The sequence below is a fragment of the Quercus suber genome, unplaced genomic scaffold (genome assembly GCF_002906115.3).
Source record: "Quercus suber isolate HL8 unplaced genomic scaffold, Cork oak 2.0 scaffold_774, whole genome shotgun sequence".
Lineage (NCBI taxonomy): Eukaryota > Viridiplantae > Streptophyta > Magnoliopsida > Fagales > Fagaceae > Quercus > Quercus suber.
Window position 1 is genome coordinate 117,257 of NW_027070210.1, and position 139,234 is coordinate 256,490.

The 139,234-nt window shown below is 34.7% G+C and overlaps 8 protein-coding genes and 2 pseudogenes across 8 annotated transcripts; 4 read left to right on the forward strand and 6 right to left on the reverse strand.

Annotated features, from left to right (window-relative positions):
* Positions 1-4,307: 4,307 nt before the first annotated feature.
* Positions 4,308-6,603, forward strand: LOC136064833 (homeobox-leucine zipper protein HAT4-like). Its single transcript, XM_065767125.1, has 4 exons — positions 4,308-4,712; positions 5,023-5,333; positions 5,677-5,756; positions 5,885-6,603. The coding sequence occupies exons 1-4, from the start codon at positions 4,562-4,564 to the stop codon at positions 6,222-6,224; spliced, it is 882 nt and encodes a 293-aa protein (XP_065623197.1). The 5' UTR covers positions 4,308-4,561; the 3' UTR covers positions 6,225-6,603.
* Positions 6,604-19,635: 13,032 nt separating this feature from the next.
* On the reverse strand, positions 19,636-22,170 carry LOC112032358 (uncharacterized). Its single transcript, XM_024065153.2, has one exon. The coding sequence runs from the start codon at positions 21,830-21,832 to the stop codon at positions 20,018-20,020; it is 1,815 nt and encodes a 604-aa protein (XP_023920921.2). The 5' UTR covers positions 21,833-22,170; the 3' UTR covers positions 19,636-20,017.
* A 5,827-nt stretch (positions 22,171-27,997) lies between these two features.
* Positions 27,998-31,373, reverse strand: LOC136064832 (phosphatidylglycerophosphate phosphatase PTPMT1-like). Its single transcript, XM_065767124.1, has 5 exons — positions 31,362-31,373; positions 30,404-30,497; positions 30,117-30,199; positions 29,943-30,032; positions 27,998-28,604 (listed from the first exon to the last, which is right to left on the reverse strand). The coding sequence occupies exons 1-5, from the start codon at positions 31,371-31,373 to the stop codon at positions 28,218-28,220; spliced, it is 666 nt and encodes a 221-aa protein (XP_065623196.1). The 3' UTR covers positions 27,998-28,217.
* Positions 31,374-33,787: 2,414 nt separating this feature from the next.
* Positions 33,788-39,502, reverse strand: LOC112032024 (phosphatidylglycerophosphate phosphatase PTPMT1). The gene is made up of 6 exons (XM_024064760.2): positions 38,744-39,502; positions 37,104-37,226; positions 35,994-36,087; positions 35,707-35,789; positions 35,533-35,622; positions 33,788-34,361 (listed from the first exon to the last, which is right to left on the reverse strand). Exons 1-6 carry the CDS (start codon positions 38,987-38,989, stop codon positions 33,975-33,977), a joined length of 1,023 nt encoding a protein of 340 aa, XP_023920528.2. The 5' UTR covers positions 38,990-39,502; the 3' UTR covers positions 33,788-33,974.
* A 2,553-nt stretch (positions 39,503-42,055) lies between these two features.
* On the reverse strand, positions 42,056-51,104 carry LOC112032101 (uncharacterized). The gene is made up of 12 exons (XM_024064869.2): positions 50,624-51,104; positions 49,041-49,125; positions 47,958-48,009; positions 47,848-47,868; positions 47,696-47,749; positions 45,936-45,986; positions 44,964-45,026; positions 44,317-44,382; positions 44,130-44,168; positions 43,768-43,890; positions 43,478-43,570; positions 42,056-42,669 (listed from the first exon to the last, which is right to left on the reverse strand). Exons 1-12 carry the CDS (start codon positions 50,715-50,717, stop codon positions 42,463-42,465), a joined length of 948 nt encoding a protein of 315 aa, XP_023920637.2. The 5' UTR covers positions 50,718-51,104; the 3' UTR covers positions 42,056-42,462.
* A 6,672-nt stretch (positions 51,105-57,776) lies between these two features.
* LOC112017341 (uncharacterized) lies at positions 57,777-78,487 on the reverse strand (annotated as a pseudogene).
* A 4,040-nt stretch (positions 78,488-82,527) lies between these two features.
* LOC112031502 (uncharacterized) lies at positions 82,528-84,966 on the forward strand (annotated as a pseudogene).
* Positions 84,967-87,660: 2,694 nt separating this feature from the next.
* LOC112031589 (uncharacterized) lies at positions 87,661-89,283 on the forward strand. The gene is made up of 3 exons (XM_024064313.1): positions 87,661-87,843; positions 87,901-88,884; positions 88,990-89,283. The coding sequence occupies exons 1-3, from the start codon at positions 87,661-87,663 to the stop codon at positions 89,281-89,283; spliced, it is 1,461 nt and encodes a 486-aa protein (XP_023920081.1).
* A 24,040-nt stretch (positions 89,284-113,323) lies between these two features.
* Positions 113,324-115,327, reverse strand: LOC112031836 (probable disease resistance protein At5g45490). Its single transcript, XM_024064573.2, has one exon. It carries the CDS (start codon positions 115,092-115,094, stop codon positions 113,976-113,978), a length of 1,119 nt encoding a protein of 372 aa, XP_023920341.1. The 5' UTR covers positions 115,095-115,327; the 3' UTR covers positions 113,324-113,975.
* A 3,830-nt stretch (positions 115,328-119,157) lies between these two features.
* On the forward strand, positions 119,158-119,888 carry LOC112031929 (uncharacterized). The gene is made up of 2 exons (XM_024064663.1): positions 119,158-119,490; positions 119,673-119,888. Exons 1-2 carry the CDS (start codon positions 119,158-119,160, stop codon positions 119,886-119,888), a joined length of 549 nt encoding a protein of 182 aa, XP_023920431.1.
* The last annotated feature ends 19,346 nt before the right edge of the window (positions 119,889-139,234 follow it).

A 139,234-nucleotide genomic window follows, 5' to 3' on the forward strand; every position in this document is an offset into this window, starting at 1 on the left:
AACTACTTGAGGCCATGCCAAATCACGAGTTCTTCATCCAAGAGCATTGAAGGAGTTAGTTCTGCAAATCCAGGAGTTTGTTGCTCAACCTTGCCACATGTACATATTCTAGAATGTTCAAATAACACAATTTGGTGCCAATTATAGGGTAGTTATATTTTTGTGTGTATATAAACAGAGTAACTGTTATGTATTGGTCATTCATTCCATTTCTTGTAATTTTCTCTCAATCAATGAAATCCTCTCAATTCTATTTAGATTTTCTAATTTTTACAGATACTAATATCTTATTCTCCCATAAAGGATTTTATTAATTGAGCAAACTGGAAAATACTAAACTTGAGTAATTAATTATCATTTATGCTTGGTTACATGTGATATATACAATAATGTCTCTCGTCTAAATGAATATGACAGACAATGCAAGTCATGAGAGGGATGTATAATCGATTTTACTTATGTATGGAAATGTAATTATAGTGCACAAGATTTTGTACCTGGTTTCCTTAAGCTTATGTATACATTTTAAAATGTTGATGTCATTGTTTGAATTTTTATTTGATTATTTGATATTTGTGCTCATCATTATATAGACGACCTTTCAATACATATGTCCTCATTTCAAATTATTACGAAGACACACCCTAGACTAAAAATTAAATACCCTCTACTTTTCAAATAACATAATCTATATTCATTGACTTCTAACATACTTCCATTTTCAATCAAATCTCATTACTAGCGAAAGAGATGTTCAAATTTAGATAATTGATTTATTTATTTTTAATCATCTTAAATGGTCTTTCACTAACACTCTTAGTTAAATCAACTTGAGATTGACAATGGTTGGGTTTGGATACGATGGATAGTCACGGCGCGTTTTGCTTCCTGCGTTTTCTCTTTTTTTTTTTTTTGCCGCAATTGTTGACATTTTGGGGACAAAATTTACTGTTCACGCACTGTTCACACACTGTTTACGTACTGTTCATGCACTGTTCACGTAATATTTAATATTAAAAGTGGGTCCCACGATACTATTTACACATTTAAAAATTATTTTGCTACAGTGTTTTCAGCAACAATCAGTTTTTATCAACTTTCAACAACAATAAGTGCTATCTAAACGGACCCAATGTGTTGATCTAGTCCATCTTATTAATTTGGATTTTAAGATTTCAAATTATTATGAGTTGGTTTAGTAGTATTAGTTTATTAATCGTTTAGTTGACTAAAAGGCCACTTTCTTTGTGTGTCAACAGAATTTTATTGAAACCATCATTAGAATTATTAGCTACGAGCCTACGATTACTTTATAGTAGCTGTCTATTGAAGGCCACTAAAAATTTACTTCGTCACTCGCAGATATGTTATTTTTTTGCTTAGGATTGAACAATTAGAAACACACGTGACCTCTTCTCTTCTTTTATTGGGGAAGGCATATACATTTTCTAACTTTCTTTTCTTTTTGTTTTTAAATTCCCATTTCCTCTTTGGTCTGCACTTTGTTGCTTTCTCTCATAAACCCGTGCAGATTAATGCAATTTTCTTTCGTTCAAATTTAAAATAAACATGATTTGTAATGTATGGTGTTTTAGTTAAGGGAGTCAATCTCATACCAGAAGTTATACCGGTTTGACTAGTAGAACGATATATTTCGGTACTGGTCAATACCGGTGTACCGTTTCAAGTTTACCGTTATTTTTTTATATTTATAAATATATGTATGTATGTATGTATGTGTGTATGTGTGTGTGTGTATACACACACATATACATACATACATACATACATACATACATATATATTATAATAAATATAAAAGTTTACCATAAAACATTACCTCAATTCAAAAAATAATTATTCATGATTTTAGACTTTAGCATCAATTAAAAGAAAAAAATATAAAAAATAGAAAGCTTAATTGTTTATTGCATACTAAGAAAATAAAGAATACTAATAAGTTAATGCAAGTAAGTTACCATTTTGTCCTTACAAAAATTCAAAAATTACAAAACTAAAAAAAAAAGTTTGGTACCGGCTGGTACGCCTGATATTGCTTGAAATTGACTGGTATGGCCTGTATTTAAACTGGTATGAAATGTTGACGTTTCGAAACCAGTATATGTACTAGTATGGTACATACTGGCTGGTACGGCCAGTACCGGTACGATATTGATCACATTAATTTTAGTACATGAATTTTTTGATTTAATTTTGGATTGCAGGATGTTTCTCGACTAAGAATGGGCTATCTTTTTACGTTACGTGAAGTAAATGGCGTGGCAAATGAATTAGTAAAAAGGAGATGAGAACACCAGTATAGTGTTAAAGAATATAATAAATGTCAAAATTTTGTTTAGGTAAAATATGTATGTGCTATTTTGTAATTAGGCACTTCTTGCGAGTACCCGGTGGCTGTACAGGTGCTACTTAGTTAATAAATAAATATTCTGTTTTATAAAAAAAAAAGAAAGCAAAATTAGAGATTTCGTTCATAATATCCATTTGATCTTAGCCGTATAAAACTTGGCTCTAAAGCCATCCGATGAGTTAGATATACAACAATTATTTGTGACAACTCCAGCTCAAACGCTCTCTCCTTACTCGTTAACGACACGCTTCATAGAGCAATACAACGCTAAAAGCTTGTTGAGTTTTGTTCTAGCGTGAATTACAAGCGCAAAGTTGCGATGGAAAATAAAAACAGAGAGATTTGATAAGGCACTGTTTTTTCGTTTTACCAGAAAAGTTGAAGAAAGCGAAGGCTTTTGTCCGGGGAACCCCCTCGTGCCCGTGGTGGAAAATCGCACCGCATGGGAAAAGATTTTTCAGTGTGGCAAAAAAAAAAAAAAAAGATTAGATAAGTGGGGACCCCACTGTGACCAACATGAATAAAAGCTTTTCTGTCTGGTTCCAATCATAACCATCCAGTCTTTTGATTTGATGGTTGTCGACACTGTTCATTGGCTCACCTTGGTTTGGTCCATCTAATTATCATCACCAAGTGAAGCACGGGATAACGAGGCCCCATTAGTTTTAGAGTTGATCTCAGCCGTTGATTTGGTGCCACATAGTTAATGGTGGATAGTGTTAATAAGTTGTGTTAGGTGGTTCATGATTTTAATGCTTATGATACGCATCAGATTTTCTCTTATTGTGAATCTTTGATTCAGGACTAATTATACTAGTGCAGTGTGCTACAGTGCTAGCTGCAAACTAGTTACATTAATTTGAAGTAGGTGGGTAGAGAAAATACTGGCTCATTTAATAATGGATACCTTCTCAGACTCCCTCATTTTTTGCGTATTTGGTATGTGATACAAAGAGGTAATTATTACGTATATATTCTTTGAAGAATAAAGAATACGTGATAATTATGTTAGGAACAAATTGATTATGGCAAACACGTACGTTATTTGGAGAGTTTTGAAGTGAGTTTGGGACTTGTTTTACTAATAGATTTTCTTCCACATTTCTCTTTTTCCCACTTCACTTAGGAAGTGTAAGAAAAAATACACAGTTTTTCTTTTGGGTGTAAAGTGACCTTATTTGAAAAAAGAGAAATTACTAATAAAAAAAAGGGAGAAATTACTAATTGTAAATGGTTTTCTCTTTTGAACCAATTGATACAGATAATCTATGTTTTAGCTTTGGATACAATTTTTTATTTCTTGTTTATACAAATGAATAAGTTCAAAAATAAAAATAAAATATTCAAAAAAAGCCAAACATAGTATAACCTTCAGAAAGTACAGAAGATGTCCACGATGATATTCTCCTATGTAAAGGTACTCAAGTGAATAGTTTCCTCTGAACATGTTGAAGGCACTCTTGGTGACAATACGGAATAAAATTAATTACCAAACCGTATATAATTGAGCTTTTATTTTTATGCATTAAATTCGTGGAAACAAAGTCCAACTAGCTTTCCCTTAATCAGTTAAGATGCAATTATAATGATTTATTTTTTTGAAAAATGCCTTCTTCATCACTCATTCAATTATCATATCCATATATACAGAAAAAGTAAAGTAGTCATAACTCAAAACTCATAAGTCGCAAGTCATAATTTACTGTGTTTTGTTTTCTTTTGGCCTGGTCAGTGGTCAATAGTCAGCAAAATGGTTAAGCAGCTCAGCTTACCAAACAAAATATGTGAATGGTACAGATGAGTTAAAGAAAAATGCCCTCTGTTTGTTTACCATGGTTAAGGGTGTAACTTGTGGTAGTAAATGTAGAGAAGACAAACAAGCAGAGTTAGGTATTATTTTGGGGGCAAAAGCTATGATTGAGATAATTGGCCTCCTGACACCAAGTCATGATTGAACTTATACACCACTCCTACCAGTTTCTCTTCTTTCTATATAACCCCCACCATACCACCATTAGTACCCTCCAAAGTTCCAAACTATACCTATCACTTGCCAAATTCTCTCTCTCTCTCTCTCTCTCTCTCTCTAAAGACCAGAAGCTTAAAACTTCAACCCTAGTAGTCCTTTGAATACACAAAGTTCCTCAAAGGAAGGAACTTTTCTTTGGTTTTTATTGCAAAGAGAAAAGTATGATGGTTGAGAAGGAAGATCTGGGTCTGAGTCTAAGCTTGACCTCAACTCAGAACCACCACTCTCTACACCTGAATCTCATGCCTTCCCTTGTCCCATCTTCTGGGTTCAATCCAAAGCCCTCTTGGAACGAGGCCTTTCCTTCATCAGGTGCGTTAATGGACTTTGTAAAATTTGCATGGCTTTCATTCTTAGATCTGAGCTTCGCTCATAATATCCCTTCCAAGGAAGCCATTTTTGCTTTTCTTCTTTCAACTTTCAAGGAACTTAAATAAAAATAATACTTTTTCCCTTTGCTTTTTTTTATCTTTAATTTCTTTAGCAACCAACTTTTCTCTTATTCACACTCAAAGTTTCTCAAATCTACAACTTTTTCACAAGTCATAGGGTCCTATTCTTTAGATCTGTCCATCAAAATTCAATCTTTTTCATTGATTCTAACTCACAATCCCACATGCAGATCGAAACTCTGAAACATGCCGAGCCGAGACTCGATCTTTCCTACGAGGCATCGACGTGAACCGGCTTCCATCCACGGCTGATTGCGAAGAAGAAGCAGGCGTGTCATCTCCAAACAGCACCCTATCTAGCGTGAGCGGGAAGCGAAGCGAGAGAGAAGCTCACTGTGAAGAGCTCGACATTGAGAGAGCTTGCTCTCGAGTTATCAGTGACGAAGAAGACGGTGAAACCTCGAGAAAGAAGCTAAGGCTCTCCAAGGACCAGTCCGCTGTTCTTGAAGAGAGCTTCAAAGAGCACAACACCCTCAACCCAGTAAGTATACTATGCACCAAAACTCAGTTGAATCATTATCAAGTTTGTCTGGTTGCTGAGAAAAAAAAAAGAAAAAGTAAAGCAAAGCAAATAAATTTTGGCCTTCCTCGTTTTTGATTCCCAAGCGAATTTTTACGTTACACAGACTTGATGGAGGGTCTTCAGTCTAGCAGTCTTCTACCAATATTTTTAAGGAAAAAAAAAAAACATTTGAGGTCCAAAGCAAGCGAGAAAAAGTCGATGCTTTCTAATATTTTCTCGGCAAACAAACAGAATTCTTTGTCATGTAGGTGTAGTCTGGCACTTTTTTCTGATACATAGGTGGTTTTTCTTATGGTTGCAGAAGCAAAAGTTAGCGTTGGCTAAGCAGCTAGGCCTCCGACCTAGGCAAGTAGAGGTCTGGTTTCAGAACAGAAGGGCAAGGTGAGAAATTTATTTCGTATTTTTATTATTAGGGTATTTTTGGTATTATGAAGTTAATATATTGAGGATTACTGTTATACCCATTTGGAGTAGCTTTATTTACGTAGACTTTGAAATATAATTTACAGGACCAAGCTGAAGCAAACCGAGGTTGACTGCGAATTTCTAAAGAGGTGTTGTGAGAATCTGACGGACGAGAATAGGCGGTTGCAGAAGGAAGTTCAGGAGCTGAGAGCACTGAAACTTTCCCCACAGTTCTACATGCAAATGACCCCACCCACGACCCTAACCATGTGCCCCTCATGTGAGCGTGTCGGGGTCCCACCTTCTTCATCATCAACCGTTGATGCAAGGTCCCACCAGATGGGGCCAACTCACCAGCGTCCGATCCCAATTAACCCGTGGGCCCCAACTCCATCTTCCATCCCACATCGACCGTTCGATGCAGTGCTCCATCCACGATCGTAGATTAGCTGCAAAGATCAACATGAAAAAAAACCATTTTGGTCCTTAAACTAGGTGTATTGTAACGTAATCTTATTCTTATTCTTAGCTAATAGCAAAGGTTGTTATAATGTGTACGGAGAAAAGATGCAAATATATTCAGTTTTTTAACAGCGTACCAATTTTTAGGTTCGACGTTCGGGTCTAAGATATGGTTGGTAGAACGTGATTTGGTGGGTCTTCATGTTTTGTATTATTGGACCCACCTTCTTCTCTGTGGGGTTGGGGTGACCTATTTATTAGTTTAGTTTTTATTAATTTATTTAGGAGGGTAAGGAAGGAAGACTGTGTCTGTAAAGTGCGTTTCTAATTAGTAATTAATTGTTTACCTTTAAAAAGTCAAGGAAGTTTGTGACTTTTTGTTCTAATCTCTAATGGAAACCCACAAATGATTATTGCTTATAATGACACAGGAATCTTACTTTATTATGTCCTTTATTTAACTTTTTAAACATGTTGGGTTAATATTTGTAGACAAAAAAGAAGCATGTGGGATTGGTTGTTGAAAGTTGGGGTCAGATGATGGTTTTTATTTCTCTCAATTGTAGCCAAAGTCCTTGTTCAAGGAGATTTTCAAAGTAAATTGAGTCCTATTGTTTGACAAAGAATTGGTCCTTATTTTCTTTACTTGATATTACTTTTTCTGAATAAGCATTTGAAACCCCATCCTTACGCGTTTTTCCATTCTTTTGAAACTTTCTTTTGGAAAGCAGTTGATAGTGGATTATGGTTAGACGTTCCACTTTTGATGACTATTGAACTTGACCATGGAAACTGGTGGCTGTTCATATTGTAGCTTGGAATGTGGCTATGCCATTGTTTATTTTTTGGGAATTTTTTTTTTAAAGAAATACTTTCAGGGAAAAAGAGCGAATAAAAATCAAAGGGCAGTTTTTAAGAACTGTTTGTTAGATATGTTTAAACATATGTTTTTAGTTTTTAAATAATATTACACGCATTTTTACATACTTTTTCACTCACATATATTTTTATACATGTTTTTAAATACATATATTAAACACCCGCATAACATCCAAACTCCAAAGTCATGAGTAAAATGGGTTCTGATACTCTTTTGTCAGCCTTCCTTTAAAAGCATACTTGATTTAATTGAAACCCACTAAATGAGAACCATATTGAATTTGTGCATTTCTCAAAAACTTTAGTCATTTCGCTTTTTCTTGTAGTCTCAAATAGAAAATAAGCTTTGTGAGGGCCATGAATGTTTAAGTCAAGAGTTTTTTATTTTATTTTTTATTTTTTTCATGCCAAGATTTGACCGAAATATGCTAGGAGCGAACCATAGATTTGCCAAAGTATTTGTCTTTGAAATGCATAGGGCTGTCAACATCTTATCGGACCCCATGAAATTGTCCGACCTGAAGCCATTTGATCTGATCAATATGGTTAAAATCTGACAAAGTTGGTCCAAGTCTTGGTTTTGGTTTCTCTCAACCCGTTGGAGCTAATCCAACTGATATCACTCCCTCCCTTTTTCCAATGATTTTTCCATCAATATTTGGCGAAGATCTTGAGATCTCAAACTAGATCTGGCGGGGACTTATTTCAACACGAGAAGCAATATTCATGCTCTCTTTGTTAGTAATTTGTAAGTGGATTATTTGAGAAAGATAGAGCCATATAAGGATTTCAAATTAGATCAAGCATGGGTGACTCTAGTTAACAAATTAATGCTTTGTTAGGGGTAGGGGAACGTATTTATTATAACCAAGGATGCTCTGATGGCTAAGTTAATACGGAGGATTTGAGTGAATAGTAATAGAGTAAAATTAGTTAAAAATGTCATACTTGGTTAGTAGAGTGATGGGGGAATTTACAAGGCAAATGAGGGTTGGATTTGACAAGAATTGTTCCCCTAAAATCTGGTTTTTTGTCCTATTACGTTATTGTTCTCTTGAATTGAATGGATGTTAGGATAATGCCTTTGAAATTGCAAGCATAGGGTGCATGTTTAATCGCATTAAATGCAATTGATGACTGGTGGAGGATAATAAATGTTGATTTGAGTGAGAATTAGTGGAATTTGATATAATCTTCTTTTGACAAAGACAGTACCGATTGACTCGTAAAGGGGAAGATGCCCTTGAGAGTGTAGCTATGTGACTATGTCATCCCATAACAAGTTAATTGTTAAGGATCTTCGGGGTCGAGGAAGGTCGAGTTGCCGAACATTTGTAGTGAGGACACTAATTCTTTGCAGGAGCTCGATCGGGTCAACACTCACTTTGGGTCAAGATAGTTTATAGGTCCAACCTTGATGGGTTTGGAAAGATGGGCCTTACCATGGGTCCAAAGGTTTCCTTAGGTAGGCTGATGTCCCGCTTTGCACCTTTAGGCACAGCCCCAGCGTAAAGGTTTCATGTTGTGTTCACAAATTAATCATGAAATTGGTTGTTTTCAGTTTTCACTGCAATATCTGTAATTTCGCATATTGTTAGTATAAAACTTATTAACTGTGATGAATAGAGCAGTGCACGTGCTCTGTCTACTAAGGAAATTGAACCAATCAACGTAGGATTGTACATGCAATCCATAGTAGTCATTTGGATGCTATTTGATGTGAGCTTGCCCAGCTTTTGATATCCTTTACTTGGAGTACACTGACTTCTGCGCAGGCCTGGTTATTCCCCATACCGTTTGAGTTGATGCTTGCTTGTTCTTTTGGATTGAGAAATGCCATTGCTTTCGTACAATAATTGATGCCATATTTCCATCTTGATTTAGTTCATATTCTTTTGCCTATTGGAGCATCTCCGTACCCTCCAAATGACTAGATAAATTTTGTGCAGGAAATTTTTTTCCCCTTCTTCTGTTCCTAATAATAATGAAAGGCTAGCAGTGCTAGATTTTTGTTAGCTTCTTTTGGAGAACACGGGCGTTGAGCATATCATAAGCTTGCATTTCAATCTATCCAACTTAAATGGAATATTGATGAAAGCTCGAAAAATGTGTTGAAAACACAAGAGTTATTTAGAACCCCCTAATAAAAGTTACGGCTCGATAGATTTTACACTAACTTACTACAAAGTGCAGAATAGTGTAAATGCGAGCGGATGAACAAATAAGCTACTCTAATTCATAAACTAAGCAACACAGCAGTATAATGGAATATAAAAGAGTAGGGAAGAAGGATGCAAACACAGAAAACACCGAGACGTGTTTTCAAAGAGGAAACCGAAGAACTCGGCGAAAAACCTCTCCGCCGCTCTCCAAGCAGAAATCGATCCACTAGACAATCAGTTGGGATACATGGGTTAGCAAGAGACCCTCCAAGCCTAATCTACCCGATGCACCTAAGCCCTCCAAGCTCCTACTCCAACAAGGCTTCTCGGAACCGTGTCTTGTCTAGCACCCCGGATCCCGCAACAAGCTCCATGTTGCATATGCCATTCCAGGTTTTTTTCTAATGCTTCCCAGCAGCACCAAAACGTCACATAGCACTCTTAAAGAGTGTGGTAAGTGTTTGAGTTATCAACTTTTCAATGGTGTGGAAATGGAGAGGGAAGGGTTGAAGAGATACCACAAGCAAGTGTATAGAGAAAGGTGGAGATGACAATCTCTAATTTCCTATGTGTTTGGCTAGGGTTTTCTCTCTGAAGCATACCTCAACATTTGTGGATAATGAGGGTATATATAGGATAGGTATAGAAAGTGTGAGTCAGTCAGTACAGGCTGATAGAACAGATTGCCTCGTGGGTGTCTCGCGGGAAGGCCTTACGTGCGAGATACTTGCGAGACACAGCTGTCTCCACTGGCCTGACTCTTTGCATTCCAGCATGTGCATGACACATGATTCATTTCATGGGAAGTTAGGTCGCGACATACCCGTGAGAATTCTTCAGCCTTCAAATGTTTGAGTTTTCACACTCTCTCTCTATCACACATCCCTTACAACAAATCCCACAATAGATACAGGGTATAAACGATTGATAATGATTACAATCAAATTTGGCATGGAATAAAAGCCAACAAAATACATAGTTGTAAATAACAACTTTACAACTGACTCCGCAAACTGATTGGGTTTTTCTCATTAGTTTGGGGGCAAAGTCATTGTGATTTTGTGAGGTCCGGTCAACCAAAATTACTTGTACAAAAGATGTTATTGCCCTATCATTTGAGTCTCATAACTGGTACTTAGGAGGAGGTCATTAGCACTGGGAAACTTTTTTCCATCAAGTTAGAGATAACTAGAAGGAAACAGTGTTGTATCGACATTGGGCCCTTGGATGCTTAAATCCGAGAGGGTGTTTCTACTTTCTTTGTAAACTCAAAGAATTTTAGTGAATCATTTTTTTCTTTTCTTTTTGGGGTAAAATATAAGCATATCTTTTGCATGATATAGAGCCTTTTTTACATACGGCTAAATGAGAGCTCTAGTTAGGTGTTTTATTAGGAATCTTTCTCTAATTTTCTTGTCCAACCCACCAAGAATTCTTGTAGTTCAAAGTTGTTGCTTCCCAATCAAGTAATTTCCTTCTTTGGAGTAGCTTAAATATAAGAAAGTAGTTGATCAAAATCTGTAACTACTAACTTACTTGGCTATGCCTCATGTGCTGGCCAAACTTACATATTGGGATTAGATTTCCTTTCGAACCAAACTCTTTAATTATCTGGGTACCCATATCTATGGTGTGCAGCTTCACCATCAGTAATCAATTATTTCTCTTTGTTTCATACCAGTACCACGACCTTTCCCACTTCCTAGCTGAGGTGACGAGGTGTATCAAAATCAGAAAGATATATGACCATTGATTTCTTTAATTTGTTTGTTTGTTTTTTGTTTTGTGTGTGTGGGGCTAAAATGCAGAATATATATTACTTCCCCACCTCAAATTGTTAGTCATTTATTCTATTTTGGGAGGTCTCAAAATGAAGTTCTCTTTGAAAAGTCAGTGAATAAATATCCTACTATACCATTTCATTAATTTATAAAGCCAATACATCTCTTTTATGAAAATTTAAAATTCATGGTTTTAAAAACTTCAAAGAATCGAATAAGGGACTGTTTATGTAAAAGATAGAGATGGCAATGAGACGAGGTTGGGTAGATTATAGGTGCTCCATCCTCTCTTCAAGGGAGGATCATTATAGGTCAGGATTATAAATGGAGTTATTTTGCCATCCTTATTAAGTAAGGTAGTAGCAGGAACATTGACAAGGTTGGACTGGTATGTCATGGCAAGGTGGGGGACATTTTGTGTCATCTCTAGAAAAAGAGGCTAGTTTTAAAAATTTGTACATTTTTATGTAAAAGATAATATATTAAATAATGTTCCCTTAAAAATTTGAATTTTCTAAACAATCTTAATAAAATGGGACAAAAGGAATATAAATCATAATAAAGTAATAAGAGACTGCTTAAGCTCTCAATTAAACAAGTAGAAATATCTCCAAAATAAAAAAAATAAACAAGTAGAATACTACCAAAATTCTCGAAATAATAATGAAAAAAAACCCTTCACTTTGCTTAGAAGCCACTAAGTTAAGAACATGTATATGTGATATTGTGTGCATAGTTACATACTGTAAGACACACACCATAGCTTGATTATAAAGTGAATAAAACAAATTATGTAGTAAATAGTCAAAAGAAAAAGAAACCAATAAATTGGTTTTCAAGCTTATAAAACTTAAAAATTTGGTAAAAAGCCAAAAAGGTGAAAATAATAGCTATATGATTCACTCTTAAAAGTGTAGCTCAATGCTTACATTCAAATAATGAATACCCATGTTCTTGTCCTCTCCTTTAGCAATAATTATCTTATACTCCTTTAGAAGTTCTCGATTATAAGATATGAATCATACATATATCGGATGTATGAGATATATTCTTTCTCCTTTAGGAGTTCTTGCTTACAAAAAAATCACCCTTGAAATATAGCAATTAGGCTTTCATCCAGAATAGTCCAAAGGCCTCAATAGAAAAAGGAGCAATTATAGCACAGAAAGATAATGCCCTATTCAGTATGTTCTTTAGCTGTAACAACTTTCCATTATTTAGAAGTATGAATGAAATGAACCAGTGCAGTGGTACTGGTATCATCGAAAAATAACACCTAGTTCAACTATGTCAAAAACCCAAAAGTTACCGACAGTATATAAGTGCCCCCATGTAAAAATATCACATCCTCTGTTGGATGTTGCATTGAACTTTATCATGTTTGATGTTCCATTTATCATCCTCTGGTCCTGCAATAGGTATAGGTCAATTTGCGAGTGCCCCCACAATTCAAATAACAACCACTATGTCAAAGACAAAGGACTAGGCGATGATACATTTAGAGATGGAATCAGCTTACAAGTAGCCCACACCAAACCCTCATAATCTTCAAGTTTGGTTGCATATGTGGGATCTTGATTACACAAGAAAGCACCGCTTTTGTTTTAACTTTGGGCAACACATGTTTTTTTTTGTCTTACCTTCTGTTTTTTTTGGATTGAATTGTTTTACCTGTTGAGAGGCTTTAAAACTTGCAACTGTATCTGTTAACTCTTTTTTTTCTCCCCCACAATAAATTATTATTATTATTATTTTTCTAGTAAGGATACAAATTTTATTTATTTCTCAACAATTATTTCACACATAGTGAGGTATCAAGTTGTGAGCAGTACAATATTACTTTCACATAACTCTACTTCTATTTTCTTATTTAATAATCACAACATGCCACTTTATTAGTTATGAAAAAGTTGTGAATTTTTTTTTGTAACTAGAAATAGTGTTTCATCTCTCTCTAATCGCTTGGTAATAATTTTTTTTTTATAAATATTTTTTTATTTATTATTTCTATATAACGAATTAATAATATGGTGGATTGGGTTAATATGATTTTTGGACTAAAACGATAACTTTAAATGAAGTATTTCCTTGTTTCTTTATGAAATTTTTACTTAATATTTTTGGTTACATTTCATTTATTGCTAGTAAAAATTTTAATAATAAAATCACTCAACAACCTTTACCTTGGTAAATAAAGACAAGTTCACTTTAAATCAATAATTTTTTTTTGTCAAATCAATATCATAAAAGTACATTGTACAAAAAAGAAAGAAAGAAATAAACTTGTGACCAATGCGAATAAGTTTAAGCGTAAAAGAGTTGTTTGATGATGACTTGTTGAGAGAGAGAGAGAGAGAGAGAGAGAGAGATGATTGCGATTGGGGCTTAGGTAATTGTCTAAATTGCCAAAAGGAAGAGCTGAAACTGCTTAATGCTTATTACTTGGAGACACATCAACATAGCATTAACATTGGGTAAGAAAAAAAATGCAAGATCCAAGCCAAGAGCCCAATGACTTTGCTACAGAGGTTGGGCTTTTGCCCACATCTTCATTGTATAGACTCATTTGAATACTTATTTTACAACACAAGGACAAAACTCACTCGTAAGGCTCAAGCCCATGCACAAAATCTTTCTCCCTCTGCTTTATTTTCAACAATAAATACACCTGAAAACATGTTTTATGTTTATCACACCAATGCAATCGACATTAAATGTTGGTTGTCCTCCTCCTTTTTTTATTTTATTTTAACAAGATGAAAATTTTAATCTAAGTATATATGTGTGTGAATCTCCTTTTATGTTGATTATTCTTGAGTCTACCAAGTCCAGCAACAATATTAAACATTCCCTTTTATGGCATAAACTAACTTTAACTAGCCCATAAAGACCCAAAAACTTATAATTGTCCATTAGTACAGGCAAACTACTCAGGGAGCTTATAGAATGGAAGACTGGAGGAAAATGGTAGATCGATGATAGGGAAATAATCTCCATCCAAAATGCTTCAAGTAATCACTCTTCTCATACGCTCAATAAAGGGAAAATATTTGTCAAAAGCCTTGTAATTGAGTGAGATTGACTGGTCTAGTTCATAAGAATAGTACTAGGGTTCAAATGACCCCTCCCCTCCCAAAAGCCTTATTGCTCAATTGCACATTTTGGCATTTCTAAGAAAGACATTCAAAATGCAAATATCATCTTTCCCGACTATTGAATTATTTATATATATATAAAAAAATAAAAAAAAAATCACATCTCTTCCCAATTATTTAACAAAGGTATGGAGAGAATTGTCTCAACTCTTTGACATGCACTTTCGAAATCCTAGGATGCATGGACACTTCATTAAGGGTGTCATACTCGTGTCGTATTTGTGTCGTACCATGTCATACTGGTAATGTACTTGCCGTTTTATGTTATATAAAGAGGGTCTACCTTTTACTCTACCAATTATGATATACCATGTTTTTGATTTTTTTTTTCTTTCCCTTTTTAAACTTGAGTATTTTATAAGAAAAGTAAAAAGATTACATGAAAGGCTGTGGTTGGTGGAAATGAAACATAAAAAATGAGATTGAGAATTTGCAATCGAAACTTGAGGGGTCTAGCGAAGTTTTCTTTGATGGCAGAGGCTGGCTATACACTGGCTATACATGTGTGAATAAAATTTCATATGAAACAATAATAACAAGAAGGCGATTAATATAACCTAGCTAGACTCAAATTCATAGTTTAAAGTTTTTGGTTAAATGATATCTCCATATGTTATATTAATTACTTATAGTAACTATATATATATCATGAAGTACAAATTGCATTAAAATGATTAAGGTAGAATTTTATAATGCAGAATCCTCCAAGAAATTCCCTATAATTTTATTAGTTGATGCTATTTTTAAATACAAATGGGACCATTTTCAAAGTCTCCTTAACGGGTGCACGAGGGCACCCATTAACAAAAGCCATTGTAGAATGGTGAGTGGAAATGGAAGGTAGGCAACGGCTGGTGAGGTAGTTGTAATTCAGTGCTATTTGAAGTACATAGCTCAGTAAGACTAATATTTGAGTTGGGTTTCATCTAAATTTGACCACTATAGAAACCTGGGAAGCTATCAAGACTAAAGCGCCTTAAGCTTATTTGAACAAGTTGGTTTTCCAAAGCAATTCCAAAACATGCTTTTATATCTTGTTATAAAGAACAAACTGAGGCTAGAGACAGACTTGAAAATTGAGATTGTGTTAGAGATATATTGTGTACGTTTTGTAGTAGACAAGAAAGCAGAGATTTTCTCTTTGTTTCAAGAAAAGAATATGATACGAAGTGTTGAATCTTGATAAATAGGGTTGTTGGTGATTGGGATATTAAATTAAAGGCAAAAATGCAAACTAACCCTTTAACTTTCTTTAGATTTTATTTCAGTCCTCTAACTTTACTTTCGTTCATTTCAGTTTTCTAAGTTTCAGATTTATTCAGTTAAGGCATCTTCGATGACTTTTGTTAAAATTTTTTGGAAAAAAAAATATGGAAAATATTTTTCAATTATTAATTGAATTTTTTCAATTTAAAAAATTTGAAGAAAAATTTATAAAATTGAAAAATTAACTACAACATATAACAAAAGTTGATGGAAAAGCCTTAATTGAATAAACTTGAAAGTTAGAGGACTGAAAATGAAATTTATAAAAACTTAGAGGGTCAATTTTGCATTTTACTCTAAATTAAATTGGTCAATTACTAATTTACTAGAAAAGATTGAAGTCTATACTCTATAGTAAGCAAGCTTGCTTGGGTAGCTATTATGTGTGCATTTGGGTTAGGATGAATAATGAAAATTATTTCGCTATTTAGCTTATTTTTGCTACTATTCATGAGCCATACTGCACTTTTTGGCACTATTTATGGGTTTCATTGTACTATTTTAACTAACTTTTATTTTTATCTACAGTACTTTCAGCAATAATTTTTCAGTTTCAGAAAATAAGCAGTATCCAAATACACCATATATGTCACACACAACTTTACCTAAATTCTAGAATATGTAAGGGAAAAAACCAAATATGGAGAGGGATTTCTGCTTGCTATAAAGCATGATGTGAGATTTAGAATTACTTTATGTCCAGGAGTAAAATAACACCTTTAAGAACAGAACTATATATTTTGCTTAAAGCGTTCGCTTATGTACTGTTTTGCATATGGTAAATTTAACCACATATTTTTAACATTTCATTTTTATGTGTGGGGTCAAACTCTACTTTAATAGATAATACTCAACACGTGAGATTTTAAATAATAGGTAGACTGAAGGGAATAAAGATCGAATTTAGGATCTCCTAATACTATGATAAATTATTGATTATCCCAAAAAATTAAGTTATTGGAATATGATAAATTTAATCATTTAAGCATATATTGATGCTAAAGTTGTTAGAGGTTGTTAACTTTTTTTTTTTTTGAGAAAGAGTTGTTAACTTATTTTAGTTGCATAAATGGGTAAACTCTCTTTGTAATGTATACGCAGTTTATAATACAATTTCCATTTTATTGGAATCTCATAGTTTCTCTCTAGTCTCTAGAATCATTTTTCATTTCAAGTTTTTGGGAAACTTTTAAATTTTTTATTTTTTATTTTTTATTTTTTTATTGGTGCTTGTGTTACAGTTATTTTTGTATATTTTTTGTATTTCTACAGTTCTAGGTTGGTTGAGAAATTCTTATCTCCAAGAAAATCACCCTTTTGGCAATGTCAATTAAAATACCATGCTGAGGAAAGTTTGAATGGGACTTTTGTAACTAAAGAATCACAGTACTTAAACTTGTGATGATGTATAAAACAACTATGGCTGGGCTGTGAAATTTTTTGTCATGGGGCTAATTGAACTCAACTTTGGGCCTGGAAAGGTCTATAGTTCAGCCTTACAAAAATAGCTCTCACTTGAAGATTTTGGGCTGAACAACCTTGTTTCAATAAACAACTCACTTCTTACCCTAACTTAATTCTTTTTTAATTATCTAATTGATACGCGATTCTAATGGTGTTTTATATGGTTTTCTAAAATGCATTGCCGAAGAATTTTTAAAACCATTGCTGCAAAACAACAAATTTTGCTACAGTTTTTTCACACTTGACCCTCAAAAAGCAACTTCCAAGTTTTGAAGCTCATCAGGTTCATGCAACATAAAGACCACTGAGGTGTCTTACCGTCTGTAGAAGAATTTAGAATAATATTAAATATTGTTGTCAACAGGCAAACTGATTTGATATATCCAAGTTGGGAGGAAAATATTGAAGGTAAAACTGCAGTTTTTTGAGCTAGTAGTTCATTAGAATACATCTATACAAACTTAAAATTATTTTCAAAATGATGATTGTTCTTTTGATTTCATACCGGAAGTAGATAGAAGTCAGATATTTTTAATTACTGTTAAAAATCGTTAATGTTGAATATTATCTTTATAGTTTTGACTTAGAAGTATGTGGTTTTTTTTGAGAAGATAGAAGTACGTGGTTAACTGATTAAATTTAGCAAATCCCAATATCTTAAACTTTTGGACAATCAGTAATTTAAAATGGTAGCCTAACCTATTAGATTATGTAGTTAAATGATTAAATTTACCATCATATTAAACTTTTTTTTCCATGTGTTAGGCCTCACCTTTTAAATTATGTGGTTAAATGATTAAATTTACCATATTAAAAATTTTGGGACAAAATTTTAAATTTAAGATTTTGAAATGGGAGGGAATATGAAAAAGAAAAGAGAATGTGACTAGAATATACTAAATTAAATTATTTGCATTGAATGTGTTTTTGCAAAACTTCCTTTCAAATGATAACAGTTCTGCAATCTATTTATAATTCTAAATACAATGGATTTACATCATTTTTAAATATTCTACCTATAATAAGAACTACTACCAAGTTCTAAATAGTTTTTGGAAGGTTTAATAATCCAATATGAAAATAATACTAGGTTAGAAAACTAAAGAAGTTACAAAAGCTGTAACTGAACTAATTAACTGAATTCCTGCATAATGTGTGGTAAATTTTGAAATTGTTTTAAAAAAAAATTATTAACATATTATTAGTTTTCTCCAATATTTTTTCTAAAAAAAAAAAGTTTTCTCAAATATTTCATCAATTTTTGTTATAAAAGATTGTAATATTTAGTGTTCTTTTCAGAGATAAAATAGAAAGGCAAGAAGAGTAGTGTAGTGATTTAATTACACTCTACGTGTTTACAAATTTAAAAATTGAATGATACATAGATAGATATATTTCAAGGACTATTTAAGAATTAAGAATGCAAATATTTTTTTGAACAAAAATATCATATTTCAAAAAAATTGTTCCTCATTTAAATTTTAGAAAAATGACATCAAATTTCATTATACTTAAATAATTAATGAAACACTTAAAATAATTAATATAAAAAAATAAATGTATTTATCTTTATCCTATTACTACTTTTTTAATTACATATAAAATAAATATGGCAACTACAATGTTAGTTCTACACATAACTACAATTACATGTCACTAAAAGAAGTTAGGAAATCTAAATTGTTAAAATTAATTTTAGTAAATTAAAAAATATTAAAATTTTCATGGCTTTTATGTTAGTTGTTGTCAAAGCTACTAAATATGAGGAGGGATGCCAAATTCTAAATCTATTATTATTATTATTATTATTCCAAAAAAATAGTTTCTTATGTAAAATTTATAAATATTATAATATAAAATCCTTTAATATAAATAACTAATGCACAACTATAGATAATAAATAAATAAATAAATAAATATATATATATATATATATAAACTCCATTGGCTAATTCAATGAACCAACACTTTAATATAAAAGTAAACTTTGTTGAGGTGGAAGCCTAAATAAATAAAATAAATCTGAATAAATGCACCGTATGGTAAAATATCATACTTTCTTACATAAGATCTGTACTGTTTATATATAAATATAATGCAGACCTAACTTCTTGACCGTTAATTTCTACAAAGCCGCTAATAAATCTAGTAAAATGATGTCGTATGAGTGATAGTTTTATAAGTGACAATACATGATGCACTAACTTGACCAGAATGTTGAAGTTTAAAAGCTTAATGACCAAAAAAAAAAAAAAAGGCTAGACCTGAAGTAAGAAAATGATAATTCACCCAAACTTTTTTTTTTTTTTTTTTGACTGAAAGAGGTAGGATTCACCCAAACTTAAGAGGGTCTAATTTGTATTTTGACCAAAAGTAATTACAAAATTAAACTTATGGTTTCAGCAAAAATGTAAATAGTATTGCTTTCCAAGGTTCATGTTAATTGCTCCAACATCTACCACCTGGATATGATCTAAGAAATTGTAAAATGGTTAATGTTGGGTTCTCAGGAATAGAATTAGATTTGAGAAAATGAATTTATATCATCTCTAGAGAACAAAAATAAAGATCTTGTGAAAAATGGTACTTGGTTTGCATTTTTCAATTGAATGATGTATTAAAATGAATTCAAACAAAACTGAAAAGGAAATTGTATTTGTTCAGAGGAGATTCTGGAAATCGTTGGTAAGTGGTAACTGAAACAATCAGAGCTCTATAATGCTGCACTGTTAACTTTCATCCAAATACATAAATTTACCCCCCAAAAAAATAGAGCATGACATATAGTGAGAAGGATGTCATTTTAATTACAACAATGCAGAACTGAAAACCATAAATAAGTCTGGCCAAAAAAGAAAAAAAAAAAAACATAATCAAGAAGACGCAAGTTTAATGATCATCAACAATTCCGGTGCAATTGGCCATTACACAAATGTAAACCATGCAAATCTTTGTATACCATACCCAGAAAAGAAACATAAAACAAAGGGAAAAAAAGAAGGGAAGTTTTTTAACCCCTGATTTGAATCCATCTTATTGAACTATTGGGGAATGAAGGATCTTCAATTTTACCTCAAAGACTTTCTCTTCAATTGCCCGCTCGATCTCTTGATAGACTCAATTCTCTGAAGCCTAATTTGCTCTCTAAATTTGGCAATGAACTCATCAGCCTTCTTATCCACATCAGGTCCTCCATAATTGACACTGCTTGAAGCAACGTTCTCATTGTTTGAACTTGCTCCATTGCTTGAACTTCCCCCAATACCAGTTTTGATAAAACTCTCTCTAACATCTTCATCCTCACTTTCTGTGTCTTCATCAGAAACCATGGTCACTGTGTCAACAAAATCTTCTTTCTCTTCCTCTTCAAACTCCATGAAAGTTGGCTTTGACATCACGGGTCCACTTTCACGGCTCAATTTCTCTGTCCTGAATGAAGTTTGATCAAATCCCATTGTCTTTCTGCCTGATTTTTCCACAAAATTTGGCTGAGCTTCCTTTGGCCATGTCTCCAAATTTCCATTCATTGCATCTTCTCCGAAATCTCCGACGGTCCAGGCCCCTGCCACTGCTTCAGTAGCTCTTGTTGCTCTGACTGACTTTCCCATTGACAAACCATCGACGTGGCTTCTAGGCATTGATTCCACCCCTGAATTCACTCTGCTCATCAATTTTTCACCTCTGCTTCCATTCAAGTCCTTTGGCACACTCGTGAAGCTTCGCCTCACATCCTTCTCCAATGAAAACTCTTCACTAACCGAACTAGAATACAGCTTCATCGAAGATGCTTTAGGAATCATTGGTGGGGGCGGTGGAGGTGGAGGAGGGGGAGAAGACTTGTAAAAGCTCTTCTTCTTCACCGAATCCTCTGCGTTCTTGGCTTGCGACTCTGTTGACATAGAAGACGAAGGAGATATCTTCCTTGGCGAAGAAAGTGATGTTGAAGGAGACAGCTTTGGTGAAGAAGTACTGGAATTGGTTCGTGATGAGCGAGAGATTTGGGACCTTGAAGACCGAGACTCAAGCCGATTAAACTCCGATTCCTCCATTGAAGGAGACAGAGTATACATGGGAGGACTATCAACTTCTTCTGTCATTTCCATTCTTCCAGACCTTGATCGCCATGGAATTGGTGAAGGAAGCACATCATTTTCCATCATTTCATCCTCCAAGTCTACATGAGTTGAACCTCCAGATTCCCCGTTTCTACTTCTATTATTCGAATTGCCCGAAAACCTTTTCGAACTCAGTTTTGAATTAGACCTACTAATTGAACCTCCAGAGGAGCCACTAGATTCAAATTCATTACCAGATTCAACGACACCTGGGTCAGGCACACGTGATTTCAAGCTCCTAACAGGCAAAAGCAGTGGCTTTTCGCCGATTATTGAACTTGTACTTCTCTGTTCATCAAGAACAGAGTTCTCTTGAGTTACAACCACCATTGGATCATTCCTATAGTACTGACTACTCCATGTTTGAACCTTGTTCTCATCCGACCCAGATGGAATTTCGGCCTCATCATCAAAAACCGATGATACCTGAAGGAATCTAGACACATATGAATGCGCATTATCGAATTTAGAGTTGTTAAAATCTTTCTCTGTTTCATCGTTTCGCCGGCTAAATAGCCCGTAAGAAACGGCTATACCGACAAAAACAAGGTGTAGAAGCTCCCAGCTTCTGGTGAATACAGTTTGGTTTATGAATTCAGGGGCTTGGGAAGGAAACAGAGGAAGAATGACTAAGAAAACTGTAACTATGAGTGCTTTGTATAGAAACTGTGAATAATACTTACTTGGGTTTGTTTGGTTTTGCTCTGTAACTAGTTTTTGGTGTTTGATCATGTTGATAGGCTCTGTATCTGCCATTGAAGAACACATATAAAAGCTTTTGTTTTGGATGCTCTTTGCGTTAGATAATAAAGAAGAAGAAGAAGAAGATGAACAAGGAGGAGGAGACTTAGGGGTTAAGGAAAAGCGAAGAAAGTGGGGGATCAAAGTTTTTGGGAGATGTAAGCAGATTTCAAGCTTTGCTTTTAGCGTCTCTTGCAAATGACATTTATGGCCTTTCCTTTATGCTCAATTTGCACAAGGTGCTTTTCTTTTCTTCCATTTTCTTTTTCTCTTTTTGGGAGGAGTTTGTGGCTTCGTGCAAAACCTAAATGGTGAACAACCTGGACTACTAATCCTAACTAAGAATCTGAGATTCCTGTAAGATGTGACTTGAGGCAAAAATTTCAAACATCTTGTTTTCACTTTTCATAACTAGTCTCATATTATTATGATTACACCTCCTCAAATGAACTTACACTTTACTGTATTATAACATAATGCAGGAGTTTAGGAGAGATGATCGGTAATAAGTCTGGCTCTTAAGTTTATTTATTTATTTTTTTGGAAAGGTTACTTTGTGAACTCAAAAACCTACAAATCTCTTTTAATAGAAGACGCTTGTTATCGCAACAAGATTCGACCTCTAAATTCACTTAACAAAATGATTCACTAAAAACGTTTTCACCATGAAATAGAATTGCAAAATTGAAAGGATTTTGTTCAGAAAATGGCAAAATGCAAGAGAATCTAAATTGGGAATTTGGGACATCTTGGAAAATGCAAGGGGCAAATAGGTTGCGTGGATGTGGTCAGTATTCTTCTTTTGGGCTGCCTACGCTAGCTTTTTGTGGAGGTTATTAAAAATTCAAAAGGATAAAAATAAAAAGAAGAGTATTTTCATATTTTACGACTTTGGAAGGAAAGCTTTTTTTTTTTTTTTTTAAAATTAAAATTTTTTTATTTTATTTTATTTTTTATAGTTTTCTTATCACACTTCTTTCTCTGTTCTTCAATTCCCATATTTGTGGTGATTTTAGAATTTAGATGCTCTTAAGGGCCACGCAGTAGTGACATGGATTTGCTTAATTTAATATTTTTCTTTTTACAATTAATGGAAAAGGAATAGAGAGAGTACCATGGTCTTAGTGATTTCTTACATCAAGCATAATTGGAAGATCACAACAATCTGATCCAAAAATTTGCTGACTAAGAAAGGTCTAGGTTTGTTATATTCTTATTAAAAAAGAATCATGCAGGCAAACTTGGGCTTATTATACCCATGGTCCATGACAAGAGGCAAGGTATTTTGCTTTCTAGCAAATTCTATACCTTGCACTTGCCAGATGCTACTCTTATTTATTTTTGAATAATCATATTCTCTTTTCTGAACAAAGAAGAAGAAATGCCAAAACCGACAGGATGTGTGCCCAAAATCATTCGGTTAGTATTTTCTATGTTTTAGAGATAGAATTGAAGAAATTCCAAACACTAACAAAGACTGACTGGAAGTCTGGGAATCTATGTAAAAGGTAGCTCAAAACTCTAAGCAACAAAGTTCCTTTGGCATATCTGGTGGTGTTGGTGTTGCATTTTGTTGCACCTTGACCATTTCACGGCCCCAAAAAAAAAATAAATAAATAAAAGGGAAAAAAAGCTCGTGGCCTTGTCTTATTCTGAATTCCTTCTTGTCATATGTGGGGTGCAAGATGTGAATAAGTGAAAAAATAATTTGTGAGCTTATGTATGGAATTGGCTGATGCTAAAATTACCTCATTGTTTATGAAATGAAAATAACCTGATTTATTATCATGAAAAAAAATGTCATGATTTTTTTTTTTATATACATCAATGGTTAAAGGGGAAGGGATATGAAAGTTGAATGTCTTCGTTGAAAGCTTTAAAAAAGATGCAAATTAGTTGAGCTATATAAGATTTTTAACATATCATGTGAAAATTGACAATTAGGAGAAAGCCTAAGATTTAGGAGGGAGAGTCAAATGTTAAAAACTACCTTCTTGTCTAAAAGAGTGATTAGATTAGTGTCGATTATCTCACATAAAAAGAAATATGTGGTTAAGTGGTTGTTACTTATTAGTTTAGTACCAACCAACCCAAAAAAAAAAAAATTGTACGGGTTTATTTATCGAGAGCGTTATCACAGCTTCAATAACTATTTCATTTATCCTTGAGAATAGTTGTACCTTAATGGAGTAGTGAAATTTAGATTCAAACTCTTATATTCATAAAAAATTCGATTGAGTTTATAGTTGTTCAATCAATGCAAATGAATTATGAGCTCCTTTTGTTATTGATTTCTTTTGTAATATTTTTATAATTGTATCATGTTTTTCAAGTAATGTAATTATATTTACATTGTTAAGAGTTTTGTAGTTTAATTAGTTTTTTATTTTTATTTTTTTTTAAATTCAGGATTTAAATCTTTTATTTCCATTTGTAACTATCAAATTATCCCAAAAAAAAAAAAATTTACATCAGTTTTAATTTCTTTGTAATTAGCTCTAGAAAATTCTATTGGAGACGCCCCTTCCCAAATTAATTTAGTTATACAAACGCTGAGATCTGATCCGAATCTAAACCTTCGCCAATGAAGATATATTTCCACCAAATCAAACACTACAATTCCGACACATATTCGATAATCGCTATCAAAACACGGCGGACGACTTCAATCCCACGTAAAAAGCACGATGGATAACTCAAAAGTATTGTGTTTATAGTTCGACATATCATATATGATAAGGTTCCTCTAGTGCACTTTGCTTATCCTGAAAATTTGTCCATTTATAGGATATCATTTAACATATAGCTACCTTTCTTTTTTAATTAATATAAAAAATAAAGTTTTCTTGAGAATCATCCATGTAGTGCAATGCGTTTGTGGGTGACTCACTCCTCCATTAATGCTATAATTTTGAACATGCAAAGAAGAATGCCGAAGGGTCATTGAAAAAAAGTATCTCTCTTTCTTTTCTTTTTATTTTTTTAGGAGAAAAAAAAAAGTATCTCTTTTAGCAATAATTATACCAAATCACTCGTATAATAACCCAATGAATGAACCATGTAGACAAATTAGTAGACTGATACGTGAGACGTTTTTTAATTGAAATACCAAATCACTCGTATAACAACCCAATGAATGAACCATGTAAAAAGGTTAGTAGACCGATACGTGGGACCTTTTTTAATTGTAATGAATGTGATCGTTTGTTGTGGGGCACAATAAATATTTATGTGAAGGGAGCTAGAAATGCATTGATTTTGAAAATAACTTAAATGACCAACTGAGGGAAGGATCTGCAAGTCGACAACCAAGTTGACTAAGATGACTGCATAGCTCGATCTAATTCGGTCTAAGGCCTGATTATCTCCTGACCAACTCCCACATGAACCATTCTCATAAAGCAGTATAAATTTAAATTACATGACATTCTCTCATTGAGATTTTACAGTGATAATTTGGTATCATTGTTACAAGTGATACTACTTTCTCATGCCTTTGTTGAGTCACTCCATTAATCATAGGTGTTAAACGGACTGTTTGGAATAGGGAAAGGAAGTGAAAGGCAAATTAAGAGGACAATCCTCATAAGATGATGAATTGATAAGGCATCCTTCTTTTCTATCATTTGTGGCCGAAAGTATGTAAGAAAGATTTGTAGCCAATGGATCTGATTCCCACACTTTTAATGTTTCAAAATTTACAAGATTGATTTTGGTATACATTTTTTTTTTTTGGGAGAAGATTTTGTATACCTTTCTAACTAAAAGAAACTATGAAAAGGAAATTACCTGCGTACTCATTAGGCCATCTTAATTAAAGTTAATGACAATGGTCTATTGGTTGGGCTTCTCTAACATCGCTGTAAAAACGCACTTATTATTACTTTTGTTCCACACCCATTCTATGAGAGCATCAAGGAGTGAGAAGCATATATTGCATATATTTTAATGGTTTGTGGTTGTGATTAATATGCCTTGTACTTAATCCTTTAGTGAGTAGGAAGACACAGAAGGAATTTATTCATCCATTGCTAAACCATTTACTTTTTAAAATAGAGAAATGCTAACGATTGTATGGGAAAAGAAATAAAAAAAAAAATTAATGTTTTGATAATTTTTTTAATTTTTCATAAAAGTTGTCAAAATTTTCCTAAAATAGATTATTAACCAATGCCTTAAGGGTACTTGTTAGCATTAATTGAAAAATAAATCCAACTCGTGACTTTTATTTATTTATTTTTTTTAAGAGTTTCAACCTATGGCGTTCGCTTCTGATAATAGCTCTCTATCATCAAACCAAAATACCAATCAGTTTTTAGTACAGGCGGGAATTGAACTCTAAATTTTTTATTCAACAATCAGAGACTTTACTTGTTGAGTTAACTAGAACCCACTACCCGTGACTAATGTGTCAAGTTATCTTTGGTGCATTATAAAAAATGTCTAATGAATATAGGAAAAGAAGGTCTCCAAAACATATGGACGACCTTCTGCCCTCAGATACCCACAACATTAAACCCTATATTAAGTATGGAAGTTCTTCTCAAAAAAGAAAAAAAAGAAAAAGAAAAAGAAAAAAGAAAAAAAGTAAGGATGTGACCGATAAAAACATTCAATGCTATAGTGGGTTACTCAGCGGTCACTAGGATCCATTAAACTAGCACACATTACAGACAAGACCATAAGTATCCCAATAATGGGGAGAGACATATAAATGACTTCCAACGGTCATTCACTTATTCATATATAAAGCCTACCCGCCTCACTAGCAAAGGGTACACAATATTATCAACAATTCTAGAATTATTTTCTTTGAGGTATCCTTACTCGAGCATTGGACACTTTTAAGCCGGTACCACACCAATACCCTCAATTGGTTTCATTTTTCATGTTTACAGGGTCAGAAGACCTTCGACTGTAGTCTTTTTGGACATGTAACCCAACTAAAGATTCCTACATCAACAGTATTTGTGGTAGACCTATGTGAAAGGAGCAATGCTACATACACAATATCTTTCACAACAAATTTCACAATGATTGAGTTGTCAAATTGTTATTGATTTTTATCTAGGTATCTTAGATATTACTTTATTGTCTACCATTTACAACTCGTCATTTCAACAGTTATGAGAAAAGTTGTGACTCCAGACTTATTAATGTGGAAGTAATGTTGCTCCTATCATAGGTTAACAACTCAATTTAGCAAAAAAAAAAAAATATATATATATATATAAATAATAAAAGTTAACTACTCAAGTGGTGTAAATTTAAGTGTATTTGTAAGATTATGTAATTCTTAGGATAAATTTTGAAGTACACTCCTAAAGTTTAGGGTTGTTTAAATTTTATATCCTAAAATTTGAAAATTTAAATTTTATACTCTGTAGTTTCCTTCATTAGCAAAAGTAGCTCTTCCATTAGTAGACTCGTTTACATGAGTGTCAACTGTCAAGTGACATGCTAGCACCCGAAGCACACTTCGAGCCATCTGATGTGTAATTTTTTGCAACGTCAGCCATCCCAAAACATCACCGTTTTACATCAAATTAAAATCCACTGCTGCCAACCCAAGAACGACGCCATTTAGCAGAAGGAAAAAAATATAATACAAAAACCCACGCTAGAAATAATAGCGGAGTAATTTTATTTTAGGCTAAGCTATAAATTATATACTCTCAATGTTTTCAATTTAGTACTTCAAGTTTTATTTTATATTTTGATTTCCGTATGAAACTTTAACAACATGCTGCCTAATTGTTACGTCTATACGTCTGATTCAGAATATTTGTAGTTTTAGTGAGAAAGATCGGCCGAAGCAGGGATTATAGAGAAGCTTTTGGCCGTGCGCCAAATGCAAGCTAAGAATCTTTTGAACCGTATATGGTAGATTCCAGAGCGGATAAAATCAATTACAACTCAGAAAACGATTATTTTGTTTTTTCTTTTCACGAGAGAGAGAGAGAGATACTGCATCTTTGCATAAGATTTTCAGGAAATATGCCCATACTGTTGATAAGCATTTTTGGGACACCTGTTCCTGGTTGCACTCCCAGTCAGTGTAATTGAATTTTTTGGAGGCACCTGATCATGTTCATGCGTGAGGAGACTCAGGTAATTTGCGATTTTGTGGTTCAAAGCGCTCCTAAAACCGTAGGACCTTCTGATGATTACATAATTTACATTGGTGCAATCTTCCATGATATCATCATTTATTTATTCGGCTCATAATGCTCAACTCTCTTACATTTTCATTCAAGAGAAAAGTAACAACTCAATTTACATGGGAGAACAACCAGAGTTTCAGATCTGCCTAAAGAAAAAACATTATTTGACTTTTTGTGTAGGCAAAGGGAAATGTTAGAAGGACAGAAAACTTTATCAAACATCTTCTATGCAATTTCGGAGGTTTGTCTCAGTAGACTTGGATGACACTAATTCCTCCCAGATGACCAGCCCTGATCGAGCAGCTACTCTCGCTGCGCAACTTCTCCCCTGAAATCCTCTCTTGTGCACGGCAGCCGACCCACATGCATGATATTCTTGCCAGAGCCGCCTGACCGACAACTCGAACTCGGTATATCACACTTAAATCAGCCCATATCTCACTTCCCACAGCACCTGGATCAAGACTTGAGTCGTACCCTTCAAGATCTGATTCAGTTACAACAACCACAGATCCATCATCAAATGCAATAAGATCTTGTGAAGCTGCTGATCTTGGGGCTTTCATTATTAGATCATTCATGTGGGTGTATATAAAAGCTTTTTTCACAATAAGATGATAGTATTCCAAGACAGCCTGTAATTACAACGAACAAAGAGTTGCTTAGAAAAACAACAATTATTTTTCCCCACCTAAATATGGATTAAATTACAGCAATACACAAAAAAAAATGAACATCATTAATTCATAGCCCAGAAAGAAAGAATCTCATTGGGTGAAAAGAAACATTTTGGTAATTCAAATCCTTGAGACCTACGGTCCAAACAAAAATTAGTTCACCAATTTTAAAATATGTTTTCAAAAAGGATAAAAACTGGTTTTGAAAATATTTTTTCCAAAACATTTATACATACATACATACATACATATATATATATATATAGATAAATAACGTAAGAACGTTATTAAAAAAAAATAGCCAAACCAATTACACTGGAAATGTACTACAGTGGCAGAAAACCCTGTTTGGTTCATAAAAATTGAATTTTAAAATGCGAAACAAGAAAAAACCTGTTGACTTAATTTTCTTAAAACTTTATTTCATGTCCTTCCTCATACAGCAAATCCCTCCTTGCAGACCCAAACCTTCCACACACAACAACACACAGCAAATCCTTCCTTACACCCAAAGCAACAACAATTACCAACAAAAATTGCAGGAAAAAAAAAATGCTTCCAACAAGCACAACATCCACCCAAATTTTTTCCACAAAACATTGCAAGAATCAGAAAAATAATAAATAATAAAAAATTGAAGAAATACTGTTGTGACAGTTCAATTTGCACTGGTTGTGACTGATACGACCCCAAATTGCAAAATGGCAAATGGGTTGGATAAATTCAAGTCATGACCTGTTGATCAATTCTGGGAAGAGAGAGAGAGAGAGAGGTTGGGGGGGGGGGGGGGGGAAGCAATGGGCAAGGGCAAGCGGGGGGATTTTGCAAAGAGAGACGTATAATGAAGAAGATGACGAGAATGGATCTAGGTGAAGAAAAGAAAAAGCCCTGTCTGAAGCAATTTGAAGGCATGATGGCTTTTATTTTTAAAATTGCCACTGCTTTTGTTAAAAATACAAAACTAATCTTGAAAACATCTACAAGATGTTCTGTTTTGGTGTTTGCAAGTAAAGACACCATTTTTAAGTTGTGTTTTTTGAAAACATCTAGACTAACAAGTTAGTGGGACACACACCAACCAAACAGCCAGAAAGCATTCCTTAAATGATTAACCTAAATGAAGCTTAACAATAACATGGTTCAGTTCCCATGCATGGTCAAACACATAGTAAAATGGAAATTTAGCCGTCTTCTTCTAAACAAAGAAAAACAAGAATTCCCGAGTTTCAAAAGTCAATTCTCAGATAATGACCCAGACATCAGATGCAAAACCTTCACCAAAAGTTTAATAAATACCTGCCACTGGGAGGAAGCTAAAAGCACCCTTGGCCGGATTGATCTCACATAGTCATATGCAGCCTCAGGTGTCATCTGTTTGTGTTGCACCTATAAAATAAAATTGAACCTCAGGATATGAGGAAAAGTTTCAATAGATTAGCTAAAAGAATTTTTCTTTGGCAGGGAACTGACCAGGTAGCATATTACAACAGTAGTGCTGCGTCCCCGTCCGGCTTTGCAGTGAACATATGTAGTTCTTCCACAAGACGCATTTTCTGCAAGATAATGACATGAGAAAGCTCAGATATTCATAGGAAACATCTCCTCGAAGGAAATTTAAGTTTTATTGATTTATTATATATTGAGAATTAAATAACCACATCCCTGACATTTGGAGACAAATTTCATCAAATGATAAAAAAGCTGATATTGTTCTACATAATCCAAAGCAGGAAAAGGATGGTGCAAAGAATGCTTACCATGTATGAAGTTTACAGCATGGCATATATCATTAAGTGATGGGGCAAAGCAGTAGTCTCTTGTTGGTATCACCAGATGGTCAATACCATGAGCCTGCAACAATTTTAATAAATAAGATTGTAAATTATATAGAGGAACTTCATAAACATCCTCAAATTAGGATGAAAGCCTAGGATGGAAGTTTACAGATGTGCCTAGGAAAACATAAATGATTATCAAACACATCAAAGAGAGATTTATGCCGAGAAAAACATAAATGATCAGCATCCCACCACAATAGTTACCAGATCATATGTTCAAGGTGAACAAATTAAGTTTGTTGACTATGCGCTAAACCCCTAAGGCAAAATGTCAGAAGAAAACCTATTTATTTAAGTGGAAAAATGCTTTATTGAACAGGATCTTCTTTCATTGAAAGAGAAAATATTATTCCCTTTAATATTTAGTACTTGAAAAGAATATTAAGAATCAGGCTGGATTAAATTGGTGACCTCATCCACCAAATGTTGTTTACTAGGGGAGTGGATATGCCATTAAATTAGAGAACGAATGGCTCTTAAATATTTGCTAAACCGTCTTAAGATTATTTTCATACAGCTTTAGATTCTTCCAGAAGCAGCACAGACATGAGAAACCAAGTTATTTCTCTTCCACGCAGATTTTACGTTCACATTTAAACAAAATATAGTTAGTTAAACAAGAATTATGATGAATCTCCTCAAGTATAGAGGAGTACAAAACTGAATCAGCCTCTTTTGCCCTTTTAATGAAGGCATTAAAGAGTACAGAAGTATCTAATGCTCATACCAGCCAGAAAGTTTCACAGTTGATTAAAAAAAAAAATTATATATATATATATATATATACACACATTAAAATAAATAAATAGATAAATAAACATTAAGCCTAGTAAAGTTGATGAGTATTTTTAGGCCCCAAGGATGAAAAGGAAATTACCTGCGTACTCATTAGGCCATCTTAATTAAAGTTAATGACAATGGTCTATTGGTTGGGCTTCTCTAACATCGCTGTAAAAACGCACTTATTATTACTTTTGTTCCACACCCATTCTATGAGAGCATCAAGGAGTGAGAAGCATATATTGCATATATTTTAATGGTTTGTGGTTGTGATTAATATGCCTTGTACTTAATCCTTTAGTGAGTAGGAAGACACAGAAGGAATTTATTCATCCATTGCTAAACCATTTACTTTTTAAAATAGAGAAATGCTAACGATTGTATGGGAAAAGAAATAAAAAAAAAAATTAATGTTTTGATAATTTTTTTAATTTTTCATAAAAGTTGTCAAAATTTTCCTAAAATAGATTATTAACCAATGCCTTAAGGGTACTTGTTAGCATTAATTGAAAAATAAATCCAACTCGTGACTTTTATTTATTTATTTTTTTTAAGAGTTTCAACCTATGGCGTTCGCTTCTGATAATAGCTCTCTATCATCAAACCAAAATACCAATCAGTTTTTAGTACAGGCGGGAATTGAACTCTAAATTTTTTATTCAACAATCAGAGACTTTACTTGTTGAGTTAACTAGAACCCACTACCCGTGACTAATGTGTCAAGTTATCTTTGGTGCATTATAAAAAATGTCTAATGAAAATAGGAAAAGAAGGTCTCCAAAACATATGGACGACCTTCTGCCCTCAGATACCCACAGCATTAAACCCTATATTAAGTATGGAAGTTCTTCTCAAAAAAGAAAAAAAAGAAAAAGAAAAAGAAAAAAGAAAAAAAGTAAGGATGTGACCGATAAAAACATTCAATGCTATAGTGGGTTACTCAGCGGTCACTAGGATCCATTAAACTAGCACACATTACAGACAAGACCATAAGTATCCCAATAATGGGGAGAGACATATAAATGACTTCCAACGGTCATTCACTTATTCATATATAAAGCCTACCCGCCTCACTAGCAAAGGGTACACAATACTATCAACAATTCTAGAATCATTTTCTTCGAGGTATCCTTACTCGAGCATTGGACACTTTTAAGCCGGTACCACACCAATACCCTCAATTAGTTTCATTTTTCATGTTTACAGGGTCAGAAGACCTTAGACTGTAGTCTTTTTGGACATGTAACCCAACTAAAGATTCCTACATCAACAGTATTTGTGGTTGACCTATGTGAAAGGAGCAATGCTATGTACACAATATCTTTCAAAACAAATTTCACAATTATTGAGTTGTCAAATTGTTATTGATTTTTATCTAGGTATATTAGATATTACTTTATTGTCTACCATTTACAACTCGTCATCTCAACAGTTATGAAAAAAGTTGTGACTCCAAACTTATTAATGATTTAATGTGGAAGTAATGTTGCTCCTATCATAGGTTAACAACTCAATTCAGCAATATATATATATATATATATAAAAATAATAAAAGTTAACTACTCAAGTAGTGTAAATTTAAGTGTATCTGTAAGATTATGTAATTTTTAGAATAAATTTTGAAGTACACTTCTAAAGTTCAGGGTTGTTTAAATTTTATATCTTAAAGTTTAAAAATTTAAATTTTATACTCTGAAGTTTCCTTCAATAGCAAAAGTAGCTCTTCCATTAGTAGACTCGCTTACATATGAGTGTCAAGTGACATGCTAGCACCCGAAGCACACTCGAGCCATCTGATGTGTAATTTTTTGCAACGTCAGCCATCCCAAAACATCACCGTTTTACATCAAATTAAAATCCACTGCTGCCAACCCAAGAACGACGCCATTTAGCAGAAGGAAAAAAATATAATAAAAAACCCACGCTAGAAATAATAGTGGAGTAATTTTATTTTAGGCTAAGCTATAAATTATATACTCTCAATGTTTTCAATTTAGTACTTCAAGTTTTATTTTATATTTTGATTTCCGTATGAAACTTTAACAACATGCTGCCTAATTGTTACGTCTATACGTCTTATTCAGAATATTTGTAGTTTTAGTGAGAAAGATCGGCCGAAGCAGAGATTATAGAGAAGCTGCTTTTGGCCATGGGCCAAATGCAAGCTAAGAATTTTTTGAACCGTATATGTTAGATTCCAGAGCGGATAAAATCAATTACAACTCAGAAAACGATTATTTTGTTTTTTCTTTTCACGAGAGAGAGAGAGAGATACCGCATCTTTGCATAAGATTTTCAGGAAAGATGCCCATACTGTTGATAAGCATTTTTGGGACACCTGTTCCTGGTTGCACTCCCAGTCAGTGTAATTGAATTTTTTGGAGGCACTTGATCATGTTCACGCGTGAGGAGACTCAAGTAATTTGCGATTTTGTGGTTCAAAGCGCTCCTAAAACTGTAGGACCTTCTGATGATTACATTGGTGCAATCTTCCATGATATCATCATTTATTTATTCGGCTCATAATGCTCAACTTTCTTACATTTTCATTCAAGAGAAAAGTAACAACTCAATTTACATGGGAGAACAACCAGAGTTTCAGATCTGCCTAAAGAAAAAACATTATTTGACTTTTTGTGTACGCAAAGGGAAATGTTAGAAGGACAGAAAACTTTATCAAACATCTTCTATGCAATTTCGGAGGTTTGTCTCAGTAGACTTGGATGACACTAATTCCTCCCAGATGACCAGCCCTGATCGAGCAGCTACTCTCGCTGCGCAACTTCTCCCCTGAAATCCTCTCTTGTGCACGGCAGCCGACCCACATGCATGAGATTCTTGCCAGAGCCGCCTGACCGACAACTCGAACTCGGTATATCACACTTAAATCAGCCCATATCTCACTTCCCACAGCACCTGGATCAAGACTTGAGTCGTACCCTTCAAGATCTGATTCAGTTACAACAACCACAGATCCATCATCAAATGCAATAAGATCTTGCGAAGCTGCTGATCTTGGGGCTTTCATTATTAGATCATTCATGTGGGTGTATATAAAAGCTTTTTTCACAATAAGATGATAGTATTCCAAGACAGCCTGTAATTTCAACGAACAAAGAGTTGCTTAGAAAAACAATAATTATTTTTCCCCACCTAAATATGGATTAAATTACAGCAATACACAAAAAAAAATGAACATCATTAATTCATAGCCCAGAAAGAAAGAATCTCATTGGGTGAAAAGAAACATTTTGGTAATTCAAATCCTTGAGACCTACGGTCCAAACAAAAATTAGTTCACCAATTTTAAAATATGTTTTCAAAAAGGATAAAAACTGGTTTTGAAAATATTTTTTCCAAAACATTTATACATACATACATACATATATATATAGATAAATAACGTAAGAACTTTATTAAAAAAAATAGCCAAACCAATTACACTGGAAATGTACTACAGTGGCAGAAAACCCTGTTTGGTTCAAGTTATTAAAAATTGAATTTTAAAATGCGAAACAAGAAAAAACCTGTTGACTTAAGTTTCTTAAAACTTTTTTTCATGTCCTTCCTCATACAGCAAATCCCTCCTTGCAGACCCAAACCTTCCACACACAACAACACAGCAAATCCTTCCTCACACCCAAACCAACAACAATTACCAACAAAAATTGAAGGAAAAAAAATGCTTCCAACAAGCTCAACATCNGGGGGGGGGGGGGGGGGGGGGGGGAAGCAATGTGCAATGGCAAGCAATGGGATTTTGCAAAGAGAGACGTATAATGAAGAAGATGATGAGAATGGATCTAGGTGAAGAAAAGAAAAAGCCCTGTCTGAAGCAATTTGAAGGCATGATGGCTTTTATTTTTAAAATTGCCACTGCTTTTGTTAAAAATACAAAACTAATCTTGAAAACATCTACAAGATGTTCTGTTTTGGTGTTTGCAAGTAAAAAAGAGACACCATTTTTAAGTTGTGTTTTTTGAAAACATCTAGACTAACAAGTTTTTTTTTTATTTTTTTTTTATTTTTTTTAAGTGGGACACACACCAACCAAACAGCCTGAAAGCATTTCTTAAATGATTAACCTAAATGAAGCTTAACAATAACATGGTTCAGTTCCCATGCATGGTCAAACACATAGTAAAATGGAAATTTAGCCGTCTTCTTCTAAACAAAGAAAAACAAGAATTCCCGAGTTTCAAAAGTCAATTCTCAGATAATGACCCAGACATCAGATGCAAAACCTTCACCAAAAGTTTAATAAATACCTGCCACTGGGAGGAAGCTAAAAGCACCCTTGGCCGGATTGATCTCACATAGTCATATGCAGCCTCAGGTGTCATCTGTTTGTGTTGCACCTATAAAATAAAATTGAACCTCAGGATATGAGGAAAAGTTTCAATAGATTAGCTAAAAGAATTTTTCTTTGGCAGGGAACTGACCAGGTAGCATATTACAACAGTAGTGCTGCGTCCCCGTCCGGCTTTGCAGTGAACATATGTAGTTCTTCCACAAGACGCATTTTCTGCAAGATAATGACATGAGAAAGCTCAGATATTCATAGGAAACATCTCCTCGAAGGAAATTTAAGTTTTATTGATTTATTATATATTGAGAATTAAATAACCACATCCCTGACATTTGGAGACAAATTTCATCAAATGATAAAAAAGCTGATATTGTTCTACATAATCCAAAGCAGGAAAAGGATGGTGCAAAGAATGCTTACCATGTATGAAGTTTACAGCATGGCATATATCATTAAGTGATGGGGCAAAGCAGTAGTCTCTTGTTGGTATCACCAGATGGTCAATACCATGAGCCTGCAACAATTTTAATAAATAAGATTGTAAATTATATAGAGGAACTTCATAAACATCCTCAAATTAGGATGAAAGCCTAGGATGGAAGTTTACAGATGTGCCTAGGAAAACATAAATGATTATCAAACACATCAAAGAGAGATTTATGCCGAGAAAAACATAAATGATCAGCATCCCACCACAATAGTTACCAGATCATATGTTCAAGGTGAACAAATTAAGTTTGTTGACTATGCGCTAAACCCCTAAGGCAAAATGTCAGAAGAAAACCTATTTATTTAAGTGGAAAAATGCTTTATTGAACAGGATCTTCTTTCATTGAAAGAGAAAATATTATTCCCTTTAATATTTAGTACTTGAAAAGAATATTAAGAATCAGGCTGGATTAAATTGGTGACCTCATCCACCAAATGTTGTTTACTAGGGGAGTGGATATGCCATTAAATTAGAGAACGAATGGCTCTTAAATATTTGCTAAACCGTCTTAAGATTATTTTCATACAGCTTTAGATTCTTCCAGAAGCAGCACAGACATGAGAAACCAAGTTATTTCTCTTCCACGCAGATTTTACGTTCACATTTAAACAAAATATAGTTAGTTAAACAAGAATTATGATGAATCTCCTCAAGTATAGAGGAGTACAAAACTGAATCAGCCTCTTTTGCCCTTTTAATGAAGGCATTAAAGAGTACAGAAGTATCTAATGCTCATACCAGCCAGAAAGTTTCACAGTTGATTAAAAGAAAAATTATATATATATATATATATATACACACATTAAAATAAATAAATAGATAAATAAACATTAAGCCTAGTAAAGTTGATGAGTACGTTTAGGCCCCAAGGGAAGAGGGAAGGGGAGATTCAATCTAGCGACCTCTCCTTTGTGAGGCACGGTCCCCAGCCAATTGTGCTACCCCTTGATGTTAAATTCTAAAAACATTTTAGAATTTTAACATTTAAAAATTTATGAAAAGGTATCCAGCTGCATACTGACAAAGGATAGAACACTCACATAATATAGAGATCTTGGAACCAGAGTCTCATAGGGCTCATTTAGTGTGACCACTCCGCAAACACCAAGCTCCTTTAAGCGGGGAACATCAGTAGGGAATGGAACAGCACCTAACAGTATAAACTGAAAATAGGATCATTAGATCTGGTTTCTTACAAATAAGTACTACTCTCAAATACAAATAAAAATAAATAAACACCACAGATACCCAAAAAATAGTCACCAGTGAAACAAATGCATATGAAACTTGTAAGGAAAAAAAACTGTTTATATCATTAACAAAAACATGCAGCCATTTCCCATTACTTACAGATAAAAAGAGAAAAGTAGTTAACAGCAGCTAGCAGAAGCTATTGAATTTAAATTTACAATAAAGGACTGTGGAAAACAGAATTAATCAGCAAAGTACTTGGGAGAAAAGAATACATACAATGTATAGGAATGAAAAATTCAATAAACTGCACAGCTCACACAAGAAATTCCATGAATATCAAGTAACAAGGATAAAAAAATGAAACAATTTTAACAGACCAATAATTTAGGGGAAACAGCAAGATATAAGCTGCAATATGAAGTGCAGTGAAATAATATATCCTGATAGAGACCACAAAAAATTATCATAATGAATGGTACAAATAATAAATCATAACAATTAAGGAATTTCCATGTTCTTTCAATTATACTTGATTAAAGATGGGGGCGGCCCTATTCATGAAAAGATAAGGGAGAGTCGCTTGAGATGGTTTGGTCATGTTCCAAAAAGAGTGATTAATGCACTGGTAGTGGCAAGAAAGAGTGGGTTGATTCAAGTTGATGGAGCGAAAAAAGTAGAGGAAGACTAAAATTAAATTAGCATTAATAATATAAAAAAGGACATGTCAATTAACAAAGTAACAATGAGTGCAACTTCAAGTAGAATAGAATGAAGGAAAGTAATACATGTGACAAACCCAAACTAATTTATCAAGGATCAATAGCTGACCCCAAAAAAATTGGGGCTAAGGCTTTGCTGTTGTTGCTGTTGTTGTTATACTTGCTTCTCCGCTTTCCACTTACTAAAAAAGGATTTATGATATGTGGTCCCCATTCTGCTCAGATAAAATGTCAATCAATTTTGAAGGAGTAAGGGGGGAGACAGATTTTGAATGGAATCAAAAGGAAAAAGTATATTTTGCATATCATAGTGGAATGACTGGCTGTAATAATCAGCCCTATATCCCATTGTAGATCTTTATAGAAAGAAAACACCAACAAAATCCCTGGCTTTTGAGCTATTTCATCTTCCTTAACATTTGGTATTAAAAACCTATGGCCATTGCTATACATTTTTTCACAAAAACAGAAATACCCACATAAAAACAAGCTAAAAAAATGCAACTCAATACTCATTCAATTAAAATAAACCACAACAAAATCGTCATCACAGAAAACAACGTATATATCATTCAAAATCAATCAACAAACACTAATATGAAAAATACACCATTCATAACATTCTTCACAAAATTGCAACTCATTGCAACACACCATCCAAAATCAATCAACAAGAACAGACATCACATATATATATATATATATATATATAGCACATCATATAGTGAAATAGCTATAAGGAATAAACAAATTCAAGAAAATTATACCTCAGCGACCCTGTCCCACCACCTGAACTCGGCCTGAATCTTATTCCTAACAACATTGTATAGCAAAGTCGGGTAGAATAGAGCGCGAGCCCCAGCTCCGATCAAAACCCGCTTCGTATCCGAAACAACAACGCCTTTGCGCTCAAAATCGATACCTAAATCGAAATCCCTATCGCCAACACACCTACTAGTCACTTCTTCACCAATTCCCACCTCCCCTCCCCCCTTCAATTCCTCAATATACATAATAATATCCACAAACAGATACACACTAATCAATCACTGAAACACCGAATTCTGACACGAAATAAAACCTAATTACCTCACAACATAATTACAATTCACATCACCTTAATTTTTCACACCATAACCCTAAAAAAAAAAATAATAATAAAAACCCTAAAATTTTCTTCTTCTTTTTTCTCTAAATTTGTGGAAGAATTTACTGAAGTAGTAGACGGGAACTGGAATTTCTACAAGGAATCGAAGAGCGGAGGATCGGGATGGAGTTTGATCTGGAATCGAAGTTTCTGAAGGAGATCATCACCATATTTTGTGAAAATTGGATCGATCGGACGGTGAGGATGGGGAGGATTTGAGAATTGAAAATTTGAGAGGAATTTGGGATTGAGAAAACCCTAACCCAAGGCTAGAGTTTTGCTTGGATGAGAGGATGGCCTGGGTTCTACTCCACCTTTTTGGCTCAACAAACTCTGAGAAAGAGAGAGAGAGAGAGAGGACAAAGGGAAACGAATGGAAAATAACGTGGAGGGATTGGTGGGAAAAGAAGGTTAAAGTGTGAAAGGCGGTGAGGGAAATAATTGTGAAAGTCAGTGATTCAATTGCCACGTAGGGTGAGGAAAGTAACACTGACTGAGTTTTAAGTTTGGGGTTTTTGTTTTTGTTTTTTTTTTTTTTTAACCAACAACGAAAGTTCTGGTTTTGTCCTATATAATAACCAATACCGACATGGCACATAGTTTGCTTAAGATGAGATGTAAACTTTAATTTCATCAATTTTAAATATATTTTGTTAATAAATTATTTAAGAAAAAGGTAGATATGACTTTTATAAAAAATAAAATAAAATAATTTATCAAAAAAAAATCAGTTATCTCATTTCTTGTTCTATAAAAAGTATGTCATGAACGAGGATGATAAAATAGTCTCAGTGTGAGTCTATATATGTCGATTAATAATAACATGCTACCTTAATAATTATAAAATTTGTTGCGTTTAAAGCTTAGCTCAATAAAAATATATAAAAATAATTCATTTTATCCTTAAAATATAATACATGTTTTATTTTTGTCATTAAATTTTTTTTTTTAAAGTTTTACTTTCGTACCTAAAACAATGTTTTTATTTTGTGTGAAATATTTTACATATCCAAATACGATGTAATGCAAGTTTGATCACACTTTAGTAGTGGAAAAGTGTTGTTATAGTTATGAAGAAATAGAGTGAAAGAGAAACTAGAGAAAAGCAAGTTAAAAATACATTTGTTGTGATTTCGTCACTCTTTCGTAAGACATTAGCTTTTTAATTTTTTAATTTTTTGAGAATCCGTAAGACATTAGCTTGAGCGAGGGGCTAACATTAGTATTTCTATTAGGCACTTGCTCAACTGAGTGTTAGGTGAGATTAATTATAAATTCTGTAGAATTTATTGTCAAATACAGTTGCATCACTTCATATTTAAATGTTTGTGGATGTCAAGAGATTGTCTAGGCTAAAGCGTTCTTCTAAATTTCTAATAGTTATAACATATCATTTGTGACTTTTCATGATCTATATATAACTATATATTGTTTAAATTATAATTATTAACTGGATATTGGTTTCACTCAAGAAAATCATAAAATTTCAAAAACACAAAATACCACGTGGGAATCTTCAAAATTGCTATTTGTAAGATCTAATAAGTTTGTTTCATTGAGACAAATTTGTATGGGAGCAAATATTGCTTAAGGATAGCGTCCATTAAGGCCTTTAAGCCATTGTTCTTTGTTTATTTTATTGTTTACTCCTTTGTTCTCCAAAAATCTTCAATAATATTTCATAGAAATGGAAAGAAGGATATGAAGTGGCTTTCATAGTGATGCATCAAGCATTGTGAAGAACATTATTATGAAGATCCAATGGAACAATACTTAAGAGAAAGAAAGATTGGTCAATGGCAAGCGAAAATGACGCCTCTTTTTAATTGTAGATACATCGGAGGAAATCTTCATGATTGAACATTATAGGCACGATATAGAAGCATTTTTTTAAAATGTTAATAAATGTTCTTAAAAGAATAATCTAAATAGTCTCAAAGGCTATGTCATTTGTTGAAAGAATGACCTCAAATTCATGAATGCAGATTCTTAAAATCAAAAGAAAAGGAATAATAGCAAATAGCAATGCGAGTGTGGCAAATGCTATTAAAGAATTATTTCATGTAAAATGATGTGTGCGTGATCATCATAGTGTTATATGAGTATTTCATGTGTGATTTGATTCTAGTGCAACATTGCATGTTTGCAAAGATAAGATACAATTCAAGGATTATGTTCAATCCAACCGATGAACAAAAGATTAATGGTAATGAATTGTGGATTAATGGCAATGAATTGTGAATAGTGAAAAAAAGTTAGTTTCAACTAACATTCTTTGTATACCAAGAAGTTGAATTCTTATTGTGAAGGAATGTGAATATTTGAAAAGGATTATTCTAATCTTTGTTTGTTTACATTCAATGTTATGAGACTGCAAAATATGTTGGCATATTCAAGTCAACTTTTATGGCATGAAATCATCATTGTTATGTTTTACATCTTTTAACTTCGCTAGTTGAAACATTATGGGGAATTGCACTATGTTAATCTTAAGCACATGGAGTGGTAGATGGCTCAGTATGCAAGCATCGTTTGCACAGCTGATAATTTAGAAAGCACAAGGCAGGAGCCTGTGGTTGCTACTAGGAGTGGAGAGCTCAAGTATGTTTTCTAACTACATATACAGGAAGTTGTGTGACTATCGTTTGCAGTTTGCACCACATCCATCAATAATGAGTCTGTGTGCATGTGTTTATGGTTTATGTGCTCTATGATTTGAATCTGTTTATGCATTGTAATTTGAACCTTGATTAATTAACTACCCATATTAAGAATTGAACTCAATCAATTAAAATTTGGTAGTTAAGAGGATCGAAACAAAGTTTTTCACATGCGATAGGAGAGGTTCGCAGAAAATGGATAGCATGATTACAAGCATATGTTCAAGAAAAAAAGTTAACAACAGTGGGCCTTATAAATTTGCACAGTACCAGATATGAATTATCCCTTAACCATATGAATGCCAATAATGATGCACTGTTTTCATCGTTGTATAACAAACTTTGTTCTTGCATATGGAAACATGTTTCCACAACCATAAACTGAGTGCTTCAGCAAGCTTCAACCAGAGATTGTGAGGCAAACGTGGAAAAAAAGAAAAATAAAACTGTACATGAAAACAATCCCCACCAAACGTATAAATTGATTTATGGTTTAATTAAACAAGGTAATCTAAATCAAGTGTGAGACACTGACTCCTTCATGAGCCCAAGAAGTTCATTGATGAAGCTCTTCATTGATGAGGGCCACGAATAAGATGATGATCCTTCGAGAATCAGTTAAGTTGATGCGCTTTCCTCAAATTGAGGCACAGTTTGCTCTCTTGTTGCCTTGCACAACTCAACAATGGACTCCGCGCACCCTAATGTTACTATCCTTTTCAGTGCTGTTCTTTCTTGATGCACTACCGTCCAAAAAAGGCACAACATACTTTTGCATATCACTTCTGGAGATTCCAAGATGATTTCCAGGAACACTGATGTACTTGACCCTTCCAGCTTCATCTAAGGTTTTCAAACCAATCCAATCCTCTACGTAAAGCTGTGTCTGCACAACGAGTGACAAAAAACTAAGATACCACATAATCTTAAAACAAAAAAATATGTTGTAGCACATATGAAGTTTTATATTATAGTGCTTAATTAAGGTGATAAAAACTTCTTTATGTTCCAAGGAAAAAACAACTGATGTCTTTATCATGCTAAACTCGTGTTATACACTGCAGAACTATGTCCTGGCCATTGATCATGCAACACAACTCTCATAGCCAATGATTTGCATTGTCTGCTACAAATTTCTTCTAAAGAGTTAGACAACCCTTGATTAATTTTTCACCTTGAGATTCAATGCAATGTATCATCAATTTATTGTGACAAATAATCTAATTGTTTCCTTCACATTCTCAATGGTCAAAACAAAGTCTTCCCTTGCTTCACCTAAATGCACTGTTAGCATTGTATTGTTTTTCCAACATTATAGTAACCAACGTGTCTTCGGTCATGCTTTTGTCCTGATTTAAAAGTTGCAGCATCGTTTACTGTTAGTAAAAGTGCTAATACTGGCAATTTAAATGTCTTAGCATTTCAGCTAAATGATGGCTATGTCCTGCTATGAGTATCTGGGCACCGATTGGGTTGGTAATTGCAGTTATATAACTCTCTCTTTCTCTCTCTCTCTCTCTCTCTCTCTCTCTCTCTCTCACACACACACACACACACACACACAGAAATAACAGTAAATAGAACAGGTTCATTTAAAATAAATGAACTGCCACCCATTTTTGGCAATGGGATTCCATCTCAGCAAATATTTAAATTTGGAAAGTAAACTTTCTGTTTCAAGATAAAAATAATACCTGTTGCGTAGGTAAAATTGGCTTGAAGGCCCCATCTGGATAATATCCAAACCAGGCAGTTTCCTTAGGTATCAAAACAGTGTCATGCTCAAACTGTTGAACATACAAGGGGAAAAAAAAGGACGGAGAAGGTTGAGAGACAGCATCATAACCTAAAATTTTCTATTTCTGAGAAAATCTAAGAAATTTGAGAGAACCAAGAATGCTGCTAAATGGAAATGTACCTCACCAATTTGCCATGATAAGCCTGTTCAAAAAATGAAAAAAACTGAAGAAGAAAAATACTTTACCATAATAAGCACCAAGTTCTGTAAGCTAATGAACCGTTCCTTATAAGTGGAGTTTCTCTCGTCAGGGAGTTCATTGTTAAGCTTTGGAAGAAATCTGCATTTCTCTAAATAGTTTGGAATAGCCTGGAAATGTAATAGTAAATTCTGATGTTTAGGTTTTCAGCTATTTCAGAAAAGACAGAAATATGATACAGTGCAAAATTATCAATGCATATAGATGCATGGCTATATGACCAAGGCCAAGAAAACCAGCTACGCCCCCTTTGACTACAGGATAATTTCAAAAAGAACACTGAGCCAAAAGCAATTGAAAAGAAGATCACTGCAATATTTGTAATGGTTCATCAGGTTATACTACTCACATTTGGTAATTTGAGGTAACCGCTGGGAGCTAAGTGATCCTGTGATTTTGGAAATCAAAGGCCATGCCTTATTAGAGACATCGTAAGATAACAGAATTTGACAGCAAAAGAGTGACAAGAAGAAAGAATCCAACTTCACTAAAGGAATAAAAATGCTATAGAAGTTAAGAGAGAGAGAGATTTATACTTGGACATAGTCAGTGTAGATCTCAGACTTGAGTAGTCTGTCCGCAATAATACACAAAACACCAGACTGTAGAAGCAAAAGACCACATAAGAATATCGGACAGAGCTCAAGATAAGATTAAAGAAGTTAATTTAAGAATACATCTACTCCTTACCATGTCTTTTGCCATGATTGTCCTAGGTGCTCATTATCCGAGACAAGCATTAGTAGTTAAATAAATGGTTGTCAAAATTTAACAATATGTAATATGCAGAAACTAGGCATTAACCCAAAAAAAAAAGAGAAGAAAACTTAGAAGTTCTCCAGAATAGACTTCAATTACAAAATGCAGAAGAGTGGTGGAAAATGAAGACAATGGATATTATCTCTGAAGGCCCCATACTTTTCCCTAAGTCTTAAAATTATGTTTTTGAATTATTTAAATAATGTGATTGAGTGAATTGATGTAGGACATCTGGTGAGACGTAGATATTCACAATAAGCACAGGGATACTGCTAATTTGGTTGGACCATTAAAGTGCATACAAAGAACAATAACAATGATATCTAGATTATTATATTTTATTTTTTTTGATAAGTAACAATGATCTCTAGATATAATTATTTACATTATATTTTATAACAACTCTAACTTCAGTAATACTTACACCACATAGAGGAACGGAAGCAGTACCAGCGTGAGGTCCTCCTAGAGATATAAAATTTTTAACCTGTTTTCAGAATTAATAGGGACAATTCCATAACTTTAGTCCAAACATGTATGAGGAAAAAAAATCTCATTGAATACTACAAACAGTATTATATAGAGGATATCCACTATTTTTTTTGTTAATTTAAAAAGGCAATGTTCTGTAGATAGATTTATGAACCTATGCAACATATGCTCGGAGTATGCAAGGATGAGATAGCCCTTATTTCATTAGCAAAGGAATAACAATTTCCTATATACAAAACAAAATGATGTAATTTCATGGCTGAAAATGGAGAAAAAAACCTATTGGTCAATTACTCAAGAAGGGTTGACTAGAACTTGGGATGGCATTTAACAGCAGAATATAGATGACATGATAGTTATTTAGAGTATTCAAAATTTTCAAGAAAAAAAAAAATCTTGCACAGAGACTTGGAGTATTTTTTGCTTCATCTATCACAAATTTATTTCATCATCATTTCAAATTACAAAGGTGTTAACTCTAAGCTTCAACTGTCTGTTTATTGATTTATATTTCAGGCAGATCAATGGTTATAACCTCACATTTCCATCTCCCGCTACTGAACAGGGAAGAAAAAAAGAACCCCCCAAAAAAAAAAAATATATATATATATATATAAAAAGGAAAAACAGTACAGTTTATCAAGTCAAAATGCTTTCAAAAAATTTATACATAAATCTAACGGATTATTATCTTATAAAATTAAAAAAAAAAAAAGTTATCCAGCAGAATAATGAACTTATGACCACCGTTCATTTTGCCAATTTCACCTAATTAGGCATACAAATGTATAGTCAACAAAAATAAAAAATCTAGAAGGTCATTATAAAAAAAGTTCATACAATGGGTTGAACAATGATTAGAAACACTAAACTAACACAGTTTATCATAAAGACTGGTTCTTACAGGAGGTCCTCCATTGCAAAATTCCAAAACACCTCGACCTATTAAATTACCCTGTTAAATCAAATAAAGTGAAGAATGAGAACCAGTACATAGAGGCTGCCTGCTGAGAATCAAAAGCCAATGTAAGTTGCAATTTCTATGAAATATTTTAAAGGTACCAATTTCAACTTTCTGTCATTATTCCATTAAATTTGTGCCAGGCCATATAAGCCTTTTAATGTGCCATGTCAACACACAATTTTCCATGCATGCAATGTCTTTAATGTCAAAATAACTGAAGGTCAAACTTAATACCTATTACAAAATTCCGGGACTAAGTTGATTTCAACTTTCTAAATTTGGGGTAAGAAAATTGAACAACCAAATTTCAAGGACAAAAAGTGAATTTAACCATTAATTTACTACTAGATAGCAATGAAATGAAAAATTAATGCAACATGATAAGTAGATTAGCACACTCCAAAAATATATTTTTTTCCCCTGATAAGATCAGAGAAACAGAAACCAGTTTCTGAGTGTACCAAGCATCATTAGAGAGCATCCCACCTAAAACCATAAGGTGCAAACTAACATGTATTTAACATTTTGATTTATTTAGTATGTATTAGGATCACCTTGACACATAAAAATGACAAGGAGACCTTAACCACAGAAATTATCCTTGAACAACAGCAAATTCAAAAAATCATCCCCTAAAGCTTGAATGTAAGTTGTTCTGTAAATTCAATAAAGGTATATAATAAAAGTTAAGACAGGCTACCTAGCACAATAAGACAAACTAAACAACAAGCATAGTTATGTAGATCAAGCAGATCAAGGAATAACATTGAGCTCACCTGAGCGATACAATTCGGGTTGGAATCACCAGAAGTTCAAGAGGAAGCTAAAATGAAACATGCTAGAGGTGGTGGAAAAAGACAAGATGATATATTATTTACTGGAGGGGTATGATTTTCATGGAACAAGATGGTAAAGAAGGAAATCGAGAAGCTGATTCCTGTTGTTGGGAATTAATATTGTACAGTTGAGTTGAGTTGAGTTTATGAGCAATGACTCATTCATTCAATGTCTAGTAGCCAAGGAAATTTGCCTCAAATCCTCAAGGTCATTTGTTACTGTTAGGTATGATAAAACTGCTTGACTGTAAATGTAGACAATTAGTTTCACATTTTTTGAGATATGTGAAACTGCAAGAAAGGGTCCCCAAGAGGACTTTGAAAATCTGAGTGGACTTTTAATTAAGGTGCATTCAAAGAAGCTATATGCAACTCATTTCTTACATGCTAAAATACATTATATGTACAAGGTTATGTTGATTAATGAATCACCAAGCAAAACAGAGGATGCACAAGTACAACCAACATATAGGAACAGACGCACAAACCACAGAGAGAGAGAGAGAGAGAGAGAGAGAGAGAGAATTACTTAAAAGAAGCAAATTTATTTTGAATTATCAAATGAAAAAAGGGATAATGAATTTAAACATGTTATGTTCAAGCGATTAATGAAAGTACATGAGTGACATATCTTTTACTGAGAGGGGCGAGATTAAGGAATGGTTCTATTTAATAAGTTCCATAAGTACTGAGTTTCAGTTCCAATTGATTGTATCATGTAAAAATTGGATGACTTTTAAGAGTTTAATACTATGTCGTAAGAAAAAATGAATACACTATTAAATAAGTAAACAAATGATCATTACATAAATCATGTTACATTACAAATACATTTGAAACAGGAAAGTCTGATTCTCAAATCACCTGGGAGAGACCAACTATGTTGTAACCCTGTTTCAGTTCATTCATTTCCATCACCTGTAGTATAATAATGACCTTGAATTAGTTGAAGGGAAATACAACCCTCAAGATCCACGAGAGGTAAACAGCCACTCTAACCAAGAGAGAGATATCACCTTGTCGCAAACAGTTTTAGCCTGCAAAAATGTAAAATAATTTAAATTACAACCATGCAATGTAAAACATAACTTCCAATAAGATGGGCCTAGTTCTATTAAGCACATGCCTGCTCATCAAGAGGCATAAACCAGGAATCCCATGTTCCATCTCCAACTTCTCTGCAGTATGGAAAGAAATGAACATATGGAGGTAATATGGAGGTAATACACTACATTTGCAACTTTACATCAAAAAAATAGACAAATAATGAAACAACCACTTGGGTGAACTATTATACAGAGTCCTGGAATAAAATGTCCCAAAAGTAAAATGTACTTAATGACTTTTAAGATAAAAATGGTTCTAGAAAATTTTGAAAATTCCCAGAACACATACGATATGTTTGTGTGTTTTGTGTGTGTGTGCGTGTGCGCATGTGCACATGATTACTTTTTGTCCCTTAAATCATAGACCAATTTGAAATTTTATGAGTAAATCCAAAAAGTAAAAAGGATATCAAAATAAAAATGGAATAACACAATTTTATTTTGCAAAAACTAGTTGATGAAGTAATGGGTAGTTTTTTTATGACATTTTGCATATGTTGTTTTCTATGCCCTATAGATTTTGTATTCCAGTCAATTTGGATGCTAGGAGTCATAGACCCCTTATGTAGGTGCATAATCATCTACAATGATATAATGAATTAAGAGTGAAAAATCATGCCTCCTTTGACCCTCTATGACATTAACGATTCCCCAAGTACTATCTTAAACACTGAAAACTAAGTCAATTTGACATTTTGAAGCATAATTTGCTTTTTTACTGTCCAATTTCAAGCATGTATCACCGCAAGGTAAGTATCCAAACTCAGAAGGTTAAAGGAGTTAGATTAATGTAAAAATGGACAAACATTAAATATAAATATCCCTTTAACCTCCTTCAACTAGATGAGAATAAGACTAGCCTATGTGCAGATTGACACCTACAACAAGGCTTTAAGAGGATAACATTATATGCATGTAAGTTCTTGGTTTATTATCAAATAAATGGAGCAGCTACACAAGGACCACAAGAACTGAATCACAATCATATATAACAAACTATTTTCTTGGATACAATTTGACCCATCCTCAGCAAAAACTGTTTGAGAGGATAACATAGAGAATTTCTTTTAACATTATGAGTGTATAATGTTGTGGGCGCTTACAAGCAATATCCTTCAGCGCCGGAATAGTTGCTCAATAGCTCAGTGAACTGTTTAACTCCTCGATTGGAGCACTGATCTCCAATGCCTGTCATGAAAATTAGAATAGAATAACAACTTCACAGAGCATAAAGTATTAACAACAATAAGAATCAATATATAAAATCATTTACAATGATCAGCTAATCCATTAAAGCACTAAATTAGGCAATATTTCTGAAAACTAACAAGGGAAAAATAAATCTAAAATACTAAAATCCCCATAAAGAAATGTTTTAAGTTTGATTTTGATACCCATCCAGAAATTTTAAGAGAGGAATTGTAAAATCTAACGAATAGACGTATGAAACTCAGGACTGAAAATACTGAAACTTCGTATAAAATATGACAAAAATTATGTACTGATTAGAGCATCATTAAGATAAGTACAATTATGTACTCATGTTAATGATTTTTTACCCTCTTTCTTTGGTGAAGCACATTAATAAACCAAAAAATATTTTGTAGATGCAGCTAACTGCGACTCTAAAAATCTAATTTATGCTAAAAGATTAACAGAGCTTGTACTTGTCTGCTAAGATGAATAATCACGCAATAAGCACAATTGTAAATAAAACAAGCATTATTGTTCCTTTTGGCTAATTTTTTGTTCTGCTTCCAAAGGCAAAGCTTACTTTATATAACTAAAAACTAATTTGCATAAATTGTAAGAGAAATATGGATATTATGGGACCCTCTGCCCACAACCAACATGTATGTTTTCAAGCTTTTGCAGAGTAGATCAGTCAAGTAGGGTGTTGTGTGGTGTATCCAAGTGAGAAATGAAATTTTATCAGTTATGATATCATTCTGCAATCAGTAGTTCAGTACATACCCTCTTTTCTCTATATGCCATTTTCTTCTCCTATTCCTCAGCAACTCACAAATATTGAATTTGTTACATTATCAAACCCCTGAATTAAGATTTTTGTGAGCTCATCCTCAAGTTCTATTGACCCTTCACTAATTTTATAATACACAGACGAAATACATGAACTGCAGTAGGATTTTAATATCTCTAATTCTCTATGCTCCACTATCTTCCTACTATTTTGGAGATTTTTAGTACACCCACAAAAAAAAAAGACTTGCAATAGTTACCTTCGTAAGACACTTGTTGAAACATGATATTGAATTGACTTTACTAGTTTAATTTATCAAAAACAAATAATCATATTCCAACTGATCCTATTACAGTTTAATTCACATGGAAACTGGAAGACTCCTAAATGATCAAATAAAATGAAGACCCACTTGATTTCTTGCCTCGACATTCAGCTTTACACTTACAGACACGGATATACACACACACGTGTACACACCGATTAATGATAGAATTTTAGATTGCAGATTTTATATAACAAAAACTACTATCACAACAAAGAACCTTCCTTCATAGCAACAAAGACATCAATTTGTTCATACCCAGTAAACCAAAAAAAAAAAAAAATTGAAACAGAAAATCCAATAATGCCCAAATACAAAAACATATTCAACAAACAATCTAATTAAAGAGAAACATGTAGAAAAAAAAATTAAAAATTTACCATGAAGCACTATGAAGGGTATGGAGTATGAAAGTTGGAAGGTCATGAAGACCAAGACGGAGACGGAGGCAATCATTGATGAAGGAAAAGCCATGAAATTTATGGGTTTTTGTTAAAGAGAAGTGAACAATAAGATCCAAGGGAATAAATAAATAATAATGACTCCAGGAACTTTTGAAAGGATTTTTTTTTTTTTATTTATTTAGGTTTTATGGTTTGGTTGTTTTGGTTGTTTTGGTAGGTTGGCCTGGAGGGTTAAGGTAGTTGGTGTGGTGGTGGGGAGTGATTGGTGAAGAAAAACCGCAAAACATGGAATGGGGGAGGGAGGGACGAATGGGATAATGAGACAGAGATACTGTTACTGTTGCTGTAGCATTTGATTGTCATCGTCACTCATCAATTTCCTTCTTCAATTCACCAAGGGTAATCACTTGGGGTCGGATTTGAGTGTCGGATTGTGGCAACTTTGGATTCTCTGCGGCTATGTTCCTGTTTGTTACTATGTGGCTTGGCATGTCAGTTTTTATTTTTTATTTAATTTATTATTATTATTATTTTTAATTGCAAGTTATGCCTAAAGTTTAAAATTGTTTAAATTTTACTCCTTAACACTTGAAAAATAGAACTTTACATCCTAAAGTTTAGTGCTGTTAGCAAAACCTTACATCCGTTAGTTTTGAATGTTGGCGTACTGATGTGCTTGTTCGTCCCCCTCCTTTCCTTCCAAATTAGCCTCCTAATACGACTCTGTTTTGAAAGCACTAACATTGCTCTTTGTTTTAAGTGATATGATGTCATTTTAGGAGGTTGATTTGGCAAAAAGAAAAAGAAAAAGAAAAACATTAACACCGAACAAATCACTAAACAATCAAAACCAACGAAGAGTGAGGTTTTGCTAATAAAGTCAAACTTCAGGATGTAAAATCCAAATTTTCAAACTTCAAAGTATAAAATCCAAGAAACATCAAACTTTAGGAATGTACTTTACAATTTGTCATTAAAAAAAAAAAAACTTTATTTACAATTTGCTTGTTTCAATGCTTATGTGAAAATAGTTTTTTGGTTTTTTTTCTTGATAGTATCAAATAAAAATGTGGCAACGGAAAATTATCTTCTAACTTTCTTTATTTAACTTGATATAAGATAGAATTGTTTATCACTAAAATTTTCTAGAAAACAACTCAATCTCACACAAAGCTAAGGAAGACAACTATATCTAACACGAAATTATATAAGGGAAATTGAGAGATAATTTTTTTTAAAAAAATTTATTTTAAGATTTCTATCAAATATAGGAAAATGAGATAGTTTTCTAGAAAATACTTCTTTTTATATAAAATAATTCACTTTCTAGAAAAATGTTAATGTCGAAACATTTTCTTTGATTTATTTTTAGTTCTTCTATATTAGAAACAAACAATTTATTTTTAGCCACTTAAAAAATAATTTGTATTTTGAAAAATAAAATTTAAAAAGTTATATGTACATTTTATTATGAGTTCCAATTAGCTTAATTAATAAAGTTTATTGCCTTCAAATATGAATCTTGCATATATGAGAATAAAACGCAGTATCATCTTAGGTTGATAATAAAAAGCAATCAACCGTATGGGTACATCACACAACTTGTGTTGTTAGTTATGGATAAAATTGTTAGTAACAAACACACACTTTTTATTTTTTAAATATATTGAAGTATCATTGTATCAAGTAAGATTGGTCTAACATCACAGTCACCCATCACCACTACTACCGCACTTTCTTTACATAATTAGAACTTTTCACTTTAGTAAATTGTGAAAAAATAAAAATAAAGATGTGAGAACTGAGAAGTATGTGTAAATACACCATCTAGCTCTACTTTTAGTGGAATTAAAAGGCTTTAGCTCCCATAAAGCTTTTTGCATAATTTGCCACTTGTGTTTTCAATTTTGTTAAAGATTTTTTTTTCCCCCAATTTTAAGATGAAAATTAGGTATAAGCTAAAGGTTGGAGTTCTAAAATGTTGTTAAGAGGGGCTAAACAATTATACCCACAATCGGCAAGAATTACCTAATCCAGAGCCATAATATTTGAAATCTGTATTCTCACCACCACGTGCGATGGTCACTACACAAGTATGAGTACTTGTGGGTTCTGGAGGGTAAGGACCGGGGTTCAAGTCTCCATGAGGGAGCTTTACACATATATATACTTAGAGTAAGCCATAGTAGAATTTCTATTAAGTATTAAAAAAAAAAAATCTATTTTCTCCAAAAGTTGGTTCAAGTGATAGAGGGTTAACAACTGATAACCCTAATTAGATTGGGTAGAGTATCGATTTTTCCATATGGAAATTCAACAAACCTAACTTGTCTAAAGAGCTTTACCTAGCTAGTATCAACTTCTTTTGTCACCACTTCACCTTGTGTCAAGTATCAACTTCAAGTGCAATTGTTCCTTTATAACTTGATCTTTATGTACCGTTTTTCCTTTATGCATGGCTTGATTTTTGCATGTGGCCATTTCTCTTTGACGAAGATCTCTACTGATGAGGATAATTTTTGATTGATTGACACGGGGTGCTGAACCTTCCTCGTGTGCCAAACCTTCCTTGTCTTATCATCGGCCTTACACCTAAACTGATCCTAAAGGGATGACCGACCCCATGGGCTGTCGGGTCAGGTTGACGATCCAACCCCCAATCCTAACAACCCATCACCTTAGGATTTCCCGTGAAATTTGCTTGGGGTCCACTCATATGTCTTTACATGGAAATTACTTACACATCACGACTAAAGATCCTACCTCACAATCATATTTCTTATTTGTGGGAAGGTGATCCCAAATATCTTGGAATTCTTCTCTTTATAAGGAAATTCCCCCGTATCAATGGATTTGGGCCAGCTCTCCACCACTAATAAACCACAAACCCTAACCTTCTTGAGGTACGTGAGTTCTCCTTAATTCTGGCACTCTTGAGTTCTTGGAGATTCTTTTATCATTAACTTAACCTTCGAAAGGTCTTTGGCTAGCACCCCACCGGTGCTCTCTGATTGGTTCTTTTCTTTTGTTCTTCAGGTACACCCATTGGCATGTGTGTGGACGATTAACTCATTGACGATTTTTGTGCATTATCATCTACTAAATCCACCACCATCACATGGTGCCACCACCCAAATCACAAATTTTTGAGATGACCCTCGAGTTCAACCGATCCGACCATTGCTTTAAGCTCATCAATTCGGTCGACAACAATTTCAAATTCTTCAAACTCAATGTGATTGAGTCGGTTGATGGGTTGACAATAAATTAGAGTTTGACTGACTCATGAAGAGACACTAAACTTGATTTCTTCTCTTGCTGCTTTATTTATTTGACCTTGCACTTTGTTGTGCGTAAAGAATGAACATCTTCTAATTTTAGCACAACTATGCATTTTTATGGGAATGCTTGATAAACTATAAAATTGTTTCAAATTTGATAAAATTTTAACAAATAATAAAATTAGTTCAACTTTGAACTGTTTTTATTTTATATTTAGTGTATTTAGACTTTAGTTGGAACCAATTTTGGTGGGAACTAATATTATGCCCGTGCAATGCTTGTAAACAAAAGAAAAATAGTTCAATAATATATTGAAATTGAATAATAAATAGATAGTAAATGTAAATAATAATAAAATATTTTTAAGTCACATGATAAATGCACATAGTGTGAGTCTAAGTTTTGAATCTTTTGATAAAAAAACTAAATAAATAATTTTATAAAAAAATATATAATATAAATAATGAAAGAACTTTAAATATTGAAAGTTCAATATGGGTATAAAACACCCTTGAACGTTTAGACCCCCAGATACGAAATACCAATTCAAGTTTTATATCAAACAATTAATGTGCGGAATATAATAACAAGCTTATAACAGAATTGATAAAACAATCTAAACCAAATATAAACACATCCACAGCAGTAAATATAAGGCAAAGATAAAGGAAAGAGAGATGCAAACACATGGACAACATATGATGTGTTATTGAAGAGGAAACCGAAGTCCTCGGCGTAAAACCTCTCCGCCGCCCTCCAAGCGGTGATAAAATCCACTAAAGAATATAGTTGGGATACATGAACAGTAGAAGACCCTCCAAGCCTAATCTACCCAAGTACCTAAACCCTCCAAACTTCTTGCTCCAACGAGGTTACGCCGAACCTATTTCTTCTTTAGCTTGTCGGATTCCGCTACTTGACCATAGCATCAACCAATGTATATTGGTTCCTTTCCAAACTGCTTCCCTAAGCACCAAATGGACCTTCTCACAGACGTGGGTGTGGTGAGATAAGGGTTTGGTAAATAAATATAATAATTTTATAAAAAAATATATAATATAAATAATGAAAGAACTTTTAAATATATTGAAACCTTTGATAAATGAGTTTTAATCAAAGTCGTATTTTAATTTTCTTAATAAAATTTTTGACAATAGAGTGTTAGTTTGGATAGCAATGCATTTGCATTTGTGTTGGCGGTTGCATTTTTTGTGTGGATCCCGTGCATTTTTCACAGGACTCACAACTACGAATTTGAACAAATTTTTCTTTAAAATGGAGTCTCACGACACTATTCACACATTTAAAATTATTTTGTTACAGTATTTTTAGTTTTTAATTTTTAACAATAAGCGGTATTTAAACAGATCCAGAGTTTCAATTGAAGTAGACTATGTTAATAATTTAACTTGTAGTACTTTTTTTTTTCTTAGAAAAAAAACTTGTAGTACTAGATTGAACTACATAGTGCAAGCATGTTATGTATGCCCAAACTTTTATTATTAAAACAAAAAAATATGGTAGATTATTAAAACAATATAGAATAAATAACGATTTCTTTTTGAACTTAAAAAAATTCTCGTTAGTAGAATTTTAATGAAATAGAATTTTTATATATTTAGAAATTTTGGCAATGACTAAAGAGAGAATGTGTAATTTTTTAATTATTGGTACATCACAGGACATAAGGAGAACACATTCATTTGGTATAATCACAAGGCGCAGGAAACAACTTCCTTCTAGTGATGGCTAATCTTGAGAAAGAGAGTGAAGGAACCATGTGGTGTGTTTGGTGGCCAGGATTAAGTTATAGGTGTAACTTTTACACCATTCAATAACTTTAAATGATGTTAATATTTTGAAAATTCTATTGTTGAATTACATGTTATATATGTTTAATACACATACCAGATTTCATATCAATCAAATATTATTTAATATTTGATTGATAAATTCATGTTTTATGCATAATTTATAATATAAAAGGTAGAATTTTAAACATTTTATACATAAGATAGTTATTGATCTCTAATTATCTTAGAATTTTTCAAGCGTGAAGGACATAAAGATAAGATGTAATCTAGATGTAGATTTGTCAAAATTTGCATCCAATAAAAAAAAAGATCGATTGAATCCATATATATATATATATATATATATATATAATTTGCATTAAGATACTAATGTGGGATTTTTTTTTTATGTTAATTAAATATTTGTTTTCATGTTATTCTTTTAACCATGTTATTATTAGGTTTGCCACGTTAACATCCCCTTAGTCCTTATCTAAGTCATCGAATTTTGTAGGTGAGATAACGGAAATTACCAAAATGAAATATGATAAAAAAATTCAAGGACTAAAATGAAATATATAAAAACAAGAGGATTAAAATGAACACACACCCTAAATACAAAAATGAAAAGCTTATTATATAATATATATTTCAATTTAGGGTTTAATTCGAAACAGCCTCAAATTATATAAGAAATATGTAATTTACTAATTTCTTTATTAAATAGTAATCATTTGGTGCAACCACGGCATCTATAACTTAACTTGATCACGTCAGACTTCTTGGAGTCCTTTCATTTGTCAATTGTCAAACAACTTTTGAGAAGTCGGATTGAGTTGGAATATCTCATACAACAAAATGAAGTAACGTCTTCTATCTCCTATTCGACCTCATCATGCTCTTGCTGTGAAGAAGCCTCGTGAAGGCCCTTAAGAGACGTCACATTGATGATTAATGGCCCCCCTCTTTGTGTGATTCACACCTTTGGAGGCAAGGTTTTCTCGGCTCCAACTGCTTGACTCCCACCCCCCCATGTCAACTACTTAGGATTTATTTTATCTTTGAAATTGGAGAGTAAGGTGAGTGAAGTTAAGTTTAAGAAAAAAAAAAAAAAGACCGCTAGAAGATTAGTTATGTTCTATGGTATTAAATATTTAAAAAAAAAAAAATTTATAAAATGAGTGTAACTAAAAGAGAATGTTAAGATGGATAAATGATAATACAATGAAAGTTAGGATTCAAAATGTAGAGATTTGCTTAAAGATAAGGACAATCATTCTTGAAGATGTAAGCCCCTTGGGTTAGGTTCCATTAATTTCAATAAGGGTCTCCAATGATGGATTGCGATAAAATGGACTAGGTTGCCCAGTGTTTGTCCTGCCTACACATGGTTTGGAGAGTAAGCTACATGCCTCATGGATCACGGTGGAGAGTAGGGATCACCACTTGGTTTTAAATGGATTGAGAACCACTTTGAACCCAATTTATAAAGACCTTTCTCTTAATAATTAAAAGATCAAATTTGACAATAACTAATAGTTAGTGGACTGAATTGACAATTTAACTAGTATTAAAATACTAATATTGAAATTTTTATTAAAAAAAGAAAAGAAAAGAAAATTGAATTGCTACAAAATAAAAGTGAATATTTGAATTACGAGCAAACTCGGCCCAATAGCAAATAGGCAGGCCGAAAGTGGAAAAGGGTTATTTACTCTCTTTTTTCAGCCTAATAGCAAGGCTGGTGAGGCTGAAAAACGAAAAAAAGAAAAAAGAAAAAAAGAAAAAAATAAAACTGTACATGAAGATAATCCCCACCAAACGTATAAATTGATTTATGGTTTAATTAAGAGAGATGTTAGGTCTATAATAACTTTACAATATTTTTACAACAAATCATAGGTGGTTAGTTGTTATTGGTTCAAATTTGAAACTAACACTAAGATTACCTTTTTGCTCCAACAATAACAACCAGTAACAATCTGCCACTTAGAATTTATTATAAAGATGTTGTAAACATATTATTTCTCTTTAATTAAACAGGGTAATCTAAATCAAGTGTGAGGCAATGACTCTGCAAGCCCAAGAAGTTTATTGATGAAACTCTTAATTGATGAGGGCCACCAATAAGTTGATGATCCTTTGAGAATCAGTTTATATGATAAGCTCTCCTCAAATTGAGGCACAGTTTGCTCTCTCTTGTTGCTTTGTGCAACTACGCCATGGATTCCGTGCACCCTATCACCATCCTTTTCGGTGCTGTTATTTCTTGATGTCTTAGAATTAACTCGTACAAAAATTTGGGTTTATTTTAACATAAAAACCTACCTTTTTTTTAAATAATTTTACGCAACTTCTTTTCAAAAACACCAATATCAGATTATTTATTCTACATTCTATTTTATTTAATTAATCATATTTCATTCTTTTTATTATTATTATTATCTTCATAAATAGAGAGAGAATCTAATCAGACATAAGAGCAAGAGGAGAGAGAAAATAAAATAAAATATTGAAATACAATGTGAACAATGCTCGTGTATATATTTATGGTTACTGTAGCAATTATGTATTTTTACATAATTTTGTGGGTGAATTTTGAGTTTGGTTGGCTAAAATATGGTCCTTGTTATATTATACAAGCATTGATGCAAGTGTTTTTACCCTACAAATAAGGCAGAACATACTCTTCAATATCACTTTGGGAGATGTCAAGATGATATCCAGGAACACTTATGTACTTGACCCTTCCTGCTTCATCTAAGGTTTTCAAACCAATCCAATCCTCAATGTAAAGCTGTTTCTGCACAACTAGTGACAAAAGCTAAGATACCACTTAGGCTCAAAACACAAAAAAACTATGTTGTAGTACATATGAAGTTTTAGATTATAGCGCTAAATTAAGGTGACATAACTTCTTTTTGTTCCAAGGAAAAAACAACTGATGTTTTTATCATGCTAACTCGTGTTATACACTGCAGAACTATGCCCAGGCCCTTTATCATGCCACATAACTCTCATAGCCAATGGTTTGCATTGTCTGCTATAAATTTCCTCTAAAGATTTAGACAAGCCTTAATTAATATTCCAGCTTGAGATTTAATGAAATGGATCATCAATTTATTGTTACAAATAATCTGATTGTTTCCTTCACATTCTCAAATTCACCCAAGAAATGGTCAATCAAAATCTTCCCTTGCTTCATGGAAATGAACTATTAGCATTGTATTCTTTCTCCAGCTGTAATAATAAACAATGTGTCTCCAGTCATGCTTTTTTCATGATACAAAAGTTGCAGCCATCATTTACTGTAAGTGAAAGTGCTCATATTGGTAATTTAAATGTCTTAGCATTTCAGCTAAATGATGACTGTGTCAGCAAAACATTCAAATTTGGAAAGTAAACTAGGTTTCAAGCTAAACACAATACCTGTTGTGGAGGTAAAATTGGCTTGAAGGCCCCATCTGGGTAATATCCAAACCAGGAGGTTTCCTTAGATGTCAAAAGAGTATCATTCTCAAACTGTTGAGCATTCAAAAAAAAAAAAAAGGACGGAGAAGATTGAGAGACGCTTCAACTTTAAATTTTCTTATTCTGAGAAAATTTAAGCAATCTGAGAGGACCAAGAATGTTACTAAATGGAAATATACCTCACCAACTTGCAATGATTAGCCTGTTAAAAGAGAGAGAGAGAGAGAGAGAGAGAGAGAGAGAGAGAGAGAGTTTACCATGATAAGCACCAAGTTCTGTAAGCTAATGAACCGTTCCTTATAAGTGGAGTTTCTCTCGTCAGGGAGTTCATTGTTAAGCTTTGGAAGAAATCTGCAATTCTCTAAATAGTTGGGAATAGCCTGGAAATGTAATAGTAAATTCTGATGTTTTGGTTTTCATCTATTTCAGAAAAGATGGAAATATGATAAGGTGTTAAATTATCAATGCATGTAGATGGACGGCTATATGACAGGCCAAAAAATCAGTTTCGCCCTCTGTGACTACAGAGTAATTTAAAAAAAGAATACTGAGCCAAAAGCAATTGAAAAGAAGATCACTGCAATATCTGTAAGGGTTCATCAGGTTATACTACTCACATTTGGTAATTTGAAAAAACTGCTGGGAGCAAAGTGATCCTGTCATTCAAGAAATCAAAGGTCATGCTTTGTAGAAACATCTAAGATAGCATAATTTGACAGAAAAAGAGTGACAAGATGAAATTAACCAACTTCAATAAAGGAGTTCAAATGTTATAGAAGTTGACAGAGAGAGAGAGAGAGAGAGAGAGATTTATACTTGGAAAAGGTCAGTGTAGAGCAATGACTTGATTAGTTTGTCCACAAGAATGCATTTAAAACCAGACTGTAAAAGCGAAAGGCATATAAGAATATTAGACAGAGCTCAAGATAGGATTAAACAAATTGTAAAATTTATATAAGAATACATCTATTCCTTACCATGTCTTTTGCCACTAGTCGTAGGTGATCATTATCAAAAACAAGCATTAACTTTTAAATTAATGGTTCTCAAAATTTAACAATATATAATACGCAGGCACTAGCCATTAACCCCAAAAAAAATGAAAATTTGAAGTCTCCAGAATAGGCTTCATTGACAATATGCAGAAAAGTGGTAGACGATAACAACAATGAATCTTAAAATTATGAGGAAAAAAGTTCTCAAAGAAGACTAAGAACAGCATTATATAGAGGATATACACTAATTTAAAAAAAAAAAAAAAAATTCAATGTTCTGTAGATAGATTTATGAACCTATGCAACATACGGTCAGAGTATGAAGTGATGAGACAGCACTAATTTACATTAGCTAAGGAATTTCAATTTCCTATATACACAGCTTAATGAGAGAACAAAATAATGTAATTCCATAGCTGAAAATGGAGAAAAAAAAAAAAAAAAAACTACAGGTGAATTACTGTTGACTAGAACGTGGGATGGAATTAACAGCGGAATATAGATGATACCATAGTTATTTAGAGTATTTAACATTTTGAAGGAAAAAAAAAAAAATCTTGTACATGAACTCAGAGCGATAATTTGATTCATCTATCACAAATTTATTTTATCATCATTTCAAATTACACAGATGTTACTCTAAGCTTCAATTGTCTGTTATATTTCAGGCAGAATCAATGGTTATAACCTCACATTTCCATCCCCCGTTACCAAACAGGGAATAGAAAAAGAACCCAAAGTGAAGGAATACAAAGAAAAACAGTACAGTTTATCAAGTCAAAATGCTTTCAAAAAATATATACATAAATCTAACAGATTGATATCTAAAAAATGTTATTCAGCTAAATAATGAACTTAAGAACACCATTCATTATGCCGATTTCACACAATTTAGGCATATAAATGAATGTTCAAAAAAAAAAAAAAAAAACTAAAATTTCATCATAACAAAGTTCATGCAATGGGTTAAACAATGAATTAAAAACACTAAACTAGCAAAGTTTATCATAAAGACTGGTTCTTACAGGAGGTCCTCCATCTCAAAATTCCAAAACACCTCGACCTATTAAACAACCCTGTTAAATCAAATGAAAGTTAAGAATAGGAACCAGTAAATAGAGGCTGCCTGCTGAGGATCAAAAGCCAATATTAGTTGCAATTTCTATGAAATTTTCGAAGGTATCAATTAACAATTATGACTTTCCGTCTTTATTCAATTAAATTTATTCCAGGCCATATTAGCTTTTCAATGTGCCATGTCAACACTCTGTTTGCTACATATGCAATTTATTTAATTTCAAACTGACTGTTAGTTGAAATTAAAGGAAAATACTATCACACACACAGAAAATACAAGAGAAAACGTGACTTGAAGTCAAGATTTTGTGTGAAATAAACAGTGCTCCGAAATTAATACCTTTTACAATTTTCGGGACTAAGTAAATCTCAACTCTCTAAATTTGAGGTAAGAAAATTGAACTTGGACCAAATTACAAGGACAAAAATGATTTTAACCATTAATTTACTAATAGAAAGCAATGAAATGAAAATTTAATGCAACTTGAGAAGTAGAATAGCACATTCTATACTAACATAATTTTCCTCTGATGAGATCAGAGAAACAGTAAACCTGTTTCTGAGGATACCAAGCATGATTAGAGAGCATCCTACCTAAAATCACAAAATGCAAACTAACATGCATTTAACCTTTTCATTTATTTATCATGAATTAGGGCCACCTAGACACATAAAATGACAAGGAGAGCTTCACTGCATCAATCATCCTTGACCAACAGCAAATTCAAAATATCATCCCCCAAAGTTTGAACATCAGTTGTTCTGTGATTTCAATAAAGGAATAAAATTGAAGTTAAGACAGATTACCTAGCACAATAAGACAAACTAAACAATAAGCATAATTACGTAGATCAAGCAGATCAAGGAAGAACATTGAACGCACCCAAGTGGTACAATTGAGGTTGGAATCACCAGAAGTTCAAGAGGAAGCTGAAATGAGATGTGCTAGAGGCGGTGAAAAAAAGGCAAGATGATATATTATTTGCGGTTGCTACAATTGAGATTGGAACCACCAGAAGTTCAAGAGGAAGCTAAAATGAGATGTGCTAGAGGCGGTTAAAAAAAGGCAAGATGATATATTATTTGCTGGAGGGGTATGGTTTTGTGGAAGCATTCAAAGAACCAGGGAAGGAACTAGGATTTCGAATGAGGGGAGGCAAGATACACTCAAACCCAAATGCTTAAAAAATTTGTTATAACCCAAAGACAACCATGTGTTTTATCTAAGCAACTTATAAAAGAATATATACATACATATATATAGGTGTGTGCGTGCGCGCGCGCATGTTTATTCTAAGCTTCTTTGAGAAACTTCATCAAACACTTAAGCTGTAATTATCCTATACTAATGCTTTAAGATAAATTTCATGAATCATTTAAAACCCAAACAAAAACCCACAAAAAGAATCAAAATTTAATGAAAATTTGAATAAAGAAAGTGTCCTTTTTGTGAAAGCATGAAAGTATTGAACAAAAATGAAGCATGAAAATTAAAAAAACAATCTTTATATATTATATATTTTGCTTTTTCTCATTGGGCCGGGAGGCCTAAGCATAGTTCCGTCCTGCAAAGAACCTATATACACAACTCATTTCTTACATACAAACTCATGGGTAGAAATCATCTTTGAAAACAAGCTTACAAGGGAAGGGTGCTAAAGAATTTATATACATGTGATTAAGTTTGCATTTAAGGCATGTGGGACACTTGGAACGTAATATATCATGTTAAAATTGGATGACTTTTAAGGCTCCGCTTGTGAGTTCATAAGGAAATGGAATGGAATGAAATCATTATAAGAGAATGGAAAAGAATGGAATGGAATGGAATGTATTTAAGTAAAGGAAAGGAATAGAATCAAGTAACTTTGATTGGATGTTTTAAAATAAATGAATGAAAATGAATGGAATGTAAGTAATCTTGTTTGTGAAGAATATTGAGGAATGAAATGGAATCATTTTTGACAATATTACTATTAGACCCCTATTTTAAGATAAATGGTTGAATATATAGGGGTATTTTGAGAGTTTTAGTAAAAAAATCATTAAATTTAATTTCATTCCCTCCCATTCCTCCCAATTTCGGGGGAGAATGAAAATTTGAAATTTTAAGGGAATAGAGAGTAATGAGTGATCTCTCCTACCTATTTCATTCTCTCTTACTTAAACTTCCAAACAAAGAAATGAGTTTTCTATTTCCTCCATTAAAATCCCCAAACAAGAGAATGAAAAAATATTCTAAAATTATTATTTTCATTCATTTCCATTTCATTCTAAAGAGTTTGTTACTATGTCATAAGAAACAATGAAGACACTGTCAATGAGTAATCAAATGATCATTACGAATATCATGCTACATTACAAATACATTTAAAACAGGAAAAACTTGATTCTCAAATCACCTGGGAGACACCAACGATGTTGTAACCCTGACTCAGTTTGTTCATTTCCTTCACCTGTAGTATAATAGTGACCATGAATCAGTTGAAGGGGAAACGAAAAACAAACCTCAAGATCCAGGAGAGGTAAACAGCCAATCTAACCAACAGAGATATATCACCTTGTCGCAAACAGTTGCAACCTGCAAAAAAATGTAAAATAATTCAAATTACAACCATACAATGTAAAACATGACTTCCAATAAGATGGGTCTAGTTCTATTAAGCACATGCCTGTGAGGCTTGAAAATGGAATCCCATGTTCCATCTCCAACTTCTCTGCAGTAAGGAAAGAAATGAACACATGGAGATAAAAAACTGACATTTGCAACTTGAAAAAAAATTGACAAATAATGAAACAAGCACATGGGTGAACTATTTTACATAGTCATGGAATAAAATGTCCCAAAATTAAAATATACTTGGTCAATTACTTTTAAGATAAAAAAAAAGGTTCCAAAAAATATTTGAAAATTCCCAGAACACTGTGTTTGTGCGCGCGCGCACACAACTACATTTTGTCCATTAAATCATAGACCAATTGGGAATTTTATGAGTAAATCCAAAAAGTAAAAATGATATGTAAAATAAAAAAGGAATAACACAATTTTATTTAGAAAAAAAATGGTTATTGAAAAAAAAAAAAAAACACAATCCTTGAAATATTTTCTATATTTCTCATAAAAATAATATTAAAACTTTCTTAAAATAATTTATTACCAATACTTTAAGAGCATTCGTTAACTAAACACTTTAAAATTTAGTTGCACACTAGAAAATGAGTTGGTGCTGGGTTGAGGTGAGAAACATTAATTATAAATATCCCAACAAAACAATTTTTATCCAAACCCATTAACCTAATCATGACCCATTTAATTTGGATAAGTCATGATTAGAGGTGGCAATTGAGCGAGTTGGGTAGATTTTGAGTTGGGTCTTAAATGCGTCGGATATATAATTACCCATTAACCCATTTATTACAAGTTTAAATTTATATTATTTACCCATTACTCTCACAACCCATTTAATAATCCAACTCATCCTTTTAACCTATTAAAATCAAAGACTTAAAATTTCTCATTCTCATGCTAGAAAACAAAATAATAACGTCTAACACAATAATACATTAACTAGTTTCATCACACGCGCTTTGCATGTGCAATGAAACTTTTTTTTTTTTTTTTAGTTTTATTTTATTTTATTTTATAGGAACAGGATGGTAGTTTTGGTTGTCTACATGGGTAGTGGGAAGTATATAGAACATGGTGTAGTTTTATAAACACGGGTAGTTTTTTGTTATTATTATCAATTTATGGTTTTAACCTCATTTTTATGTTTTAGGAATAATGATAAGTTAATTGAATTAGGGGTATTTTTGAAATAAAAAAAAAGATAAGAACTAACTTTCTGAATCTTCTTAATATACAGAGAAGAACTAACTTTTTGAATCTTCTTAATATATAGTGAGTTTTAAAAGATAAATACATTGGCGGATCATCAATAGGACCGAGGGGGGCTTGGCTCCCCCAAAATTTTTCAAAAAAATTAAGAATTTTTTTTTTTTGGGTGGAATTATCCTAAATGATTTGAAATTTTCTAAAAGAACCTTATCATTTTGGCCCCCCATACCCAATAATATACATATGTTTTTAAGAAAGTCTAAAAATAAACATAACTTTCATTTAAATAGAAGAATAATGCTAGAGATACAAATTATTTTACAAAAAATATCACAAACTGCCGATGTGGTGAGTGATTATTAGTAAATGAAAAAGTGATATTAATAGTGGGCTTAGATGAGAATCAATAAAAGGTTGGCCACATCAACATTTTGTAAAAATATTGTAAAATAAAATACAACCCATAAATATATATGTTAAACAATGGCGGTTCCAGGAATTTTCTTGAGGGGGGTCATTAAGAAACTTAAATTAAATAAGTTTTAATAAAAAGATAACTTGAATATATTGTGTTATTGAAAAAAAAACACATATATGAAATTTTACAATTCTTTCTACGAGTCTTCATATTTTGAAATCGTCATATGATAGTTTATTATCAATTGTCATTGTCTATTGTCAATGTAGATGTAACCATTTTATTGTATTAAGTTTGTATAACATTTTTATTTTTATGTAGTTGTCATTATTTATTAGTTATTTCATAAATTATTGACCCACATAACCACACTCATCCATACATAAAACATTTAACAATTACAAACTTTACTATTTTTTTTCCTTGAATCACTGGTTTTATAACAAAAGGATATATATATACACATGTAACAAATCCTTTGTATTTCTTGGTTATTAAATTATATAAAGTTATAGTATATTTATACTATACATGTATACCTTCACACACATCACAATTCACACAAATAACATTGTATCAAAAAATAAAAAAATAATGCACAAAATTAGTGTTGATGATGTATGGAATCAGTTAGTTGAATACTTCGGCTTCGGTGGACTACGGCGTTAGCGAAAGCCTATAAAGAGAGGACGAGATCCTTGGACGTTTGAAGTAATATGTTTAATGTTTTCCAGTACTTGCTTATTATTGTTGTGTCTTAAGTAAATAAGTATTTTATGCTGCTTATGGACAAAGTTATGTTGTATTATGTATTTTTAATTCCCTAAAAGCACAAGCTCTTAAGCATGTGCCATGATTGTGGACGAATGATTACATAGTATGGATTTCTGAATATATATGTATGATTGTATGGGAATCCTCCATTTTCTATGATTCAAAATGATCCACAGAAGGCGAAAAGTCAAAGACGAGTAAAATCCTTGGACGCAAGGAAGTATCGTCTAAGAGCTTTCCTTTAGATAAGGATAAAGCAAGAATAAAGGTATGTCCGTCTAAGCTCAAAGGCAAGACAAACCTGAAGTGCAATTGTCTACACCATGGACGAACAATGTGCGTGTGAAAACACCACAGGCCCACAGACGAATCTAACCAACTTAACAGTCCAACCCATGGACGAGCATTCGTGGGAAAATTTCATTAAGGACGAGTAAATAGTCGTCCTAAACTTGAGCAACAATTAAATATGCTAAAAAGACGTCATTCATAGACGAACTTTACTTGAAAATGAACATCTCATGATGTTACAGGAAGGAATTCGTCCATATGATCAAGACGAGATAAAACCTCAATAAAAAGAAAAATCCCACAACCACAAAAATGGTATGGACGATATAAATGGAACTCGTTCGCAAAGCACAAGGAATAATTGAAAACAATGAACAATGATAAAGAAGGAACATTCATACATTCATAAAATTCAAAGGGTAGACGACCACCGTCCAAAAACCCTTAGAAGAGTAATGAGTACTTATCCATAATACTCGTCCATAAACTTGGACGAAGAAATTGTACTTGAATAAATTAAAAAAAAAAAAAAAACAAGTAAAAGCCCAAAACACTAGGACACTTTTAAACAAAAAACATAAAAAACTTTCTGAAAGATGAATTCAATTTACTGGGTTTGTCTTCGGATCGTCCTGGTTCACCTCGTTAGTGGCATCGTCCTCCACATTTACGTCCTCAGAACCCGTCATAAGCAAGGAACTCTCTGTGGCAAGGGGGATCTTAAATACATTGAAGTTCAAGTCAGGGAATGCGTCCTTGGCATTAGCACGGAAGTCCTCATACCCAGCAGCGTAATGGCTGTCTAGACGATTCTTGTATTCGTCAGACTTCTTGAAGGCTGATATGGCTTCTTCACGTGCCTTCTCCAAGGACGAATTAAACTTTGAAACTTGTCCCTCCAAGTACACGATGCGAGTATCTTTTTCAATAGCATCTGCTTTAAGTTCCTCAACCTCGTCCTTCAGTTTCGTCTCAATTCCTAGCAAACGGTTGACTTCATCTGTTAGCCTGATCACCTCCCCCTTTTTTAGCAAAACTTCATTGCTTAGCTCCTTAGCCTTCTCTTTTGCCATCTTGGCCTCCTCAGCAAGTTCCTTAGCCTGGCACGTCGCTGTATAAAACTTTGACATAGCCTGTGCATGGACGAATGAGAGTTAGCAAGATAATAAAAAAAAAAAAAGCAGCACAAGGACGAGTTAAGGTCCTACCTTAAAGAGGTTGTGGACGCTAGAACGTTCAAATTCCTTCACTGACATGTTGTAACATTGGTTAACTTCGTTGTTAGTGACGATTCCTTTGAATGTCCTCCACGCATACCCCTCGTCCAGTACCAAGTTAGAGGGATGATCTGATTGCTTTGACGGATGAGGCTTCCGAGAGGTCTTAGCTGAAGGTGCAGGATCAGTCTGAATAGGATGAATTATTTGGACGGGCTCCATATTGGTAGGAGACTCGTCCAGATTCACCGTCGGAGGAGTGAATTTGGGGACCTTGGGAAGAGAAGTCTGAGTGGTTTTTGGTTTTTTAGGACCTCGACGACTAGGAAGGTCGTCCAGGTCCACAGCACTTGAAATTTTCTTGGACTTCCTCTTCCCAGGCTAGACGGTAGCCTTCTGGACGACTGGAGGCACAGGAGCATCCTCGTCTCCACTAGTTATTGTTTTTTCCCTATTTTCTCTCATTGTAAATATTCTTAAAATGAAGGAAATCAGTTAAAATGATAATAAAAAAAATATAAAAAAAAAATATAATAATAATAATAGAGATGGAAATGGAAGGAGATGAACGATACTTACTCCTACGAGTAGTTTCTTCGTGGCCTAGATTCTCAGCAGTTGGTTCTGGACCAAGACCCCACGTAGCTAAACTGCTGAGAGTTACTAAATCGTGGAAAGTTCTTTTAGGGAAGACACGTACTTGGTCAATTCGATCCAAGTAAGATCTATCCAAACGTGGACGAGTAACAGCTGCACCAACAAAAGAAAGGTAGTTAGACAAATGAAAGTTAGAAAGTGTAAGGAATAAAATAAATAACATGAAAAGAAAACATACCCTCAGGACGAAGGCGACCTATGGGGCTGGTAAAAAGAGGGAAGAGGGCATTATTAACATTTGTTGGGTCCCTAGCCCAGTTTCTAGAAATGATAAAAAACTCTTGTTTCCAGAGCCTATCAGACGAGCTACGACCCTTTATTAAGCTATAGTGAGAGCCTTTGGACGAGAACTGGTAAAACCAGCTGACTGTTTTATTTTTGAAGGCTTATAACAGTAGAGGAATTCGTCCACTGTTATAGGACGTTCCCCTTCCAGTGCCTCACGCCATAACACTTGCATGGCGACTATCGTCCTCCAACCATTGGGATTAAGTTGATTAGGACCAATACCTAACCTATGAAGAAGACCTCTACAAAAGGAATTTAAGGGAAACCTAAGACCAACTAAGAGATAAGACGAGTATACTCCCAAACCAGAAGAAGGTCAATAACACCACTCTCCTTCCCTGGGCAGACGAGGTTCAAACTCGATAGGAATTTGGTATCTATCTACTAATGTTTTTAACTTAGGAGCGTCCAAAGTGGATGCTACCTTAGGTGCACAGCTATATATGATGAAAATGACACGTGGCAATCGCGTGGGGAAATGTAATCGATTTAATCACTTAACGAATTAAACCATGACACGTGGCTATATAAATGGGATAAAATCCCTATAGTATCCCTGGACGACGCCCTGGACAAGGGGGCAACTGATGGATAACAAAAAATCACATCTATAGTTCGTCCAGATGGGTCGTCCATGATGAACGGTTAGCTAAACAACCAAGCCATCTCCTATTCGTCCAGATATCTCGTCCTTGGGATGTTGGGCAATTGATTAAACTTCAGGGAATCAAGTCGAAGGAATCGTCCATGTGTAAGGTGCGTGGACGACCACACAACGGCGTGACAAAGAGTCGTCCATGCGCTCTGGGTAATTAATTAAACTTCAGGGAATCAAGTCAAAGGAATCGTCCATGTGTAAAGTGCGTGGACGACCACACAACGGCGCGACAAAGAGTCGTCCATGCGCAGAGCGCATGGACGACTACCCAACACTTAGCAAATTTTGGAGCGGTTCATCAACTCGTGTTCATCGCCGCCAATCCCTCCCACGTATATAACTTCCAACGGCGGTTATGATTTTTATAGCCGTTGGGGAGGTTATGTCCGGATTCCAAGATTCTGGGGGAAGTTATTGAACTCACTAATCAGTGCCTGTCACGCAGTCGCCTTCCATCCAACACATACAATCTATGGCGGCTGCGATGGCAAAATTAACCAGCTAGAATCAAGAGTTGACTAGGGAGATAGAAAGGCAGCACCGAGAAGGGCATGCTGAGAGACAATCCCAGAGTCAAGAAGATAGAGGATGAAATGCTGAGCCCGAGATTCGATCAAGAGGCACCACTTCGCGAAGGGTGCCACATCTGGAGAAGGAAATGGATCAGATGAGGAAGGTTATGGACGAGATGAAGGAGAACATGAGAAGGGCAAATCCTGTAGAGGATTTGGTTCATCGAACAGACTCCCCTTTCACTGCTTCCATCAATGGGCATCCTTTGCCGCCTAATTCCTAACAAGCGCAATAAGAATAAATATTGTCGCTTCCATAGGGATCATGGGCATGACACGGACGAGTGTTATGACTTGAAGCAGCAGATTGAGAATCTCATTAGACAAGGAAAGTTGAGGCATTTCGTTGAAAGGGATCATAAAGATTAAAAATTGAAAGCAAAGATGGAAGAGTCATCATGGCCCCCACTCGGAGAAATAAGAGTTATCATTGATGGGACGTCAACAGGACAATCCTCCAAGGTGAAGAAGACGTACCTCAAAGCGGTGCAGAACGTCCAACTCTCTGGACGACCCCTAAGGATGAAGGAAACAGACGAGCTAACCATCTCTTTTATGGACGAAGAAGCTGAGAGGATCCATCATCCACACGACGATGCAATCATCATTACCCTACTCATAGCAGATTACAGAACCAGGAGGGTGTTGGTGGATAATGGAGGCTTAGCAGATTTGAGGTACGTCTTCTTCGCCTTGGAGGATTGTCCTGTCGATGTCCCACCAATGATAACTCTTATTTCTCCGAGTGGGGGCCGTGATGACTCTTCCATCTTTGCTTTCAATTTTTCATCTTTATGATCCCTTCCAATGAAATGCCTCAACTTTCCTTGTCTAATGAGATTCTCAATTTGCTGCTTCAAGTCATAACACTCGTCCGTGTCATGCCCATGATCCCTATGGAAGCGACAATATTTATTCTTATTGCGCTTGTTAGGAATTAGGCGGCAAGGGATGCCCATTGATGGAAGCAGTGAAAGGGGAGTCTGTTCGGTGAACCAAAACCTCTACGGGATTTGCCCTTCTCATGTTCTCCTTCATCTCATCCATAACCTTCCTTATCTGATCCATTTCCTTCTCCAGATGTGGCACCCTTCGCGAAGAGGTGCCTCTTGATCGAATCTCGGGCTCAGCATTTCCTCTTCTATCTTCTTGACTCTGGGATTGTCTCTCAGCATGCCCTTCTCGGCGCTGCCTTTCTATCTCCCTAGTCAACTCTTGATTCTGGCGGGTCAATTCCGCCATCGCGGCCGCCATAGATTGTATGTGTTGGATGGAAGGCGACTGCGTGACAGGTGCTGATTGGTGATTTCGGTGGGGATGACTAGAAGCATCCCTACTCTCTTGGTGGCCTGGGCTAGTAGCCCTCGATCTGGTCCGAACTATTCGACTTTTTGTCCCAGAAAAAGCAAATCGCAAATCGATTCACGTTCCCACAGACGGCCCCAACTGATGATGTATGGAATCAGTTAGTTGAACACTTCAGCTTCGGTGGACTACGGCGTTAGCGAAGGCCTATAAAGACAGAAAACAATCAAAGGGTGACCGGGGTGAACCGGCCAAATACCCTCCGATGACAAAGTTAGTTTCTTCTCTTCTAATGGAGTTTTAACTTTATTCAATGTAAAATCTCAGGGAATTCATACCATTGCATGGTTAAGACCGGTCCTTATATAGGGTATTCTAGGGCGGTTACTAGTTCAATAACTTCCCCCAGAATCTTGGAATCCGGACATAACCTCCCCAACGGCTATAAAAATCATAACCGCCGTTGGAAGTTACATACGTGGGAGGGATTGGTGGCGATGAACACGGGTTGATGAACCGCTCCAAAATTTGCTAAGTGTTGCGTAGTCGTCCATGCGCTCTGCGCATGGATGACTCTTTGTTGTGCCGTTGTGTGGTCGTCCATTCACCTTACACATGGACGATTCCTTCGACTTGATTCCCTGAAGGTTAATCAATTGCCCAACATCCCAAGGACGAGATATCTGGACGAATAGGAGATGGCCTGGTTGTTTGGCTAACCATTCATCATGGACGACCCATCTGGACGAACCATAGATGTGATTTTTTGTTATCCATCAAGTGTCACACACACACACACACAATATAAATTTATAATAATGAGAGACATTCAGAACTCACAAATACTCACATTTTACTTTTAGAGTCGAAAATATATAGAAAGTCAGATAGAAAATAGAAATGAGATGAAATTCATGAGAGAAAGGGAAAGTGATTTGTGTTGTTAATTAGTTTTGGGATGAACTAATCTATGTTGTTTGATTTTTGTGCTAAATTAATTTGTGATCAGGGTGTGTAAGAGTTAAGCCAAGTTGTACAAAAATATTTTTAATGATAATTAAATTAATAAAAAAATATTATATATATAAATATTTTCTTTTGAAGTTAGGGGATTCATTTGAACCCCTGACTTACAATGCAACTGCCCCTAATGTTAAAAAATTACAATAATTAAACATCCAACATCTTTAAAATGAATACATAAGTATTTAACAATTACCTCAACAAATAAAAGGGAAAAAAAATTCTAATTTTCATCCCAACACATCTAGGACTTACTTGTACAACAGTAGTAGAAAAATTGAAAAGTCAACAGTTTTGTTGATTCGCCGCACCACCAGGTCCCCAAACAATTGTAGAAAATTTTGCTTACAATGCTCTCACAAGTGACTCTTTTTGTCTCTATTGGCTTTTGCCTTCTTCTTCTTTTTTTTCTTCAATTTTTTCCTTTTCCCACTATTGCCGCAGTCTTGTGTCTACAATATAAAAGTAAAGTTCTATGTGACTAGACTAGACAAGAAATAGTAAAAGACAAACTTTAAACTTCTGTAAGCCCCTCAACTCTGTATAATGCACTTGTGTTACTTTACTTTTCATTTGTTTTCTTTTGATTTCTTTACTTTACTTTTCATTTGCTTTTTTTTTTTTCCTTATAATATATATATATATATATATATTTTTTGATTTGTTTTCCTTATAATATATTATTTGTTATTATAATAATCAATATATTATATACCATATGGCATTATAATTTATAAATGTACTTGATTAGTTTGATTAAAAAAAAAATTAATATGTATTTAGTTGTTATTTATAGCATATATTGAGTTATGAAATAATGTACATTACTATTTTAGATTTCATACATACAAAAAAAGAAAAAGAAAAAGAATTATACATGGTCCCTCCAAAGATAAATTCCTAGCTTGATAAATAATGAGTTTTAAGAGAAAAAATCACTATCATCTTTGTTTTAAAAATTCATAAAATAATTAAAAATTAAAACAAAAAAATAGCATGAAAAATACTGAAAGTGAAGAACATCTTCCTCCATACCATTTCTTGTATTTTCTTTTCCTAAGTAGACGTTTTCTTTGCAACCTAACACAACTTTTACAAAAAAAAAAAAAAAAAAAAAAAAATTTCAGATTCCTTACAAAGACGAACAAGTCCGTTGTGATCTAGCTCAATTGATCTCCATGAGTACAAGGCCGTTGTCCAACAAGTCCGTCGAGAACCTGCTGCCAACCTAGTCCGATGACAAGCGAAGGAGACCCACTCACAGAGAAATAGAAGAAGAAGAAGGACTAAGAGGCCAAGTCGTGGAGCTCGATCTATCTCGTTTATTGCTGGTACAATCTGAGAGGTTAAGCAGTGTTTGGAGGAAAAGAAAATTTTGATAGGAAGATGAAGGAAAAATGAAGAGAGAGAGAGAGAGCTATAAGTTTAGTTTTAGGGTTTACAATTTTTTTTTCCTTTTAGAATTTAGATTATAAAAGTAAAAAAAATTAAATAAATGGGTTGGGTTGGGTCATGATTTGTATACATGCAAGTTCTTTAGTTATTATCAAATAAATGCAACTACTACATGAGGACCACAGGAACTGAATCTAAATAATATATAACAAACTATTTTTTTGGATACAATTTGACCCATGATCAGCAAAAGTTTTTTTGAGAGAATAATATAAAGAATTTTCTTTTAACATTATGAATATATAATGTTGTGAGCGCATACATGCAATATCCTTCAGCACCAGATTGATAGCTCAGATACTCAGTGAGCTCTTCACCGGGGAAACCATATTAACAACAATAAGAAATCAACTTATAACATCATTTACACTAATCAGCTAATCCACTAAAGCACTAAGACAATATTTTTGAAAACTAACAAAGGGGAAAAAAAGAGAGACTAAAATCCCCACAAAGAAATGTTTTAAGTTTGATTCTGATATAGCAGTCAAGAAATTTCAAGAGAGGAATTGAAATCTGATGAATAGATGTACAAAAACTCAAGACTGAAAATACTGAAACTTCTTATAAAATATGAAACCACTTATGTACTCATTAGAACATCATTAATGATTTTTTACCCTCTTTGATTGGTGAATCACATTATTTAACCAAGAAAACTTTTGTAGATGCTGGAACTCTAGAAATCTACTTTATACTATAAGATTAACAGAGTTTGTACCCATACCAAGCTCAACTTGTCTGCTAAGATATATAATCACACGATAAGCACAGTTGTAAATAAAACAAGCATTATCGTTCCTTTTGGCTTATTTTTCGTTCTGCTTCCGAAAGCAAAGCTTACTTTATATAACTAACAACTACTTTGCATAAATTGTAAGAGAAATATGGAGATTTTGGGACCCTTTGATTTGCCCACAATCAACATGTATATGTTTGCAAGCTTTTGCAAATCAGATTAGTCAAGTAGGGTGTAGTGTGGTGTATCCAGGTGAGAAATGACATTTTATACCACCCTGCAATTAGTACTCAGTCTCTTTCGCATTTTATCATTTGTGGTACCATTCTGCAATCTGTACCTACCCTCTTTTCTCTATATGCCATTTTCTTCCCCTTTTCCTCAGCAACTCACAGATACTAAATTTCTTACATTATCAACCCCCTAAATTAAGATTTTTGTGAGCTCCTCGCTAAGTTCTATTGAGCTTTACTAAATTTAATATTAACAGAAGAAAAATACACATGAACTGCAGAAGGATTTTAAAATCTCTAATTCTCTATGCTCCTCTATCTTCCTAGTTCCTACTATTTTTGCAGTTTTTTAGCACACCAACAAAAACTAACAGACTTGCAAACCCCTAACAGGACCGTGTCAAATGAAATACAGGTATGCTTGATGTTTGTTAGTTAGTACAACACTTGTTAAAACATGATCTTGAAGTTGAATTTATAAGTTTAATTAATTAAAAACAAATACTAATATCCAAAGTGATCTAATTGCAGTATAATTCACTGATTTATTATGTTAACTGGTAAGAATTCTAAATGATCAAATAAAATGAAGACTCACTTGATTTCTTGCCTCAACAGTTAGCTTTACACTCACATACATGCATATACACATTGATTAATGATAGACTTTTGTTTGGATTGCAGTTTCTATATAACAGAAACTTCAATTACAACACAAAACCTTCTTTCGTAGCTACTATAAAGTTATGGTTTACAATTATGTTTTTATTGACTTTAATTCCTTGTCAAATTTGATTGTATTTTGTTCAATCATTTTCCAATATTTTTGTGGGATTTAATGTAAGGGTTGAGTGTGAGAGTTTGGTAAAGACTTGTGAAGAAAGTGAAGTTCGCGATTGGCTCATGAGTGGATAACCCGCAAAAGGCCACATGAGAAGCACATGCTGAAATCTGAACAGTCTCATACTAGGTTGGATTTCGCGAGTCACTTCGTGACTCAGGCCAATTCGTGAGTGACCCGTGAAACTCACTACTTGAACCTTTTTGAAATGTGTTTTTCTTATTTCTTTACCAACACTATTTAAGCCCACATTATCCACGAAATTGTAAAAGAGTTTTTGAGAGAGAAAACCCTAGTAATACACTTGAGAGTTAAAGATTGTAAACCCATAATCTTCTACACAATTTCTCTTAGTTTTCCTCTACTCTTACCTCTCCAATTACAAATCCTTTAAAGGTTTTTAACCCAAATACTTGTCTCGTCCAATCTGAGTGCTGAGTGAAGTTTGATGCATGTAGGAAGCATTGGAAGAAGCCATCGATTGGTGGATGCAATTTGGAGCTAATTGTAGGATTCGAATAACTAGTGAAGACAAGACTCGGTGAAGCCTGTTGGTAGCTAAAATTTGGAGGGTTCAAGTACATTGGGTAGATTAGGCTTGGAGGAACTTTTTGATATTCGTGTATTCCAACTTTATTCACTAGTAGATCGATTTCAGCTTGGAAGGCTGCAGAGAAGTTTTTCTCTGAGTAGTTCGGTTTCCTCTTTGATAACACGTCTCAGTGTTATCTTGTGTTTGCATCTCTCTTCCTTTTCACTTTAAGCTTTATATTTATTGTTGCTTGCTTATTGTTATAGCTTAGAGAGTTGTTCCAATAATTGCATATCGTTTACTCTTGTTTTACACTTAGATAAATTAGAGTAAAAGCAATTAAGCCGTGTTTTTAAAATTGAGGGTTTAAACAAGTTATAGTGTTTTACACTATTTTAGCTTTCAGCTACAAAGATATCAATTAACCAAAGCTTGTATGTCAAATATAATATAAATTAAACACCCAAAAGAAGAACTAAACAAGAAATTTGTTAAAATTAAAACTGTACCATAAAGTACTATGAAGGGTATGAAGTGTGAAAGTGGAAAGGTCATGAAGACCAAGATGGAGATGGAGGCAATCATTGGTAAAGGAAATGCCATGAAATTTATGGGTTTTTGTTAAAGAGAAGTGAAAATATGATCGAAGGGAACAAATAATAATGAATCCGGGAACTTTTGGGGGAATCTTTGTAAAAAATTTTGTTCATGGTTTTATGGTTTGCTTGCTTTGGTTGATTGTCTTGCTGGGGTGTTACTACGTGGCTTGGCATGTCAGCTTCTTCTTCTTATTCTATATTTTTGTTTGGGTGCTTGCTTGCATGAGTTTATTTTCTTTGATTTATTTTTAGTTCTTCTAAAAATAAAACTTATTTTAAGTTTAAAAACAAGTCATGTAGAAAATAAATTAGATTTTAAATAAAAATTTGAGGTGGATTCCAATTAACTCAATTAATAAAATTTATTATCATCAAATGAGTGGCTAGATATGAATCTCTCTTGTATGAAAAAGTGAGTTGATGATAAAAAGAAATCAAAAGTAAATGTGAAGTGAAATGTGTAGTCAGTGTTGTATATATAGATATATACAATGATAGGTTGTAATAATGATGTTTAAGTTTGGAGAATATATGGTTTCATAAAGTTAAAATTCAAGTTCTGGAATTTTCTAAGTGAAAATTCGAAAATTTGAATTTTTTGGAATTTTCTAGAATTTTCTGCAGAATTTTCTGGTGACTGTTCAGAAAGGTTGAAGAGGTTTTAATATTTGTTAACCATTTTATGAAAAAAATAACTAACTCTCTATACGTGTCTTTACATGAAACATAACCATAGGGGTATAAATAGAGGCTTATGTTCACTTAAAAAAATACTAACTTTACAAAAAAATAGTAAGTTTGAGAGAAACACAAGAAATTCTATGGTCATTCTCCAAAATTACTATCTGTAAAACCCAACATCTTGGTTGTATCTTGGAGACAAATTTGCGATAACCCTTTAGAAATAAAAGTGTGGGGGGCAAATATTGTCTAAGAAAAACGATATAGTGCTTTCAAGTTATCTATTTTTTGTTTGTCTTTTATGTTAATCTTGTTCTTCCATTATTACTTTGTGTAATGTTCCCAACAGTAAATTCTAATTATCTCAACTACTATGATCTCTTGTATTGGGTTCATCGTAACTCTAAATTAAGATTATAGTGAAGATATAGTTGTCAAGACTTTCCCTTTACAGATGTAGACCGTTAAGCCAAATTACAGAAACTTTGTGTTCTCTCTTTAATTTGTATTCTCTTTCTCAGATCTAACACTAACTAAAGACAATGAGGACAAAGACAGATAGATGAGGACGTGTATTTTTCATTATGTTTCAAGAAGAATTCAATGACACTCGTGCTGCACTAACTATTTAGTAAGCTTTAGATTGTTAGAGATATATTAGACGTATTAGCCCAATGTAATAGACCCAAGCTCACTCCTACTTGTACTAGTAGTCTAGGGTTTAGTCGCTTATATATACCCATGTTAGGGTTCATTGTAACACAAATTTTGTACTACACTCTTACATAATAAAGATGTAACCCTTAAGGGATTTCTCTATGGATGTAGGCAGACAAGGCTAAACTACGTAACTCTCGTGTTCTCAGTGTATCTATTCTATACTTCCTCTTTCGCATCCACTCTAGCATATACAATATGGTATAACATGTCACGTTGTTAATATATTTAACATGGTATTAGAGCCAAACATCGTTCTTGGTAACAAACAAACATCTCTACACAGTAAAGAAGATTCATACATGTATAGCACAGATCCACAATACCCTTGCTTGTTTTCAGATCTGAACCCCACAGCATCACACAGCTTCCATGGACCACCATCGTGGTCTTGTTGCTATGTCTCAGATCACAGCCCAAGGTTCGGGTTGGGTGGCTAGATGACGTCATTGGGTGACGTCAATCCCGTGTTAGAGATATATTAATTAGACGTATTAGCTTAATGTAATAAGCCCAAGCCCACTCCTGCTTGTACTAGTAGTTTAGGGTTTAGTTGTCTATATATACGCATGTTAGGGTTCATTGTAACACAGATTTTGTACTACACTGTTACATAATAAAGATGTAGCCCTTAAGGGATTCTTCCGTGGATGTAGGCTGACAAAGTTGAATCATGTAATCCTTGTGTTCTTGGTGTATCTATTCTATGCTTCCCTTTTCGCATTCACTCTATCATATACAATATGGTATAACACGTCACATTGCTAATATATTTAACACAAATTATGTATTACGTGGGTGTTTTTAGATAACTTAACCACTGCTATTACAAAATAACCTTAACTTCACAAAACCCAAAGTAACAAATTAATTAATAGCTTTGAACTCTATTATCATCATTGGACTATTTGATTGGAAACTTTTTACTCGTATACTTTTGGACTCGGGAAGCCTCTTTTTGATGGATTCTTACCAACCACACAAATTGTTTCTTTCCCACTTTAGTATATGTTCTTACTACCGACGAGACAATATAACAACCATAGGAATTTTTTAGAATCAAATCAAGACTTTGTCTCTGTAAAATAAAGCTTATAAAGTGATGCGTGAAGACATCAAAATGTTTTTTATTTTTTATTTTTATTTTTTATTTTATATATTTAAAAAAATTATTTACAGAAGACTTTATCTATATTTATATCTATATCTATATTTTATATTATTACTAAAAGCTGAATCATAATATTTATTATTGCTATGCTACCGTTGAACCATATTAGTAGTCACATCATTCATTTATTTTTTATATTTTCTTTTCTCTATTTAAACTTTTCTTCCCCCAATTTTCAAAAAAAAAAAAAAAAAAAGAAGAGAAAAAAAAGAAAGAAAAAATTCTTCTTTTCCCTATTAGTTCACATACCTACTATTACGTTTCTTCCAACCTTTCCCTTTTTTTTTTGTCTCTTTATCTCCTCACTACTTAACTATTATATTTCCTTCATCTTTTTTTATTTTGGCTTTTCTTCTACTTATTTCATTTTGTATAAATTTGATATCATTTTTCCATTAAATTCATATTTTTCCCACACAAAACTGTGAGTACTCTCTCTCTTTCTTTCTCTACTTTCTTTCGGTGAATTTTTGTTCTTTCTTATAACTCTAATTAAGGTTGATGGTTTTTTTAATTTTTTTTTTAATATGTGTTATAGCTTTGGTTGAATTTTAGTTTGGGTTAATATATACTTAATTTTTTTGGAAACAGGAATTTGAACATGCCTACTAATTGTTTGAGTAATAAATTATTATAACGCCTATTATTTATTCCTTTAGTTTTATTTTAATTTTGGCTAAGATAACATTGTAATTTTGTAATGAGTTTTTTTTTTAATATGATAATTTCCTTATTTCTTAAGAGATGAGAAATTGGAATAATAAATTTGAAACTTTTAAAGTTTGGTTGTATATTAAGCAAATATAATACACTATAATAGAAGTTAGAAGAATATGGTCCACCTTAAAAAAATATTAATCAAACATAAAAAAATAAAATGATATATTTGTGGAGATAAAAAGATAATAATAAAAAAAAATACTTGTATAAATCTTTTTAAAAAAAATAGATAATACTTGAAGTAATGGTTACTTTTTATATATTACACCTCATTACATAATATTTATATTCCCACGCATCACGTGGGTCTGCTGCTAATAAATCTAAAAGCTGAAGTGTAGTATTTAATGTTGTTACGCTCACCTTGAGCTACATCAACAGTAATGTCATTACCATCCTTTTTCCTGAATTTCTCCTACAATTTTAAAATACTTTTCCTAAATTTTAAAATACTAATAAAAAGTAAATAATTCCCAACCTTACCTTAACCATAAAGCCCAATCTTTATAGCTTTAATTCCACCATAAAGCTTAAACCCAAGCCTGTGTTTCACGGCCTTTCTGTCTCCCCACCTTTTGGTTTACTGTGTTTAATGGTTTGAGAAAAACAACCCTTCAGCATTTCAATTTTTCAATGGTAACCCTTTGTGTTTCATGGATTCAATTTTAAATGGCAACCCTTTACTTGCTAATGCCAGCCTCTCTCGATATCGCGGAAGCTTGAAGAAAGCACACATGAAGCTTTCTTAATGGAACAAAAACTAAATTATTAACTTTTGGTAGTAAATCTTGAATTCGCAAGGGGTTTCCCTCAATCCACAAGGAAATAAACTAGAATTCACCAGAGAAAGAATTTAACAAAAAGTTTGTGTTTATTGATAATAGTCTAATCTGCCTCTAACAGCTACAAAACATATAAATACTAATAAAAAAAATGTCTGAAACCCTAATCCGCAGTAATTACGTGAAGTTTGTGTTTATTGATAATAGTCTACTTTGCCTCTGACAACTACAAAACATATAAATACTGAAAAAAACGTATGAAATCCTAATTCGCAGTAATTACATGATTAGGTGACAAAATATTGAAATTTACCAAAAAAGGCAAAATTGAGTTAATGCAAAATCATAAACTACTGATCTTAAGGGTTGTGACCTAATTCTGACTTTTGAGCAAAAAGTTATTAAAGAAACAAAAATTACTATAAACGGAAAAATCGTAGTTTTTGGGGCCTAAATTAAAGAATTTTCCATTTTCAGGGGTTCCTTGTGGCAAAGTGATAACTATTGCTAAGAAGGCCATTTTGCTTCAGCCTGCCAAATTTCAAGCGATTCTGACTCTATTGCCCAAATGATTTTTACTAGTGCTGTTTTGCCTTGCACAATTTTAGGCGCGCTTGGGACTCCAGAAAGGCCATGACGATCTATTCTACATCAAAAGACAATTTCAAATCTTCAGACTTCGGCTTTCTAATGCCAGCCTCTCTCTCTCTTCCCCCCGTCATCTCTTCCTCTCCTCACAGTATATTAATACTGATAGAAGCTAGATGATTTAGTTCAGGTATCTCTAAATCCCAGTTGCTCTTGAGCTTTGATTTCTTTGTGTAGTGCTATGGTGTGGATGATTGTTATGTTGCTTTTTCTTTCTTCTTGATTTTTTTTAGGATGTTGAATTTTCGATTGCTAGGTTTTTTAATTAACTGGTCAGACATATATGGATATGTTGGATAAATGTGTTAGTTCTTACACTGTTTGAATCTATAATTTTTTAATGTTTTTGTTACTCCATTACTTTCTTTGAGGCTTTATTTAATTTCTATTTGATTCAAAGTTTGATTGGGTGGGCTGTTGTGATATGAATTGCATTACGACATAATCCTTACCAATTTAAACTTTGCTCTTGCAATATGCCTTAATGGCACTCCCTTTTTTTTGGTAGAAGAATTACTTCATGCTTCCTGAATCTCATTCGAAGTAATTTGTTGATTGATTGATATTTTTTGGCAACATGTAAAACCCAAAAATCTGGAATCATTGATTCAATGAAAATTTTTAATGCAGAAAGACTAGTTTGCACAATTTTTATGCAGCCATGAAATGCAATGACGACTTCTGTCCATGAGCTATGATGCCACTTAGGTTGATTACTTGATGGACAAATTAGTCTCTTATTGGTTCTTTTACTTTTTTCTTTTATCACGAGGTTGATTAATTATCTTTTTATTTAATTATTTCGTGTATTGTATGGGTTAGCGACTAGTTAGTTTAATTAATAAAACCTAGGCTTAACATGATTTTATAACCCTTATAGATATTGAACATATGACATACCATAATTGGTGGAATATCAAGTGAGACACAAAAAATTGGACAAAAATTTTGTATTAAAAAATGTTAAAGTGGCACAGGGAATAAAGTGGAACACAAAATTGAAACAGGGAATTTGTATTCCACTGTTGGCAGTTGTAAAGGCACATTGTTTTCTATAGCCAACTTGAGTAAGGGAGAGAGGGAAAAGAAACCAAAGAGAGACTATGATAAACCCAATTCCTGACAGATTAAAGGACGTATGGGACGAATGGAACATCAGGGCGATCATTCTCGTAAGCCTCTCACTGCAAACCACATTGATTTTGTTTGCTCCCTTCAGAAAACGCATACCTAAAAAACCAGTGATCTTGCTCATCTGGTCATCTTACTTGCTTGCTGACTGGGCTGCAAGCTTTGCTATCGGACACATCGCCAATAGTCAAGTCCCAAACTCCGCGAATCCCATTACTGATGATAAGGGATGCCACCTTGTTGGTAAAAACTCGATGATCTGTCAAGGCAAAGTCTCTCATGCCAGTGGTAATAAGGGAAACAAGTCCTCTGAGAATGCCGATCTTCTGGCATTTTGGGCTCCCTTCCTTTTGCTACACCTGGGTGGACCAGACCCCATAAGTGCATTTGCCCTTGAGGATAATGAGCTCTGGCTTAGGCACCTGTTCAGCCTACTAGTCCAAGTTATTGTGACTGGTTACGTGTTCTTGCTCACACTTCCTGAAAACCAGCTATTGGTCCCAACATTGCTCATGTTTGTGGCAGGAATAATCAAATATTTTGAGAGGACACGCGCATTGTTTCTTGCAAGCTTGGATAGGTTCCGAGAATCCATGCTTAAAGCACCTGATGCGGGGCACAACTACGCAAAGCTCATGGAGGAATACTCTTCGAAGAAGGAAGCAGGACTGCCAACAAGAATAGAAATGACACCAGAGCCTGGGAAGGACTCAAAGCTTGCAACTGCTGGGAAGGAAGAACAGCTAGAGGAACTTGATGTGGTGAAGTATGCTTACAAGTACTTCAACATATTCAAGGGACTCATCGTTGAGCTTATCTTCAGCTTCCGTGAGCGCAATGAAAGCCGAGAGTTTTTCCTAAGGATAAACGAAGAAGGCGCTTAAAATAATAGATTTAGAACTCAACTTCATCTATGAAGCTCTCTATACCAAGGTGGTTGTGGTGCATAACAAAATTGGATATGCATTCCGAGCTGTATCCGTTGGTTCAGTTGTGGCGGCCTTTGTAATCTTCGCTCGCTTGAACAAGATTTGTTTCACGAAGTTTGATATAAATGTTACCTACGCTTTGTTAGGTGGCGCCATTTGCCTGGATTTTATTGCTCTTATCATGCTCATTTTCTCTGATTGGACTATGGCTGCTATCAGTAGCAACAAGAAGGGAGCGGGAATATTAGTTTCGATTGCCGAAACATATCTTAATTTCAAGAAGATGAGGTGGTTTAAAGACCCCAAACACAAGGGGGAGGAAGTATTGGGTACGTGTATACTAATTCGAAGGTGGTCTGAATCTGTGTCAAGTTTTAATTTGATAAAATATTGCCTCAGGCTACGTCCATATCCACTTAAAGACAATTCAGCCTTATTAAGAAAGACATTCATTATTTGAGCTCTATCTTTGAGTGTTGTTTGCCTTACATCGATAAGGTCATTGATTATTTGGGTGCTAGGGAGTTAGTAACCGAGTGGAGGTATGTGTCTAGCCAACGACTCCCTAGAAAGCTATGGAAATTTATCTTTGATGAGCTGAATAGGAAATCAGAAGATGCCGAGGATACCGAAACTACCAAGAGGATATGCTCAGCTCGAGGTGCTTATGTAATCCAAGAGGGACAGTGGGAGGGCGGGGTGGCCGAAGTGTATCAAAAGATAACAGAGGACTATATTGAAAGCGTTACTTTTGAAGAGAGCCTTCTGTTGTGGCACGTTGCTACTGAACTCTGCTTTCAAATTCAAAAGACCCCAGTCGCCAATGAAGGAGCCAAATCCTGTTGGTTGCGGCGTGTTGCTACTCATTGCTTTCGGAATACCTGTTGGTTGTGGCACGTTGCTACTCAACTTTGCAAAGAGGGCGCCCACAAAAGCGGAGATGGCAGTTCTGTTAGTTTTAGTTTCAGAGAGGAAGATTACATTAGTTTCAGCAAGCTCCTCTCAGATTACATGATATATCTTTTAGTGATGCGGCCTACTATGATGTCCGCTGTGGCTGGTATAGGGCAAATAAGATTTCGGGATACCTGTGCCGAAGCTGAGAAATTCTTTAGCAGAAGGGCTTTAGAACAAGGTCAGGTAAAGGAAGCCTGTGAGAAAATCCTTGATGTGGATACAAAAGTTAAGCCTGTTCATGTAAAGGGAGATAGAAGCAAATCTATATTGTTTGATGCATGTATGCTGGCCAAAGAGCTGAACAAACTGAATAATTATGAAAAATGGAAGATAATGAGCAAAGTTTGGGTGGAAATGTTGTCCTATGCCGCTACTCATTGCAGGGCAGCTACCCATGCACAACAAGTAAGTAAAGGTGGACAACTTATTTCTTTTGTTTGGTTGCTCATGGCTCATTTTGGCCTAGGGGAGCAATTCCAAATCAACGAGGGCCATGCTAGGGCAAAATTGATTGTGGGTAAGTAGTTGAATCAGTGTTCTATATATTGGTCTTGTTATCTGTGAGAAATAATAAAATGGGTTCTATACCACCATGTAAACCGATTCCTTGATCAATCAGTGTTTAATTTGTTAGTGTTGCATTGGTATTGTTATCACTGTTGTATTCTTCTTTGTTCTTATTATTATTTTTTTCCTTTTTTTCTTTCAACGAAAGACTACGGTTGCGTTTGAGATAAGCTTATATTGGACAGTTTTTTTATTATTTAGTTTATTTTTGCTACTATTCATAAATCTCATTACACTTTTTGGTACTATTTATGAGTTTCACGGTATTATTTTAGCTAACTTTTAGCTTTATCTATAATGTGTGCGTTTGGAAAGCGTGTTTTGAGCTTCCCAGATGCACGTTTGCGTTTCTTTTTGTTTTTTGTTTTTTTTTTTGTTCCAGTCGACAACTTTGAATTTTCTCGTGAACAGTGCACATTGTGTACTATTTACGGACTCACAAATTTCACTTATTATCAACTTTTTCATTAAAAATGGGTCTCACGGTACTATTCACACATTTAAAAATTATTTTGCTATAGTATTTTTCAGTTTTCAGTTTTCAGCCGTATTCAAACAGATCCAATAGTTTTAGCAAAAAGTTTTCAGTTTTGACTAAATAAATTGTTCTCAAATGGATCTTACATATATCGAGTCTTTTAATAGTGCTCAATAAGTGGCACTTGCAATTTATTTACTTGTTTTATTATTTTCCCTAATACTTCTAGTTAATAATATAACTCTCCTAGTGGGTGAATATATTAAATAATCTAAAATTTTAGGACTATAATGAGAACTCTTTTAAATAAAAAAAATTTAATTTCAAATCACACCAAACTAATGGGAGTTATAGTTTTAATTTATCGAATTTTTAGATATATGTTAATTTACCTAATTAATGGTCCCTGTAATTTTTTTATACTCATTTGATTGACCAATATGGAAGGGGGGAGCTCAGGGCAGGGGCTACTATATTGATTTTTATTTTTTGATAATTCAATAATTAAGTCAAGTAGGAGAAGAGGATTTGGATCATGGTTTTCCTTATGAAGGAGATCAAATGATGCTGCCTATAAGCCTCTGGGCTACTGCATTTGATTTCAGCTTTTTTTTAGTACTTTTTCCTATCATGCATAATATATAACTCATTAAGACAAAATATATTCAAAGTATATATCCCAAAGACAAATAAGCTAATCTATATCTACTATAATGATTAATATTGTTTATGTTTGATCAATGCATGAGAGAGAGAGAGAGAGAGGATAAAAATATGTTGCTCTTATTGTGTAGACAAAAATGATGTTTATTATCTAGGTGGTTTGAAATTAATTGACTTTCTTACATGTTTCGTTACCTCTAATTTTGCAATTTCAAATTTATTTAGCTAAACCCTTGATTATTAGTTAATTTAAAATACTTCTATAATATTAATTGAAACTTTGCAGCTTTAGTTAATAAAAGGTGAAAACACTATTTTAGACTCTATATTTTGGGGTCACAATCAATTTGGTCCCTATATTTTGGTAATAATCAATTTGGTCCTTATTATTTTCAACTTATAGTTAATTTGGTCCATATTATTGACTTACTAACGAAAAATGTTTATGTGACAGATGAATGCACATGAATGCACAGTTGGCGCACTTGAATCTTACATGGCCAATAAAATAATTTTTTACAATTTTAATTAACATTAGAAATAGATTATTCCATATGCATCAAAATCAAAGCTCATATCTTTTTTGTTCAATGAGTTCTCACCAACAAGCCCGAAATTTTTTCATACAAATTAGATCCTTCGCAACTAAAACTAACCCAACTATCCATATGGCAAACCCAGTATAGTTGCAACCTAGATCTGGTCTTCATGCTATCATAGAACTCGTGGGTTTGGATCTAATTGTGGTGGTGTGGTGCTCGCTCCGTCAGATTTGCACAGATGAGAGAAACCAAAGAATAGGAGAAAAGAAAAAAAAAAAAAAATGAAATGAAGGATTTTTGTGGTTTGGGTTGAAGATTGAAGGTTAGAAAAGATTAGATCTTTGTTGATTTGTGTAAAGATATTAAAGTTAAAGGCAAGGTTAGAGCAGCAGTGACACAAGAAGGCAATGATGCAATAGTGAAGTGCTAGCAAGATGAAGCAAAGTGAAGCAAGTGTTAGTGTGATGTGCAAAGTGATGTGCAAAACAACATGAGCAGCTGAGTGACTTGTAGTTTAGATTGTATTAGTTATTTATGATTCACACATGGGTGATACATGTGCAGTAGCTGATATAACTTCCTGTAACTGCCTAGCGCATAATTTGGGAATTAGTTTTCTTCATTTAGTCGGTATAAATATAGGGCTTTGTACAGTTTTGAATTCAATTGATTCAATAGAAAAATCACAGAGATTTCCAAAAATTCTCTCTATCTCTCATTCTCTATCTCTCTTAATTTCATAAGCATTTTTCTGCTTCTTCTTCTCTGTTTTTCTATTCTCATATGGTATCAGAGCCTGAATCCATTTCAATGGCGTCCAATCCATCTTCAACCTCACAACGTGAGCTTACACCGATGGAGGATCCTCGTAGTCCGTTCTTTTAGCATCATGGTGAATCACCTGGTGCGATCTTGGTTCCGCAGCCATTAACAGAGGACAATTATCCTACCTGGTCTCGAGCTATGAAGATGGCTTTGGATGCTAAAAGCAAACTCGGTTTTACTGATGGATCAATCACTGCTTCAATGGTAGTCACTCCTTTGGAGAAGAAGGCATGGTCTAAGTGCAATTCAATGATTTCCTCTTGGATCTTGAATTGTGTTTCACCTCATATCACAGCTAGTGTGATTTATAGGAACACAACTCTTGAGGTTTGGAATACACTTAGAAATCGTTTTTCTCAAGCTAATGGACCACAAATTTCATAGCTACAGAAGCAGATTTCTATTGTGATGCAAGGTGATTCAACAGTCACTACATATTTCACAGGGCTTCAAGCATCGTGGGATCAATTACTGAATTTTAGACCTCTGCCTTGCTGTTCTTGTGGTAAGTGCACTTGTGGTGTTAATGACAAGATCACCACTCTTCAGCATCAAGATTCACTGATGCAGTTTCTCAATGGGTTGAATGATGTTTACTCTCAAGTACGAACTCAAATTCTCATGATGGAACCCACTCCTTCAATAGATAAGGCTTTCTCTCTGGTGATTCAAGAAGAGAGGCAAAGATCCTTGGGTTTCAATCTGGGTTCATCAATTGAAACGACTGCTCTTGCTGTTAAAAATCAAAGCTTTACTCATGGCTATGGTAATACTAGCAAGAATTTCAAAGGCAACACTGGGAAAGGAAGGCCTATGTGCAGGTATTGTGGCAAGCTTGGTCACATTAAGGAGAAGTGTTATAAGCTGGTTGGTTTTCCACCATGTTACAAGCAGAAGGGAAAGACTCCAATGGCAAACCAGATCAGTCTTGAGGGTGATCAATCCCAATCTCAGTTTGAGGATCTATGCAATGGAAATTTTCCTTTTTCTTCTGAGCAGTGTCAACAACTGATCTCTTTGCTCAATACCCATGCCTTTGCTTCTGGTTCATGTGAAGGTGTTCATTCAGCTAATTCTACAATCAATCTTAATCTTGCATCAGGTACTTCTTGTAATTTGTTTCAAGAAAATATGTATTTAAGCATGCAACATTCTGTGTTTGCTGTTAATCCTGTGAATATGACTGCCTTCAATGGTGAGACTTGGGTCCTTGATACGGGGGCCACAGATCATATAATTCATTCTATTTCTTTGTTCACCAAGATTACTAGTTCTATTTCTACCTTTGTTCAATTACCTAATGGTGAGAAAGTTACTGTCACTCACATAGGAACAATTCAAATAACCTCTACCTTAGTTCTTGAAAATGTCCTTTGTGTTCCTTCTTTTTCATTCAATCTAATCTCTGTCAGCAAATTAACAAAATCCCTATCTTGTTGCTTTGTTCTCCTTTCAAATTTGTGTTTCATACAGGACTTGGCATGTTGGAAAACAATTGGAGTGGGTAAATTGCACAACAATCTTTACTTGCTACAAGCTCCATCAGATTGCAGATCTCTATCAGGGGCCCCTTCTATTTTGCAGTCTATTTTCAATTCCCTTGTTCATTCTGTTTCTAGCTTTCCTATTGTTTCTAAGTCATATCTTTGGCACCTTAGACTTGGGCATGTTTCTGATAGTAAACTCAGTGCATTGCACAATCATTTCCCTGATGTAATCCAGTTCCAAAGCAATAAAAATTGTGTCCTTTGTCCTATTGCTAAATAGAAAAAGCTTCCCTTTCCATTTTTCAATCATATTTCTCATAATGCTTTTTGACATTGTTCATTGTGATGTTTGGGGTCCTTTTGTTATGCCTACTCAAGAAGGTTACAAATATTTTCTGACCCTTGTTGATGATGCCACTAGATCAACTTGGGTCTATCTCATGAAAAGTAAATCAGAAACTAGACCTTTACTTGTTTCCTTTTACAATATGATATGTACTCAGTTTCACACTAAAATCAAAGTCTTTAGAATTGATAATGCCCCTGAATTTTTCTTGAAAGATTTCTTTTCTACTAATGGTATTATTCATCAGCATTCTTGTGTAGCCACTCTACAACAAAATTCAGTTGTGGAGAGGAAACACCAACATATATTGAGCATGGCTAGGGCTTTAAAATTTCAATCCAATGTCCCTCTTTATCTTTGGGGTGAGTGTGTGTTAACTGCTGTACATATCATTAACAGATTACCTTCGCCTATTTTGAATAATAAATCACCTTTTGAGAAGCTTTATGACAAACCTCCTTCCTATGAACATCTCAAAGTTTTTGGATGTATTTGTTTTGCTTCAACTTTAGTTCATCATAGGTCTAAATTTGATCCTAGGTTAGTTCCTTGTGTTTTTCTTGGATACCCTTTTGGTGTTAAAGGTTACAAGCTTCTTAACTTGTTCACCAAAAGGGTTTTCATCTCAAGGGATGTGATCTTTTATGAAGCTATTTTTCCTTTTGTTTCAAACCCCAATTCCTCTTTTTCTCATTCCAATATACCTTTACCTCATTTGTTTCCTTCTGTGGCTTCACCTCATGACCCTTTGATTTCCTTTCCTCATTCTAACCCTATTCATGCACAAGATTCTGCTATTCCATCTGTAGATATGCCCATTATTTCTGATTCTTTTTTTGATGTTGTTCCTTCCTCTCCTTCTGTCCCAGAATCTCAGTTACCAAATGAGGTTACTTCTATGCCTAATTCTAGTATTCCTCTTAGTATTCCTTTTGCAGTTGCAGACATTGTTCCCACTTTAGATGTTGCTCCTATTCCTTCATCTTTAAGAAGATCTCACAGAGTGTCTAAACCCCCTGCTTATCTGCAATCTTACAAATGCAGCTCAGTTCATTGTGATCAATCTGCCCATCTCCATTCTTCCATCAAGTCAGGTTCTTCTTCTACAACATTAGGTACAAAATATCTTTTGTCTTCTTATCTGTCTACTTCTAAGTTGTCCCCATCTTATACCAAATTTTGTTCCCTTATTTCTACCATTCCTGAACCCAAGTCTTATTTTGAGGCTGTCCAAAATCCTAAGTGGCAAGAAGCTATGGATGCAGAAATTGTTGCCTTAGAGTCTAACCATACTTGGACTCTCACTCCTTTGCCTCCTCATAAGAAGGCAGTGGGTTGTAAATGGGTTTATAGGGTGAAATACAAATCAGATGGCAGTGTTGAGAGGTACAAGGCACGTCTGGTTGCTAAAGGATTTACTCAGTAGGAGGGTCTAGACTTTATTGAAACTTTCTCACCTGTTGCAAAAATGACTACTGTCAAGACTTTGTTATATATTGCTGCTGTTAGGGGTTGGCATTTGACTCAGCTTGATGTCAATAATGCCTTCCTCCATGGTGACTTGCATGAGGATGTATATATGCAGCTTCCACAGGGGTTTCACTGTAAGGGGGGACTGGTATGCAAGTTCAATAAGTCCTTATATGGGCTCAAGCAAGCTTCTAGGCGGTGGTAATCCAAATTTTCGTCCACCATTTTGCAATATGGCTTCAAACAGTCAAAATCAGACTACTCTTTGTTCATCAAGAAGTCTCAGAATTCATTTTTGGCTTTATTAGTTTATGTTGATGATATTCTAATAGCCAGCAATGATATCAAGGCTGTGGAAGAACTTAAAGTGTTCCTAGATCAGAAATTCAAGCTTAAAGACCTTGGAAGTTTGAAATTTTTTCTTGGCCTTGAAGTTGCTATATCAGAAAAGGGGATAACCTTGTGTCAAAGAAAGTATGCTCTTGACATACTTAAAGATGCAGGGATGACAGCTTGTAAGCCTTGCAAAATTCCAATGGATCAAAGTTTGAAAATAAGTAAATATCAAGGATAGTTGCTGCAAGATCCTGGAATTTATAGAAGACTAGTTGGTAGATTGTTATATCTTACTATTACAAGACTAGACTTGACATATTCAGTGCATAAGCTTAGTCAATTTATGTCTAAGCCTAGAAAACCCCATTTGGATGCAGCTTACAAGGTGCTACAGTATATTAAGGGCTATCTTGGACAAGGAATTTTATTGTCCTCAAAGTCTGATTTCCATTTAAAATGGTACACTGATGCAGATTGGGCAGCATGTGTGGACACTAGAAGATCAACAACAGGCTATTGTATCTTCCTAGGTGATTCTTTAATTTCATGGAAGTCTAAAAAGCAGCCCATTGTTTCCAGATCTTCTGCAGAGGCTGAGTATAGGACAATGGCTGTGACAGTATGTGAGATAACTTGGTTGATTGCATTGTTAAAGGATCTTGAGGTCTATCACCCACAACCAGCCTTGCTTTACTGTGATAATCAGGTTGCAATTTATATAGGGGAGAATCTTGTGTTCCATGAACGAACAAAGCATATTGAGATAGACTGTCATTTGGTTAGAGATAAGGTGCAAGATAGAATGATCAAACTGTTTTATACTCCCACTCATACTCAGTTAGCAGATTTACTTACAAAAGCCCTCAATGCTCAACAATTAGCTTATTTGCTCGACAAAATGAGCATAATCAATATACATGGATCTGGTGCTAACCTTGAGGGGGGATGTAAAGATATTAAAGTTAAAGGCAAGGTTAGAGCAACAGTGACACAAGAAGGCAGTGATGCAACAGTGAAGTGCCAGCAAGATGAAGCAAGTGTAGCAAGTGTTAGTGTGATGTGCAAAGTGATGTGCAAAACGACATGAGTAGCTGAGTGACTTGTAGTTTAGATTGTATTAGTTATTTATGATTCACACGTGGGTGCTACACGTGCAGTAGTTGATATAACTTCCTGTAACTGCCTAGCGCATAATTTGGGAATTAGTTTTCTTCATTCAGTCAATATAAATATAGGGCTTTGTACAAATTTTAATTCAATTGATTCAATAGAAAAATCATAGAGATTTAAAGAAATTCTCTCTATCTCTCATTCTCTATCTCTCTCAATTCCATAAGCATTTTTCTACTTCTTCTTCTCTATTTTTCTATTCTCATAATTTGTGTGATTTGATTTCGAGGAATTGATCAGCAAGTCTCTCTCGGCCGAGTCACACCGTTGCTGGTTAGGAAAAGAAGAACAATTGCCCAGATTTGGGTTTTCATTTCCCTTCCACTTGTTCCAAATATTGAACATACGAAGCCGTTGAAATTTAGATGCACATTGATGTTGCGATTTTTCCAAATATTCTCAAAAATGAAAATCAAGATAATGTTTAGGGAATCTGGGTTGTCATTTCTAGACATGGGTTATTGCAAATCTGGGTTTTGGTTGTACATTATTTTAAATATGTACATTAGTTGAATTACATGTTTAAAGAAATTTTTGGTTGAATTGATATAGTTGATTGTTTCTTTAAATAATCTATAAAGAAATTTTGTATTAAGATAACGAATTTTGGTTAAAGAGTTCAACTATTCAAGATTACAAATTGTATTTTCCTATTTATTTATTTTTGTTTTCCTAAAGATTAAATTAATTTTTGTTTATGAAGTATTTTATTCATTTTGATGAGTTTGATATAAATTTTTTATTTTAAGTTTTTGTTTTTTGACATAGAGTTTTAGTAATTCAAATGCTCATGTGGATCTTTTTTTACTGTTAATCAAATGCTACGTCCACAACATTTTTACAACAAATCATAGGTGGTTAGTTGTTATTGGTTCAAATTTAAATCTAACACTAAAATTACTCTTTTGTCCTAATAATAACAACCAGTAACAACCTACCACTTAGGATTTGTTATAAAAATGTTGTTAAAATGTTGTGGACATATCATTTCTCATTATTTTATTGGCCATGTAAGATTCAAGTGCGCTAACTGTACACTCCGTCTGCTACGTAGACATTTTCCGTTAGTGAGAAAAAAAGTAAAGACCAAATTGATTGTAAGTTGAAAATAACAAGAACTAAATTGATTCCTACCAAAATATAGAGACTAAATTAACTATGACTCTAAAATGTAGGGACTTAAATGGTATTTTCGCCTTAATAAAAAGATATATTTGATATATTGGTTTATTAGGTAAAGAGTGACTTTTTTATTTTTATTTTTTTTGGCTATAGAAAGAAAACAATATATATTGAATTATGTTAAAGGCATACTTCTTGTTTATTTATTTGCTTAAACGAGATGAAATTATTATATAAACCTTTATATGTTTACATTGTACTTATAATATAAATTTATATTGTAGACACACAAAAATAGCAAATATTGTACATGTAGGGATAAGGGCCCAAAAATTCATATATTGGGTCTTGGGCCTTATTCGAAGGCGCTAACATGTCAGAGAAGAGACAAATAGAGTTGAGAAATTCTAGTTTAAAGTCTCACGAGTAAGAAATAAATAGAAGGTGGTCCGAGGAGCAACTCCTCCTCAGCTATGGTTGATACGCGTCAAGCCTGAATTCCCGCTGTAAGAATAAGCTCCATAGAAGCTCCAGTGATGGAAGCATGCCTCGGAGACACACAAGAACGAAGGGGACTCGAAATATCTAAGGAAAAGCTGCTGCCACCGCATTAAATGCATTGTAGCTGCTTTTCTGGCTGCATTTATGTGGAGAAGACCCCTGAATAGTGTTTCCTTGGTCACCGCAACTCACAGAGGGGCCAGAGGAGATGTCTGATGGGACAAGTACTCAAGTAGCAACCCAAATTGTTGACAAGTGTAGGGTAAGGATTGCCTAAGAGGGACTATATAATAAAGAAACCCCTCTAGGGGGATGGAGACCAGTTTGATTGATCTATGCAAATATTTGTCTCCTCGACAATAAGTTGACACCATTTTTACATGCTTTTTTCTTGCATGATTGTCTTTCAAACATTTCCCAACTGTTGTTAGATTCTCTAGGGCCTAGTTCTTAGACACACTCTCTACAAATTCATTGTGCTAGGCTCATTAACCCACAATCCCATACATATTGGGCTTGGGCTGCAAACCGTGCCCATACAATACATATTTACCATAAGTGTACAGTATATATCACTTTTTGCAAATATATATAACATTTGTCATCTTTTATGTGATCGTACCGTACAATATAAAAGAATGATTTTTTCGTATAAAAAAAAAATTTATTTTATTATATAAAACGGAAAATTCTTAGTTCACAAAAATTCCTAGTTATCTAAATCAAGCCGTACAAACATAGATTAGTACAAAAAAAAAGCCATTAAAGGCATACCAAACACTATAAGACACTTTCAATCCAAAAAAAAACTATATAACGCGCAAAATATAGATAGCATCATAACGCGCACGTACACAATTGATTGCCTCCAGCAAAATCCTGGAGACAATCACTACAAAAAAATTGGCCTATGGGCGCGGTTAAAAAACGCGGCTACAGGTCCTCCAATTGTTAACTAACTAAAAACGCAAACAAACATAGCAAGGTCCTCCATAGAACCCTGATACACATCCTCGGTCCCCGATCAGATTCTTGATACTCTCCCTCTTTGGACAGTTTAATTTGACGAAAAAGCTCTCCAAGTTTCAAGGGAAAAAAAAAATAGTTGGTGCAATTTAGTTATTTTTTTATGCATTTCTCGCTTTGGATTCAAGAAGGATATCGATTGTACTAATAAACAGAATATTAACCTGCAGTACTTACAAGCAAGAATAAACAGCATGCACACGCAGCACAGCAAGAATATTCAAATTTACATATATCATTGCTAACTCAAACTCAAAAGTAAACACGGAAATCACGATTTGGTTGAGCATGTATATAGTTCTAAACCTCGACTGCCAAGTAAAGAATAGCAGCAGACATCTCTCATTCGCACAAAAGAGATATGCCTGAAAGTGGAATCGAAAATAAAAGCAGTTAAAGTTTATCTTCCATATGGCAAAGCAATCAATTAAGATAAGTCCAGGAGAAAAAAATTCAATTGCCAAGTCAAGAATAGTTTTAGAGCAGCGCAACGAGACTTGCATTGCAAATTGAAGAAAAAGTAAAAAAGCAGGACAGAGCACATAGGTGAAAGTAACATTAGCAATTTAGAAGATAAAAGCGAGGAAAGAACTCCGAATGCCAAGTAAGGAACACTACCAGCAGAGAGCTCATCTTCACGCAGAAGTCAAGAAAAAGTACACGAAGACTTTGCACAAATTAATAGACTGTCTTGCAAATCAAAAACGGTCTTGTTAACAATCAATAGTGTCCAAATTCATTGTTTACGTTCAATTACAAATTGCAATGCACACTTTCCCCCCAAAAAATCAATAATTTATTACTTGGAACTTACAAATTTATTGTGATTATGTTAGTTTTTCTTAACATTTGTATACATTCAAATTTTTATTTAGGAAAATTACACTTTATCTTCTTAAGCTATACCTATATTATACTTATCTCATAAACTATAAGAATGCATACTATGCTCATAAATTATTACCTTTTGGCCTTGCACACTTTGCACCCTACCATTTAGTTGGCTGTTAATAATTTGGACAGAATTTACGTGACAACTCACAGGAGGCATATAGTAAAAGACCAAATTGCCCCCTCTTAATCTCTTAAAACAACCCTGCTCCCCCTCTCATGTTCAGTTTCAGTTCTATGCTCCTATCTTTCTCCTCTGTTTCTTTTTCTTATTAATTTCTTAAACCATGTGCTTATCACAAAGGTTAGGGATTAAGAAGATAACGTATCGATGTTGAGCAAAAATTGAATTTGGATTTAATTTATAGATTTTCAAACATTACTGGAACTCGTGGCTACACATAAAAAAAAAAAAATGCCAATTGTATATTGAAAGTTCAAGCATGCAACATTCTGTGTTTGCTGTTAATCCTGTGAATATGACTGCCTTCAATGGTGAGACTTGGGTCCTTGATACGGGGGCCACAGATCATATAATTCATTCTATTTCTTTGTTCACCAAGATTACTAGTTCTATTTCTACCTTTGTTCAATTACCTAATGGTGAGAAAGTTACTGTCACTCACATAGGAACAATTCAAATAACCTCTACCTTAGTTCTTGAAAATGTCCTTTGTGTTCCTTCTTTTTCATTCAATCTAATCTCTGTCAGCAAATTAACAAAATCCCTATCTTGTTGCTTTGTTCTCCTTTCAAATTTGTGTTTCATACAGGACTTGGCATGTTGGAAAACAATTGGAGTGGGTAAATTGCACAACAATCTTTACTTGCTACAAGCTCCATCAGATTGCAGATCTCTATCAGGGGCCCCTTCTATTTTGCAGTCTATTTTCAATTCCCTTGTTCATTCTGTTTCTAGCTTTCCTATTGTTTCTAAGTCATATCTTTGGCACCTTAGACTTGGGCATGTTTCTGATAGTAAACTCAGTGCATTGCACAATCATTTCCCTGATGTAATCCAGTTCCAAAGCAATAAAAATTGTGTCCTTTGTCCTATTGCTAAATAGAAAAAGCTTCCCTTTCCATTTTTCAATCATATTTCTCATAATGCTTTTTGACATTGTTCATTGTGATGTTTGGGGTCCTTTTGTTATGCCTACTCAAGAAGGTTACAAATATTTTCTGACCCTTGTTGATGATGCCACTAGATCAACTTGGGTCTATCTCATGAAAAGTAAATCAGAAACTAGACCTTTACTTGTTTCCTTTTACAATATGATATGTACTCAGTTTCACACTAAAATCAAAGTCTTTAGAATTGATAATGCCCCTGAATTTTTCTTGAAAGATTTCTTTTCTACTAATGGTATTATTCATCAGCATTCTTGTGTAGCCACTCTACAACAAAATTCAGTTGTGGAGAGGAAACACCAACATATATTGAGCATGGCTAGGGCTTTAAAATTTCAATCCAATGTCCCTCTTTATCTTTGGGGTGAGTGTGTGTTAACTGCTGTACATATCATTAACAGATTACCTTCGCCTATTTTGAATAATAAATCACCTTTTGAGAAGCTTTATGACAAACCTCCTTCCTATGAACATCTCAAAGTTTTTGGATGTATTTGTTTTGCTTCAACTTTAGTTCATCATAGGTCTAAATTTGATCCTAGGTTAGTTCCTTGTGTTTTTCTTGGATACCCTTTTGGTGTTAAAGGTTACAAGCTTCTTAACTTGTTCACCAAAAGGGTTTTCATCTCAAGGGATGTGATCTTTTATGAAGCTATTTTTCCTTTTGTTTCAAACCCCAATTCCTCTTTTTCTCATTCCAATATACCTTTACCTCATTTGTTTCCTTCTGTGGCTTCACCTCATGACCCTTTGATTTCCTTTCCTCATTCTAACCCTATTCATGCACAAGATTCTGCTATTCCATCTGTAGATATGCCCATTATTTCTGATTCTTTTTTTGATGTTGTTCCTTCCTCTCCTTCTGTCCCAGAATCTCAGTTACCAAATGAGGTTACTTCTATGCCTAATTCTAGTATTCCTCTTAGTATTCCTTTTGCAGTTGCAGACATTGTTCCCACTTTAGATGTTGCTCCTATTCCTTCATCTTTAAGAAGATCTCACAGAGTGTCTAAACCCCCTGCTTATCTGCAATCTTACAAATGCAGCTCAGTTCATTGTGATCAATCTGCCCATCTCCATTCTTCCATCAAGTCAGGTTCTTCTTCTACAACATTAGGTACAAAATATCTTTTGTCTTCTTATCTGTCTACTTCTAAGTTGTCCCCATCTTATACCAAATTTTGTTCCCTTATTTCTACCATTCCTGAACCCAAGTCTTATTTTGAGGCTGTCCAAAATCCTAAGTGGCAAGAAGCTATGGATGCAGAAATTGTTGCCTTAGAGTCTAACCATACTTGGACTCTCACTCCTTTGCCTCCTCATAAGAAGGCAGTGGGTTGTAAATGGGTTTATAGGGTGAAATACAAATCAGATGGCAGTGTTGAGAGGTACAAGGCACGTCTGGTTGCTAAAGGATTTACTCAGTAGGAGGGTCTAGACTTTATTGAAACTTTCTCACCTGTTGCAAAAATGACTACTGTCAAGACTTTGTTATATATTGCTGCTGTTAGGGGTTGGCATTTGACTCAGCTTGATGTCAATAATGCCTTCCTCCATGGTGACTTGCATGAGGATGTATATATGCAGCTTCCACAGGGGTTTCACTGTAAGGGGGGACTGGTATGCAAGTTCAATAAGTCCTTATATGGGCTCAAGCAAGCTTCTAGGCGGTGGTAATCCAAATTTTCGTCCACCATTTTGCAATATGGCTTCAAACAGTCAAAATCAGACTACTCTTTGTTCATCAAGAAGTCTCAGAATTCATTTTTGGCTTTATTAGTTTATGTTGATGATATTCTAATAGCCAGCAATGATATCAAGGCTGTGGAAGAACTTAAAGTGTTCCTAGATCAGAAATTCAAGCTTAAAGACCTTGGAAGTTTGAAATTTTTTCTTGGCCTTGAAGTTGCTATATCAGAAAAGGGGATAACCTTGTGTCAAAGAAAGTATGCTCTTGACATACTTAAAGATGCAGGGATGACAGCTTGTAAGCCTTGCAAAATTCCAATGGATCAAAGTTTGAAAATAAGTAAATATCAAGGATAGTTGCTGCAAGATCCTGGAATTTATAGAAGACTAGTTGGTAGATTGTTATATCTTACTATTACAAGACTAGACTTGACATATTCAGTGCATAAGCTTAGTCAATTTATGTCTAAGCCTAGAAAACCCCATTTGGATGCAGCTTACAAGGTGCTACAGTATATTAAGGGCTATCTTGGACAAGGAATTTTATTGTCCTCAAAGTCTGATTTCCATTTAAAATGGTACACTGATGCAGATTGGGCAGCATGTGTGGACACTAGAAGATCAACAACAGGCTATTGTATCTTCCTAGGTGATTCTTTAATTTCATGGAAGTCTAAAAAGCAGCCCATTGTTTCCAGATCTTCTGCAGAGGCTGAGTATAGGACAATGGCTGTGACAGTATGTGAGATAACTTGGTTGATTGCATTGTTAAAGGATCTTGAGGTCTATCACCCACAACCAGCCTTGCTTTACTGTGATAATCAGGTTGCAATTTATATAGGGGAGAATCTTGTGTTCCATGAACGAACAAAGCATATTGAGATAGACTGTCATTTGGTTAGAGATAAGGTGCAAGATAGAATGATCAAACTGTTTTATACTCCCACTCATACTCAGTTAGCAGATTTACTTACAAAAGCCCTCAATGCTCAACAATTAGCTTATTTGCTCGACAAAATGAGCATAATCAATATACATGGATCTGGTGCTAACCTTGAGGGGGGATGTAAAGATATTAAAGTTAAAGGCAAGGTTAGAGCAACAGTGACACAAGAAGGCAGTGATGCAACAGTGAAGTGCCAGCAAGATGAAGCAAGTGTAGCAAGTGTTAGTGTGATGTGCAAAGTGATGTGCAAAACGACATGAGTAGCTGAGTGACTTGTAGTTTAGATTGTATTAGTTATTTATGATTCACACGTGGGTGCTACACGTGCAGTAGTTGATATAACTTCCTGTAACTGCCTAGCGCATAATTTGGGAATTAGTTTTCTTCATTCAGTCAATATAAATATAGGGCTTTGTACAAATTTTAATTCAATTGATTCAATAGAAAAATCATAGAGATTTAAAGAAATTCTCTCTATCTCTCATTCTCTATCTCTCTCAATTCCATAAGCATTTTTCTACTTCTTCTTCTCTATTTTTCTATTCTCATAATTTGTGTGATTTGATTTCGAGGAATTGATCAGCAAGTCTCTCTCGGCCGAGTCACACCGTTGCTGGTTAGGAAAAGAAGAACAATTGCCCAGATTTGGGTTTTCATTTCCCTTCCACTTGTTCCAAATATTGAACATACGAAGCCGTTGAAATTTAGATGCACATTGATGTTGCGATTTTTCCAAATATTCTCAAAAATGAAAATCAAGATAATGTTTAGGGAATCTGGGTTGTCATTTCTAGACATGGGTTATTGCAAATCTGGGTTTTGGTTGTACATTATTTTAAATATGTACATTAGTTGAATTACATGTTTAAAGAAATTTTTGGTTGAATTGATATAGTTGATTGTTTCTTTAAATAATCTATAAAGAAATTTTGTATTAAGATAACGAATTTTGGTTAAAGAGTTCAACTATTCAAGATTACAAATTGTATTTTCCTATTTATTTATTTTTGTTTTCCTAAAGATTAAATTAATTTTTGTTTATGAAGTATTTTATTCATTTTGATGAGTTTGATATAAATTTTTTATTTTAAGTTTTTGTTTTTTGACATAGAGTTTTAGTAATTCAAATGCTCATGTGGATCTTTTTTTACTGTTAATCAAATGCTACGTCCACAACATTTTTACAACAAATCATAGGTGGTTAGTTGTTATTGGTTCAAATTTAAATCTAACACTAAAATTACTCTTTTGTCCTAATAATAACAACCAGTAACAACCTACCACTTAGGATTTGTTATAAAAATGTTGTTAAAATGTTGTGGACATATCATTTCTCATTATTTTATTGGCCATGTAAGATTCAAGTGCGCTAACTGTACACTCCGTCTGCTACGTAGACATTTTCCGTTAGTGAGAAAAAAAGTAAAGACCAAATTGATTGTAAGTTGAAAATAACAAGAACTAAATTGATTCCTACCAAAATATAGAGACTAAATTAACTATGACTCTAAAATGTAGGGACTTAAATGGTATTTTCGCCTTAATAAAAAGATATATTTGATATATTGGTTTATTAGGTAAAGAGTGACTTTTTTATTTTTATTTTTTTTGGCTATAGAAAGAAAACAATATATATTGAATTATGTTAAAGGCATACTTCTTGTTTATTTATTTGCTTAAACGAGATGAAATTATTATATAAACCTTTATATGTTTACATTGTACTTATAATATAAATTTATATTGTAGACACACAAAAATAGCAAATATTGTACATGTAGGGATAAGGGCCCAAAAATTCATATATTGGGTCTTGGGCCTTATTCGAAGGCGCTAACATGTCAGAGAAGAGACAAATAGAGTTGAGAAATTCTAGTTTAAAGTCTCACGAGTAAGAAATAAATAGAAGGTGGTCCGAGGAGCAACTCCTCCTCAGCTATGGTTGATACGCGTCAAGCCTGAATTCCCGCTGTAAGAATAAGCTCCATAGAAGCTCCAGTGATGGAAGCATGCCTCGGAGACACACAAGAACGAAGGGGACTCGAAATATCTAAGGAAAAGCTGCTGCCACCGCATTAAATGCATTGTAGCTGCTTTTCTGGCTGCATTTATGTGGAGAAGACCCCTGAATAGTGTTTCCTTGGTCACCGCAACTCACAGAGGGGCCAGAGGAGATGTCTGATGGGACAAGTACTCAAGTAGCAACCCAAATTGTTGACAAGTGTAGGGTAAGGATTGCCTAAGAGGGACTATATAATAAAGAAACCCCTCTAGGGGGATGGAGACCAGTTTGATTGATCTATGCAAATATTTGTCTCCTCGACAATAAGTTGACACCATTTTTACATGCTTTTTTCTTGCATGATTGTCTTTCAAACATTTCCCAACTGTTGTTAGATTCTCTAGGGCCTAGTTCTTAGACACACTCTCTACAAATTCATTGTGCTAGGCTCATTAACCCACAATCCCATACATATTGGGCTTGGGCTGCAAACCGTGCCCATACAATACATATTTACCATAAGTGTACAGTATATATCACTTTTTGCAAATATATATAACATTTGTCATCTTTTATGTGATCGTACCGTACAATATAAAAGAATGATTTTTTCGTATAAAAAAAAAATTTATTTTATTATATAAAACGGAAAATTCTTAGTTCACAAAAATTCCTAGTTATCTAAATCAAGCCGTACAAACATAGATTAGTACAAAAAAAAAGCCATTAAAGGCATACCAAACACTATAAGACACTTTCAATCCAAAAAAAAACTATATAACGCGCAAAATATAGATAGCATCATAACGCGCACGTACACAATTGATTGCCTCCAGCAAAATCCTGGAGACAATCACTACAAAAAAATTGGCCTATGGGCGCGGTTAAAAAACGCGGCTACAGGTCCTCCAATTGTTAACTAACTAAAAACGCAAACAAACATAGCAAGGTCCTCCATAGAACCCTGATACACATCCTCGGTCCCCGATCAGATTCTTGATACTCTCCCTCTTTGGACAGTTTAATTTGACGAAAAAGCTCTCCAAGTTTCAAGGGAAAAAAAAAATAGTTGGTGCAATTTAGTTATTTTTTTATGCATTTCTCGCTTTGGATTCAAGAAGGATATCGATTGTACTAATAAACAGAATATTAACCTGCAGTACTTACAAGCAAGAATAAACAGCATGCACACGCAGCACAGCAAGAATATTCAAATTTACATATATCATTGCTAACTCAAACTCAAAAGTAAACACGGAAATCACGATTTGGTTGAGCATGTATATAGTTCTAAACCTCGACTGCCAAGTAAAGAATAGCAGCAGACATCTCTCATTCGCACAAAAGAGATATGCCTGAAAGTGGAATCGAAAATAAAAGCAGTTAAAGTTTATCTTCCATATGGCAAAGCAATCAATTAAGATAAGTCCAGGAGAAAAAAATTCAATTGCCAAGTCAAGAATAGTTTTAGAGCAGCGCAACGAGACTTGCATTGCAAATTGAAGAAAAAGTAAAAAAGCAGGACAGAGCACATAGGTGAAAGTAACATTAGCAATTTAGAAGATAAAAGCGAGGAAAGAACTCCGAATGCCAAGTAAGGAACACTACCAGCAGAGAGCTCATCTTCACGCAGAAGTCAAGAAAAAGTACACGAAGACTTTGCACAAATTAATAGACTGTCTTGCAAATCAAAAACGGTCTTGTTAACAATCAATAGTGTCCAAATTCATTGTTTACGTTCAATTACAAATTGCAATGCACACTTTCCCCCCAAAAAATCAATAATTTATTACTTGGAACTTACAAATTTATTGTGATTATGTTAGTTTTTCTTAACATTTGTATACATTCAAATTTTTATTTAGGAAAATTACACTTTATCTTCTTAAGCTATACCTATATTATACTTATCTCATAAACTATAAGAATGCATACTATGCTCATAAATTATTACCTTTTGGCCTTGCACACTTTGCACCCTACCATTTAGTTGGCTGTTAATAATTTGGACAGAATTTACGTGACAACTCACAGGAGGCATATAGTAAAAGACCAAATTGCCCCCTCTTAATCTCTTAAAACAACCCTGCTCCCCCTCTCATGTTCAGTTTCAGTTCTATGCTCCTATCTTTCTCCTCTGTTTCTTTTTCTTATTAATTTCTTAAACCATGTGCTTATCACAAAGGTTAGGGATTAAGAAGATAACGTATCGATGTTGAGCAAAAATTGAATTTGGATTTAATTTATAGATTTTCAAACATTACTGGAACTCGTGGCTACACATAAAAAAAAAAAAATGCCAATTGTATATTGAAAGTTCAATATGGGTATGAAACACCCTTGAACGTTTAGACCCCAAATAACAAAATTACCAATTCAAGCTTAATATCAAATGATTAACGTGCGGAACATGAATATAAGCTAAACACAGAATTGATAAACAATATAAGCCAAATATAAACACATCCACAGCAGTAAATATAAGGCAAAGATAAAGGGAAGGAAGATGCAAACACACGGACAACACACGATATGTTATCGAAGAGGAAACTGAAGTCCTCGGCGAAAAACCTCTCTGCCGCCCTCCAAGCGGTCAAATAATCCACTAAAGAATGTAGTTGAGATACATGAACAGCAGAAGACCCTCCAAGCCTAATCTACCCAAGTACCTAAGCCCTCCAAGCTTCTTGGTCCAACGAGGTTACGCCGAACCTATTTCTTCTTTAGCTTCCTGGATTCCGCTATAGCCCATAGCATTAACCAATTAGATTGGTTCCTTCCTAACTGCTTCCCAAAGCACCAAATAAACCTTCTCACGGATATGGGTATGGTGAGAAAAGGATTTGGCTAAGAACCTCTCAAGGATATAACAATGGAGAGGGAGAGAGTAGAGGAATTTGTAGAGACTCTAAGGTAAAGATTGAGGATGAGGCAATTTTGTTTTTCTTTAGGGTTTTCTCTCACAAAATTCTCTCTGGAAGCTCTCACAATATGATGGGTATAAGGGTGTATATATAGTAGGGTGAGAAGGGAATGCAAACCATCAGTTTTTGCCAAACAGGGCAAGTTGGTGACTTGATATTGCGGCTTGGCCAAGTCGCAAAATCAAGTTGCGACGTAACGGCCTGGCCAGACTGGAACTTTTGTCCTATAGCGTGACAGCTACTAAGTGCTAAATTACAAGCAAATTGGTCACGGAATAAAGCCAATTAGATGGTTGATTAAATTCAACCTTACATATATGTATATCAAAGGAGAGCATGTATATCAATCAGAATATGTATTAACCCAATATATAAAGGAGATCATGTGCTTGTTTAAAACAAATTAAAATGAAATAAGAAAAAGAAACAGAGGAGAAAGATAGGACTGAAACTGAATGTGAGACGGTGAGAGGGAAACAACCGTATTGTCTTAGATTAAAAGGGGGTAATCTGGTCTTTTAATTATATGCCACCTTTGTAGCTATTGCATGACTTGCACGTGAGTCTAAATTTCATCCAAATTAACAGCCAACTAAATTGTGGGGTTCAAAGTCTGCATCCGCTAATAGTTTAAGGGAGTAAGTGTGCGCTTTCATAGTTTAGGAAATAAAATGTAAATTTTTTATTTTTTTTTTTAAAATGTACAAAAACATTATTTGATACAATACTAAACTCCAAGGTTTTAAATTCTGTCCTATTATGACCAAAATTTTCCATTTTAGTGCTTAATCCCTGTTTCGTTTCATTCAAAATTCTGGTCTATTTAGGTGTTTCAAACAAATTTTGGAAGAGAACAAGAGCAGGGCTAATAGTTTAGTGGGGGTAAATGTAAAAAGGGTCATAGTTTAGGGGAGGTGAAGTGTACATTCTCATAATTTAGGGGAGTTAAGTGTAGAATGAGGTATATTTTAGGGGGTAAAGTGTGCTTTCTTATAGTTTAGGGGGTAAGTGTAAAATGAGTCATATATATTTTAAGGGGATAAAATGTAATTTCCCCCAAAAAGAAACATATAGAAAAAAAATAGAAATTTGCCATGAAGTACCACGAAGGGTATGGAGTGTGAAAGTGGGAAGGTCAGTAGACCAAGATGGAGGCAATCATTGGTGAAGAAAAAGCTATGAAATTTATGGCTTTTGTTAAAGAGAAGAGAAAAATAAGATCGTAGGGAATAAATAATAATGACTATAGGAAATTTTGAGGGATTTTTTTTTTAATAAAAATTTTGTTTTTTGGTTTTATGATTTGCTTGTTTTGGTTGGTTGGCTTGAGATGTTAGTTTGTGTTTGGAAATAGATTTAGTTTTTTTTGCTAAAAAAATTTTGTTGAAAGTATACTAAAATATACTTGTATTTTGAAAAAGTGAAAAAAAAAAAGAGAGAGAAAAAAGTAAGGTTTTCGTGGTAGTAAGTGATTGGTGAATAAAACGCTAAACATGGAATCTAGGAGGGAGGGATGAATGGGACAGATGATACTGATTTTGTTTTGTTTTGTTTTTTGTTTTTGTCTTTTTTTTTTTTTTTTTTGCTCTAAGATAGAATTCTACGCTACCCTAATTTAAGTAAATGAGACATATGATACTGTTTCTGTTTCTATTGTTGCTGTTGTAGCATTTATTGTCACTATCAAGTTCCTTCTTAAAGTGACCAATGGGTAATCACTTTGAATAGGATTTGACTGTTAGACTGTGACAACTTTGATTCTCTTTGGCAGTGTTCTTTGTAAGAGCTAGAAATGTAAAGGCCAAAATCCGCTTAGAATGGTGTTGCCTGGATCTTCAAACCAAGCCCAAATAATGAATTTTTAATAGATCTGGATTCTAAACCAAGTACAACACTGAGATTGTTCCAAGTCTAAAGCTAACAGAGCTTAAGTGAGAAATAAAAGTAAAAGAACCAGGGATTCCATGAAAATACTTCCTCGGGCAAGTCCGAGGAAGGGTCTTATATTGATAAGTCAGGATAATATTGCTATACAGGGTCTTTCTTTGCTCTCTTACTTGTTCTTTTTTTCTTGGAAAATCTTCATCCCATTTTTCTGGAGGGTTCCCTTCCTTAGCTCATTCCCTTGCACCCCAACCTTCCACCTGTATGTCTCAGGGGATTCCTTAAGATACTTGTCTCATCAGGACCCTTCTGGAGGTGGTAAAGAGAGTTGTTAGCTGTGAAGTTACTATATTTCCTCATTAATGCAGCTAGTTAGGTTGGTGCAGAGTATTGAATGCGGAGGTGGGAGGTGTCTTGTTCAAAACTTTCTCCCACCACTCTTGCAGGTCTTGTACCCTCCCGTTGCTATCCCTTCCCTTATCCTTGGGCCTTTAAGGGATGCCAGTTGACCTTTGGCTCTCTTGTACTCTTTAGGTTGGCGCAGTCCTCGGAGTTTGCTTACCTGTCTTTGCCTGAATTGGGCAAATTCGTCCTTGGCTTGGACTCCTCGATCCTTGCCCCCCCCCCCCACATTCTCGTTTGCTACTATGTGGATTATTTTATTTTATCGTTATTTAGATTATGCTTGAGTGAGTTTATTTTCTTTAATTTTTTTTTTAGTTCTAAAAAAATACTTAATTACTTTTTAGTTTAAAAATAAGTTAACTAAAAATTAAAAGTTTAAAAGCTGTACATATTTATTATGAATTCCAATTAACTTAACTGATAAAATTTAGTGCCATCAAATGAGTGACTTAAATATGAATCATGCTCTTGTATATGGCTATATGAAAAAGAAATTCATTGTCATCTTGGGTTGATGATAAAGAGCAAATTAGCACTAATGGTACAGCACACATCTTTGACTTGTGTTTTTGGTTGGTCATTGAATGTGGTTGGTATTGATAAAATTATTAATTACAAACACATAGCATTTTTACAATTTATTGAATTGGTCTAAAATCACCGTCACATATCACTGCCACTATTGCAATTTTTTTTTACATAATAATCATAGTTTTTCACCTTAGTAAATTATGAAGAAAAGAAGTGCAAAATAGGACAAGGTATACCTCAAAACTAGTTTGAAAGAATCTTAATCTTCAACCCACAATGTGGTGATTTATAAAACTATCCACATATATTATTTAAACAAGTTACATGATTTATTTAAATAGTCATGTAACTAGATGTACACATAGATAAAGGAAGTTTCCTCCAAATTAGTTTGGAAATAAAAATTTCTGTAAAAATAGCCTACATAAACTGTTTGGCTTTATGTTTAGGCTTAAAAAGCTTTAAACTCCATTAAAGCTCTCTGAAAAAAATTTGCCACTTGTATATCAATTTTGTTAAAGAGTTTTTCTTCATTTTTTTTTTCAACTTTAAGATGAAATATATGTAAGTTAAACCAATTAGTGTGGTTACCGCATGACATAGGTGGTCTACACAGCTGTAACTCTAAATTATTTATTTGGTCACATAAATTTAAATTCAATATGTCATTGCAGTGTTGGAAGCAATTTTACAACTTGAAAAAGAACTTAAATTTCCTTGAGACGTCGGAAGCAAAGCAAGTAGGAAGGACCTTCATAGTTTTTTTTTTTAGGAATTTGAAGTGCGCAATCTTGATCTTGTTCGAAGTAAACTTGTTTTTAATTAAAATCTCATTAATAAGTATGAGTTTTGTAAATTAAATAAAATTGTAGTGAATGCATGTGGGGGTTTCTTGAAATTATATACTTAAATGTGAGATTTTATGAAGGTAGGAGTTTAGAAAATAAATGAATTGGGAGTTAGGCCTAGGGATTGCTTGGTATAGTATATATACCCCATATACCCATCAATTCCGAAGCAAGAACGAAGAAAAGAAATACAAGTAAAAAAGAGTTTTCTTACTCTTTCCTCTCCATTGTCTCTTCCTCTGTGTGCTTAATTTGCGAGTGTGAGTCGCTTCCTTTAAGTTTTGTGTGAGTGTTTGGGAGTGCAAGTGAGAAAAGACCCACCAAATTTCCAACAGATATTAAACAAAAATAAATAAAGCTTTCCAATCTCAATAGAAATTTTTATATATATATATATATATAAAGTGATCCTATATGAAAAATCAAAAAGTGAAGTCCTGGAGAATGCAAAATAAAACTAGAGAATGAATTCAAATAATGCACTTATTAGCAACAAAAAGAAAATTGAAGATTTACTTTGCTCTCTAACTTAGTTAGTAGTTGAAATCTCAGATTTGTGTGAAACACACGAGCTTGTTTTGACCTCCATTTAAAAATTATGGCTTAATTGCTTTTACTCTAACTTATCTAAGTGTGGAACAAGAGTAAATGAAGCGCAATCACCGAATCTACTCTAGTGCATACTTATGAACAATAAAAGTAAAGCACAAGAGTAAGGGAAGAGAGATGTAAATACAAGATAATACCAAGATGTGTTATCGAAGAGGAAATCGAAGAATTCAATGAAAAACCTCTTCGCGACCCTCCAATTAGTTGAAATCGATTCACTAGAGAATAAGTTGAAATACACGAATAACAAAAGACCCTCTAAGTCTAGTCTACCAAATGTACTTGAGCCCTTCAAACTCCTGCTGCCAACGGACTTCTCGGAGTCTTGTCTTCACTAGCTTTTTGGATCCCACAATACCACCCGATTGCATCTGTCAAGCTTCACTGGCTTCTTTTGGCAAATCCCTAAAACTTCCCAAGCTCCAAAACACTCTCTACACTCTGAAAATGTGTGGGTTATGTTTGGATACAAATCTCCTCTCAAGGTATAACAATGAGAGAGAAAAAGAAAAAGAGACTACAATAATTTCTCTCTAAAGGATGAAATGCAGTTTAATACTTGACTCTTTAGCTTCCAGTATGTGCTTCTCACGTGACCTTTTCGCGAGAACCTTTCTTGCGAGCTAGTCGCGAAACTGCACTGATTTTCATTTTATGCTTGATTCTTCACCAACTTAATACTAAATTCAATAAAATAAAATCCCATAAAATACAAGGAAAATGGTAGTAATCAATTTGGTCCTTATTATTTTCAACTTATAGTTAATTTGGTCCATATTATTGACTTATTAACGAAAAATGTTTATGTGACAGATGAATGCACATGAATGCACAGTTGGCGCGAAAAATGTACACGAATGCACACGAAAAATATGCATGACATAGATGGTCTAAACAACTATAACCATAGTTTTAAAAACCGGACTGGACTGGCCTGTTCAATCGGTTTGACTGTGACCCGATATGTATACCAGTTCGATTATCATAAAAAACCAAAAATATGAAAAAAAAAATAAAAAAAACCTAGGAAACCACAGTTCAACCAGGAAACTCGAGAACCGAAACAGTCAAATCGTTTTTCAACAGTTCTCTAACTTAGATACAAAACAGTCAAAATTGCTTAAAAAAAATTACCAAGCCAGCATCGCCGACCACCTCAAGAAAAATTAGTAGATTGGAACTCGGATCTAATGTCTTTGACTGACAGATATTTGTGCAAAGCTTTCAAGTTTCAAGTTGAGAGATAAAAAAAAAAAAGTTTTGAGGGAAGAAAAAGGAGGCTGTGAATACTTGAGTCTTGGTACCGTACTTGCACTAGTGAAAAACCAATCCACAGAACTATTGAAAAAACTCAAAAGCCAAGTATCAATGAAAGGCATAAAAGGCCATCTATTAAAGTATTAATGCTTGGCAGTTGGCACTTGGGAATTGGGTTGGGTACTTTGGGAGATGTACAACCACGCATGTTAGCCAAGGGTTTCATTTTTTTATTTTTAGTGTGTACTGTACGTTTGTGTTACTTCTTTTTTTTTTTGTTGAATAAGAGCATTCCCATTAGGGATTTTAAATGGAAAATGTAAGGGAAATTTAGCATCAAGGCACAAAAGAGCCTAGCAGCCAAACTTGTAAAAGCTGAGAATTGCAAATTTTTTTGCAATTGTGCTACAGTGTCATCCTAAATGTAGGATGACACTGTAGCACAATTGTAAAAATAAAATATTCGTTTTTATTTCTTTATTTTTCTTTCTCATTGACATACTTCTCTCTTTATCTTTGTACTCATTCCTCTCTCTTCTTTATCTTCTCTATTTTCTCCATTTCTCCCTCTTCTATTTTCTCTCCTCTCTCCGTTCTTCTATGTCTGTTGGCATGGCGTGGCGTGGCATGGTTGTCGTTGAGATCGGCATGATGGGTTTGTTGCCATGGGTAATGGGTTTACTGATCGGTGTGGTGGCGTGGTTGTCAACGAGATTGAAGTGATGAGTTTTTAGATTGGCGTGGTGGCATGGTTGTCGGTGAGATTGGTTGTGGTTCTTGCAGTGGGTTTCTCTTGGTGGTTGTTGGCGTGGGTTTCATCTAAGGTTGTCGGCGTGGGTTTCTCTTGGTGATTCTTGCAGTGGTTGGTTTTTGTGGTTGTTTTGTTTTTTTCTTTGGAGAAACTTTTGTGGTTGTTGGTAGTGGGCTTGGTGGTTTTTTTTAATGGGTTTTGGTGGTTGGAATGGTGGTGGGTACTGTGATTATGGTGGTGGTATTCACCAAAAAAAAAAAAAGATTATGGTGGTGGTTGCTAGCCGGTGCCGTGGTGGGTTTGTGTGGTGGTGGTTAGGTTTTTTCGCTTGGTGTTGTAGCTAGGTTTGCTTGGTGCCATGGTTGGGTTTGCTTCGTAATGGTGGTAGCTGGGCAAGGTTTGCTTGGTGATGGTGGTAGCTGAGTTTTCTTGTAGTGGCTTAGTTTTTTTAATTATTTTTATGAAGGAGGAAGAGAGACAGAGAGAAAGAGGAGAGAGGAAAGGAAAAGAGAGAAAAAGGTAGTGAAATTAATATTTTAATGAATAGATGAGATAAATAAGAAATGGGATGTTGGGTGCATTGTAAAATGGTATGGTATAATTGATAAAATAACTTTTTGAGATGGTAAAATAGAATATGATGATATTTCCGGTTGTGAATGCTTTAAGTTTGTTAATAACTTAATTTTGATTAATAAAGGAATACAAATACAAACATATTTTTTAAACAATAAAATAATGATTTGTATTTTAACATTTAGGCTACTATCATCTGATTAAACACCCTTTTATTTAGAATAGATCTTGAAACTACAATTAAATTACTTATTCTTAATACTGTTGTAAAAAAATGATAAATAAAACAAAAAGATATAACATTGCTATTATTTTTGTAATGTTAATTTTGATTATTTATACTTTCTTTCCCTTTCCCATCTAGTATAAGATATGAAACTCATTTATAAAATTTTAATATCTGTTTGGATATATTTGATAAGTTGTTATTTATTTTATAATTTTAAAATAATTAATTAAATTATTTATGACATCATCGGTTCAACTATCGGTCCGACCTCGGTTGGACCAAAAAATCGAGAACCACAACCTTTTTCGGTTTTGTCACCGTTCTGGTTTTTAAAACCATGACTATAACTCTGAATTATATTCTTGGTGACATGATTTTAGATTCAATATGTGTTACTGCCGTGCTAGAAGCAATTTTACAAGTTGGATTGGAACTTAACTTTCCTTGAGATAGAAGCAAATTAAGAAGGGTCTGTATAGTTTTTTTATAGGAATTCCAGGTACATGATCAATAGAAATTTAGTTAGAAAAATAACTGATCATAACGAAAAATGCAAATAGAGAAAGTCTTGGAGAATGTAAAACAAAACTAGAGAATGAAATCAAGTAATGCACTTATTGACCATTGACCACGCAAGAAATATGAAGGTTTTGATTTGCTATCTAACTTATTGACCATTGACCGCACAAGTAATGCACTTAATTGATATCTAACTTACACAATTGTAAGTTGTAATTCTGAATGATTTATTTGGTCACATGTGTTTAGATTTAATGTGTCATTGTAGTGCTCGAAGTAATTTTATAACTTGGAATAGAACTTAACTTTACTCATAATAGATGCTATGAGTAAAGATACGTACTTCTTGATTATATTAATTAAAATGATAGCTTTAGAATTTTCTTTAAAAAAAAAAAAAAAAACCTTTACTTGTGAAGGAATCAATTATAGAAAGCAGGAAGGGCCTTGCAAAGTTCATTTCTTTTTAGGAATTCTTGGTTCAAGATCTTTATATTAAATCAATTAAATAAAGCTTTCCAAACTCAACATAAGTCCGTGAGAATGCAAAAGAAAACTAGAGAATGGTATCAAATAATGCACTTAATATAAACACAAGAAAAATGAAGATTTACTTTGCTATCTAACTTAGACAAAAGTGCTATGAAATTAACATAGTTGACATCTCTAATGCCAAAATTAGAATGAAAAGTTAAACTAATCAGTATTGTGATTCCATGGCATAGATAGTCTACACAAGTGTAACTCTGAATTATTTATTTGTTCACATGAGTTTAGATTCAATATGTCACTGCAGTGCTGGAAGCAAGTTTACAAGTTGGAATAGAACTTAACTTTTCTTGAGATGGAAGCCAAGCTTGTAGGAAGAGCCTTCAAATTGAGAAATTATACAGTTTTCATGATGGATCACATTATTTATTCACCATTCCATTAAAATAATATCACATGTTTAAAATTGTTGAGTCTACATTCAGTTGTTTTTTTTTTTTCTTTTTTTTTTCAGACTCAGCAATTTTAAATAAGTGAGAGTTTTTTAGTGGAATGATGGACAAATAACATGATCTACCATGAGAATATTATAATTTCTCCTTCAAATTAAGCTTTTCAAACTTGATAGAAATTTAGTTATAGAAATAATTGTTCCTAACGAATATTGAAAAAAAAAAAAATTGGAGAATGCAAAAGAAAGCTAGAGATTGATATTAAATAATACACTTATTATTAGGAACACAAGATAATTGAAGATTTCATTTATTAAAAAAAAGTAAATTATATTTTAAACCCTAAATTTTAAGGTGGTATCAAATTAAACCTTATAGTTTCATTAGTTTTAAATTAGATTATTAACTTTTAAAATTGTATCAATTTAAATCTTCAATCAAATTTGAATATCAAACTCCAAATCTATGGTTTAAATTTATACAATTTTAAAAATTTATGATATTTGAAACTAAGAAAAGTATAAGGTTTGGAGTTTAATTTGAAATGTTATAAATTATATAGGATTTAATTTGAAACCACCTTAGAATGTTGGATTTAAAATCAATTTACTTAAAATGAAAGGTAGTGGATAGACATGGAAACTAACACCAATTTCAGACAGAGAGAATTTTGAAGCTAAAAGAAGGGCAAGAAGAAACCCATTGGAAAACACAAATGCGATTTAATTTGTTCCTGAAGCTGCTTCTTCAATGATTTCATTGTGTGCGGCTCCCTCTTGATGAGGTCCGGGTTCCGCTTCTGCTGGAAGTTCTTCTGATTTAATCTGCTTATCATCTTTGGAGCCAATGGAACTTCTTGGGTCTTTCTCTAGTTGTTTTTTGGGTTTGCTCCTCCTGGATCTTCTTCAGATTTAATCTTCACATCATCTTTGGGACTTCTTGCGTCTTCACCTTCAGGTTGAGCTTTTTGTTCTGCGGTTTCATTCTTCAATTCTTCTTTGGAGCCAGTGGGACTTCCTGTTTTGTTCTTCTCTTCAGGTTCTTCAGATTTAATCTTTCCCATCATCGTCGCAGCTAATGGAAGACCAGCACACTTTTTCAGAAATTCTTTTTCTAGGTCATTTTTTAACTTCTGTTCGTCCTTTACGTGGTCATTGAAAATTGAGGCGCAGCTCTTTGGGTCTAAAAGTGGCCGAAGATGAAGCAAGTTTTTCTCTCCAACCATTACCTTCGCTAAATTTTCATCCCTGCTCGTAACGATGACTGTTCCCCCATGTCCTTTAGGCAATCCAAAGGCAAGACATTTACCCCATTTCTCTTTTTCAGTAATTGGAGAATCCAAATCTGCGAGCCACTTGTTTCTCTCCTTAAAAGCATCAGCCTTCTTTTTTTTTTTATCAGAATCATTACCCTCCTCTTTTTTTTGATCAGCATCATCACCCTCCTTAATAGCATCGTCACCCTTTTTCTTTTTTTGATCAGCATCATCGCCCTCCTTAATAGCATCATCACCCTTCTTTTTTTTATCAGCATCATCACCCTCCTCAATAGCATCATCAAGCACAATCAGATATTTCTTTCCAGTCAATTGCAAGTGAAGGGCATAGAGTAGACTGCTGAGGCGATCAGCCTCAGGTACTGAATCTGAAATTGATTGAATGGTTTTGTCATCAACTCCAAGACAGGTCAGCATTCTCCAAACAGTTGTTGTCTTGCGGTCTCCATATTCAGTGGGCTTCCAGGACATGCAAACCCAAATCCTGGGGAGGAAGTTGGCCGGTTGTACTTCTGAGTACTTGTTGAAAAGTACTTGGCAAAGAGTTGTTTTGCCAACACCACGCTTCCCAACGATTGCAACTGCCTTGAACTGATCACTACTTTGGCTCTGCTGAACCATTTTTTCCAAAGAAATCAGTTGAGTGTCAAATCCATGAACCTTCTTAGCATCTACTAACCGGGAACTCCGTCGGTATGAGTTATGGGACATTTTCACGTCTTCAGCTCCTACCTTCAATCAATATTTAGAGCAGAGAACTTAAGAGATTCTTTCAGGCCCAAGGAAGTGGCTCCGTGGTTGAAGTTTTCGTTGGACTATTTCTTTTTTTGTGGAGAAAATAGAAATGTTATATATATGGACTACTGCTCGGCAACGATCATTATAGATGCTTATGGAAACTGTGGTTATGATCTGAAGATGGTTTTGTAGTTCCGTATGGAGAATGTGGTGTCTAGGTTGTTGATGCCGAGCCTACTTTTGAAGTTATTTACCAAAGACGCATAAGAAGAATACTTGGCTAGGTCATAAATCTAAATTCCATACCTTACCTATATCCACCCTCACAAGGATACTTGGGTAGTGAGCTTTTTGGTCCGGAGCATGAAATTATAAATTCGAAGGTTTTAGATTCAATTTACCACATTATTGTTTTTTGGGATTTCAAGAGTATCTTATGGGCAAGGAGTAATTCAGTCAAAGGCTAACTAGGACACTATTTCTTTATATCTATAAAAACTCATCTTTATCCCTTTGCCAACAAAAGATCCATGCACGTCACCACAAGGTACAACACTACAACCCACTTTACATCATGACTCTAGTGAGCAAGTGTTGTGGTCAAGCTTGGACTTGGCGAAATTGAACTCAAATCCGTTAATCTGCCAAATACTAAAGATAAAAATGAGTACGGGTGTGAATATTTTTGAACTTGTGAAAAAATGGGTTAAATTGAATTGATAGGCTAAAACAAGCAAGATCATGTAATGCCCCCAAAACTAATTGTATGAGTCAAACATATGACAAAAACAACATACCTGTAAAGTTTTGGCTTACAAGTGTGCAAGGAGGCTTCACTAAACATAAAATAAAACTCTCCAAAAATAATTCAACACTTGAAACCTCCAAACAAGATCAAATCAAACTAAAAATAAAACTCATATATTACAAGACTTCCGAGGGTCATATAAAACACCAAATGTATGATATAATACAATCCTAAATTGGGAATGCTACAATCACAAAAATTATTTTATAATATTTTTACAAAAATGTTGATGTGGCTGTGAAGAAGGAGTTTGTGTTCATCGTGGGGTAGGGATTTGGGATTTTAATTTGGGTATTTTGAATTCAATTGTGTTTGACAGTGAGTGAGACTGTGAGAGTGTTGATGATAAGTGGGTCATGTGAGAGTAACGTGAGATTAATAATAGTGAAAGCTGATGTGGAAGGGCTGACGTGAAAGGACTATTTATATTTTAATTTAATTTATGTTATGTGTGCATTTTGTCTACCACCTAAGCAAATTCCGTTAGTCATCTAACGGCAGTGATTAAATTGACTGTAACTTGAAAATAGTAGAGACCAAATTAATTGCTCCTAAAATGTAAGGACCAAATTGACTGTGACACTAAAATGTAGGGACTAAAATGATATTTTTGCCTAAAGAATATGGAGATATCAAGTTGGCTACAATGGATTAGGATGGACTGAGCAATTTTAAACTCTTGCACAAGGAGAGTAGCCTTCTCCATTAGAGATGGATGAGCCGTAGAAGATCTGGTTTATTAGAGAACATTATATAGCTAGTTTTGATTTTGATAATATTAGGCTTCTAATGGAGGGTAGGGGTTTAGGGAATTGGATTAAGGGTATCCAAGGTGAGATTAATTCTTTGAGAAAGAAATGTATTTCATAAAGGAATTGTTTAGATCCATTTGTTGATTATGTAGCAGATCAATTTGTGATTACCAATTATGCTAATTACATTTATAAAAAAATGCTGATTATATGATCACAACTTAAACATTATTAACCAAACACATCAAGTCACCAAATCTAAAACTAAAGCAATCAAAGCAATAATCACAATGATATGGTGACAAAGTGGAAAATTGATAGAGAACACTCCAAAGTAAAAACCGCTATAACGACACCCTTACCCCCATGCAACCAATATTTAATTATTTTATTCAATTATCCATATTTAGTGATGCACAGTGCGCACCCTAACAAGAGAAATTTAAATTGAATCAACTTGTTTTGAGGCGTAGTGTACAATGACAAGGGGAAAAAAACACAAAAGCCCATTGCATATTTACGTGGGTCCAAGGAATGTGATAATTAGCCCAATGGGCCAAATAGACAATAAAAAGTGGGTAAGTAGAGATCGGAGGTAAAAGTGAGATTAGGAAATTTTATATTACTAGTTATTATATTACTTTTTCATCTTATTGGAGGTGAAAGTGGGGCCCGTGGGCTAATAGTCATGGGGAAAATTCTTAGGTAGTCTCGGAATATAGTAAAATGGTACTCCCTCCTCTCATATTCATGGTGGACCATACCATAAATTTAATGAGGGACCTCACCATAAATGTGAGAGGAGAAAGCATCATTCTCCGTGCTCCGGGAGTACCTAAGAATTACTCTAGTCATGAGAACCAACCACTAGTTATTATATTACTTTTTCCTCTACCTGGTGTCACCATTTTTGTTTGCCGCGATCTTTGAAGGGACAAGACGCGATTTGGTTGATGAAATCAGAGATCATTTAGGACTTCTGTGAAAATGGAATAGATTCGTAAGAAATTGTAAAGAGCGCAAAGTCAAAAGAAAAGTTACATTAATAAAACCAATTGCACCAATTTGCGTCTATTTTAATATAAGTCTATTTTAATATAAGAACGTACTTTTTCTATTTTATACAATTATTTTTTTAAAACACTCACATCAATTTATTTATTTTAGAAGATATTAGTTCTAAAAAATATTTAGAAAATATTTCAATAATATATTCATTTTGATAGGGATATTTTAGCCATAAATTTAATACTCCAAAATATCACGCAAAAAGGTCATTAGCACCCACATACCTGTCAGCTTCACGAAAACCAATGGAAGAGTTAAGCCGACGACACCATATAAGGACGACCCCACAAGGAAACCTGATAGGCATCTCCATAGGCTGACGGGAGTGGTAGGATGGAGCAGATGGCCGACAGTTGTGGAGAGGCTGACGGGTCCAGCCTGGCTTAACTTGACCCCCACAGATATCTATGTAAGGAAATTTCTTGTATCCCACAATCAACCCTAATCAAAGAAATCCCTACAAGGAAAGGATCCTGTAGAGTATGTGCATTAATGAGGATCTTCCTTACAAGGAAATATCTTCTCTACCAAGAAACGAAGGTTAGCTCTACACTGCTATAAAAACCTCAAAGCCTTTGCGAATCAAGGTACGCATAATTTATCTCACCTCTAGCACTCTAGAGTTGTAAAAGTTTTCTTACTTAACTTTTGGAGGGTATTTAGCGGTACCACACCAGTACTCTCTGCGAGGTCTTCTTTGTTTCTGTTTTGTAGATTTTGTCTAGAGCATGTGAGGACTGTGCGGCTTACAAACGATTTTTGGCATCATCAATTGGCATTGTCTATGAGAAAGAGCTAGAACAATGACAACCATACTACCACTTCCCAGACAAAGAGTTGTATGGTATTCACTTGCTTGATGACAACCAATAACCATACCGGGGAAGAACCAGGCACGGCTGCCCTTGAAAGACAGGTACAGGCCCTAGCCCCTACCAGGCACGGCTGTGGAGCACCTTACTAAGCAGAATCATGACCTAGAGGTTCAACTACGCCAAAGGTATGCTGGACCCAATAATCACAGGGAGGAGTAAGAGGGCATCAGAGCCGAAAGGAGGGGCCAAGAAGGACTAGAAGGCAGCCGTGCCCCAAGCAGGCAAGAGCGACAAGATACCAGTCGTCCATCCGTCACAGATACAACACCACCACATATGGTCGTGGAGATGCATATGATGAAGGAAATGATGGACTTCATGATAAATGCCTTCAAAGGGCGGGTGTCAAACGACCTTGATGAGTTGGTCCATCAAACGGACTTGCCCTTTACAGAACTTATCACTTCATTCCCCCTTCCTACGAAGTTTCGTATGCCACAATTAGAAGCCTATGATAGGTCAAAGGATCTCTTGGACCACCTAGAGTCATTGAAAACCCTCATGCACCTACAAAGAGTAATGGATGAGAACATATGCCGAGCCTTCCCAACTACGCAGAAGGGTCTGCAATGGTGTGGTTCAGCAGATTGATGCCTAACTCCATCAGTACCTTCAAGGAGCTGAGCACGCAGTTTGCCTCACACTTTATTGGGGGACATAGGTATAAGAAGTTTACTGCATATCTGATGAGCATCAAGCAACAAGAGGACGAGACACTGAGGTCTTACATAACCTATTTCAACAAGGAAGCCCTCTCGATAGACGAAGCTGATGACAAGATACTTGTTGCTGCATTCACCAATGGCCTGTGGAAGAGGAAGTTTTTGTTCTCTTTATACAAGAACGACCCAAAGACCATGACAGATGTACTATCAAGAAACTAAGTACATGAACGTAAAGGATGCATTGCTAGCCTGAGAAGAGAAACCCAAGAAGAGGGAAAGGCAAAAAGATGACTAGAACCAGAGACCGACGGGAGGACAGGCACTCCAAACCCCCTACTGGAAAGTTCACCAACTTCACCTTACTGACTTCCTTAATTGATCAGGTGTTAATGCAGATCAAGGATTACACGGCCTTGACATGGCCTGGTAAGTTAAAGGGAGATCTCAACAAGAGGTCCAAGGACAAATATTGCCGTTTTCTTCGGGAGCACGGTCACGACACATCTGATTACTACAACCTGAAGCAGCAGATTGAACCCCTCATTAGACAGGGGAAACTACATCGATTCGTTAGCAAAGAAAGGGCATATCTGCCATAAGAGCAGGTTGCTAGAAGGGATAACGAGCGCCCTAAGCCACCCATAGAAGACATAAGGATGATTGTAGGGGGCACTACGGCTTCAGGTTTATCCAAGAAGGCCCGTAAGACTTACCTTAAGATGGTTCAGAACGTCCAGTTGACAGGCTTCATCCTGAAAATGGCGCGAGTCGACAACCTTATAATTGGATTCTCGAAAGAAGACGCTCGACGCCTCCACCACTCGCACGACGATGCACTCGTTGTTAGTATTTAGGTAGGGGACTACAATACTCACCGGGTTTTAGTTGATAATGGAAGCTTTGCTGATATCGTCTACTACCCGGCATTCTAGCAGATGAGGATAGAGAGAAAGTGACTCATACTAGCCTACGTGCTGCTCGTTGGGTTCGGAGGAACAAGGGTATACCCCTTTGGCGAGGTCACATTGCCCGTGATAGTCGGCAACTATCCTCAGCAAATTACTGAGGATGTTACATTCCTTGTTGTCGCCTACTTGTCTGCCTACAATGCCATACTGAGCCGACCTACCCTCAACTCATGGAAGGCCGTGACTTCAACCTATTACCTGATGATTAAATTCCCCACCGAGTATGGAGTAGGAGAGGTACGCGGGACAAAGTGGCGGCACAAGAGTGCTACATAGCAATGCTGGAGATGGATAACCACTTGCAGACTATGAATATTGAAGAGCAAAGGACGGTCGCAAAGCCCATTGAAGGATTGGAGGAGATACTTCTCGAAAACTCTAGGCTCGAGCGAACAACTAGGATCGGCACCCTTGCTAGTCCGCCAGTTCGTCAAGCACTCACGGCATTCCTAAGAGAAAACCAGGATGTTTTTACTTGGAGTCATGAATACATGCCCGAGATCGATCCTTTAGTCATAGTGCACAGGTTGAATGTTTCACCTTCTTTTCCATTTATCCGTCAAAAGAAACGAGTGTTCACCAAAGAACGAGACAGGGCTATAATAGAAAAAATCCGCAAATTACAAGATGTAGAGTTCATCAGGGAGGTGTACTACCTCGACTGACTGGCTAATGTAGTGATGGTTAAAAAAGCTAATGGGAAATGAAGGATGTGTGTAGACTTCATAGATTTGAACAAGGCGTGCCCCAAGGATAGCTACCCCCTCTTGTGGGTTGACATCCTGGCAGACTTAATAGTAAGACATCAGTTATTGAGCTTCATGGATGTATTTTCTAGTTACAATTAGATCAAATTGGACGAAATTGACCTGGAGAAAACTTCGTTTATCACCAGCCAAGGCCTCTTTTGCTATAAGGTGATGTCGTTTGGTCTCAAGAATGCGGGCGCAATGTATCATAGGCTCATGAACAAAATGTTTACGCATTAGATCAGAAAAAACGTCCAAGTTTATGTAGATGACATGTTGGTAAAAAGCCAAAGGGAGGAAGACCATTTGGACGACCTCAGGGAGACCTTCGACACCCTCTGCTTTTACAACATGAAGCTTAATCCGAGTAAGTGTGCATTCGGGGTGACGGCCGGAAAGTTTTTGGGGTTCATGGTGTCTATGAGAGTTATTGAAGTCAACCTAGACAAGATTCGAGCCATAATGGAGATGGCACCACCAAGGAACGTGAAAGAAGTACAAAGCCTCAACAGTTGGTGTAGTCCCTACAACAAACAATGAGGCAAAGTAAGAAGCTTTAGTTGTAGGGCTGTATCTCACTAAAGCCATGGGGGTAACAAGTGTGATTGTGTATTGTGACTCCTAAGTGGTCACCAGCTAGGTAAACGATGATTTCGAATGCAAAGGGGAAAAGATGAAGAAGTATTTGGAGCAGGTAAGGAGACGAGTAGGTGAGTTGCAGGCCAAGTTCGTCTAGATTCCCAAGGAAGAGAACGAGAAAGCTGATCGCCTTACCAAAGCTGCCTCGGCGGAACACATGCTCATCCCCAGCAAGGTACTTTCTTTTGTCTAGCTCTCACCATTAATAGACGACGTCGGTGTGTAGGAAATAGACTCGGGAAGCAACTGGACTACATCGATAGTTTCTTACTTAAAAAATGGCATGCAACCCGATGGTAGGGAGGCCACAAGGAAGATGAAGGTCTAAGCAGCACAATTCGTTTTGATAAAGGATGTCTTGTACAAGAGAGGCTTTTCCCACTTGTACCTAAGGTGCTTAAGCCTTGAAGAAGTAGACTATGTCATGAGAGAAGTCCATGAAGGGATTTGCAGAAACCATTCAGGGTCATAGTCTTTAGTGCACAAGCTAATTCGAGCTAGATACTACTGGCTTACTATGCAGAAGGATGCCAGGTTTATATTAAAGCCTGCGACAAATGTCAAAGGTTTAGCAACGTCATTAGACAGTCGACAGAAGAGCTCACTCCAATGACAGGCCCATAGCCTTTTGCTCAATAGGAATTGGACATCATGGGCCCATTCCTAATAGCAATGAGACAGCTGAAGTTCCTAATAATCAACATAGACTACTTTACCAAATGGGTGGAAGCTGAAGTTTTGGCTACCATTATAGAAAGGAATGTACAGAGCTTCATCTGGAGAAGCATCGTTTGTAGGTACAGGAACCCCAGGGTCTTGGTCTCTGATAATGGGAAGCAATTCAACAACGACTCTTTCAGGGAATTTTACTCATAGTTAGGGATCAAGAACCACTACTTCTCCCTCACCCACCCTCAGGCCAACGGACAGGTTAAAGTTACAAACTGATCCTTGTTCAAGATCATCAAGACTCGGCTCAAAGGGTTAAAGGGTATATGACCAGAAGAATTGCCAAGTGTACTATGGGCGTACAAGATGACAGTGAGGACACCTACCAGAGAAACGTCGTTTTGGCTGGCGTACAGGAGTGAGGCCGTCATCCCAACTGAGATCGGACTCACTAACTACAGAAACCACTGACGAAAGCAGGAACGATGAAGCCATGCGCTTGCAACTTGACTTGGTGGATGAGGTCAGAGCAATGGCTGAATAAAGATTAGTGCGATACCAGAATCTCATGGCCAAGCACTACAACTCAAGAGTCAGGCACAGAGACTTCCAGGTTAAAGATCTTGTATTGAGAAAAGTAACGGGCATTACAAGAGATTCCTCCCAGGGAAAGCTAAGACCTAATTGGGAAGGACCCTACAGGATCGTTTTATGGCAAAGGAAAGGCACCTACCACCTGGAGACGCTAGATGGACAAAAGCTACACCACTTGTGGGACATGGAGCACTTGAAGAAATACTACCAGTAAACAATGGCACGAAGAACAATACTCTTCATTTCCAATTTACTTCCTTTTAGTTAATCTTTGCTATCTACAGTACTTTTTAAGCCATAAAGGCAGCTCTTTATTCTTTCAAGGACAATTTTTTTTTTTTTTTTTTACTTATGCTCGCATTTATCATAATAAGAGGAGTTATTCAGATATAACTTGTGTATATATGTGTCTCTACAAAACTACATTTGTGACTAAGTCCACAAGTGGATGAGATTCATCCCATGGGGATGCCTTGAAATTATTAAGTCCATAAGTGGACGAGTTCATCATTAAGTCCATAAGTAGATGAGTTCATTATTAAGTCCACAAGTGGATGAGATTCATCCCATGGGGATGCCTCAAAATTATCAAGTCCACAAGTGGATGAGTTCTTTATTAAGTCTACAAGTGGACGAGTTCATCCAATGAGGATGTGTTAAAATTATTTAAGTCCACGAATGGACAAGTCCACTATTAGGTCCACAAGTGGACAAGTTCATCCCCATGGGGATGCCTTGAAATTATTCAAGTTCACAAGTGGACGAGTTTATTATTGGGTCCACAAGTGGACGAATTCATTGTTAAGTCTATAGGTGGTCAAGTACACCAAAATAAAGGGGTTCATCCTAGTTATTTATCAAGTCCTTTAGGGGACAAGTACATCCTAACATGTATGCCCAAAGATGAATGAACATATGCATATCCCAAAATAAAAGATTAGCACATAGCAAAAGCATACTAAAAATGACGGATGTAAAATGTTAAATAGACGCCATAAATAAAAGAAAGTGTTTACAGTGTGGCCTAAAAACAAGAAGGGCACATAACATCGTCTAAAAATAAGATAAAATACATAATTTAAACAAACAAAAACTAGGCTGAAAGGGTCTAGATGTCTTAAGAAGGAGGGTTCTCGTTAGCCTTGATAGGAGGATTCTGGGCGTCCTAGGCAGATGGGTCAAAAGAAGGATCATCAGTAGATGGGGCCAATGAAGCAATGGGCCCTTCGACAGCAGGCTGAGCAAGAACCACACTGTCATCTTTCAGATCCTGCTCTAACTCAGTGGAGTTGTCGGTCTCCTTACTAACGGTGTTGCCAGGGGTCGTTAGCAGTGGGTCATCCATGTTGACTTTGGATAGATTTAGGTTTGGGTAAACAGAACTGATTTGCTTCAGGCAGTCCTCAAATCTATCACCATAATAGATGGCATAGGCATCAATAAAAGGCTAGGAAGCCTTGAATTCTGTTATGGCGTTAGCCTTGGCCGTCTCTACTTGCTTATAAAGGACCATTAGCTCTTTCTTCAAATTCGCCTTGGCCTCTTGCGCCTTCTCTTAGAGACGGGCTTCCTCTTTCAGCTTCTTAGTCAAGGCCGTCACCTCCTTATTAAGAGTATGAAGGGCGTCTTTGTATTACTTTTGCTCATTGGTCAGGGTCTCATTACGCTTACAAAGCTTGCTGATCACCTTTTCCTAAGCGATGCTCCTATCTTGAAGCGCCTTCATACATACCAGTGCCTAAAAACAAGATAACCATTAGCTAGTGAATGAATAATAGTAAAAGAAAGTTTGAAAAAAGGACGTACCCTAGAAAGGTCAAAAAGACCCGACGCCCTTAACTTTTCTCTCATTTGCTCGGCACAAGGGTCCAAATCTCAATGGAATGTTCCATATGCATGAAAAGACGACGGATGGTTCCCTAAGTGACGGGACCAGTTGCCATCATTAAACCCTTGCTAGCTCTATGGCTAGGTTTAAGAGGCAACAACTTATTTGGTTTGTCACCTATAGGGAGGGCCGGTCCTTTCTTGAGTGGACGGTCGTCCTTCCCCTCACTCTTTCGCTTGGACGACCCTTTGGTGACACCCTTGGTAGCTGACGAAGAGGCCCCATTTTTCTCCTTTTGTTTGCGTGCTGCGACTAACGCCCTTACTAAAGCCCTTTTCTTAGTGCTTCAATTTCTGCAAAGGTTAAAAGAAAATGTTATGCAAACAGGCATAAGTATGAAGCAGACAAAACGAAAGAACTAAGATGTAAGAACTTATGCTGACAAGAATAAGCGTTCAGTCTACGAGCTGCAGGCATCGGCTCAAGACCATTGCAGTGGGCATGCAACATGTCAAGGGTGATCAAGTCCCTGCACTTTCACTCGTTGAAGGGGATCTCAAGCACCTGACGGATGAAAGCCTCCTGCTCGTTGGTTATGCGTGGACGAACGCTAACTGAAGAAGAAAAAAGCAGACGACATTAGACACTTAAACAAATAAATAAAGAAAAAATGAAAATGTAGATGGTGCTAGACCTGAATCCTTGACAATACCCTAAGTATTGTCAAAACCACGAGGCATCTTCACCCACTTTTCTCGACGACATACCTAATTTGTCCTTTAAACTAAAAAGCATCTGCCCTTCCAATTTCTATTGGAGTTGGGCATGTCTAACACCAGTCTAAGTGTCTTCTTCCTCATTGCAAAATGGTATATCCCCTGAGATGAGGAGATATGTTGGGGTTTGTAGCACTAAAAGAACTTGTCTAGTGTAAGCTGACGGTTCCCCCCACTAAGACGACCCTAAAGGATCTCAGCCCCTATGAATATCCTCCAAGCATTTAGGGCGATTTGACTGACGAAAAAACCAAGGAAAATGGCCAACTGACGGTGTAGTGCTGTTAGAGGCAATCTCAATCCTGCCGTGAACATGGCATCATACATGCTAACGTCCGCGGTCTTCCTAGAGTAGCACTTTTCATACTTTCCAGGCAGACGGATTGGAATGTTATCAGGGATTTGGTAACGGTCCCTTAAGTTGTTAAAATTTTTGGTCGTCATCATCAACTTAAAGTCATTAACAGTCCATATCATGGGAAGAATAAAGGGACAGGTATGACCATCCCCTGGGCTTCTTGAGCTTCCCTCTACAGAAGCTCCTCTATTGCTCTCATTCTCATTTTCGTCATCTTCTCCCTCTAACTCCCCCTCATTCTCTCCTTCACCCTCGTCGTACTCATCCTCATCTCCCTCTCTTTCCTTTACTTCCTCTCCGTCAAAGTCTTCCTCCTCGTTGACAGGAGAATGGTAGACGGTTCCCTCTCTAACGACCAAGACAAGCCCTCCTAGGGCCCATGACCTGACGGGAAGACTTCGTCGTAGCCTGCTCCTTCATGGACTAATGATGACTACTCATTCGTTGCTTTATTATCTCCTAACATCTATTCACCTACAAGCGACAAAGGTATTCTAAGAACCTAGTTGATGGGTCTTTCTATAGAAGTAACGACCAACTGGAAAGAGGGAAATAGAAAAGGAATGAAAAAGAGAAGAGGACTTACAAGGTTAATAGATGAGTCTGTAGAAGTGACGGGATCAGCAAGTAGACGGTAGTAAAAATGATGAAATGACAGCTCTCTCTTTCTTAAGATTTGCAAAGATGAAATAAGGAAAAATGAAAAGAGGTGGTGAACTATTTATAGATCGAAAAGGCACGACAAACGAAGCGACACCTATGACTGGAAACGAAGCCAACCAGCGAGTGCCACGTGTCACTTGACATTTAAGCTTAAGGATGCCTACACCATTTAATGACACACTCGCCGATAAAACACCTAATTAATGGTCATAAATACTCTAATACTTCATGGCCCGTCAGCCAAAGCTGATGGTACCACGAAGTAAGGGGCAGCTGATAGGGATATTTTTGCCATAAATTTAATACCCCCAAAATATCACACAAAAAGGTCGTTAGCACCCACATACTTGTCAGCTTCACGGAAACTAACAGAAGAGTTAGGCCGATGACACCATACGAGGACGACCCCATAAGGAAACCCGACAGGCGTCTCCATAGGTTGATGAGAGTGGTAGGATGGAGTAGATGGCCAACGGATGTGGTGATGCCAACAGGGTTAAAGAGGCTGACTGGTCTAGCTTGGCTTAACTTGACCCCCACAGATATCTATGTAAGAAAATTTCTTGTATCCCACAATCAACCCTAATCAAAGAAATCCCTACAAGGAAAGGATCCTACAGAGTATATGCATTAATGAGGATCTTCCTTACAAGGAAAGATCTTCTCCACTAAGAAACGAAGGTCAGCTCTACACTGCTATAAAAACCCCAAAGCCCTTGCGAATCAAAGTACGCATAATTTATCTCAGCTCTGGCACTCTATAGTTGTAAAAGTTTTCTAATTTAACATTCGGAGGGTATTTGGTTGGTACCACACCGGTACTTTCTGCGAGGTCTTCTTTGTTTCTGTTTCGCAAGTTCTATCTAGAGCACGTGAGGATCATGCAGCTCACTGACGATTTTTGGCATCATCACATTCTTCATTAATTTTTTATTATTTTCTCTAATGGTCATGCTTTTTTAATTTAAACTTATATTTTAAGTAAATTACCAAAATTGGTGGCTCGCTAGTGGAAACACTTGTGCCTAAGGTCCGATGGCCAAATCGAAGGAATAGTGGCTTCAACTACTGCCACCAGATCGGTGTCTTTGTGCATCGTACTGCTAACACCAGTGACTAAACCGTTGGAATAGAGGCTCCAACGGATCGATGATGAATGATATAAAATTTTAATTAAAAAAAAGTACTGAATTGAATTAATGAATTTAATATAGAATTTTAATAAAATTCCAAATAAAATCATCAACTTTGTTTGAAAAAAAAAAAAAAAACTCAAATTATGGTTCTTTTGTCAATAAAATGTTGTAGAGATATTTTCAAACTAGGAAGCTCCAAGGAAGCTTCTTTTCCCACTCACTTTTAGGTTTTAACCACCATCTTTTTATTTTTAATTTTTTTTCCTTTTTAATCTCACAAAGTCACATCTTTTCTCTATTTCCTCTCATCACAGTCTTTTCTCTTCTTTTTCTTCTTTTATCTTTTCCCTTGCCGTAGCTCTCAAGTTCTTGTTTCTCTCCTATCTCACACTTTCCCTCTCATGGCAGTAGCAAGCTCTTCTTGAGCAAAGAAAGTAGCAAGCTCTCCATGGTGGTGGCTGTTCGTGTAAAATAATCTGCAAGCGCACAGAATCGTAACAAGTAGTAAAGTGTTTTTAGAAAACGAATGTCGAACCCACAGGGATTAACTATGTTATTGAATACCGAAATTTACTAAATTAAGTACTATTTGGAAAATCGAAAATAGATGGAACGTTCTACTATTTGAATTAAATTAAACTATTTAATAAAAATAAATCTATGAATAAAAAAATTAACAAAGCGTAAAATCTAAAAGTGTAAAAATATGATAAGAATGGATCTAGAGCAATTGATTTCACCTAACAAATCCCACACAATTTATTCTTCCTAATTATTAAATTCTAATAATCTCCCGTTGATGATTAAAAATTCCTTAAGTATTCAATATCTTCTCTCGAATAATATTAAAAATTTTTTTTTTGAAAGGGACCCTTCATTGTTGCCAGGTATTCACTTTTATAGTTGTGTGTGTTGCTCAACAAATTATGTATAATGTTCAATTTTTGCATAGGCATGGAAAATACATCTAGTGAACCTATCAATGAAGGCAAGAAAGGTCCAAAATTTCAATGGACACCAGAAGAAGATAATAAGTTGGTTGAGTGTTTATTGGAACTGGTTGGCGATGTTAAATGGAAAGCGGACAATGGTTTTAAGCTTGTTTTCATAGTTAAATTAGAGGAATTTATTGAGAAGAAACTTCTAGGATGTGGTATAAAGGCAAGCCCACATATAGAATCTAGATACAAAATTTTAAGAAGAAAATATTGGGCAATATGACCACCATTGCATCTGCTTCAAGGTTGAGTCAGATAAAGTTGAGAGAAGAATGAAAGTATTCAATGAATTATTGAAAATAGAAGGACTATCTACATCAGAAATAATAGATTGCATTTGTTTCATCGTCGATGATTTGCTAGTATTTTACATACATAAACATTGTCAGGTTGTTTTGTTATTTATATCTCCTATTTGGGATTGGTTAGATGCTAAAATAAAATAAAATATTTATTTTTATTAACAAGACATGATGTTGTGATTTCCACAAAGAACAATAATTTAAATAGTTATTTTTGAATTATACATGTCATTTTGAAATGTTAGATTACAGTTTTAATGAATTTGTTATGATTTGTAGTTTATATTTTATTTGTCCATTATTTATTTGGGGAGATAAAAAACAAAATTGATATTGGGTTTACAAAATTTAAGGGTAGTATGAGAAAAATATATAATTCTTTTAAGATTTCTAGGAATAAACCAGATATAAGTTTCTCACATTCCCTTAAATTCTCAATTAAACCAAATATATGAATATTTACATTCCCAGGCATCTAGATTGCAAGACATCACATTCCTAGGAATTTAGATGCCGGGGGTAATATGGATTCCCCCATACCAAATGCCACCTAAGGGTAATGTTAACCAGTGTTTTTAAAGTAATTGTTAATAAAATAATTTTAAAAAAGTTTTGAAACTATTTTCATTGAAAATATAAAAAGCTGTGTTAAGATAATTAATTATTTTCTTTTTCCATAAAAAATTTCTAAAGATATTTGTTAAACCAATGCATATAGGATATCCTTTAACTTAATTAGGTTAGTTTTAGAAATTTGAACATTTTTCACTGGCAAATATTTTAAATAGAACTAAGAATTTGGGACAGATGTAGTACCAATTAAGGTTCTTCAGAAAATGATACGGTGGAAGAGGCATTTGGGAGCGTGAAGTTGGAATATGATCTAATTTGATAGTTGAATAAGAGATTTGAGGTTCAATTCCCGCCTATACCAAAAACTGATTGATGTCTTAGTCTGATGATAAAGAGTATTCATCAGGAGCTGACGTCATAGGTTGAAACTTCTCAAAAAAAAAAAAAAAAAGAGTTCGAATATGGTCAAATTACTTGGAATTATTCAATGATTAAGGTGCATACGATTTCAAGAAAAAAAATTTCTTTAAAGGGGGAAGGTGTTACATTACACCTGTGCTTTAATTATTTTTAATCAAATTATTCATATTTAGGGTCTGTTTGGAATTTGTTTATTTTTCGGAAGTTAAAAACTTTTTGTTGAAAGTACTGTAGATAAAGGTAAAAATTAGTTAAAACAGTATAGTGAGACCTATGAAAAGTACCAAAAGTGTAGTAGAACCCATGAATAATAACAAAAATAACCTGAATAGTATAATAAGTTGGTAAAAATAATTTTTGCCAAATGGACACTTAGTATATGTTTGGATTCGGATGAAAAGCAGCGCGTTTTGCGTTTGCCTTTTTTTTTTTTTTTTTTTTTGAGCTGTGATTTTTGACTTTTCTGTCAGTGCATTGTTCACACCAACAAAATAAACTATGGACAGTGCACACTAGTGGGTCCCGTGCACTATTCACGGGACCCACAAACCTTACTTTTCAACAACTTTTTCGTTAAAAATGGGTTCCATGGCACTATTCTCATATTTAAAAATTATTTTACTACAATATTTTTAGTTTTTAGTTTTTAGGAAAATAAGCTGTATCTAAACGGACCCTTATGGCATGTTTGGATATTTAAAAAAGGAGGGGAGTAGAGTAGAGGGAGGGAGAGTAATGCAATTACCTTGTTTGGAAGTTTTTTAAAGAATGAGGGGAGGGGTTTGGAGGAGTTTGGAGGGTTTGGACTCCCTCTAGCCCCCAATTTTAATTCCCCAAAATTGGAGAGATTTGGAAGGGAAGTAGAGTACATAAACTATTGACTAAGTAAATTACTTAATTTACCCTTATTATATTAACAAAATTACACAAAGGGAATGGCTAATTACTTCCTTTCCCATTACTAATTTTAAAACATCCAAATAAGGTAGAGGTGAACCATTCTCCTCTACTCTCCTCCCCACTACTCCCCTTCCCTTTACTCCCCTCTACTCTCCTCCCTCTCTAAACTTCCAAACAAGCCATTAGTGATGTATACCTCAACAGGAAATTAAAATTTTATGAATGAGTTAAGAACCCTAGTGTACAGTGACCAAAAAAGAGGAAAAGAAAAAAATTTCTGAAGCCGAATACTGCACATTTACGTGGCTCCAAGCCCAATGGGGCAAATATATAAGGAGGGAAAATATTTTGGTGAATAAATACAGATAGGGGGTGAGGGTGATATTGGCGAATTTTCACTTTTTCCTCTACTCGTTGTCAGTTGTCAGTTGTCACCATTGTTTTCCCTTTTTGCCTTTACTCTGTTGCTGGAGGAAGCTGGAAATGACATAACTTCCCCACACTTAAGCGCAGTTGGCACCATCTTTGTTCTCCTTCGCTTTATATTCAATCTCCCTCACTTCAGAATTTGTACATGCGACCTGAGACCCAGCGTAAGGCATAGTTGAATCTTGGAGAAACAAAAGAGGTCGACGCCATTGAGGTGAGTCAATCGAAGCCTCCTTGCTATTTTATTTTCGCATTCACGTTAGTACCATTGGGCAGGTTAGAAATCATCTAATGTTAGTTCCGTTGGGATAAGTCAAAGGAATCGAATGTTAGTCTGTTGGGCATCTTTGATTTAGAATAGTTTTCAGTTGGGTGATGTTCACAGATTTATGGTAGGGCTACCGGCTATGGAGATGAGAAAAAATCCACTTTCCTTAGCACTTAAATATAAGACATGGGAATTATGTATTTGAGGCTTTCAGCATATTAAACATGTGGGGCTGGTTTTAAATTCAGATTTGCAATTGGTCTAGGAATTACAATTATCTACTGTGGGTTGCACATGATAAGGGCTGAATTCTATACAGTACCTTGTGGGTAAGGGGTGTGTGTGTATATATATATATATATATCGTATACACCACCAAGGTTGGTGGTCTAGTGATTATTGGGATTACTTCCAAGAGGTTTGTGGGGGTGGAGGTCCCAAATTCGAATTCTGCAATGGCAAGCACTTGAGAAAAGCCCCACGCCCTGGCTCAATGCCCACCAGTGCCCTTGTGGGGCTGGGATAAGTATAACAGCTATGGCTCATCAGTTCCTTGGTTCCTTTTCTTGTAGGCCCGGACCTAGTGGGTTGGATGCTATTGGGTAACACCCAGGTAGGGAAACACACACACACACACACACACTAACTAAGGAGAAGGTGTGGTTAGTTCGAAATTATCATTGTGCAAAACAACTTGGTTACCTTATCTTGTTATGTAATTGGACTTGTCTACTGAATACATATCAGCAGAAGGTTCTCTACATGCAAACATCTTTGGTTTAAGATCCTACTTTATCAAGTATATTAAGTGGTGCAAGGGAGTATAAGATTTCAAGGGTGAGACTAGATGGGCTGTTTAAGCGCTTACCAGCCATCCTTGGGCTGGTTATGCAGTTTCTCTTGTAGTCAATAATTGGTTAAATTTGGATGTATGTGGCTTGGTTTTGAGAAGTCTTTAGATGGGATTGTGAAATCAAGACTTAGTGGTGAAATTTGGAGTCCAATTAGTTGTTTGGGTTTGTTGAAGAAATAGGGATACAAGGAAATAGGAAGAACTAGCTTAATAATGTAATTAGGGCCATGAGAGGTATGGAATAACTTGATCCTCATTTATAGCAGAAAAATCAGCACTAGGTTTCTTTTAGTTACTAGCACCCTATATCATGATAGTAGTTAATATTATAATTCTTTGTCATGTATGTTGATGTACCTTTGAATTCGACCTTATAGGTTCTAGCTAGTAACTTTTGGAGCACACAGTTGTTGGTTTTGCAGGACACTTAAGGTAAGTGGTATTGACTATTTTTTTTTTTGGGGGGGGGGGGGTGGTTTCCTATAAGTGATTTTGGCTATTAAACTTGTTTTCAGGATTTAAGAATGATATATTTACATATACACATACTTTCTTACTCCTTGAATACTTTTTTTGTTTGCAAATATCGTGGGACAAGCTAAAGTTTATATGAATATGCATGTGTTGATGAGACATTTCAAGTGAATGAATGTTTCTAAAATTTAATGGTTTAAGTTGCCTAGGATTTTCCTTGAGATTGATTTTACTCATGATGTTTTGATAAAGGTGATTATGGATACTTTGCAATCTATTATGTTGAGACTTTGTCTTGGAGAACTTATTGTTCATTTACTCATGATGCTTTATGATTTGATATGACTTATTTTACTTGTAAAGATATGAGAGTGTTATGATATCAAAGTATGTGTTTTGCACGAGTACTACTAAATATTTTTGGTAAGATTTATTTTGAAACTATTTGCTGTGAGCATCTTCAAATTGATCTTAAACCCTAAGGCAAGTCGTGATTATAAGCATGGTACCGTAGCTATTTCTGAAGAGGGGAAAGTGCACCTTTGTAGCTCAAAAGGAGTTGACCGGTTGCAGTTTGAAAGAGGACCTTGACCAACTTTAGGTTCCGAAGAGGGAGCTGCCCCAAATAGTGGTAGCTCTACATTATAGTAACACCCTGACTTGAAAAAAACAAAAGTCTTACTTGCAAATAAAATAAAATAGATATACACCCTAAACTAAACTGTTTTGTCTACCCTAAAAAAGTAATGAACACCCTGACTTGAGACTCCAAGAATTTGGGTTCGCAAAAAATAAGAGTAATGCTATGTCCAACACATTTTCACAACAAATTTTAGATAGTAAGCTGTTATTGGTTCTAAATTGGATCCACTAATAACATCACTTTTTTACCCACTAATAATTGCTTGTTACCTAGTATTTGTTGTAAAATTATTGTTAGAATGTAGTGGACATAGCATTACTCCAAAAAATCTTGGCCTCCAAACATAATCATTAACCCCTTAAACAAAATAAAAGCCCGAACAACAACAATAAAAATGAGCTCAAATAACAACAAAAGAGGCCAAACAAAAACAAGGCTAGGCCAAACAACAACAAATGAACAAATTATTCAACAGAAAGCATATCCAAAAAAAAAAAAAAAAAAAAAAATCTGATTCATTCAAATTTGCAACTTGTTCAACCTATTCCATACAAATATCTTTAATTTCATTTTTCCTAAAAATGGTTGCAAGAGAGATATTGTGGTATTTGGCTCGTAGTTGCAGCATGTATCATCCATTGCTCTTTCTCTCTCCTCTATTTTTTATATCTATCATCATTTTGAACTCTTTCTTACTTTATTTATCTTGTCTTAACATTCCCAGTTCTCTCACTTTATCTCTCATCAGTTCCTCTTGTCTTTTCATTTTACTAGTAGAAGAAAATTGTAAAACTTCATGTATTTATGTGTTTTTTTGTGTGATATTGATATATTCAAGTTCCCTTTCCATTTGATTTTGTATAATTTAAATTACATAGCGACCACCCTAGAAATATTTCTTAGAGTTGCCACTGACCGCAAAGAAGGGGTCCCAGTCCCAAAGAAGGGACCACAAAACCCAATGAGACTAAGAGCATCTCCAATAGATTAGCTAAATCTATTTTTTGGAAAACAAACCCCAAAAATCAGCTCCCACAGATTCTCCAATAGCAAAACTTTTCCAAATTTTTTTGAAGTTGCTACAGTGCTTCTCAAGATATAGAAAACACTGTAGCAACTCCATATGAATTTTTCTACTTAAAAAATTCATGCAACTCAATAAAAAACAATTCTTTCTCTCTCCTCTCACAATAGCTACAAACATTCACAACAATGGCTATAAACACAACAATCATTTCTCTTAAACATCTCTAAACTCAAGTATAATCAAAATACAAACTCAAAGACACAATCTTAAAATTAATCAAATCATAACAATAAAAGCCAAAAAAAAAAAAAAAAAAAAAAAAAAAAAAAGAGACAGAAGCCATCTGACCCATTTGGGTTATGTTGGGGAGGAAGACGAGCGGCAGCGGAGCGAAAGGCGTGGCTTGGCATAGTGAACGCCGACTCTGCGCTGCCTGTGTCCTTCGATCAACGGTGGAGCAAGCAATTGCTTGTTCTTTCTTTGTTTCTTATCACTGCTAGAGAGTGTTCTAGAATCAAGTAGAAAAAGAAAAAGTAGAGAGAGAGAGAGAGAGAGAGAGAGAGAGAGAGAGAGAGAGAGAGAGAGAGAGAGAGTGATTTGGAATGAAATAGAAAAAGAAAAAGAAGGATAGATAGAGATAGGAGTGGGATACTCGTGTGGTGGAGAAAAAACCAAGAGAAAAAAAAAAGAAACGTATGGATGAAATTAAGAAATGAAAAATAATATAAAAAATAAGAAATGACAATTAAGAAATGCTACCACAATATTTTCACAATAAATTTTAAGTAACAGATTGTTATTAGCTGATATTGGTGAGTAAAAAAAATAATTTCAGTAGTGGGTTCAAATTAGAACTAGTGACAACTTTTTACATAAGATTTTGATGTGATTATTGTGAAAGTATTACGAAAAATGTTGTGGATATAACACTTTTTATTGGAAAAATATAATTTTTGGGAATGAATATAGGAAGAATAAATGATGATAAAAAAAGAATAAAGAATGAATGAAGAAATAATATTTAAATTAGATGGAGAAAATGATAGAGAATCTGTTGGAAAGTGTATTTGAAAAAGTAAGTAAGTAAAAACTAAATGTCACTGTTCACTGTCGAAACAGTACAAAAATCTAGATAAGCTATTGGTGATGCTCTAAGACCCTGAATAGAAAGGCCTAGGGAGTGGTTTTATGTGATTGTGTTTGATATGTTATGATGCTATTTTTCATAATAACATAGTATTGTCTTTGAACATTTTGTGATCATGTTGAAGTTGTGAGATGTATTTTCCTACACTGTTGTTTTACAAAATATTTGCATTTCATAAATGGACTGTTTTGCAGGTAATGAATTTTTCAAAAAGGTAAAATTTACTAAAATAACTCGTCCCCAATCTCATGTTATTAAGTTCCCTAACCCTCTTAAAAGAATTTTTAAGTTTGTGACTGGTACCTCTTATGATTAAGAGTTGATGGAAGAGAGGCATAAGGTTAAACCTAGACATAGTAGGAGGACAAATACATCAAAATTGTTAGGTTCAGATTTTCTAACTCGTTAGAATATGAACCCAAAACTTGAAGCGATGTCCACATCTGAGGCATTTTTTTATATATTAAAAAAAATAGTGAAATTAAATTCGTCTTACAAAATCATACATGACAACTAGTGGATCTTTTGCATGGTGTAAGCCTTTAAGATATAAATGGATATTCAAGAGGAAATTGATAGTTGATGGATCTAAAACAAATACTAGGCAAGACTTATTGTAAAGGTTACAAACAAAAGGAAGGTGTGGATTGCTTTGATACAAATTCACCGATTACGAGATATATCCATTTGAATTTTGATTGTTATTGTAGTGTTGCATAACCTAAATATGCATCAAATGGATGTTAAGATTGCATTCTTGAGTGGTGAATTTTATGAGGGGATCTATATGGAACAACCAAAAGGGTTTATTGTTCCTAGATAAGAAAGAAATGGTGTGGGCTTGTTAAATCTTTGTATGGATTAAAATGAGTTCCAGAGCAATGACATGAGAAATTTGACAATGCGGTGATTTTAAATGGATTTAGAATTAATGAGCAAACAATGTGTGTAGTCAAGGATATGGATTTAGAATTAATGAGTGAAAAATGCATGTATGTCAAGGATACCACAAATGGCTGTCATTGTTTGTCTCTATGTTTATATGCTTATTGTAGGAAGCAATAATGACATCATTATGCTATTGAAAGGATGCTAACTAGTAAGTTCAACACTAAGGATTTAAGTGTGGCAGATGCGATACTAGGAATAAAGATCACTAGAACATATGATTGACTTGTCTTCTGTCAATCACATTATATCAAGAAATTAATCTATAAATTCGGGAGATTTGATGAAAGTCCAATGAGAATACTTGTAGATGTTAGAGAGTGATAGGACAATTAAAGTATTCACAGATAATTGGTAGTCTTATGTACATAATGAATTGCACAAGAACAGACATTGTATATTATGTTAGCATGCTCAATAGATTCACGAGTAATCTAGGGGAAGACCAATGGAAGACAATAGTTAGGGTTCTATGATATTTAAGATAACCCCTAAACTATGGATTGTACTACATGAGAAATTCATTGTACTAGAAGGGTATAGTGATACAAACGAGATAATCTGATACAAAGGAAATAAAATCCAGAAGTGTATATATCTCTATGCTTGGTGGTGCAATTGTATCTTGGAAATCTTCTAAACAAATATGCATTGCTAGGTCCACAATGGAATTAGAGCTTATTGCTTTGGATGAAGTAGGAGAAGAAGAAAAGTGGCTTTATCATTTCTTAGAGGATATGTCAATGTGGACGAAACATTTGCTTACTGTTTGTACACATTGTGATAACAAATCAACAATTGGTAGGGCACAAAGTTTTAGGCGGAAAGGATTAATCATCAATTATGATGAGAATGGAAAGAGGAGTGTTAGATAGGCATCTATTGGGCAAAAATCTGCTAACCAAATAAGGGTGGAAAGTGTGAAGTCAAATAATGAGGGAATGGGCGAATTAAACAAGGTAGATACAAGTAAAGATCAGCTTTACACAAATAAAGTGTTGTGCCCAAACACATGGCTAGTCCATCTTATAACTCTATCCAAACTGGTTGCTTAGATTTAAGCCCAACAAGAACTTGTTTAAGTTGCCCGACAATATTTGAAGTGGGTGAAAGTTCTAATGCAAGCTTGAGCCGACCCAGGACTGAAATCAATCTAGATGACTCCTCGGTTATACCCATACTAGGTTCGACATCCATTTTGTCTTGCTTAGTCATTTGAAATAGTAAGTGACTATCGAGACTAACAACGGTGAATGTTGGGGTTAGCTTGGTGATTGTGTGGGAGGTTAGTCCATTTTGAGTGGTTGGGTAGCCGGTTTGCTACTTGATTGGTGAGTTGTGGTGGAGATTTGGTGGTGTGATGGTGGATTTTCCGAGGTTTATAGGTACTGGTTTCATTCATGGAGGTTACTTCAATTTCGATGGGGTGGAGGGTACTTTTTCTGTGGAGGAGAGGGCAAGGTTGGGAAATATGGATGTTTTTGGTTTAGAAAAGGGGAGGCTCGATTTGTTGTTGAGTTCTTTCTCAAAAGATAATTCAGAGATGGATGGGTTTACTATTGATGCCGATTTTGGGAGTGACAAGGAGGTTGGTGGGGAAGATTGGGGGTATGAAGGGTATGATAGTCTTTTGGAATGCAACCCTTTGATGAAGATTGACTCTTCAGATTTAGCTTTGGATTTACTCACATTTGAGGAGCCATATAGTGATTGTAGAAAGATATTGTGGATATTTCTAGATGGGTCAAGTATATAATTCGTGGGTCCAGTAAACTAGTTAGGCTTCCTTTGAATCATCATGAGAGCTATGTATTCATCTTTTGTTGAAGTTGGAAAGGGAGATGAAAGCAACTAAGTTATGGTATGGGGACTTTGCTAGGGCTCATCGCTTAGTTAAATCTAAAGCCAAAGGTGTGGTAGAACTGAGGAATTTGATTTCCTCTGTCAACTATGAGATGCAGTACTGTGTTGGTGATGGTCTACGGTGTTTGGGTTTTTAGTAGTATTGTTGAAGATAAGAATGATCTTTTGGAATGTTAAAGGCTTGCATGGTCCTAGTAAGCAATTAATGGTGAAAAATATCTTAAGGGAGTGGAAGTGTGATGTCGTTTGTTTGCAAGAAACTAAATTGATGACATTTGATAGGCATATGGTGTCTAGTTTATGGAGCTCCCCTTTTCTGGATTGGGTTGTTCTTGATGCTGATAACACAGAAGGTGAGGTTAATATTATGTGGGACAAGAGGGTGTTGGAGAAAATATATGATATGGTAGACTTATTTTCGGTGTCTATTAGGTGGAAAGGGTTAGAGAATGGGTTTGAGTGGGCTTGTTTCAGGGTTTATGGTCCCAATCGATGATGATATTAGAAAACAATTTTGGGATGAGCTGGTTGGTGTTCAACAGTGTTAGGATATTTCGTGGTGTTGTAAAGGGAATTTTAGTGTTGTTCAGTACCCTAGTGAGAGATTGAGGTGTTTTAGTTTCAGCTTGGCCATGAGGGACTTCTCTAACTTCATAGAGGATAGATCTTAATTTGGTGGACTGTGGACTAGCTGTTGGAGAGGGGGGGGGGGGGGGGGGG

What these genes read in the sequence shown, in the direction of transcription:
- LOC136064833 (XM_065767125.1), top strand. Translation starts at nt 4,562, where the DNA reads ATGATGGTTGAGAAGGAAGATCTGGGTCTGAGTCTAAGCTTGACCTCA. An exon ending in CGAGGCCTTTCCTTCATCAG is followed by an intron (nt 4,713 to 5,022) that starts GTGCGTTAATGG and finishes TCCCACATGCAG; the next exon opens with ATCGAAACTCTGAAACATGC. An exon ending in TTTCAGAACAGAAGGGCAAG is followed by an intron (nt 5,757 to 5,884) that starts GTGAGAAATTTA and finishes TATAATTTACAG; the next exon opens with GACCAAGCTGAAGCAAACCG.
- LOC112031836 (XM_024064573.2), bottom strand. Translation starts at nt 115,094, where the DNA reads ATGTCCCATAACTCATACCGACGGAGTTCCCGGTTAGTAGATGCTAAG.
- LOC112032101 (XM_024064869.2), bottom strand. Translation starts at nt 50,717, where the DNA reads ATGGCTTTTCCTTCATCAATGATTGCCTCCGTCTCCGTCTTGGTCTTC. An exon ending in GTTACCTCAAATTACCAAAT is followed by an intron (nt 43,891 to 44,129) that starts GTGAGTAGTATA and finishes TTACATTTCCAG; the next exon opens with GCTATTCCAAACTATTTAGA. An exon ending in AGAACTTGGTGCTTATTATG is followed by an intron (nt 43,571 to 43,767) that starts GTAAAGTATTTT and finishes TATGTTCAACAG; the next exon opens with TTTGAGCATGACACTGTTTT.
- LOC112031929 (XM_024064663.1), top strand. Translation starts at nt 119,158, where the DNA reads ATGCCGAGCCTTCCCAACTACGCAGAAGGGTCTGCAATGGTGTGGTTC. An exon ending in ACCCAAAGACCATGACAGAT is followed by an intron (nt 119,491 to 119,672) that starts GTACTATCAAGA and finishes TTAATTGATCAG; the next exon opens with GTGTTAATGCAGATCAAGGA.
- LOC112031589 (XM_024064313.1), top strand. Translation starts at nt 87,661, where the DNA reads ATGGCTTTGGATGCTAAAAGCAAACTCGGTTTTACTGATGGATCAATC. An exon ending in ATAGGAACACAACTCTTGAG is followed by an intron (nt 87,844 to 87,900) that starts GTTTGGAATACA and finishes CAAATTTCATAG; the next exon opens with CTACAGAAGCAGATTTCTAT. An exon ending in CTACCTTAGTTCTTGAAAAT is followed by an intron (nt 88,885 to 88,989) that starts GTCCTTTGTGTT and finishes TGTTTCATACAG; the next exon opens with GACTTGGCATGTTGGAAAAC.
- LOC136064832 (XM_065767124.1), bottom strand. An exon ending in CTGTTGTAATATGCTACCTG is followed by an intron (nt 30,033 to 30,116) that starts GTCAGTTCCCTG and finishes TTTATTTTATAG; the next exon opens with GTGCAACACAAACAGATGAC. An exon ending in TAGCTTCCTCCCAGTGGCAG is followed by an intron (nt 28,605 to 29,942) that starts GTATTTATTAAA and finishes TTGTAATTACAG; the next exon opens with GCTGTCTTGGAATACTATCA.
- LOC112032024 (XM_024064760.2), bottom strand. Translation starts at nt 38,989, where the DNA reads ATGTATATTGAGGAATTGAAGGGGGGAGGGGAGGTGGGAATTGGTGAA. An exon ending in TTCCAAGATCTCTATATTAT is followed by an intron (nt 36,088 to 37,103) that starts GTGAGTGTTCTA and finishes AAATTGTTGCAG; the next exon opens with GCTCATGGTATTGACCATCT. An exon ending in CTGTTGTAATATGCTACCTG is followed by an intron (nt 35,623 to 35,706) that starts GTCAGTTCCCTG and finishes TTTATTTTATAG; the next exon opens with GTGCAACACAAACAGATGAC.
- LOC112032358 (XM_024065153.2), bottom strand. Translation starts at nt 21,832, where the DNA reads ATGTGTTCTTCAATGGCAGATACAGAGCCTATCAACATGATCAAACAC.